This window comes from Pantherophis guttatus, chromosome 2, assembly GCF_059756535.1.
Source record: "Pantherophis guttatus breed Tessera chromosome 2, ASM5975653v1, whole genome shotgun sequence".
Classification (NCBI taxonomy): Eukaryota; Metazoa; Chordata; class Lepidosauria; order Squamata; family Colubridae; genus Pantherophis; species Pantherophis guttatus.
In genome coordinates this window covers 176,829,685-176,973,863 of record NC_142064.1, presented here as the reverse complement: position 1 = coordinate 176,973,863, position 144,179 = coordinate 176,829,685, and positions in this window count along the sequence as shown.

Sequence of the window (144,179 nt, the reverse complement as noted above, 5' to 3'; positions counted from 1 at the left end):
TTGATTTTTTTTTTTCTGTTGGCCCTCCCTGTGGATTTGTGTTGATTGAAGATTGAAGACAAATGAGGTCCAGGCAGAAGAAGAACATCATGGTTTCAAAACCTAAGGGACTGGTTTGGACAAAACTCAGCAACACTTTTTCATGTGGCTGTTGACAAAAATAGGATTGCCAACATGATTGCCAATGTCCCATGATGGATATGGCAGAAGGAGGAGGAGGAGGAGCATGAAGAGGAAGAGGAAGAGGAAGAGGAAGAGGAAGAAGAAGAAGAAGAAGAAAGAAGAAAGAAGAAAGAAGAAGAAGAAGAGATATGTGTATGTGTGCCTTTAAGTCAGTTTTTGATTCCTGAATCAACTACCTGAACTAGTTTCTGAATTTTTCTTGGCAAGATTTTTCAAAAGTGGTTTGCCTTCCTTAGTCTGAGAATGATTTTTGTGACTTGGTGTCCAAGGTGGGATTAGAACTCACATTTCTGAGATTCTATCTTGGTGCGCTAACCAATGCACCAAAGTGGCTCAATGGATGCCTCTAGGTATAGTTTATGCTATTGTAATTCATACTTAATAATACTGTGTTTCCCTGAAAAGAAGACCCTGTCTTATATATTTTTTTGAACCCTGAAATAAGCGCTTGGCCTAATTGCCATGCGCTCAAAAAGCCTGATTGGGCTTATTATCAGGGGATGTCTTATTTTGGGGGAAACGGGATAGATGCCTAAAGAAAGGAAGAAAAATAAAACCCCTAAATAAGATGAGAACTACTAGAACTGTGGAAGAGGCTTGGAAGAGGTTTGGTGAAGGTTCACCAAATGTACTGCACAGGGCATTGAGATGACCCATGTTTTTCAAAGAATGAATCTGTAAGACCTTTCCCAGTTTGTCCTCTGACATAACTGATGGAAGCAAAGATTGTGAAAGAGCCTCAAAATTTACATATCTTAAATGTTGCTGCTTTCTGGTAGTCCCTTCAGAAGGAGCTTCACAAAATGGAGCTTCTGAAGAAGCTAGCACAGTCCCCAAAGTGCTTTTTCAAAAGGCAACTGGACTTTCTTTGTTTTTCCTTGAAGTAGTTTCACTTCTCATCTTCAGCTCTGAGCAAATGGTGGAGGATGGAAGGATTTATATTCCCTGCAGTCATTTGCTCATATAGCTTTTTTTTTCAGAGTCATTGAGGCCACTTGAAGGTTTATCTGTGCCCTCAGGGTTACCTGAAGAATGCAAATGGGTATGGAGCCTTCTTGGAACAGCTGAAAGGGTTGTATTGTAAACAGAAGATAGGTGGTGTCATATCCCTCCCTCTCTGTTGAAAGAGGATGGTTCAATCTTAGATGGCCTCTTTGATCCCTCTTCAAACCAGTGGTCCTCTCTGTCCAGAATGTGGAATTTGCTGTCTTCAAAAGAGTGACTTTGTCTTTCAAATGCAGATGGACTTCTAAATCTTGTCCTGATGGATTTGCTGTCCTATGTTGTGTCATGCATTTGTGAAGGGGAAAAAACGAAGTCCAGTTGCCTTTTGAAAAAGCACTTTTGGAACTGTTGTGTCTCTGACCCCCGAGCCCATCTTATCGGAGGGAGAAGACTCCGAAAATGAAGGAGAGGAGTTGGCAAGGCCTCCCTCTCTAGGACCCTCCTCTCTGGCAATGCCTCAGGTGTTTTCCAAAGGAGAAGAGATAGGCCAGGAGCCAGGCACTTCCGAGCAGCCGCAGTTAGACAGCGACGGAGATAAGTCTTGGCTGGATCCCTGACAGCGTCGGAAAGACAAGCATGCGCAGCAGAGAAGGAGGCATGCCAAAGATTAAGCTGAGTCACTGGACCACACCCCGCAGGGGATAAAAGGGTGTGTGATGGCCATTCAGGCTTTGTGATGGACAAAACTGAAAGCTAGCAAGTCATTCTGCATTTCTGGAACTTTGTTATATGCTCTGCTTGGACTGATTTTTTTGGACTGGACTTGACTATTCTTTGGCTTTTGTGGACTTTGATGTTGTCGGGTCGGAGGAGATAAACCTTCCTTTGTAAGTAAAGACTGTTGGCAAGCAGCCACTGGGTTGCTGCCAATTCTGTTATCAAAGGAAATTCTTGTCTGCTGGTTTATTTTAACTCTTGGTCAACTGCTGGTGTGTGTGTGTGAGAAGGGGACAGAACAGGGACAACCATGACCTGCATGACTGAGAATCTACATACAGTAGGCATACAGCTAGCACAGTCCTAATATAGGAGTCCCTTCCTGATCTTCCTACAATTTTACCAGAATATAACATTCCAATGTAGTTTGGTTGCTTTTTAAAAACATCAACAGTTGTTCAAAGAGACAAGAGATCAACTAAGGACTTTTGAATAAAAGTCTGCTTTACATTTGATAATTGATCCAATAGAAGAGGATATCTGTAGCTCAGGGTTGAAATGCGGAGTCCTTGATGGTTGATTGATTGCTGGCTTGCAGACATTTCATTACTTGACTAGGTAACATCAGTGTGAATGAGCATGAGGTTAGCTCCTTGTTTATATATAATAGCTTGTCCTGCCTCTGTTGATGATGTTATGGTTTTCTTCTTAATAGTTCCTTGATTAGGGTATTGGTTTCTGCTTGATTGTTTGTCTAATGTTAATTGCTGCTTATCTGGTTGTAAGCTGCTGCAGAGGATGTGTTCTGTTCTTTTTGTTTCTTTCTTAGCCATTTTATTGTTTCTTTTGAATGGTTTTGTACATGTCATTTATCTCTATGTGTCTATTGAGGGCTGATTTTTCTGAAAGCTAAATTTCCAGGAATATTGTCGTGTTTTTGGATTTATTTTGGTCTAGGATGGTGACAGTTTCCCAGTTGAAATAGTGATTGAATCTGTCCGTGTGCTATGAGATTAAGAAGTTTTCATCCTGACTGCTAGTTGCTATTTATGAATGTGCTCTGCTAGCCTTCTGCCTGTCTAAGCCTTCATAGGGATATCCTTAACATAAAAATGTATGTTGTAGATGACTCCTGCCCTCCCCGCCTTTAGGATACTGGGTCTTTACTTAAAATGTTTTAGAGGGCTTTAGTTGATTTGTGTGCTACAGTCATGCTGTGCGATTGTAAATAGTCTGTTGGTTGTTTTTGAGAATTGTTTTGTGAATGGTAGTGTTATCCTTTTCATAGCTTGTGTTGGTTGTGCTATAGTGAGATGAGCGGTCAGTCACTTTTTGATAGTTTCATGGTATCAATTTTGTTTGAAAAATGTTATACAGGTGGTCTGTTTCTGGCATTCTTGGTTGTTGCAGTGTGTTTATGTTCATCTGAATAATGTTCTTACATAGATTGTTTTGTGGGAGGTTGGCTTGTTATTTTGATAAATGAAGCAGTTGTTAGTGTGGGTTATTTTTTGAAAGACTTGCTTTTCTAATTTGCTATCAATTCTTCAGCCTAGAGAAAATAACTAGAAAGGGTATTGTTTTCTTTTTTTACTTTCTTTTAAGTATTGCTTTCTTTTTCACTTGTGAATTTTACTCCTTTGAAGATGTTGATTGTTTCATGTGTCTTCCTTAGTTGTTCCTCCTTTATTATGACAAAGGTATCGTCTACATGGATGGATCTATACTTTTAGTGATATGTGTGGGAGTGTTTTAGTTTCTAGAAGCTGCATTACAGATACAAATGACTTTCTAGACTTATTTGGATAGTGCCTTAAAGGATATTTACCAACTCAATCCTTTTTTCTGTATGGAATTACTTCTAACGCTAAAGGCATTAAAAACAAAAAAGGGAACTAATTCTTGTTATGATCAAGAGTGCAACTGATTTGCTAATATCACTGAGCATCCTTACTGAGGATATGCAGAGCTTCAGAGAGACAGTTTGTAACTTTGAACAACATAGCCACTTAAAGCAAGGCTTTTGGCTCTCTTTCCCTTACACAAATTTCTAAGCAGCAGTTAATCTATGTTCAGATCAGTGGTGAAATCCAATTTTTTTTTACTACCGGTTCTGTGGGCGTGGCTTGGTGGGCGCGGCAGGGGAAGGATACTTCAAAATCTCCATTCCCACCTCACTTCAGGGGAAGGATACTACAAAATCCCCATTCCCTCCCCACTCCTGGGGGAAGGATATTGCAAAATATTCATTCCCAGTCCACTCTGGGGCCAGCCAGAGGTGGTATTTGCCAGTTCTCCAAACTACTCAAAATTTCCGCTACCAGTTCTCCGAACTACTCAGAATTTTCACTATCAGTTCTCCAGAACCTGTCAGAACCTGCTGGATTTCATCCCTGGCTCAGATTGTTCAGATTGACCAAAGTCAATCTGCACATGCATAGAAACCACTTTTTTAAAAATGTAAGCATCATGTCCACTACCAGTGAGAGAATAATAGTTTATTCTAGTTTCCATTATTATTCCATTAAGACAAAATATATTTGTACTTGGGCAAGATATCACCTGAGAATCCCAGACTCACTGGCTAGACTGGCTAGACTGGAAAGTCAAAGGAATATTTAGAAGAAATCAGGAGCAAATCACTTCCATTCATGTCCATCTGCCCTGAAAATAAGACATCCCCTGATAATAAGCCCAATCGGGCTTTTGAGCGCATGCACTAAAATAAGCCCTCCCTGAAAATAAGCCCTCCCGAAAATAAGCCCTCCCCAAAAATATTTAAACACATGCACAGCTGGTCCCCGCCATTTCCTCTGGTTAGAGTTAGGGAGAGCTGGAAATCAGGTAAGACGGCAAGAGGAGACCCGTCTTGTTCCACGCGCCCCAAAATAATAAGACCTTCCCAAAAGTAAGGCCAAGCACTTATTTCGGGGCTCAAAAACCTATACGACAGTGTCTTATTTTGGGGAAAACATGGTAGCAACCAAAAGCTGAACCTAACTTGAGAGAACTCAACTTTACCTTTTGCATATATAGGAGTATAAACTACTTTATCTACTTTGTGGAAGCTGCAAAATTTTTGGTCTGTAGGTTAATCATTTCCAACGCTGTTTCCCTGGCCTTGCTGTCTCATATTCAAACTTCCTTACCATATTTAGGAATGGCAAGATTTGTTTATATATATATATTGATATCATAGATGGCATTGGCATATGAAACTGGATTTGCCATGGTAGTGTCCCAGACAATTCCTTTGAGTTAGTGAAAACTCATGACCTTTATTATCATTAATCAATGTAACTAGCTCATAGCATGCTTTTTAAATTAAAAAAAATGAAGAATTAATTCCTATGAACATATAATTCATAGAAAATAATTCTTATTTTCTCTTCCCCCCCTCCCATACTCTCTTTTTTTTTATCCTGCATCCAGGTATTTGGTTCTGTGGACTGACAATTGATTTACAACCTGAAAAAATATTCTTTATTGATTGATGTTATATTGAGTCAACTACAAGCTTACAGTAGCCCTAATCAGAAAAAAAATTCTAAAGTTACTGTCATTCTTATTTAGTCAGGCAATTATAAGAGAGAATTACTTTAATACCTCTAGGTGACTTCTAGACATTATTCAATTATGAATTTCACTAATCCATGAATTATAATACATAAAAGAGAGTGAGATCAGGGTAATTAATTGTTGCTAATAAGAACAATGTCATTTGAACAAGCAGGTATTTGAAATGTCAGTTCAGGGTTCTATAATGCTGCATTATATATAAGGAAGATTTATTTTAATGGAGCTTCTGCTCTTTCATGGGCTGAAAAGACAGTAATTTATTGTATGTTAGAGAGAGAGAGAGAGAGAGTGAAAGAAAGAAAGAGAATAAAATGTGATGAATTCTCTTCATACCCCAATCAAATGTAAATTCACTGGCATTCCTAACCATTTTCATAGCATTTCTAAAAATTATTTAACAAAATGTGTCAGTTGCAGATCATCAGGATATCACATGGATATATAGAAACAAGTTTTTTCCTGCCGCTGACTTCAGAGATAGCTATGGAGATTTCCTTTTTGTCAGCCATTATTTTGAAGAGAAGTCAGTACAATAATAACTTTTAAGGGAAGTAATAGGGCAAGACAGGATCAGTCAGCAAAGGAGACAGCAAGTTTCATGACTTTATAGCTTTCTACCAATTCAGTGATGGGTGAACAGTTCTTTCACTCAGCAGTAAAGACCCTTGCATAAGGAGGGCGACTGGACTGGTATTAAGTCACTGTTGGATTTGAAATGGTGTAATGTTACAGCCATTTTTGTTTGTAGTATTCACACCAGGGGTGAAATCCAGCAGGTTCTGACAGGTTCTGGAGAACCGGTAGTGGAAATTTAGTAGTAGTGGTAGTAGTTCGGAGAACCAGAAAATACCTCTGGCTGTCCCCAGAGTGGGGTGGGAATGGGGATTTTGCAATATCATTTCCCCAGGAGTGGGGTGGGAATGAAGATTTTGCAGTATCCTTCCCCTGCCACGCCCACCAAGCCATGCCACCAAGCCATGCCCACAGAACCAGTAGTAAAAAAGTTTGGATTTCACCACTGATTCAGACATTCAATGTTTGAATAGAATAAAATAATAATAGAGTTGGAATGGACCTTGGATGTCTTCTAATTCAACCCCTTGCTTGATCAGGAGACCCTATACCATTTCAGACAAATGGTTGCCCAGTCTATGTTTAAAAGCCTCCAGTGATGGAGCACCTACAACTTCTGAAGGCAAGATGTTCTCACTGTTAGGAGATTTCTTCTTAGTTCTAGGTTGTTTCTTTCCTTGGTTAGTTTCCATCCATTGTTTCTTATCTTGCCTTTTGGTGCTATAGAAAATAATTTGACCCCCTTGTCTTTGTAGGTGTCCCCCAAATATGGGAATACTTTTGTCATGTCTCTCCTGGTCCTTCTTTTCATTAGATTAGACATACCCAATTCCTGTAACCATTCTTCATATGTTTTAGCCTCCAGCCTCCTAATCATCTTTGTTGGTCTTCTCTGTAGTCTTTCCAGATCTTCAGTATCTTTTTTTTTTATATTGTGATAACCAGAACTGGATGCAGTATTCCAAGTGTCGTCTTACTAAGGCTTTGTAAAGTGGTACTAGAACTTCACATTATCTTGATTCTAACCCTCTCTTAATTCAGCCTAGGATTGCATTGGCTTTTTATGTTCAAGTCTGTGAAGATCTTTTTGAATCTTGAATCACTCTTTTGGGGTGTTGGCTATTCCTGCCAGTTTAGTGTTGCCTGCAAATTTGATGAGTTCCCCTTCTATTCCCTCATCTAAATCATTTATGAAGGTATTTAAGAGTATTGGGGCTAAAATGGAACCTTGGGGTATCCCACTGCTTACTTCCCTCCATGTGAATGTAGTTTCGTTGAGGAGTACACATTGATGTTTTTCTAACTGATAGCTTTTGGACAACATGCAAAATGCTGGTAACTTTATGTACTGTTCATATAAAAAAAATGTAACAATTCAGAAAAGTTGACTGTACTGGGAATTTCTATTTATCTGGGAAGAGAATAATGGACAGGGAGGGAGGGAGGGAGGGAGAGAGTGTGTGTTGTGGCCCGCCAGTGGCCAGTAGATTCAGACAGTGAGGAGCTTGGGTAGGAACATGGACCAGTCCTGGAGTCTGGGAAGGCTCTGATGAGGCTCTGTGTCAGAGGCAGAGAGGGGGCCAGGGCCATATGACAGTTATCAAGCTGCCTTCGGAGGCAGACGAACAGCTGGAGCCTGTTCCCAGTGTGCACATGCGCAGAGTTGCCAGACAAAGGGAATAGCTAAAGAACAAGGGTGGACTTGAGAGTAAGGCCACAGGTGGACAATGAATGGCCCCTCCCAGAGGGAATAATAGAGGAGCAAAAGGGGAATGGAGTTTGCAGGAGACAATTAGTTCACTTAATTGGTTTGTGACTCTTTGTGACTCCTTGCCAAGTTTTGAAGATATTAGCCTGGCAGCTCCCCAAGGCAGATAAGGTCTGTGACTGTAAATTCACCCTTGAAAGACTTTGCTGGCTATGAATGAGAAGAATTCACAGTAATTTAATAAAAAGGGGTTTTTGTTGGGACAAGGAGTCTGCTTCGTGGTTTGGGGAAGCCTAGAGAAAGAGACCTACAATGCAACTCAAACAATGTAAAAACTTTATTCTTTTCACCTTCTGAAGACAAGCAAATCACACCCACCCACCAAAAGAACCTCAGAAACTCAAGATCTTAATGTTAACATTTCAAACACTGTAGCTCAGCTTTTGGCTACACCAATGCACAGTAATTTTGTTCAAGCATCGGTCACTCTATGTCATTTCATGGAAACTGAGGCATTTGGCCTTTACACATAGAAAAGTTCCCCCTCTCCCTGTTGTAGATGAGCAATTTAATGAAAATGATATTGAAATTGCCTTTTCTATGAAAACTAGTAAATCAATTACAAAAGCAATTTCTTTACCCAGTGTGATTTTATTGTGTTTGACCAGGGCATTTGATAAGCATTAGTTCTTGCTGAGAGTAAAGAGTAAATTTTGTTTCAGGCTTGGCTATTAAGATGAAACGGTTGCATCAGAAAAGTAGTTTATTTGAAGACTGAGGGTTTTTTGGTTTTTTTTTTAAAATCTATCTATCTAATGGCTTATCTATATCAGCAAGCAAATGGGTATCTACATTTCAGGCAGGTTCTAAAGATATCAAAGAATGTTATTGGCACACATTTTTGTGGTCATTTTCATGACACCGACTTCTGTATAGATTGAGAAATTATTCTTTGGGTTCTGCATTTCTTTAGGATTTGTGATGGTGAAAAACTTGCATATAAAAATGTATGTGTCATAGAAAGTTATGTTAAAAATGTATATTGGAGAACACTGCATATAAAAATGCAATAGGAAGTAACATATTAGAATAAACTAAAATGCAGATAACAAAAATGTATTGGCTTTGTGTGTGAATTTTAAATAGTGTTCAATAGCAGAATGGGCACACAACTGACTACATGCAATACTGAAATCAGCCATCCTTAGATTAATTCACAGATCTCTCTTGAACCAGAAGCCTTCTTAAATCAAACTTTGTGCATCATTTAACCAGAAAGCACAAGTTTTAACGCAGGACTTGGGAACAGAGATACAAGTTCTGTCTATTTGAAAACAAATCATTGTTAGGCTTAACTGGGGGAAAAACAAAGCAAAACAAAACCCTCATGTGTACCACCAGGTTTAATCCATCTTGGTCCAGCACACTATTTAAAAAAGGATATGGATATATAGTTTTATACATATGTATATATTGTACATTAGCCATGTCAATTAGGATGTTTATTTATTCCATTCAACTGTGTCTAATTCTTGGATATTGCTTAGATAAGTCCCTGCAGGTTTCTTGGCAAGATTTTTCAGAAGTAGTTAGCCATTACCTCCTTCCTAGGGCTAAAAGCTTGTGGACCAGAACTCCTGGTTTCTAGCCTGATGCCTTAACCATTACAACAAGCTGGCTCTCAGCATATTTATTATATTAACTCAGTTTGCATGTGTTTCTATGTCTGAGTCAGTGTGATAATGGGGAACTTCAGAGAGGCCTTCGCATAGAGTTCTGCATTATATGTTTCTGTCACATCACCAGTAGCTCATTTCCTTTGAAAGCAATTATAGCTGAAAAAAGTCTGCTTGTCTATCTGCCTCAATGTTAATTTAATACCAACCATTTTTCCAATAGATTCCTTTTTTATTTGATCCTATCTTTTTTTATTATTATTATTAACAGTTGAAAGGCGACACCTCATTTCACAAATGATTATATCCTTATTTATGCTGCTTGCTCAGTCTCAGGCTGACAATGGTAACCTAATATATGAAAATTATATTTATACATTTGTGGTTATGGAGGTTCCAAAAGAGAAGCCAACTGATATTTGATATTATTTTTCTTTTTGTCATTGAAATGTTATCTTCCAGTTCATCCTTCCCTCACTCTTAAAAAGCACAACAACAGACGCTGCTTTTCTTCTTCTTTAAAACTATTCTATTCTGTCCTTTGCAGGACATCAAAAAAAAAATGATAGAAAAAGAAACATAATCCTTTAGCAATATATCCATTTTCCCCACATTTTCTTTTGTCATCAGAGAAGCCGTAGCCCCAGTGAGCATTTCAGCAGATGTAATCATTTGTGGAAATTCTGTCCTCAAATTTAATTTGCTTTCATAAAAACACACTAAAATAAAATGATAGCATGGCGTATTGGCAAAAATATGATTCATTGATTTTAATTTAAAAATTGCTTGCTGAGATTTGTCTGAACACCACCTACTGTGACAATAGCAAAGGTGATTCAGGGAAAGACTCAGAGCAATTTTCTTTTGTCTCTTCCTGCTGAATGCAATATTTCAGATCCACCCATCAAGTAAATGGAAACTTTATTTGACTGTGCATGCCTTTGATCTCTGAAAGATATTCTTTTCACTTTCTGAGTCAGAACCAAACAGAATATGTTCCTTTATAAGTAAGTCTAGAGATCATACTCCCCCAAATAGAAGATGACTTTAATAGGACTACATTATGGCAGTGCCTCAGGCTTGTACTCGATTGCTCCAGAAGTCACGACCAATGCCAGTAAGTCCTGAATTATAGGATTGCATTTATTACTTGAACCGGGAGGGGGGGGGTTGGGGGGAGATAAATGTGAGATTGTCCTTGTAGATGATCCAGAAACTTCAGCTTTTGCAAATAAAATAAAATAAAATAAAATAAAATAAAATAAAATAAAATAAAATAAAATAAAATAAAATAAAATAAAATAAAATAAAATAAAATAAAATAAAATAAATAAAATAAAATAAAATAAAATAAAATAAAATAAAATAAAATAAAATAAAATAAAATAAAATAAAATGGACAATTAAAGTGCATAATTGAAATGGGTGTTACATCCTGAAATAACTGCATCTTGGTAACAAAAATCTCAGTTATTTACAGGGACATCTCAACATTTGCAACTCTTCATGGAATCAATCTGTCTGATGGAGCCATTCCTCTTCAGATGAGGGAGAAGGTCATTCGGTGACAAAATCTGTCAGTCAAGACACATTAAAAAATGGAGGTTCTGGAAGTCTCCTTAGTGTTTTTTGTTTTGTTTTATTTTTAGCACTGGACAAAACACTTTTTAATTCTTTCTGGACTTTCAAGTTTATTACATTTTTACTATTACGGGGTATATAAACGAATGCAATTCGTTTGAAATTATTTGAATTTTAATTGTTCAATGCACCCAACTCATCTTACAGGACAGTTGTAAGAAAAATAGGAGGAGAAAGGTCCAAATCCTGTGTATGCAGGATCCAATCTGGGTTGGGACCAGAGGTTTAGTCTTCTGAGCTTTCAGAATCATGCTGGAGCCAATCCTCAGGGAACTGCTCTCTAGCACCACATATTCTGCTAGAGAGAAGTTCCCTGAAGATGGGGTCCAATACAAGTCAGAAAGCTCAGAAGACTGTCTCTGGTCTTGGTGACTGACCCAGACTGGATCCTGCAACATTATCCCGGAACACATATATTTGCCTTCATTAATGAGAATTGTGTATATTCACTGCTGTCAGTTGTTTATAAAGTAATAAAGGCAGGATTAAAAACATCAAATAAAGAAGTTATTATAATATGATAATTGGGATAAGTATAGGTTATTATGGGATAACAAATGTTTAATTTAAAAAATTATCTTGAAATTAATCAAACTAAAAACTGTTGGGATCATAATCCCTTTATAGGAATTTCTGATGGGATCACTCTTGCAATTCTTGTTATATCTCTGGTCATTATTTTTCAAATACATGTTGCACATGTGGAAAAGATACAGAAATGATAATTAAATTTTCAAGGAACTCGAATTACCCCTTATTTATTTAGCTATTCAATTTCTATACTGCCATAATTAAATAACTCTCAGCAATACACAATGCACTTAATATCAAAACATCTGTAGTGAAACATCCTGAAATGTCTTAGTGTTCTGACATTTTGGCTTAATGAAAGCATGAGTAATGGGAATATGAAAGAGGTATATAAAATTGTGCAGTGGCTAGTGGGCACATTTGATATTCTTTGAGCCTTCTCTTAGGGAGATGTGTGGTTCAGAAATGCAAAATATAAATAAATTAAAAAATAATAAAAAATAAAAAATAAAACATTAGAATACATTAAAATGTAAAAAGTAAAAATGAAATAAAAAATAGAAAAATGAAATGAAATAAAATGTCATTCTTGCAGAATACTTGTGGATTGGGCTTACCCAGTTAAAGCAGTTTCCCCTAGCCAGGAGCAATCTTATTCTTCATACTTTCTTTGATATCTTTTTAAAACATTCCGAACTGACACATTTCTGTGACATATTCCAAACTGATTTCTGGCGAGCCCGAGATGGGGGTCATTCTTCTATCTTGGTGCTACTTGACCTCTCAGCAGCTTTCAATACCATTGACCATGGTATCCTTCTGGGATGACTAAGGGAGTTGGGAGTGGGAGGCACCGTGTTGCGGTGGTTCTCCTCCTATCTCTCTAGTTGGTCACAGTCGGTGTTGGTAGGAGGATAGAGGTCAACCCCTAGGCCCCTCATTTGCGGGGTGCCTCAGGGCTCTGTCCTCTCTCCTCTCCTATTTAACATCTACATGAAACCACTGGGTGAAATCATCAGACAATACAGGATGGGATATCAGCAATATGCTGATGATACCCAGCTGTATATCTCCACCCCCCGTCAGTTCAATGAGGCAGTGGATGTGATGTGCCTGGAGGCTGTGAGGGCCTGGATGGGAGTCAACAGGCTCAGACTAAACCCAGACAAGACCAAGGCTCCTAAAGACTATGTCAATTGTCCATCCTTGGTCCTGGGGGGAGAAAAATTGCCCCCCTCAGAACAGGCTCGCAATGTGGGTGTCCTCCTAGACTCACAGCTAAGATTGGAACAATATCTGATAGCTGTGTCTAGGGGGACCTTTGCATAGGTTCGCCTGGTGCACCAATTGCGACCCTACTTGGATCAGGAGGCTCTCCTCACAGTCACTCATGCCCTTGTCACCTCACAGTTGGATTATTGCAACACGCTCTACATGGGGCTACCCTTGAAAAGTGTTTACAGTTGGTCCAGAATGCAGCCGCGCGAGCTATTATGGGTGTACCTAGATACACCCACATTACACCAATTCTCAGCGAGCTGCACTGGCTCCCTATTGGTCTCTGGACGCAATTCAAGGTGTTGGTTATTACCTTTAAAGCCCTACATGGCTCAGGGCCAGGTTATCTTCAAGACAGCCTTCTAACGCATAGCTCCCAGCAACCGGTAAAATCCCACAGAGCTGGTCTCCTCCAGGTCCCATTAGCTAAACAATGTCAGTTGGCAGGCCCGCAGGGGAGGGCCATCTATGTGGCTGCTCTGGCTCTCTGGAACCAATTACCACCTGAGGTCCGGACCATCCCCACCCTATTGGCCTTCCAGAAAGTGGTGAAGACCTGGCTTTTCCGGCAGGCCTGGGGATGTTGATCTCGCTATGGTGATCTTGTGAGACCTGGCCATGGAATGGAGTGTATGGGTTTTTAATGTTTTCTTTTAAAAAAATTTTACATGATATTGTTCGCATTGTTTTTCGCTGTAAGCCGCCCAGAGTTCCTAGGGGACTCTGGGCGGCATAGAAATGCGACTAATAAATAAAATAAATAAATAAATTTTGTTTAAAGGTGTTTGCTACAGATGCTTTCATATACATGTCAGTAACATATTTCATCCTATAAATCTGGATCACAGACCTAATATTTCACTCTGTTAAAAGTTGGATGATAATGATATTAGATTTGGACATCATTGGCAATATGTTAATTTGCAATGTGTGTGTGAATGAGAAAGAGCAGGGGTGAAATCCAGCAGGTTCTGACAGGTTCTGGAGAAGTAGTGGCGGAAATTTTGAGCAGTTTAGAGAACCAGTAGTGGAAATTTTGAGTAATTCGGAAACTGGCAAATACCACCTCTGGCTTGCCCCAGAGTGGGGAGGGAATGGAGATTTTGCAATGTCCTTTTCCCAGGAATGGGGAGGGAATGGGGATTTTGTAGTATCCTTCCCCTGGAGTGGGGTGGGAATGGGGATTTTGAGTATCCTTCCCCTGGAGTGGGGTGGGAATGGAGATTTTGCAGTATCCTTCCCCTGCCATGCCCACCAAGCCACACCATGCCTACCAAACTACGCCCACAGAACCAGTAGTAAAAAAAATTGGATTTCACCACTGAGAAAGAGTCTATATTGTCTATGTGTCTGTGTCTGTTTGTAGGTCTTTGTATCTGAAATCCTCAAGTCTGCTAAACAAAGGCTACCAGGCTAAGAAGATACGTTAGAGAAATATAGGCCAGAAATAGAAATACCATGTGCTCCAAAGAATCATCCAGCTGCAGTACAACACAGCTGCAATACAATAACACAGTAACAGCACAGCCACAAGCAGCAGAAACTGAACAGTAGTGGAATAACATATGGGAGAAAGATAAAATATATAACACCAATGTGAAGGGGCTACAGGATCTGAAAGCACATGACAGCAATCTCCCAGAACAGGAATCAGTCACCATGACAGTAGCAGATATACAACAGCAGGTCAAGAATATGAAGAGTTGGACAGCACATGGCCCAGACATAATCCACATCCACTACCTAAGAAACTAACCTCAGTGCATGAATTTCTAGCAGTACAGATGAACCAGGTTCTAGTAACAGAACAGCCTGGCTATCACAAGGAAGGTCAGTGTTGAATATGAAAGACTCTCCCATGAGGTTCAATAACTGGCTAAAATGACCTGCCTCCCCACAACAATGAAAGCAACACTGGTCCATGCATAGAGCACTTTGTATGCGTCCAGTTGAAATTTCATATACTGTTTTGATAATTTTTCAATAGTTCACCAGCATATAAGATTATTCCGTGAAATATAAATGCATTCTATTTACCATATCAATGTATCCCTTTCTTTTTGGGCAAGATAAAAGAATCTAAGCATCTAAACTATTATTTAGATAAAATGATGCTTTTGTTCAGTTTTCTAAAACTGAAATATGATCCTGCAATGGCATAACTTTTCAAACTTTCATTTCTGCAGAAGCAGGCAGGCAACAAAAACAGGACCTATCAAACTCCAGATGTGTCACCATCATGGGTTATAGCATGCTTGATAGGCTACAACAGTTTCCTTTTTTTATTAACAATGTTATTTTTATTTTATTTTTATTGTTGGATAAATTTTTATTTATTCAACAAGTTTTAGATGAGGTTTACCTAGAGAATACCCATGAGATATAATTTTCTAGAAGTTCTCAGCAAAATGCCTTAGATGATACATAATAATATGTAAATTAAATGCAAATTACAGTCCACCAGAGCCACCTGGGCCGCATATGCAGGTTTCATCCTGAGACCTAATAAATGCCTGCCATTGAAAATATGTGTTATCTTACCACAGCTCATGTAGACAACCTTGTAGGTAATATAGAAATGTAATCAATACCTCCATGTTTTGAGTGATGGTAGGATTAATGAACACCTACATAGCCCTCTTGTCATTTGGTTGCTTGTGTAAATCAACAGAAGCAGTAGAAGAATTAATAAGGAATGATTTTGTGGGATAAACAATCTAGCTCTACAATTGAACTTGCCACAAGGAAAAACTGAAGAATATACCCCAAGCTGACTACATATACAACTTCTCATATGATGGGCAGAAATCTGGGTACTGATGACTTACTAAGAATGATTTTATATGTATATATGTATATAAACAATCTGTGGTCTAAATAAATGAAGTTATATATTTAATTGACAGGGCCATTAATGATTGTGTATGCTGTAAGGGATGCTCTTATTGACACATAATCTTTCAAAAACAAAAAGTCACAAAGATATCACCACAAAAGAACACTTTGTAAAAATGTTCATACTTCATGGGCATATTCTTTCTCAATAATCTCTGGTTGGTTTTTTAGGCACATGCTCTCTGTGGAGTTGCCTGTTGAATTTCTATAAATCATACTCAGTCCTGTTCTAAACAAGAAATTAATAAGTATTTTCCACTGTCCATGACATTTTAATTTGTCTAAGGTAAAAATATAGGTGAGTAAGTAGAAATTAGAGCAAGGTTTCTCAAATTCAGCTGCAAAAATTTCAGAATGATTTATGGCAACAAGGATTTGTGGAAATTTCTCTTTATAGACAACTAGGCATTGTCTAGATTTTTGCAGTTCAGTTCTGATACCCCACATAAAGACATTTTCTGTACACTCTGATATTCACTGTATTTTTTATGTGTCAGCTTATAATAGGAATACAATTTTTGGGATGGAGTCAAGAATCTCTGTAGCCATTGACTGATATCTTGAACCAGGCTGCACTTGGAAAAGATAGCTGATCTAATTAATGTAATAATGTAATGTAATAAAATATCAATTAAATTTAAAATTACTATTGAACACATTTTCTCTATATGTAGTTTTTTAATTGTTTCCCACCTTTAATCAGTGCCAATTTAATCTATTTCTCAATCATAAAATCAAGCTTCTGTAATAGTTCTTTAGCCTGTGAGATAAAGCTTGATTAGCCAAGCATTTCAATAAGGGACTCAGGCTTCTTTTGACAACAAGAGAATCTTAACACTACTTGAATATGTTGAACATACAATAGAATAAATAAGAATGGGATAACTCACTATTGGAACACCTTTCAGAAAACTTCAAAGCAAAACTGGCATAAATAAATAAAATTTACTTAAAGTAAGAATGATAATCGACATCAATAATATAAGAAAATGAAGATACAGTATATATTTTATAATATATAAAATATAGAATTTAAAATAAACAGCAAAAAGCCAGACACGATTTTGGTTCTGCAATGTTTTCTAAACTTTGGAATATTGGATTTTGAATATTTAAACTTTGTCATTTCTTTTAAAGTAATTAACAATTTGTGGGAAAGACTAATTGTTTTGATTTTGGAGACATAACAGAACAAGCAACTTGTAATGCCATTCAGAGATATTTTTGAGATATTACATCAGGATTTTGAATCAATAAGGTCAGTTATGTTGTGCCTTCTTGGAAACAATCTGTTCCCAGAATATGTTACAGAAGAAGATATGAAGCAAACTATATCAGAGAACAACTTGAAATAAGAGCTTGAATAAGAATTTGTCATCAAAAAAAGTAAATTGCATAGATGAGGCTTTAAATATTAAAAGAAGGAAAGAAAATTGACAACCCCAGTGAACAATTAGGATAATTTCTTTTTGCTTGCCTTACAAAAGAGCCTATTTAAAGTTTTCATGAAATTTGGAACAAGGATTAACAATCATCTGAATCAGTGGTGAAATCCAAATTTTTTTGCTAACAGTTCTGTGGCCGTGGCTTGGTGGCCATGGCAGGGGAAGGATACTGCAAAATCTCCATTCCCACTCCACTCCAGGGGAAGGATACTGCAAAATTGCCATTCCCTCCCCACTCCTGGGGGAAGGATATTGCAAAATATCCATTCCCACCCCACTCCAAGGGAAGGATACTGCAAAATCCCCCTTCCCTCCCCACTCTGAGGCCAGTCAGAGGTGGTATTTACCGGTTCTCTGAACTACTCAAAATTTCCACTACTGGTTCTCCAGAACCTGTCAGAACCTGCTGGATTTCACCCCTGATCTGAATGGATTAAGGAACAAGATTGTTTTGTGAAAAAAAAAAAAAGAACAAATACAATATTGGTTTACTGTATATGACCAGGATTTAAACAGTTTTCTCTCCCTTACCGTAATGTTAAATTATTAGTCTTTTGATCACAGTAGGATATTGAGATGACTTTATGTCTTTTAAAGATGGGTAGTGTATGGAATGTTTAGTTTTATATATGTTAATTGTGCTACTAAATTAGGATTCTTGGCATTTTGCTGATACTGGTATTGGAGAAGACATTATTGATTGGATTTGCCTATAGTTAAGAGTTGAACTACAGGATGAAGAGTTTTATATGTGTTCATTTAACTATTTAATTTTCTCTTAATTATTTATACTTGTGAAGAGGGTGGGCAGTTGCTTAAAAATAGACTTTCTAATTTTTGTCTTGTCTTTTTTGTACTTTTTTCTTTTTTTTAGTCTGTATTAACTTTTATTATTCTAATCAACTTTTAATAAAATTATTATAAAAAAAGAAATTATTTCTTACTACTCTCTTTAATAGAAGTCTATAGGCAGCATATGTATAAACCTCTAGTTGATTTTCTTGAGGCAACTGCTGATGCATTTGTTCAGATTGTACTACAATTAGGCTTCCTTAGAGAAACAGAGTATTTCCAACTCTAGTACAGCAGACTTCTAATTTGACAAATTCAATGATTGCCCTACAAAAAACTTACACACAGCAGAACTCAAACCTATAACATAGACAAATGTCTTCTGTTTAAACCCTCTTTCTTTTATAAGCCTCCGAAATGTATTACCGTTCATCTTGATGGTTCATATTTATGCTGAAGACAGCATAAATGAGCAAATTCTCTAGATGCTTTCCAAACTATTATGATAAGAACAGTAAGTAGCCACTAAAAGCTTGACATTTTATAGACCTAAAAGGATGGTCATGCCTTGGTCGGTATATTATCTACTCCATACTGTAGACTGTTATGGGACATATTTTACATTTAATTCCATTAATAATGAGGAAGAAGAAAGGTCCGTAAGTAACTTTTAAAAAGGAACAGGTTGATGGTTACTTTTCACCTATCTAGCTTTTTGTAAGTGCTATATGTATTCTTTTTTTTTTAACCAAATTATTCTCCCAGGGCTATATAAAAGAGAGGACATAACCGTGTACCATCTGATAACCTTATTGAAGATATCAACAGAAAAAGAGAAGTTAGGAATATTTAATATGGGCTGCCACATAATTCTAAGCATTTTAAATCACAGTTTGTTGAACAAGCATAGCACTTATGTACTTACTATACCAAATAACTGGGAGATAAGTATCCACCAGAGCACCAAGACAAAAATAATGATACATATATTTTTTTCTAAATATAGAAATTTAGCAAAAAAAAAATCCTGATTCTAATTCAGTCTGTATGTTGTTTTAATTTTCAATTTTTGGCACATATATTGCATATGCAGTTTAATAAAATAGACTCTTACAAATATATAAATGTAAAAAAAAAATCCTATCTTGGAACAAAGGTTTTATTAAATGAACCCCATATTTGTGTAACATCTTTTTATTAACTACAATCTTGTATAGTGTAGCAGTTTGGTACACTAATTATTCTTTTCCAGCTAAAAGATCAGAAACATAGGGCAGCTGGAGGTTAAATAATATCAGTCTCATTTTAATATATATATATATAGTTCTTCAAACAATTTAAGTTGAAAATGATGCAAAGAATCTCTTAAAAAGTAAATCAGCTTGCACAAAACATTCACAGTGAAATTTTATATATGATTACTTGGAAGCCTTATAGAATGCAACAGAACTTGCTCCAGAGGTGGGTTTCAGCAGGTTCTGACCAGTTCTGGAGAACTGGTAGGGGAAATTTTGAGTAGTTCGGAGAACCGGTAAATACCACCTCTGACTTGCCCCGCCCCATCTATTCTCTGCTCCCGAGTCCCAGCTGATTGGGAGGAAATGGAGATTTTGTAGTAACCTTCCCCTGAATTGGGGAAAGAATGGAGATTTTACAGTATCCTTCCCCTGGAGTGGGGTGGAAATGGAGATTTTACAGTATCCTTCCCTGCCATGCCCACAAAGCCACACCCACCAAGCCATGCCATGCCCACCAAGCCACACCCACAGAACCAATAGTAAAAAAAATTTGAAACCCACCACTGACTTGCTCATTTCTATGTTCACAAAGGATTGTAGCTAGAATCACTTCAATATACAAAGGACACTTGTCTAAGTTATGAATTGTGAGCTTCTTAAATTAGTATGCTATTCCATACAGTGCCAAATATTTAACAAATGCCAAAATTGAACACACAGCAAGATATATATATCAATGAATATATTTACATCTGGGATAATTGATAAAATTGTTCATCAAATATGTGTAAAGACTGTGATCTAATTTACTGTGAAATCTAATTGAGTGTTCTGAGAAAAATCAGCCATTTCCTGGGCTGAATGCACTGAATATTTAAACAAACACTCTCATGAGGAAAGGTATTTTTGAACAAGTGGAGCTCTGATTGGGTAAAATAGCACTTCCAGAGCTCCTCAATAAATCATACATCCCAAACCGGGGATTTTTCTTTGGGTTTATTATGATGAAATAACAGTGCATATTCACCTATATGAACTGTCTGAAATTTTCATGTTCAGGAATCTAGTTAAGGGAATTTCATGGCCACAACAGTTCAGATAATGATCCCAGAAGATGGCTTCCAAAATATTTTTTATAGATCCTCTACCAGTAGTAATGTTTGTGTGCATACATCCATGAGAAAAATGTGGCTAGCGGGTCATACTACGCTGTGGTCTAGGTCATACAACTGAGAGGAAATCAAGGGCCTGAAAACTGAGCAGATGTGCACATTTTTAACTGTTGCTATGCTTCCATTCCATACACTGAAAAAAAATTCTGTATTTTCTTTTCTCACAGATATTGGTCTGATTAGGCACATTTTCAAATCATGGTTTATTGACAAGCTCTGGAAGTTGAAACACAAGAAGAGATGCTTGCAATACTATTGTAGAAAGACCCAAAGGAGATCTAGCCAAATATAAGAAAGACCCCACATTAAAAATTACCTTGTGGCAATAAGAGCAGCAAAAGATCAACATTTTTCTGCCTTTATTGCATCTGTAAATAGTTACCAAACAGCCTTACTTTAGGGTGACTCACTCCCTACTGTGTAGGAACAGGTTGCAAGAACATCGGTAGGGCTGCAGTGACTGCTCTGAAATTGTTTCGTAACCACACTCCATCCCTTCATCCATTCAAATCCTCTGACTAATTGGGACTTGTATAATACCATTTTTTCCATTGCCATACAATAACAAAGTGGTAATGTAACAAGTGAGCCACTCAGTTTCGTTTCTTCTTCAAGACTAGTTGCTTAGCAGAAAAGTCTGCATTACCATAGTCCGTAACTTTTTAGGGAAATTTATTATTAAAATTGTCTATTGCCCACCAGAAAATATGGTAATTTAAAGATTTTTTTTAAAGCATCAAATTGTTCCTTGCACAAACTAAAATATGACTATTAATTTTTATCCAAGGGATTTGTTATGCATATGAGTATTTTTACCTCTTTATTTTGAAAATGTTCCGGATTTTCCTTCAGCTTTGATACTGAAATAAAGCTAGTTGCATCCTGAATCTTCAAACTGAACTCCAGATCAAAATGTGTGGCATTATGTCTTCCCAGAAAGTAGATGGAAAAGTATCACAGTTATCATTCAACTCTTGTAGGATTTTTTACTGCATATGTAAAATCAAGAATATTTTATAAAGAAACCTTAACTCTCAAAAGTGAAACGTAGACATGAAATCTGGGTTAGTCCAAATCAAAAGCAAAGCAGACTAATTTTGGATAGCCAATATCGTTTAAAAGAAGCATATATGTTCTATTGGTTATCACCAAACTTAGCAAAATCTATTCTGATTTTATGTTTCAGTTTAACCAACTAAAAAGAAAAAATATACATCTTTTTTGTTCTTTTATCAGTTGAAGTTAAGAAAGGAAGATGGTTTATTACAATTAATTTCATTTGACATAATAGCCGGATTATTCTATTATCTTTAATTTGCACAAATGGCTGACAGCTTCACTTATGTATAGAGATTCAATTTCCCTTTCATATATCTCTTTATTTGTGAAAGCACTGCATTTCGAACAATTTTATTAATTGGTACCTTGCTACTGTCTTAGGTATAACACATCGTTCTTAAAACTCTTTACACCATTTCTTTTAAAGATAATTTAATTTCTTCTCTGTCAGCTTCAAAGGACCACACCAGGATCATTATTATTTCATGTACTCCTAATTTCCTTTCATCTCATCACTGCTAACATTTAATCACTTCTCTTCTAGGAACATAAACTTGCTCTTCTGCAATAGCTCAGAAATGTAATGGGGAGAAGTAAAGAAGCATAGTCTGTGCTCACAGTACTTTCCATCTATGTCTATCAGTCAGCCAACCACCATTTTTTCCCCTTTCACTATTTCTTCATTGAACACCAAACATTTAGTAGTTTCTTTCATCTACTGACACTGTCATGTATTACTTAAATAGACTGTAGAAAAATGTTGCACAAGAAGAGGGGGGTTTGTATCCTGGATATTTATTAAGTGACTGTTTAGAAAGAAATTGAGGAGTTCAGCTAATTCCTGGAAATGCAATTCTCAGAACTATTGGTTTACATGGTGTGGTCTTGTGCTGTCATGTCTCCCATTTGATTAGAAGACTGTACCTGATGTAACTCAGCTCCATGGTGGTACCAAGTTAACTTTGGATGAATTGGAAAATCTAAGCAGGATGGATTAGTACTTGGATGAGTGATCCCCAGAAAAGTTCAGAGCTGAAAAAACAACCTAGATGAAGGAAATAATAAAGCACTTTCATAATATTATCAAGAAAACCACATTAACATTGTCAGAAGTCAAGCTCAGGTAGAAGAAAACTTGTCCTTTCATCTCTCAAATTAAGTATGACAGATGGGTGGGGGGGAGTATTGCTTTTTCATAGATGCATCTTGTGCTTTTGAACTGCACATTAATGACATGGAAACAAACAACTGGATGAAAAAAAATGTTCAAATTGTTCTTATGTTTGTTCAAACAGTTGAAATGACAAAGATAGAAGTCAGTCATTCTCTGTGAATGACTCATCTGAAGAACTTACTTCTCTTTTCATGTTTCGATAAACATTCTATAGCCAGAATCTCAATTGGACAACTATTTAGATATTCATTCTGTAACCCACTACTCCATAACCTTATTTTTAAATGCTTTTTCTTCTTTGAAAGTTAGATATACTGATTTAAACTCAACTCAATTAAGTATGATGTAAGCATACATACATACATGCATGCATGCATGCAGACATACATAATTGAATTTAAAAATTTATTTAAATTCTTAATTTTTTCCCCATGGACACTGAAGGAGGTAGAGAAGGAAACTGCTTATTTTCCCTCCTGTGTATATGACTCTAAAACCTTTGCCAAAACTTCATATTCACTGATGAGAAAAGAAAAGTTGAAAATGGGTTTCTTCCTGAAACTAGGCCATAAAATCTTTCTGCATCTTCTTCTAGTGAGAGCCCACGCACCCACCTTTCTTTTCTTTTTTTGCACAGACACAGAGTACTTGCTGTTGTTGTTTATCCAGCAAAGGAAAGAAGATAGAACTTCATGTTTTATGTAATCTAAGCCTGACCTAAATAGATACCTATTTAGCCGACAGAGGTAGAGTAGAATGATACAGTGTCTGGCAAAATGAGACTTCCTCCTTTCCTGCTGTCTGGCATCTCTTCCCTGCATCAGTTCTAAAATAGCTTTGAGTTTATATGAGTGAATAATCCTTTTCTTCCTGTTACCTCTGATAAAGAACTCAACTGGATGCCATCCAATAGCTGCAGTAAGTACAAAACTAGGTCATTTTTATTCGCATGGGGCGAATAAAACCCTGAATGTTTAATACTGCAAAATAAAAGAATTGCAGCCTTTAAGGAAACAGTTCATCTAATTCTGGTCTGGTTTGTTTCCTTCCCTCCCCTCCCCTCATATCACATAGAGACACACCTACAGACACAGTTTGGCTTTGCCTTGAACAATATTGGTTATACAGTAAATCATAATGGAGAAAAAAAGAATGAGAGAATGAACTGCAGTCACAAGGAAGTCTCTTGCACCAGCTCTTCATAATTAGTGATGAGGTAGCTATTGGGTAGCTATCGATTGGTCAGGATTATAGCAGGAAGCATATTTTGTAAATGCTTCCTGCCACAATCCTGACTTATCGATAGCTACCCAGAAACTAACTTATACTATTCTCTGTGCACGAAGAAAGTTTATTAATGTCATTCAGAGATAAAGTAAAACTACCATTTTTCTCCAAAAAGAACGCCGGGTCTTATTTTCTTTTGACCCCCGAAAAAACAGCTAGGTCTTCTTTTTGGAGGGTTCTAATTATTGACTCACCTCACAGCGGTGGTACTGACAGCCCCGCCAGCAGGAACACGCTGCTGGCCCACATCTTCTGCAGCTGCTTGTCGCCACTCGCACGCATCACCCCGGCTTCCGTTTTGCCTTCAGATGCCTTCTGGCAGGCATCTGCAGCCGATAAAAGAGCTCCGGATCTATCGGAGCTCTGTTATCGGCTGCAGATGCCTTCCAACAGGCATCTGAAGGTGAAATGGAGGTCAGGGCAATATGGGCGATTGGCAGCAAGTGGCCGCAGAAGAAGCAGCTGCAGAAGAAGGTGAGACAGGTGGGGTGTATGAGGCCTGGTAAATAGGGCAGCTCTACCACTCCCATCCCCACTCTAGTTTATTTTTTAATCTATGTGCCTCGCGCCCACCCTGTGCACTCCGGGATGGGCGGAGTCTTAATTAGGGCTAATGTTGTGGGTGGGGCTTAATTTGATCGCATGAACTCAAAAACATGATAGGGCTTCTTTTCAAGGTGGGTCATCTTTTTGGAGAAACATGGTATGTTGTGGAGCCAGTACCGTCTTCCCTTCTGGGAGATGGAAAGATAGCACATTGGCAAGGGGTGTAGAGGAGCCCTTTGCTATTCTAGATTATGAATTTCTTAATGAGAGGCTAAGAAGGCAACTGAAAGAAGACTGTATGTTTCAAGCATTTCTTGGGTATGTCAGGACTGAAGGAGGGAAGGAATAAATTGTCCTAATCTGCCATATCCATCAACCTATGAACGTAAATTCTCTTTGAGAGCAAATAGCTTTTTATTAATAACCTCATTCTTTTGACTGTTTTCTACAATGAATTCCATCTGAAGAAAGTGAAAAAAGGGGGGTTAGCTATAACTGATTTGACAACTTTCTTCCGTAGTATTACGAAGGCTGAATTATTAAAATATATTCCATGAACCAAAACTTCACATTTCAATAATCTCTTAATGTGATATGAGTTTTTTTTGAGGTTGGGAGGGAACTTTCACTTCTAAGTAATGTAGCTTTGATGAGGATATATTGCAGAAATGTTACTTTAAGAAGTTACTTATAACTTCTCAGACTGCTCCACAAATTTTAAATTTTTTACCAACTTTTATTATATTGGTACTCTAAATTATTGAAGATTACAGCAAGATTGAAGATCTGAATGGGAAAAAAAACTTGGGAATGATGGGTTTTATCATGAACAGTCAGGTAACCTCTACTACATATTTGGCTTAATTATTAAATGCATACATTGATTAGCAGAATTATGAATAGTTCAAAATTACCTTACAGGGAGGTAATTGCCTTACAGGGAGGAGACAGAACTTGACAGCAGAAGGAAGCAAGTAGTCAATAAACAATAGCAAAGAGTGAAAACAAATATGTGTCAAGATATTGACAACAGTATAAAACTATTCAAGAACCAGAAACCAGAGAATAAGATATTAGTCAAGCCTGACCAAATCAAGACTCAGGATAAACCAGATACCAAATCAAGGAACAAAACCTGATCAGGATTTTTTTTTAAGTACAAACCCTGACAGGAGCAACAAGTGGCTCACGTTAAGTCCCCTGAAATAGGAAAAATTCAATGGGCAGCTGGGATTGATTGAATCAATTCAAAGTTTAAAGGTATTTCATTAATAGTAATATACTGAGCTTCTTTTGTTCACCCTATGGGAAAGTTACACATTAATCTAGAAGGTCCTGGTACTGTGTTAGTTTGACACTTTGCTAAATCCAAACCAACAAACTAATCTGTGGCTTAGCACAAAATATGTACCTAGATACTGCATATGTTCTCATGTCGTGTTGACCAAAGAAAGAGATTCATTAAGACAAAGACTGCCATCATATCTGAACATATCACAATCATTTAAAAGAAGCTTATCATGTTGTTTGTACTTAGAGATGCTGTCGTTCGGTATTTTATACATTTAAGTTTTCAATTCTTTTGCTTCCAAAATTCACTCCAAATAGGGTAACATGATAAATTACAAACTTTGAGTAATGAGCTGTACATGACAATGAATGCCTATATGTGAAAGATATTATGGAATATAGTAAGGAGGTGGAATCACAGCAGGGGAGGGGGTACATTCAGAGCAGGGGTGTCAAACTCATGGTGTCACGTTATCGTCACATGATATATCACAACTTTTTCCCCTTTCGCTAAACCGGGGCATGGCCAGAGTGTGATGCATCCGGCCTGCAGGCCACGAGTTTGACACCCCTGTTCCAGAGAAATAAAAGACAACTCAGTCCAGATGTTATATGTGAGAGAAAGAGAGTGAAGAGAGCCCCTCCATAATAGTTTACGATATATTATAGAGTCAGATAGTACTGACAAGATTTTGTCTATAGGTATGAAATAATAAAGAATTGAAATGTCCATGCTTACAAATACTGTAGTTACAGGCTTCTTGTATTTGAATTATCTGTCCACATGGGAGAATGGTTTGTGTGATGCTCCTATAGATTGTTAAACCAGAGAAGTGGGGTGTCACAAATGTCAAGGTGACAGTCATACCAGAGGTGGGTTTCAATTTTTTTTACTACCAGTTCTGTGGACGTGGCTTGGTGGGCATGGCATGGCTTGGTGGGTGTGGCTTGGTGGGCATAGGAGGGAAGGATACTGTAAAATCTCCATTCCCATCCCACTCCAGGGGAAGGTTACTGCAAAATCCCCATTTCCTCCCAATCAGCTGGTACTCAGGAGGCAGAGAATAAAGGGGGGCGGGGTCAGTCAGAATTTTTACTACCGGTTCTCCAAACTAATCAAAATTTCCGCTACCGGTTCTCCAGAACTGGTCAGAACCTGCTGAAACCCACCTCTGAGCCATACCCATGCAATCAAATCCCCACCCTTTTATGTACATTGCAAAGCATATAAAATAGGGTCAGGGCAGTGGTGGGATTCAAATAATTTAACAAGCGGTTCTCTGCCCTAATGATTTCTTCCAACAACCAATTCACCAAACTGCTCAGAAAGTTAACAATCGGTTCTCCTGAAGTGGTGTGACCTAGCTGAATCCCACCACTGGGTCAGGGCATCAATCATGTGGTCACATTCTTGAATTTCATGAGTCTCCCTGCCTTCCCAGATGCTGTTATCTTAAACTGTATTCTTCTGACCCTTAAGTCATGGAAGAAAAGAAATTAAGGATTTGGAGGCATCTCGATATCACCCCAGTAGCAACTTTCTTCTCAGATGAACAACTTTGGCAAAAGGATTTGATATTGGGAAAGCAGCACTGAATTGCCAGGGCAGAGAGCACCATATTCCAATGGCTTCTACTTGTGCCAGAACCACATCAGAAATGGCTTTTTAAAACATCCATTAAAAATGCAAATATATACTGAACATTTAGTATCATGCAAGGTGGAACTACAAATTGGTGGCTGAATGTTGTCAAATAAATCACAGTTCTTGAATGCCCCTAGTTCAAGGCATTCTACTTTTATTCTATCTTCAATGTTATTAGGACAAAACAAACTGGTCCTGGCTAGGACCAAACAAAAAAATTAACTTGTCATATAGGTTTAATGGCTCTTCTCATTTTGTTTTGAAATGATGCTTGAAATATGCCTATGGGGCAAGCTTTTCACTTCAAGATTTTTTTTTCCTGCCACTTCCGGGTTGCTGTTTGTCGCTGCCAGACATTCCTTTGGGATCGTCAGCTTCCATCGCCTTCACAACGGAACGGCGGCTCGAAAAAACTCCGTTTCCATGAGGAAATGGAGATAGAGCCGGCAGGGGTGGATAGAACTCTCTGCGGAGTCCCAAAAGTTTTTCCTTTACTTTTGGGACGGAGCGGATGAGATGCCCCGTATCCCCAGCCGCCGCTCCGGGCTTTGGGAGACCTCTGCTGATGCAGAGCCAGGCGTCAAAAGCAAGCCTGCAAATTTAACAGACTACTCAAAGAAAATGTGAGTTGGACCTGTAATACTGAACCGCAAGTATTTTACTGATTTTTTAAAAAAATTACTTAAGAGAGAGGAGGAAAAGAAAGAGGAAAAAAAAAAGCCTTTTAAAATGGCGTCGGCTGGAGGAGAGGCTGAAAGGGAAAGTCCTTCCGTTTTCTATTACTACAATGTAGCGGAATAAATACCACTGGCTACATTTGTAGACAAAACTTCGCTCCTGTGTCTTTTTCTCTTTTTTTTCCCTTGGAGACCTGATATTGTTGTTGATTGGAAAAAGTCCTTTTTTTTTTTTTCTTTCTTGCTTTTTTTTAACAAAGCCTGCCTGGGCGGAAACATGGCACTGAGACTCATAAAGTCAGATAAACAAGAAGGGGGGGATCCCCCCACCAACAACTTAAAGGAACAAGTCTTAATTCTTCAGTCTCAGAAACCTGATTTAATATAATAGAATTTTTTATAGAGGAGATTGAAAGAAGGGAGGAGATTGTGAATCAGCAATTTGAAAAATTTAAGCAGGAAATTAAAGAATTGGTGAAATCTAAGTTTGATTTTTTGGAGAAAAAATTCTCAAAAGTGGTTAATGGTTTTACAGGATTTATGATACAGTTGGACACAAATACTAATGTACTAGAGTCTAAAATGGAAGAAATTCAAGATAAATTGGACAATAGAATTCAAAAAATTGAAAATGATTTGACAAACACTCAGGATAATAGCTTAGAAGAAAAACCTAAAATGGATGCTGATCAAAAGTATGGTAATGCAGAAAATCTGCAACAAAAGATTGAAAAAGAGATTTTAATGGTACAATATAATTTCACAGAATATGCGATAAAATTAAGAGGTTTGCAGGAAAATAATAGAGATGATTTAAGGAAAATATCTTCTGAATTTCTAGCTGGGATTCTAAAGGTTCAACCTGACGAAGTGTTTTGTAGGATCGACAGAGTTTATCGAATCAACTCCTGGATTGCCAAGCAAAGGCAATTGCCTAGAGATGTGGTGATTTATTTTACAGATAAAGAAATTAGGAATAATATCGTACAAAATTCCTTCAATTCTAATTTGCAATTGTATGGAAGAAAGATTTGGATTTACAAGGAACTCCCACCTAAGATATTGATGGAAAGGAAGAAATTTGGTTTTCTGGTGAATGAGTTAAAAAAGAGAAATATCTCATTCAGGTGGGACGCCCCAGTTGGTATTATATTTAGATACCAAGGAGAAAGATATCAGCTAAATACTGTTGAAAGAGCGGAAGAATTTTATCAAAATAGGTTGAAAATGAACTTAACATCTTCAGGTATAATACAGGATAAGCAGAAGGAGCCGGAAATAAAGGTAAAATATCGAATTACAGAGACTGTACCAGATGAATTGCCTTTGGATTTATTGGATACCCCAGCTGGACTATCTACAAATTTGAGAGAAGTGGCATCTAATCTTAATGTGATGACTTATCAAGGCAAGGATAAGCATGGAAACCAATTAGGGGATATACAAGGGATAAAAAAGAAACATGAAGTACAAAAGCAAAACCAACAAGACCAATCTACAAAGCACAATAAAAACCGACCAGATGATACACATTTTGTAGAAAGGGAACCAGGATGGAAACCAAACCCACAAAAAGAAAAGAAAAAAAGAAATAGGTGGCATAAAAATAGAAATTTCTAAATCAGGCAACAGTGAAGCCAGTGATTTTAAAATATGAACGATTATGTGTAAACACAGAAGAGGCGACGTATTGGTTAATATCATCCTGAGGTTTGTGGCAGATCTCTGCATGGCCGTAATCTGGGGACGTGAAACGAGCCTTTAAACTGATGGATTTGAATTATCCATTTTGGAATTTCTTTTTGTGTTGATAAACATATTATATTATCTTGAATCACAAGGCAAGAGAATTATGCTGGGGCATGCAGAAGATCGGGTTGTTACCCACTACGATGATGGGAATTAATAATCCTGATGAAACCCACAATTATTACTATATGGAATATAATTATAATGTCACTCGGGTGGTTGTTTTTACTTTTATACATATAAGAAGATATTTACTACTGATGGGGGCAGATATGATTGAAGATCCTGAATAAACTGTTGCACCAGTAAGCTATGTTACCCGATTATGGATGTTGGTTCTACCAATCCAGTGGAAAGACCTCAAAGAAGATACTATATGGATTATAAATTTAAAGTCATTGTCTTTTCTTTTTTTTTATTTAGATATAATGGAAAATATAGACATATATTTTTAAGTAGTGTGGGCAGTGAATCAAAGATGTTAAGAAATGTTGTGTATGGCAATTTTGCATGATAGTGGGTGAATAAGCTAGTTAGTAGATTGATTAGTCTAAGAAAAGGGATTTTTAAGTGATATATTTAGGGGAGTGGAGGAAATGGATAGAGTGGAATAAATGTTAAACTAGATTTTATGGGGAAGGCCGCTTTGAAATGTTATAGTAATATATATAGAAGATTAAATGTTAAAGTAGGACTTATCGTATAGTTTTAAAGTGGAGAAGTTATTCTATAATGTCATAGTATAATGTCTTTTTTTTTTTCCTTTCTTTTCTCTTTTCTGATATGTATGGATAAAGGGGGATGTTATAATATTAATAATATTTTTAGTAAGTAAAGGTCAATATCTAGAGGAGGGAGTAAGTAATCTGTTATGAATTAGGTTTTTTTTTTTTGTTATGAAGAAGTCACAGGGGGGGATGGGTGGGGAGGGGGGGTTAGGGAGGGGGAGGGAGAGGGGAAAAAAAAGGGGGGGGAAATTTGTATTTGAAAACTTTTTCAATTAAAAAAAAAGATTTTTTTTTCCTGCCTATTTCATAGCACAAGCTGTGCTGAAAAAAATATATTGGGGGATCTGTTAAATTGAAAGAGCAACTCTTTTAAAGGCTCAAGAAAGAGATGCAATTAGTTTCCTAATTCAAATCTAATGATTGAAGTTAGATTATCCTTTGATTTAGAACTATCCTGAAAGACATTTTAATGTATAATGTGCCAACTGGTGAACAATTAGAGTTGTCAGGATAAGTGGTCAATTGGAGAGGTGGGTTAAATTAAACCTTTTCAACTGTTCCATGACCTTGTTCTTTGAACCTCCTGTGGAATCACAATCCTAGCATTGACTATCTAAAACTGGCATATCTGACTCTAATTAGAGTTGAAGAATTTATTTGGAAGGGTTGCATTCTTTCTGAATATCTCACAAACAGCTGAGTACAGAAAGAATCATTGTAGGATGACTTCATTTAAGAATGCATTAGCATCTGAAACTATTTGACAGTAGGCCACCATAATCTGATTGTCTCCTTTGCCCAAAAAAAGGAGGAGGGGTAGCAGATGTCTTTTTAGATGAAGATATTTTAAGTTATTTTGTCAACACAAACAGCGCTAATGTAGAAACCTTCAGATGTTACTTTATATAGTTAATATGCATGCTACTGTTTTCCTTCCTTGTCTGGATCATTCTCTAACCAACTCCTGCAATTCAGGTAAAGCTAATGGAGTTGCTCAGACCTATACTGGCTGCCATTCCAAAGAGCATTAATTAGAATTTGAAGCTCCTCATTTCTCAAAGACAGAATGATTAGGTAGTGCTGTCTGGCCGGGTAAGAGAGGGAAGGGGTTACATATGCTGAGCTATCAAAAAAGTTAGTCCCCTAGGCCTTCTCATTAAGGTGTTTCTAAAAAAAAAAACCATGAGTGCTTCTTCAAGCTATAAACTTTTAAATTCTTTAGAGAATTCACAAACAACAATTCACTTATAAATGTTTAAGTTGTTGGTGTAAAAGTTCCTTGCAAAAGAGCTCTGGCTCCTTCTGCAAGAATCTTCCTCTGTTGAGCTGTGCCAGGTCAGCATGCATATTTGGTTTTCTACCTGCCAGTTTTTATTTGAAACACTGGTTCATGATCAATAAAGTATAGAATGCAAGCATTAAAAAAGCACAAACATTTTACAAATTATTTTCAGTGTGAATTTAAGAATGATTGCAGGTATAGCCAGGTTTTTTGGGGACAATGAATCAAAGCAATCCCTGTGAGCACCAAGGTGGATTGCCTTAGCCAGTGGTGGATTGCCCCCAGTTCAGACCGGTTTGCAAGAACTGGTAGTAAAACCGGTGGGAGGCTCCGCCCACTGACCCAGATGTCATCATAGGTGATCTGCACATGCACAGAAGCGTCTGCGCATGTGCAGAATAGTGCAGGTGCATGTGAGCAAAGCAAGTGTGCATGCATGGGCGCGATGTGAACCGGTAGTAAAAGTAAGTAAAACCCACCCCTGTTCTTATCCACCTATCTTCCTCCCTCCCAGGAGCTCTCTGGCATAAGCTTATGATATAAATGGGAATGAACTGAATTTCTCAAAAGGATTTTGCAAATGAGTATAGAATTTTCCAGGACACAGTAAAATTCTATTAATAATCAAGTTATTTTAAAAAAACAAACAGTATGTATTATGCTAAGAAGTTAGTCACTTTCTTATAGTTGGAGTTTAGCCTTGGTTTGCAAACATGGTTTTCTGGACCCGCAGGAAATATGACCAATGAGACCATGATGCCATTGGAATGGAAGGTAAAATTTATTGGTCTTTTGGGAGATGTTGAGTTTGGAAAGTTTTAATGAAACACAAAGTCTATTTAAAGATCAGAAACACTTAAGGCACAAATGTTACCGCTCAAATCAGCTTTGATATTGTAGAAAGTTATCAGCTACCTCTCCTAGAAGAATGAAATATTTTAGGAAATATTAAAAAGGCAGAATATTTCCCCTAAAAGAGAAATAAAAACCTTAAAGGAAACAGATACAAAAGACCCCAGCTCCCTGCCCCCAGCAGATATTTTGGTGCCAGCTTATCTACAAGACAAAAGACTGGGCCAGTCTATCTACAAAACAAAAGATTCAGCTCCAGGATGATGGGATTATCCTTCAGGGAAAAGCCTTTGTCACAATAGGAAATTGCCCTTCATTGCATCATCCAGCAAGATTCAACCAAGCCTGGGACACAGACAACCTCAGCTATGACTGCCTAACCCCATGGGAGTCTGACTGCAACCAATGGGATAAACTCAAATTCAAAGCCCAAGAGAGACTATAAATCTCTCTCTCTCTCTCTCTCCCTCCCTCCCTCCCTCCCTGCCTCCCTCTCTCTCTCTCTCTCCCTCCATCTCCTCCCCTCTCTCTTCCATGTGGTCGGCTACCCAGGACTTCAAACCCATGTGGTCCTGTTTGCCATTAAACCATACTTCTAAGCAGTCTCCATGTTTCCAGTGTCTTTGTTCCCACCTGGAACTGAACCCAGACGGACATTTCTTCCAACAATATCCTGTCCTCAAAGCCCTTATGTCATCTGAACGCTGCAAAAGGTTAGCAGGAGGGCAGTATATGATTCTTGTTTTCAGATTGCCTACCTGTGCACTAAGTATGATTTATTGAATAAACTACAATTGATTAGGCTTCTATGTGCACTATACTTACATACATAATTGGAGGTATCACAGTGGAGAAGTAAATGTAACACATGATATTGTGAAACCCAGCAGTCAAATTATGTGAATTTTAAATGATAGGATATGGACTACTGTATTCCTTCCTTGGCATGATTTTGTAATTTTTGCTATCTGAATCTATATTCTTTGTATCTTTTGGAACATATTGTTTTTAGATCTTTTCTATTTTAAGGCCTGAGCATTGGTTTCACAGACCAGCTACGGTGTTTTCTTTTTGAAGATGAAGGTACTCAATTCATTGCACATGAAAAGATTGTGGTGAAATGGACTTTTGTTGGTGCACATTTATTAAATGGATTTGGAAAGCTGAACAGAGCACACACTGATAATATTTATGGCTTATGAATGCAGTGGTTTATTAGCTTTATTCAAACCCATCTCTATTTTTCAGCCAGTATAGAATCCATTGCCTTCTGCATTTCCAATGTAATTTGACATTCTATTTGATTTTAATAAGATAATGCTAAAGGTTTCGCAGCAGCATCACAAATATGTTTGTGATTCTGCAAATGTTTATAACACCTAACTCTAATTGTAATATGATATAAAAGCAAAGCTTATTATTTCCAGGAATTTAGCATGTATTTTTATCCTATTAAAACTGAATGCAATGTGACAGTTCTTCTCTGTTCAGTTCCTATTGTAAAATAAAGTAAGAAAAAAGCTAGTACTTTAATAGTAGCTAATAATATTGACAAAATGGGACTAGCCAGCGAAGAAAAGTTGCAGAATGGAATGTTTCAGTCAGCCAATCATATCTTATTCTGATAGTCTGCGTTACATTCTAAATGCCATTATTTTTCACTTTTCTCTCTCCAACAATAATCCAATACAGACATTTGTCTTCATATACAAAGATGAATAAAAGGAATTTCGTATAAAAAGGACTGGAGACCTGGATGCACATGAAAACTCTTTCTTTATTGCCCTCACACACATGGTTGTTTTTAAAATCTTTGTCCATTTAAGAGCTGAAAAAGGTTGTGTGTTTGGGTGACTGGATTTATAACCTAATTCCACAGTGCAGAATCCCAAGAAGGCAAGATTCTCAGACAGGAACAGGATTGTAAAGCCCTTACTTCAATATGCTTCCAGTGCATTCCAGCTGAGCCAAATGCGCAAAGGCATTTGAAAGCTTCACAAGGCATGGGGAAATTGAAGATAGAAGTTGAATGCAAGTCCTTGTGCTCAACCCTGATAAACCCTGTAGGTGTGGTGAATTCTTTCAATAAACCTGAACAAAGGGCATCTTTTCATGATTTTGATGAGCCCAGAGAAAGACACAATTTCTGTAAGGAGCTGTCAAAAGACATAATGTGGATATTTAATCACATTTCTCTTTCCGACTGAGTTCAGCCTTCTAAATAGATAGTTGGACTAAACATACTGGATACCTTGTCTTTGCTAACTTATTTGAACTTCTGTCTCTCTGCCTCATCTCTCTTTTTCTCTTTTTGTAAGAACTGTTGACTCATTGCACCATTACACTACATTTCCTGATGACAATAAAACATCTACTTGAGATGGGCCTAATGACCTGGAAGTAATTGGAAGAGATGGCAAACAAAGATAGCTGCCAGATCTCAAGCAGACCTTATATTTTATTCACACAAGCTTCTAGCTACTACAATCAATCTGGATCAGCTGCTGTATTCATTAGGAGAACAGATAATTAAAGCTGGAGAAAGGTTGGATATATCCACCTGGCAATACAACACAACAAAGGAAGAATATGAACTCATTCAAAATAATAAGGTGGTGCGTTAGTGGGGTTTTTTTTTTTCCTTTAGAAGAAACCACTTCTCTTTAGTCTTGATTGCCATGCAGAGAACAAATGAAGAGACTGAGGCAAAGAGGTTCAGTGCAGGGGTGTCAAACTCGCATTGTCACAGCGGCATCACGTGACATATTGGGACTTTTTTCCCCTTTGCTAAACTGGGCAGGGGCAGGGGCAGCACGTGATGCATCCAGTCTGTGTGCTGCAAGTTTGACACCCCTGATTTAGTGTAATTACTACAGGGTTAAAACAATGTAGCCGCAAAATTCTAAGGGAAGGTTCCCAGGGATGGTTGCAAAAAGTTAGATATTTTTCCTGAATCTATTGCTGATCATCCAGATTTTTGTACCCTAGATCTAACAGAGCTAGTAACTAATCCTGATATTGAAGCATGTTCACCCCATGTCTCCTCCTACTTCTTCCATTTTCTCTTGGGTTTAAAAGGAATTTTGTTATTATTTAGTTTATTATTTTAATAAGCTTTCACAACTTGGGAAGTGATTCAAGGAAATATATACAATAATCCTTAGAAATAGATAGTGATCTTTAGAAATTGGAAATAAGTGATTGAACAGACTAGAGCACTTCAGATGGAACATTCACTTTTGGCTATTGAGCTTTTTAAAACCATCTGAACAAGTGCAAACCTAACACTTTGGAAGAAAAGAATTTGTCCACCTGTACACTGTACTAGTTCTTTTACAAAGTACTTATTGGTTTCAAATGAACAAGTACATTTTAAAAATGGTGCCTAAAATGTGATACCAGGTAAAGCCAGAAATAAAACATTTCAGATTACCTCTTCTAAGGAAAGATAATGAGAAGATCTCACATAGCTTTTTACAGAAAAGTTCAAAAGACATTCCCATGTTGGAGAAAATATTTATAGGGAGAAGCACTACCCGATTATGCCAGAAAGGCTTGCCTCTACTGCTAATCTACAGCAATGTGTTGTACATGACAATGCTCTTGAAGAACATTTTTAGCTTCTAGTCCAGAATGCAACTTAATTTGCATTGTATCCCCATATTGAAGGATACATATTGTTATGTATTGGATATATATAGTTGTGTTAAGCCCTGCTAAAGTGAAACTAACCTTTAGATGACCCTAAGTGTTAACTCCAACTGTTTTGGAGGGAAACTTAGAACATTCATATTTGGGTGGGCTTTTTCAGTACTATGATTGGTTAAGGCCCTGTGGGCCTAGAGTATAAATTACAGGTATTTGTCTGCTGTTCCTCAGTTCCAGTTTTGAGTCAATAAATGTTTTGTAGTTATGCTGGTCTGCTTCTTGCTTACTGAAGCCCACTAAACAATACATATAATGTGTCTGTTTCAAAAGGTGCAACATTCTAAATGTCACTTGGCTGCTAAGTATAATTCAAAGAGGTAGTAGCTTTCACTCAGGGGTGAAATGCTCCCAGTTCAGACTGGATCGCCCAATCCAGTAGCGATGGTGGCGGGTGGATCAGAGAACAGGTAGCAAAAATCACTGCTGATTTTTGCTACCAATTTTTCTGCCGATTTTTGCGCTGAGCCGCGCAATCATCAGAGGCTTTTTTTTTTATTTTTAAAAGCATTTTTTCTACAATCTCTTTGGCCCAAGAGGTTGTTTAAAAAATGCTTTTAAAAGGTAAAAAAAAGAGCCTCTGATGATCACAGCTGAGCCGCATGATCGTCAGAGGCCTTTTTTTTACTTTAAAAGCATTAGCAATGCTTTTAAAAATTTAAAAAAGATTGCATGCCACATCTGATCACCGCTCTCCCTCACACGCTGTTCTACTTACCGCATGCCTCCTTTTGGTGTGCACTGAGCACGCGCACCTCACATTTGGTACGTGGTGCGCACTGCACATGTGCAGCCAGCAAACTGGTAATAAACCGGTTCAGATTTCACCACTGCTTTCACTCTTCAGGACCTGGATATCTGTGGGACCATGTTCTCCTGCAGAACATCTGCTGACCCAACAAGATCTAGTAGATCAGACTCTGTACATATCTCTTGATTAGAGATTGTCATCTTTAGTAACTTTTTTAATTGTGCCCTTGTCCTCTGAACTAGTATCCTGGCAGATATTTGAATGTCCCCTTTCCTTCCTGGTTGTTAGAAAGTCTCTGAAGTCTTGAATATTTCAAGCCTTGGGGAAGAGCTGCTATGACTATCCTTTCAGAAACAAATTGGTGTTATTTGGGTCTTGAATGTTACTTCCTGGTTGATGTTTTATATATGCATATCAGTGGTGGGTTGCCTCCCGGTTCACACTGGTTCTATAGAACTGGTAGTAAAACTGGCAGGAGGCCCCGCCCACTGACCCTGATGTCATGAAAATGCTTCTGTGGATGCGCAGAAGAGTACGCACGTGGCCCCATTGCGAACTGGTAGTAAAGGTAAGTAGAACCCACCCCTGATGCATATGTTTTTAGTTTTAATCTGGATCATTAATCTGTTTTTAATCAAAATGAAATTGGTGGCCAAGAGTTATAGTCCTCTCTCTCTCTCTCTCTCTCTCTCTCTCTCTCTCTCTCTCTCTCTCTCTCTCTCTCTCTCTCTCTTCCTCCCTCCCCTCCCTCTCTCTCTCTCTCTGCATTTTGTTTTCTTCTGGAACATTATTTTAACAAGTATTAATCAGGTCTGTGCATGCATTTAAATATTTTCAGGTAGAGCTTATTTTCAGGGGGGGCTTATTTTAGTGCATGCGCTCAAAAGCCTGATTGGTCTTATTATCAGGGGATGTCTTATTTTAGGGGAAACAGGGTACCATTTCTTGTGAGAAACTAAGTTAGGAGACACACAAAAGAAGTTAGAAAACGTCTTCTCTGCTCTCTGCAGTATGACCAATAAGACAATATCCACTTGAGATTATCAGTGAGGAAGTAAACTGTAAGCATTTACCTACATATTAGTGCTAGATTTAAACTTAGGTCTGCCTATGCTATTCAATTCATTGGGCAATGATTGCTCCCCAACAGTTTCCATCAAGAATTGTAGAATTGTGTTCATATTTTCAGTAACAGTAATTAATCCACTGGGATTTGGTTGCTTACACAACATCAAACCTCTTCCTTTCTTATCCAGCATTAGAACTTACAATAACAGAGTTTCATTTAAATAGGAAATGTTAAATACTTAACAGAAAACCTCCTCTATATTTGGTTGGGATAGCCTGGTAGAAATAGAACTCAATACATTAGATTTGTTTTTAGTTGCCTATATCTCTGTATCTCTCTGTATCTTTCTCTCTCTCTCTTTCTCTCTCTACCTGTTTTTCAGACTTTTGATATTTGTTATATTAATTATATTACATCATTTCATAATTGTTATATTGCAATTGTTATCTTCCTATGAAAAGGTAGGATAAAGCATAAACAAATAAAAGTAATCTGAATCACATATATTCCATGATTTAGAAAGTACTGAAAGTTATTGCTGGATAATGATCCTAGCTTTCTTAGCGAGCTGCATAATGATCATTGAAGCTGCATTCTTAAGCAAACTTGCCAAAGAATCAACTTGATTGAATTACTACTACTGTAAATATGAATAATTCTGCACTACTAGATAAAAAAAGCCAACCTTCTGCTCCTAGTCACTTTTCTAAACAAGAAATTGAATGCATAGGGTTTCCACAAATATTTTTTAATAAAATAAACCCAGTAGAATATCTTGCCATGCCAAACTAAATATTCAAGAAATGTTGAATAAGGTTGTATTTTTCTTGCCTAGCCCAATAAAAGAATTTTATCATGCAGTGTAGTTTGTAATCTCTTAGGTAGCATTTTGTAATCTTCAGATTACAATTCCCACAGTATTTACAATCAACCAAAACTAACTGGAGTTTATTAGTGTTGTAATGCAATAATCTGGCAGACATAGTGCTTTATAACCTTAGCCTATATAATTCTGAGACTGATACACACAGAGACACATGCACAATACACACACACACACACACACACACAAAGAGAGTTCAACTATTTTAAGCATTTTCATAAAAAAAACTGAGTCTTATTATAGGTAACATTCTCTGTTCTACACCTGCATAATTTACATGATTGGCATAGAAAGCAGGCAAATCAGCATATTGTTGCACAATGTTGGTGAGAATGGTTCAAAATATTCACTCAAGCATTGGGTGTTCTCCCTTGCATCTCTGCATCTAACACAAGATGCACTTCTCATACAGAGGCTAGTGAAGGCAAAATAGATAGGTAGGCAAAAATAGGTGGAATTACACCAGGTGCAAAATCTTGGGAGATAAGCATCACGAAAATATAATTAAACTAAGTTCCAATAATAATAATACCGAGTTGTAACAAGAAACTGGTTTCTATAAATTTCAAACTTTATTACATTTATATTGTATAGTACTTGTGATATTTATATACCATAATATCTGATATCATACTCTCCAGCAAAGTGTTCAAGGGCTTACTACTTGCTCCATAGTGTTATCCACAAAGAGTTAACTAACATATAGATAGATAGATAGATAGATAGATAGATAGATAGATAGATAGATAGATAGATATAGATATAGATATAGATATAGATATAGATATAGATATAGATATAGATATAGATATAGATATAGATATAGATATATGTGTGTGTGTCTGTGTGTTATTTGTGGATAGTGAAGAGAATTGATTAATAACAGAACGTCTCCTATGTAATTTTCACTTTCTATTTAATCTGTAGGAAATTTGGAAAATGGCTATATTGCCAGTTTCTTGTGGCTTATCTGTTAGTGCTATAAACAATGAACATATAAACAATGAACATACAAACCACTAAAAACAGGTTTGTTTTTATTATTATTGTTATTATTACTATAGTTCATTGCATAGTCCACAGTCCACCAGATATTTTGACTAGATTTGGCATTTTTATCCATCTATTGAGTCCTTCTCAAGGGATAAATTATAATTATAACTGCCCACTTCAAAAGACTGTTAAATAGCAGATGTGAGTATGAAAGAATTTAGATAAGGGATAGGCTACTAGTAACTTCACATCCACCCTTTGCTTTTCCCACCACAAAGCAACCTCAAAATGCTAAGTATAGCTTTTGGTCATTAAAAAAAAAATCCCAATATTTTTTTGGGGGGAGTGGGGACTGATGATCATCTGTTGTGATGATTGAAAGCGATGAACTTTTTCCAAGAAGGATAAAGTATTTTCCATGCCCAAAATTAATGGTAATCTTTGTTGTGTTCCTCTTTAGTTTTGTGTCCCATTACTGTAAACAAAGTATAGAATGTTGATGAATTCCAGATAAAAAAGAACAACATATGGTATATTTCCAACATATATACTGTACATAAATTAGAGCTGTGATGGTACAATGGTTAGAATGCATTATTGCAGACTGACTCTGCCCACAGCTAGGAGTTCAATAGTGACCAGCTCAAGGTTGACTCAACTTTCCATCCTTCCAAGGTCGGTAAGATGAGGACCCAGATTGTTGGGTGCAATACACTTATATTGTAAACTGCACAAGGACTACTGTCAAGCACTGTAAAGCAGCATATAAGTCTAAAGTGCTATTGCTATATATACTATACATAATACAATTCCAACACATTCTGCTGAAACACATTCATAAAATTCAAGTATGTCTCAAAAGTAAAACAAGACATATTTTTTCCCTTTCTCCTTCTCTGAAATGTCAGCCCCTTGTGCTGGTGAACTGGTGAATATAAGAATTTTTGACAGGAGGAATAAAATAAATTATTTTTGGATTTGGAGATTCCTACTTTTCTTATTTGGAAGTCATTATTGCTTAATCCTGTAATTTACCACTTGAGGTATTTTGAGATATTTTGACATAATATACTCAGTGTAATAAAATAAATATATTTTATTTTATTATTATTATTTATTTATCTTATATCCCACCTTTATTTTTATAAATAACTAAAGAAGGTGAACATACCCAACAAACCTTCACCCTCCTATTTTCCCCACAACTGCAATCCTGTGAGGAGGGTGGGGCTGAGAAACAGTGACTGGTCCAAAGTCACTCAGATGGCTTTTATAGCTAAAGTGGGACTAGAACTCACAGTCTCTGATTTTTTAGCCTGGTTCCTTAACCACTACACCAAATTTAGCAAAATGGTAGTATACAATATATACCCTATGCTTTATACATGCATTCACTGATGTATGAACAGTCATCTATAAAGATATCACATATTAAAGTACCATTCTTGCTTCTTTAATGTGTATAATAAATTGTAAAACTTAGTTATATAACAGTAAAGTTAGACAGGTTTGCATTACTTGATCTGTGATATATTGCCTATTTCTTTGGAGATTCCTTCAAGGACATTGAATAACCTCGTGCATCCTTATCACAAACTATATTTTCTCTAACAAAGTATGAACTATGCACAGAGTACAAACAAGACAAAGAAGATAACTAAAGTGGAAACAGAAATGACAAGCCAAGAGAATTACAGTAGAACCTCTGGTCACAACCATAATTCATTCCATAACTTTGGTTGTTAACTAATTTGGTCGTGACCCAAACTTTTTGGTTGGAACCCGATTTGGTTCTGATTATAAGCGTTTGTGACCAGAGGTTCTACTGTACCTGGATAAGGACTTATTACTAAATATATGAGAGATGTTGAAAATTAAAGTGAAAATACAAGAGATTGACCTGGTGAATGACTTTTTATGGTTTGTTTTTTTTTAAAGACTTGCTATAGCATCAAAGAAGCCTTTGGGATGTGAAAAATAAAAATTGAAGAGAGATCAAAATCCTACAACATCTAAATGAATTAAAGATCAAGGTTGTCAGGCCTATGCAAAGTTCATTTGTTTGATCAAGGTTAAAATATGACATGTTTCAATAAATCTCTGGTAACCCATTACAGGCTTTTTGCTGACAATAGGACTGCGGAATTGATGATTGGGATCTGCATATAGATAAGGGATGGGTTATAGGAAGAAGAGATGTTAGTTTATAATCTTATAGGCTGTGAAGAGTTACTAAGTTTGTTTATATTTGTGATGAAGATCAGAAGTCACTTCTTTAAATATTTTCCTTTTCTTATTTTCCTTTTTTCTTTTGATGCACTTCTTATTGTTTATTGTTTCTTTCACAATTTTTTTTATTTGTTATTGTTTTATTTTTTATTCTGCTTATGACATTGGCTGTTGGAAGGAATATGTTCTTGGCAGTTTGTTTCATTCCTAGACTTTTGACAGTATCTTTTTAATGATATGAAATGGAGTTTATGTCTCTTGATGGTTGTTATGTCTGAATGCCAGACTTCCAGGAATTCCCTAGGGTTTTTGGATTTGACTTGAACTGAAAAGTTAACATCTTCCCAGTTGAAACTGGTTGAGTCTCCATGTGTTGTATGATTAAGACGTTTTCATCATGTCTTCTGACTGCCAGTTGGCATTCATGAATATGGTCTACTAGTAATCTACGTAGGTGGAATCATAGTTATTGTCCTTAACATTCTCTGAGTCACTTTGAAAGTGAGATGGGTGGTACCTAAATTGGATGATAGATAGATAGATAGATAGATAGACAGACAGACAGACAGACAGACAGACAGACAGACAAACAGACAGACAGACAGACAGACAGACAGACAGACAGACAGATAGATGAGAGAGAGAGAGAGAGAGAGAGAGAGAGAGAGAGATTAGGCAGACAGACAATGGACAGACAGACGCATAGATGCACATTCTATGTTGTAAATTACTTCTATTCTTATTTGGCTATTTATTCTTATTTGACTATTGGATGTTTAGTTTTAAGATGTTTTGGAGTGATTTTGTTGGTTTGTGTGCTGTGTGCGTATTCTCTTCTATTGGGACTTACTACTCATATTATCTACAATATATATTTATTATCTATCTATCTATCTATCTATCTACTATCTATCTACCTATCATCCATCTATTTATCTATCATCTATTCATATTGATCCTTACATAAGCTAAAAGTCTATTGACTAACTGTATTCAATAAACAACTGTTTGGACAGGTCTTTAGATGTATTTTGCACTATATTTACAGTTTCTACTGCTTCTACTATTTTTCTAGTAAAACTGCCTTACACTAAAAATAGGGAAACTTATGTATGATGGAACAACATCTAGACTTTCCTAACATAAAAGTGGCACTTGTCTTTGTTCCAACCATTCATTTCAGTGACGTTTGAAAGTATCTCAACCTAAATATATCTAGAAATTTATCTCAGATGATTTAGCTGAATTGAAATATATTGTGTTTTGGAACAGAAACAAATAGAAACAGATTTGACAATTAAAACTTATTGTAACTGAGTACAATATATGGAGTAAAAATAAATATTTAAAAATCAATGTTTTAGTTGTGGGGTTTTTTTTTAATTATGTGTTTTTATGGTTACATTCTTCCATTTCTTTCACCCACCTACTTGGTTTTAAAACTTAATGCAGTGTTTTGGACACGTATTTTGGACACTCATCCTCCCCTCTGGATTTTTGCCTAAAATGTACAGTTGCCAAGCAAAGTTTTGGTTTGGCAGATTTAGGTCTATACTGTATCAAGATATCTCTTTGATACCTCTCTGAGGTATTACAAATGATGTGTTGATCAGGCTTAAATTACCACTACCACTGTGTTAAACTAGGTGCCAGATATGGATAGATCCAGCTAATCGTTGCAGCTGTGATGTTCAAAGAATAGTTGACAGTATTCTTATGATCGGATCTAGAGCTATAATGGCACTCTTTTGCATAAAAAAATATTTCCCTTAATCTTATCTTTGAAAATTCAGTTTTTTATATAAATGCTGATATTCTTTGGAACAATAAACCAATGATTTGGAAAATAGCAAGAGGAGAATGGAAATGCATTTCATGTTCACAAAAAAAAAAAAAAAAAGGAGGCAAGCTATACAGCTGCATGGATATACATTCTGTGCCAATTATATAGTGGAATGAAAATCAGACCTCACTACTTGAACAAGATTTTTCCAACAAATAAATGCCCTGACTGGAGGTTTATTTAGGCATGTGGACTCATATAATAGTTTATATGTTTAAAGTTACATGCAATAAAATAACTTCCCTGAACTATGTAATGTGGTACAAACATATTGTAAATACAAACCTTTGTACAGCTATTGTAACTGTCAAAATAAAGTGTAATGCCATAGTGGAAATCCAGGGCTGTTAATGGCTTAAAACTTAAAACCCAATAAAACCATGACTAGAGGCTCATTTGAGTGCTGGCTTATCTTTGTACTAGAAAATTAATGGAAGGAGGGAAGAGAAAGAGAGAGAAAAAACCCCTTCACCACTGCTAATAAATTTGTACTGTAAGAATAGCTTTCATCTGAATATATATCCCTTCTTCCCAAAACCCAAACTTCCAGATGGTTTTTAATTCTTCACAATATCGCAACATTTTGAGCAACTTGTAGAGTTCAGACATTCATATTTGTCTCACTCAGAAATTCATAGCATAGGAAAACTGGAATCCAAGTTTATAATGTTGACTTTGTAAATGAGCTGCCAGATTCTGAGTTGTAATAGGATCAATCCATCCATTACTAGTTTCCATCTGTATGCTCCATGGATCAATTCATGTAATTTCTACTCAGTCCACACTGTGAATATAAAATTTACCAGAAATGGGCAGCTGGTGAAATAGTCATAAGGTTAATCTTGTGACAAGTATGAAAAATACAGTATACGTATCTATATAATTCCTATTCCACACAGAACATCTTGGCTTTTCCACACAGACAATAATAAGGAGCATTTACACTCATTGCTGCTGACTGTAGCTAGGAATGGCAAATGAGAAGTTATGTCACAGTTATATTACAGCAGTAGTATTATAGAAGATTGGGTAGAAGTCAAAGCATAACTGTCCAGTCAGTAATAGGAACAAATCAACTTATTCCAAGTACTCCATCTTTACTACCAGTTCACAGATTGAAGCCTAATTGGGTTTAACTTGGTTTGGATAAAGGATAAAGGATAAAAGAGAAGAGTATTTAACTATTAAACAGGAACAGGCATATTTCAGAACACTCTGGCAGATCCAATCTTTGTCACGCTGCCATACTAGCAGAAGTGTCATTCTACTAGCCATTGGTATATGAATGATTGATATTCATTCATATTATAAAATAACTCAGGCTGAAGAAATAGGAATTACTCTCTGAATAAAGCACCAAAATGTGACATCTTTGCTGCCATTTATTAGGATTTCTACCCCACTCTTCTTCAGAAGTTCAAGGTATATTACCTATAATTTCCTCCTGAAATTTTCTCCTCAAATCATAGCCCTGTGAGGTAGGTTGAGTTGAGAGAAAATGACTACTCCAAGACATTGAGTGAACTTCTATGACAGAGTAGACTTGAATCCAGGTGATTCTCATCTTAAATATTATACCTAATTCACTATGAAATGATGGATCTCTGTTCCATTTTTGCCCATTTGCCTAGGCTGCATTAAGGAAGCAGAATGGATCACTCTGTCTCTGGACTACATGAATGTGTCCCAGAAGCGGCCCACCATTTTGGAGCAGCCATCTGTGGGATGGAGTGGTTTATTCTCCTTTCCCAACATGAAATCCAGAGCTCCAAACATCTTCCAAAAGTAAGTGAATATCTATAATGGTAACAGATCAAGCATTTCAAAAGGCAGATGATGTTGTAGGAAAGGCACCTTTTCTGGGTCATGCAAACTAATAGATGGGACTCAGAGCATCCTGGATCCGAGGGACTGGGTAGATATAATTGGAGAAACACAATTCATTAAATAATTTGGCCCCATACCATAAAGGGCTTTATAAATGATAACAAATACTATTCTTACGATTATGGTATATCTACTTGTTCTATTGACTTGAATATGATATGTTGATCCATCTGATAATTTTCAATAATGATTATACTTCAATCAATTTATCTCTTTTTCTGGGGTAGCCCTGACTGCTCCCACAGAGACCCTGAGCAAAGATGCTTCAGATCCTGGAGCTGTCAAAATAGGAACTTTATAACTGGCTTTCTGAAGGGGCCTTAAGACCTACTTCTGGATGTTGACATTGAATCCCATTGGAGATGAAATGACAGAAAAAGAATTCATCCCCACTCCCCATAAGCTCTTAGTTTTTAGTCTATTTAATTTTTGCAATTTTAATTATTCCTATATATATAATTGTTTTTCATAATTCTATTTTTATTGCATTGTAAGCCACTCAGAGTTACACTGGATAGCATGATGGGCAGAAATAAAATAAAAATAAAAAATAAAATAAATAAAATAATAAAATAAAATAAAATAAAATAAAATAAATAAAATAAAATAAAATAAAATAAAATAATAATAAAATAAAATAAAATAAAATAAAATAAAATAAAATAAAATAAAATAAATAACCAAAGAGGTTGTAAAAAAAAATGCTTTTAAAAGGCTCTGATGATCCCAGCTGAGTTGCCTGATTGTCAGAGGCTTTTTTTTTTCTTTTAAAAGCATTTTTTCTACAACCTTTTCTGATGATTGCGCAATTCAGCTGAGCATGGGGGGGGGGCAGGGATTTTTGCTACCGATTCTCTGAACCACCCACCACCATTGCTACCGGATCGGGCAATCCGGTCCGAACCAGGAGCATTTCACCCCTGGTATAACATCTTTGTGTTAGAGAAAGATACATAAATGCATATTTTCTTAAAATTGCACATTGATTTGACAAACTGATTATGAATGAGCATATGCCAAACTGAAATGGATTGAATGTAAACTGATTGACATCTCTATTTCAAATGACACATTTCAACATCAGTTTCCAAATATGTATATGAGGGGAAAAGTGATTGGGGAGAGGAGAATGAGTGATTACCTGGGTCCATTTATTTAGCTATATAGTGCAGGGATGTGGACTTGTGGACTTCAACTCCCAGAATTCCACAGCCAGCAAAGCTAGGAGTTGAAGTCCACAAGTCTTAAAGTTGCCAAGGTTGGAGACCCCTGATATAATGAATATAGAGTATAGAAAAAACATTCTCTCTTGAGTTTTCAAACCAATTTATCTCAGTTTGGTTATCTTGGTTTCTCTCTGATCTTCAACAACAGAATTCAGATCTGAATACATGATTAGCTCCAGTGTATTCTCAGATTGCATTTACAATTTCTCAGTATGAATATGACTCTGAATTGTTTATTTTAAAGAACTCTATGCACATTTTGCTCTATAATTTATATGTCACCATGCTCATTATGAAGAGTGTTCTGCATCCCTCTAAAAATAATTAGCATAAATTGTTTGGTACAGTCATATATGTGGGATGAAGCCGCCAGTTTAGCGGGAGTTCTATATAATCATATTTGAGAGCAATTTTAAAGGATCCATTTTTTTCCCTTAAATTAAAATGTGAAATACAATAATGCCTCTGATTTTACTCTTAGATAATCAGCATCACTGGCTGAGAAGAGTGGAAGGGAAATGCCAGGGGGCTGATGGAAAACTTAAGCACCTGTAACCTAGCAAAACAGTCATGCTAACAAGTGTGGAGGGATAGGTAATGACAAGCCATTCTGAATTAGTAAATCATTTTTATAGCAAAAGAACTTTCTTCATATAGTTTGCAAATAGAATGTGCAAGAAAATGCTGCTAGGTGAAATTGATACCAAGGCACTGCATTGCAGTCATAAATTATGGTGTTTTTCCTTCAGAAGATTTTAAATTTCTGACTACCTCTGGATTTCCATATGATGCTGTGTGAGCATCATAAAGATCCAAACTTGGGCAATTAATTTGCTAAAGTTCCTGAAAGGGCACCATTTAAGAAATGTAGGAAAATGTCTTCAAATACTGATTTTATGTACCATGATCCTCAGAATCATACAATCAGTAAGTAGTAAAGTTTTGGATGCATTTTCTGATCTAACATAGTTTGATTGATTGAAGAGGCTCGAGAAATCATTTACAAAACATGTTCTGGGAAGACTAGACTAGAGATAACTCAGAGAAGTTTCTGTGAATAATGTTTCAAGAACTGCCTTATGCATTCAGTTCCTTTTAACAATCCATGGTGATGGGGCAAAAAAATCCTTAGCAAATATTCATTTTTATATCATTCTCCTTGGTTTTCTATACACTCATGCTGGGTGACTAAAATGGTATTATTATAGAGTATTTAGAAATGCATGAAGAGGAACCCATAATCTTCCAAAAATGAATCAACATGAATTCTTTGTTGTGTACAAAGGTCATGATTTAAGTTTACATGTCAACACCATTTTTTCTTCCTTAAATATTTACACCACTCTTACCCTCAATGCAAAATTTCAGAGCAGTTTAAGAAATCAGATCAATTTAGATTGTCTTTTTTTTCTCTGCATTAACTTTGCTTCGCTCCCCATCGTTTATTTGTTCTAGTTGTCAAATGATATCCATATGTTGTGCACTGAAGATGTTACCTATTCAGGTAAAAAAAGTCAGCAAGCAGAAAATCAAGCTACACTGTTATTAATACCAGTATTTTATTATTTTAATTTGCTCAGATACTCTGAATTCTTAAAAATACACTATTTTATGCTTAAAATTGTTATAATTAACAGATGTTCTTTTAGATCTGATTTGAATACATCAGGTTGGGCTCATTCTTTCGTTCGTTCGTTTGTTTGTTCGTTCATTCATTCATTCAATTTTTATAGCCACCAAATTCAACCAACTAATTATAGAGTCTTCTCTTTCCAAGAATTATTGCAATCAAAAATACCACATTCCTATGGGAGTCAGAGTGAGTACTTTCTAAGTTACATGGGAACCCAGCTTTTCCATTCAGCAAGCAACCTATTTCTGGTTTTATTTTTAAATTCTCAAGAATGTAGTTTACACTTTGGCAGTAGGTTTTCTCCTGCCTTGTTAGTGATCTGCTGCTGAGCCTGCAGCAATAGACTACAGTTCAGAAATAAGCCAACTAACATAGTTTTATGGGGAAAACAGTGTTGTTGCTGAATCAATATTTTCATGCCCTCAAGCTATTGGAAATGATGGTGGGATGTTTTGTTTTATTTTAATATTGCCTACACAATGTAGTATCATTTCCAAATCAAGCTCCAGATTTGATTCTGCTTGGGCAGAAGATGGGGGGGGGGGAGAGGGTAGAATAGTGGTAAGGAAAATAGATTTTTAAAAACTCAGACTTTGCTTTGTGTTTTTGAAGTCACTTTGAATTCAATCATATTTTAGAGGTCTCTGAAAATTCCCAAAATTTTAAGGTTAGGTTTGATTGAGTGATTGATTGATTTGCTACCATATCTAGCATTTTTTTAAAAAAATTGATTTATATGCTGCCCTTCTCCGGAGACTCAGGGCGGCTTACAATGCATTAAGCAATAGCCTTCATACTTTTGTATATTTATACAAAGTCAGCTTTGTATGTTATGCCCCCACAAACTGGGTCCTCATTTAGCCTACCTTAGAAAGGATGGAAGGCTGAGTCAACCTTGAGCCTGGTGAGATTTGAACTTACAGTAATTGCAGACAGCTGGTGTTAATCACAATGCTTTTTAGTCTGCTGAGCCACCAGGCCCGTTTATATAAACAACGGATGAAACTAAACTAAATTCTCTGATAATCTGGATTTGATACAGTACTTTGAACTGAATTCTGTAATGGTACAACAACAAAAAATGTGTGGGAGAAAGGATCCAAAGAATATCATCATCATCATCATCATCTTGTTGATGCTCTGAGAAGAAACTGTAACTCCTTTTGTTTGTTTTGATCCTGCAATTCTGAACCATTTTTTTAAAAATACACTTTTCTAAAATTCAAAACAACCCAGTTAACACAGGGAACTGAGTAAGAAAAGCAAAATTTTGATCATGGAACCATTTTTTTAAAAAAAGAAACCAAACCAACGAACAAAAATGGAGGAGAGGTAACTGATCTCAATTAATAAAAGCCAAAAGATTTTAAATTTGAATATTTCACAAGTAGCCCATATGTCAGCAACATGACAAAGATGCAAAAAAAAAAAAAAAGGAGGCAAAGATGGGCAGAGATGTGAAAATATATATGGGAAGATATCGGAAAAACAATCGAGGGTTTTGAGGTTCTTGGTACTCTCTGAGCTTGGTTGTTTTCAGGCAGATGTTTCATTACCAAGCCAATGAACCATCTGAAAGAAAACAACCAAGTTTAGAGACCACCAGAAACCCTCCAATTCAACCCTGAGCTACAAATATTCACTTCTATTGGAATCTAGAGTTTTATTTTTAGTGTTTCAGACAGTATAGATTTAAGTTACAATACAGCAAAATGTATGTTAAAGGTTAAGAGATTTATTTCTGTTTACAAGAGCAGAATAGTGACAATTCTTCCCAAGCTGGAACTATTGTACAGGTGATATGCTCAGTATGTGTGGGATGAAAAATATTGGTGATGCTCATTTGCAAATTATTAGTACAAGGGAAACCATAATTCTTATCTTATCCCCATCTTATCACCACTACCCCTTTTTCCTCAGTACTCATTTTGCTGCCTTTTCTGAAATTGCTCAAAGTAGAAGGAGATTAATCTATGTCAGTTTTAGGTCCTCATAATTGGTGTGAGGTGATACAATGTACTATGATGGTGTAAGCTTATTCACAAAAACCCCAGGCAGATTGGCCCTAACACTGTTCATCTCCATACCCATCATGTGTTAATTACCACTTTTGATCCAATTAAGTCTATTATGCATATAAGTGTTAAAAACGAGCAGCTTAACCAAAATTTAGGACAACTAATTTAAACTCTGATTTGTTAACAAATTCGGATGCTAGTTAATACAAACTCTGTTTTTTTAAAAAAATCAGCATTATTTTTGGAAATAGTAAGCTTAGCTTAAAAGCTTAGCTTAAAAGAGAATCTTCTGACCCTAATACTGTGGTCATTTTAACCATGATTTGACAACTTTTTCCTAAACTGGCATTCTGCAAGTTTGGATTCTATGTTCTAGAATTCCAGCTAATAGCCAACTGGTAAATATAGGAATTTATTGATCATGAACATCTGGAGATTGTGTAAAGTTTTCCACCAGTGGTGGTTTCGAAATTTTTTACTACCGGTTCTATGGGTGTGGCTTGGTGGGCATGGCATGGTTTGATGGGCATGGCTTGGTGGGCATGGCAGGGGAAGGATACTGTCAAATCTCCATTCCCACCCCACTCCGGGAGAAGGATACTGCAAAATCTCCATTTCCTCCCAATCAGCTGGGACTTGGGAGGCAGAGAATGGATGGGGTAGGACCAATCAGAATTTTTAGTACCAAAAATTTCTGCTACCGGTTCTCCAGAATTGGTCAGAACCTGCTGAAACCCACCTCTGGTTTCCACCAAGTATTTTTTTTTCACACAACCACTTGCTGAAAGCAAAATCACACAAGGGACATAAATAGAAACCACTTTGGCCAGAGTAACAGAAAAGAATAGCATAAATGAATACTTCTGCATTTGCTCTCTATTTTTTCTTTTATATGTCTAATATAATAACATAGGCCCAATAAAAATATATAAGAAAAGTAGAAGTAAGAGTCCATTTGATATAGTGGTTAAGGCACCAGGCTAGAAACTGTGAGAGTAAATTTTAGTCCTGACAGAAGCACAAAGCCTGCTGTGTGGCCTTGGACCAGTCACTCTCTGTCTGGTCCAAAAAGAAGACAGTGGCAAATCACTTCACAAATCCTGCCAAGAAAGCAGCCAGGGACTTTTCCCAGCAGTCACTAGGAGTCAAGAGTGACTCAAAGGCACATACACAGAAGTAAATTACAGTGACTTATCTCGCTGGCTTTCATATTAATCTATTATATTTTCAGATCACATCTGCTTTTGAGTCCTGGATTTTGCTGCTGAGGCCATTGTCCTTTGGGTCTGCCTACTGCAAATCACCCCCAGAACTGTTGATATTTTTTTACCCATGACTATGCTGTTTAGTTTTAATTGGTAGCAAGCTAACCAGTCAAGAATTCTAAATGAAATTTCATTTCTCTGTGTACTGCTGATCAATATTCACTCAACACACAACGGTTCTTTGTATCTCCGTGGAATAAAATAAATTGTCAGTCAGCAGTGTGGTTTTTGTTGTTGGGTTTTTTTTCTCTCTCTCCCCTTCCTTCCCACCACCCCCTGGCAGCTAAATTATTCACCTTCTCAAAAGGCAATTTGATAAATGTTTATTTCTTCATAATGCATTCTAACAATCACTGATTTGTGACACTCGCTGTGAATTGAATTTAAATGCATACCGGATGCTTTCTTTGTCTGAGAAGGCACTAAGAGCGATGAGCAAGAAACAACTCCTGGAATGTTGCCTGTTTTCCATTTCAGATATTGCGATGGCCTCCCATGGTATAAGGGGCACTAATTGAATTTAAGAGATGTAACAAGTGAAAAGTGCACCTCTTCACATTGCATCAGACTAAGAGCCAGCTCAATGGATTTGGCAGCAGCTGTAGCACCAGGGCAGCACATAAGCAGCAATTTCATACTGAAGTGGAAAAGATTGTGGAACACTGAGGATCATTGTGGAGTTCCAGCAGAGGGCAAGGCAATATAGATGGGGAAATGAACCTTTTCCCAGTACACAACATTATGAAGAACAAATTGCTGGAGAAAAACGTTGGTTGGGTTTTACCACTAGAAGCACAATGCAGTAAAATCTAGATTTATTCTCTTCATGATGATGGTTTTAATATTTAATGTAAGACTGGACTAGCTATTGCTTACAATGCGGAACTGGTATATTACTGATGTTGCTGTTTTTCTTATCTTCTTCTTCCACCCACACTACCATCAGAAAAATTCTACCCTATCATCTGACATTTCAATTTGGTTGGCATCTGTTTAGGAACACTTCATCAACACCCAATAATGTCTTTTAAAGTGTTTTAGGTTTGCTATTGTACTATAAGAGAAGCAGAGGAATAAAAATGACAGGAACAATGGAGTAATTGTTAATTTCAACTAAATCTTATTTAAAACAATGCAGTGGGATTTTCATATAATTTATCTAAATTTGATTAGTTAGAGAGATGGGATTGAGTTGTGATAGGTGTGTTCTTGACTGTATATATCAGATCTGAAAAAGCTATTATCTAGCATCTTTAATGTCAGAAGTATAAAACTTCTCTGATATAATTCTTAAATATTTTAATAAAAATGGTGTAGGACTAGTTGACATGATTTGGTTTCAGTAAACTCTCTTCTATTTGGTTCATTTTGTCTAGAAATTATGGTACTATAGCATACCTTTACTACTATAAAAATAAATATGTGCATATGTTAAGATATGATGAATTGATATATGGCTGAATTTAATTGAAATTAGTAAAATCCATTAAGTTGAATCCTAGCTTAAACATCAAAAAACCTATCAGTGACATAATACAAAGGTTTGTGTTATAATTTATTTCATATATCTGATGGGACATATCACAATTAAACACGATTAAAGCCAAATGATAAAAATATAATTCTTAATCTAAACAATTAATGGAATATAAATTGTAGTGAAAACATTAATTAGAAAATGAAAAGTTGAAGCTACTTATCAATAATTCTCACACTGCCCCTAAAAGTGTTGTTTATGTTGTCTGTTCCCTACATAATATATAAGGACAGAGCATTTATAGTCATATTCTGGGAATACCCTGATCCCATTAGGTAGCTTTTCCATCTATTGGAGATATCTGCAATTCCTGAGTTTGGCAATACAAATAATGTCAGATATTAATAAATCTGACATCATGGAAGCCTGGTGTAAGTTAAAATATCAAATCTAAAACATGGAACATAGGGAAACATGTTTGCAATATCTTTCCAAAGGTGTCCACACTGAGGAAGAAATTAATATAGCTGTTGGACTATCACTTATAACCTGATCAATACAAAATACCATATCCTGGCAGGCACACAAGGCAGATGATCAGAGTTGTGGTTGTTGCTTGTCAGAGTGGCAATTAATCCCATTCTGCTTTTGGGTATTTGCATCTTGATTTAGAGAATGGATCATGACCTTCCCTTGAAGTATACTTTAAGAAAATAAACCCAAAGATATGTTTTCTAAGAAAAACTCATTTATTTGTTATAAAGAAAATAAAACATCTTACTAGCTAATTAATTACATCTTGGCAAAGCTTTCCCGGCCACCTCTCCTGGCCGGAGAACAAAGAAGGTTTTTTTGAGAAGAAGAAAAGAATGTAGACATGCGCAGTAGTTACTGATAAGAACTTGGCAAGCCAGGGTAAGTCTGAAAGTTCAAAAATAAGAGCTCATCTGGTAAATACAAAAACGCAGTAACAACCCCTTCTTTTGCCAGTTGAGCAAATATCAGGTACATCATCAAATAAGGCACATCTTCTTACGCAGATACTCGTGTTGAGCTGCTGGAAGCGGTTTGTTGAGCATATCAGCAATTTGATCATGTGTAGATACATACTGCAATTTAACAAAACCTTTTTTCACTAATTGTTTTATGTTTTGATAACGGATGTCAATGTGTCTGGACCTAGAACCTGTGAAATGTGATTCAGAAATATAAACCATCGATTCATTGTCTTCCATCACGGTGATTGGTCTGATCGGGTGTGTCCAGATATCTGTGACCAAAGCATCAAACCAAGTTAGAGAATTACATGCATCTGAAACACAAGCATATTCAGCTTCAGTAGATGAACAGGAAACAAAATTCTGTTTACTCACTTGCCAATAAACAGGACATCCATTTAAGAACATCATATAACCTGAAGTACTTTTATGTGATTTCTTATCACTCGCCCAATCAGAATCTGCATAACAACATAATTCTGCATAATCAGTATGTGTTGGTTCTAACAATAACTTCATATGTTTAGTGTGCTTTAGGTATTTCAATAATTTCTTAACACATGTCCAATGAAACTGTTTTGTCTTACCTACGTGTCGAGATAAGAGATTAACACTAAGTGCAGTGTCGGGTCTGGTCCAACTACTAATGTACAACAGTGACCCAATAACTGAATGATAAAGTGTTTGATCCTCAAACTCAGGACTTGCTTCATGTGTCAAGTTGTGAAAATCTGTTTGCATGGGTGTCTTTGTTGTGTTAGCATCCTTCATGTTGCAATGATGCAAAATTTGTTCAATTTTATCCTCTTGTGAAAGACTAAACCTCTAAACCCAGTATGGCATACTAAGGTTGGCGTCTTCTAGGAGACAATGCATCATGGTTTGCAGGACCCGTTATCGTCTCTCTATGACTCTGTTATGAGCCGGTGTGTAAGGAGCTGACGTCTGATGAAGAATTCCATTCTTACGCATCCAGTCCTGGAAATGCTGAGACATGAATTCAGCACCACGATCACTCTGGATTCTGGCGATGCGAACTTGGTGTTAGGTAGAAACAAGAGCAGCAAAATCTTTAAAGATTTGAAAAGTCTCAGATTTTTCTTTCATAGGATATGCATATCCATATCTAGAATAATTATCAACAATTGTTAGAAAATATTTTCTACCACCAAGTGTTGGCGGAAAAGGACCAACTATGTCAGTGTGAACCAAATCAAAAATGCGTGTTGACAGGCGTGTAGTGCATTTGGGAATGGCTGCTGCTTTGGATTTGGCCTTTTTGCATACAGCACAATCCAAAAACACCTTACACCCCTTTAGATCCAAACCTTTTGCGAACTCTGGCATCTTCCTAAGAACACAGAAACTGGCATGCCCCAATCTTCTATGCCATTTATGGATACACTGGAATGCAAAGGTTTACCAGTTAGTGAATTCTCAACATTAACATTTTTATGAGGAACCTCTGGCTTGTCTGAGCAACCTGTTTCCTAATTTTCTTTTTGTTGGCTTTAGGAGCCTTTGGAGTAGCAACAGGATCTCTCTCTGGAGCATCTCTCTCTGGGCCTGTGCTCTCCTCTTTTGGAGTTTGTATACTTGTCTGTGTTTGCAATTTAGGCTTTGGCTTTAAGTAATAAACACCACCAATTAACATGGTTTCAGCAACAATATCTCCATCTTAACTATGTAACTTGCTTTTTCAAGGTGGTGAACCTGGAACTTTAATGCTCTAGACAAGTGACTCTGACTAAGCAAATTACTAGTTGCTGTTAGTATATAATAAACATCAGGAATGAATGCATTGAGCTCTTCAACATAAACAGTTCCTTTTCCTTTGACCTGACAAGGATGATTGGAAAAAGAATAAAGTTCACGTAGTTCAGGTTCAGGCTTGTGCATCTCTATGAAAAGTTCCTTTCTGTAGGTAATGCAATGCTGCACCACTGTCCAAAGTCCACAGGAGTCATCTGTCGTACTCTGGATGAGATTGTGGATCATTAAAGCCAATGTGGCGAGTGGGGCTTGCGAATCACATCGGGGACCACAACAACCTTGTCTTCCACCTCTGCCTCTGCCTCTGGAGTCTGTTCCTCTGGGCTGGTACGTGACGGGAGCTGGAACTCGTTGGGGACAATCCTGGGTGGCATGTCCCACACAATTACAGATATAGCATCTTGGCATCCTTGGAACGTAGGCTCTTCCTCGGAAGGGACGCCTTGCCAGAGCTCTTGATGCGGGTGGTCCTCTCAAATGTGGAGTAGCTAACATGAGTGCTTCTTCTTCATTAAAAGTCTGCATATATGATCCACTATGTGTTGAGCAATAGATATATGATTAATCTTTGTAATGGCATCTTTCCATTCATAATTCAATGAGTTAATAATAATGCTGATCATTTGAATATCATCAATAAGATAGCCTCTTTCTCTCAATTCTCTTCTGATTCCTTTCAGTTTGGTTAAATGTCCTCCAATTTGTTCACCAGGTTTCAATCTCGAACCATGGAACTCAGACATGAGCAAACATGAAGATTCAATTGAAACAGGCCTGTAGCAATTTTCTAATTGGGCCCAAATTTGTTGGGGTGTTGCATCAGGCAGAAAAGTAACCTGCAGTTCAGTATCCATGGACATCAATAATGTTGTGCAAGCTTTAGTCTCTAAGTCTCTTATTGCAGGAGTCCATGGCTGAGCAGGAGGATTAAAAACCATACAGTGAGTACCTTCTCTGCGAAGTAACAATCCAATCTCACTGACCCAGGCCTTATAATTCTGTCCTGACATCTTTAATTTCGACTCACCAGCTAGTGGAGCAACAGAAAATGCCTGGTGAAGAACATGCATTTGGTATGCTGGCTGTGCCGGTAAAAATACCTGTGGTATTTGCTGTGCTTGTTGTAGACCAACAAATGGTCCTGGTTGCATGGCTAGAGGCACTTATGCGTGTCCTTGTGGCTGAGGCTGTTGCATTGGGATCTGCTGTGCTCCAGCTGCTATTTGTGCATGAGCTTGGAGCTGTTGCATTTGAGCTGCATTAACATGGCCTGCTGGAGACGCAGTCATTTGCCTTTGCTGCATTAAGCTTTGGTGTGCTCCATCTAAAAGGACACCAGCACCACCAGGGGGTGCTGAAGATTGAGCCTGTGGAGACACTTGTGGAATTGCAGACTGAATATCTGAGTGAGTTAAGGACATCTCTGATAAAGTCTGCTGCAACAATTGTAATCGCTCTCTTAAATTGCGATGCATTTTAGCTTTCTCTAGTAAATTACTTTCGCCGACAGATGGTGCTGCAACTTTAGTTTTAGGCAGCTCAGATAATTTTTCTGCATTCGTGGCACTTGGAATTTGAGGATAGAGATGATCATGTGACAAATGTGACATGTGCACAGCTCTCTGTTCTGATTTGCCTGACACAAAGGATGTCAGGATGTGTGTCTTTGGCCCCTAAGGAGAAGGCAAAATGGCATTTTCAGAGATTTTAAAAGTACGAGATTCTCTCTTATCTTGCTCAAGCATAGATAAAGCCATTTTTGCCTGGGATAGCTCATGTTCAAAAATTTTTATTTGATCACGATAGCTTTTTACAGCTAGCTCATCCAGGGTGAGCTCAGAGCTTCGAGGAGAATAATAGATTACTTCTCTCTCTGCATGGGAGGAAAAATGCTTTGCCGTTTGTGAAAACTTTGGCCTTGCACCAAGCGTTTCAAATTCAAAAGGTCCTGGGAGGACTGTTTGAGAGCATGCATATTCAGAAAGAGACGTCACTGACCTCAGTTGCAGCACGTTTTCTTCAAGAGCAGTTCCCCCAACAGCTTTTCTGTTATCTTCCTCCTGAAGCCTTTTTAAAATTCTTTTCACTTCTTCATTAGAGAGATCAGAGATATGTATATCTTCGGCAGAATGCATTGTGTATTTCTTTTTCTTCTTTTTCGGCATATTTGCAAAAAATAATTAGCGTACCTCAGTAGCTAAAAAACTAATTGCCTATGCACTTATCATCAAAAGTAACAAGCAAGGGAAAAGCCATAAATCAACCATCCTCTGCTACCAGGTGTCAGGGTGGCAATTAATCCCATTCTGCTTTTGGGTATTTGCACCTTGATTTAGAGAATGGATCGTGACCTTCCCTTGAAGTATACTTTAAGAAAATAAACCCAAAGATATGTTTTCTAAGAAAAACTCATTTATTTGTTATAAAGAAAATAAAACATCTTACTAGCTAATTAATTACATCTTGGCAAAGCTTTCCCGGCCACCTCTCCTGGCCGGAGAACAAAGGAAGTTTTTTTGAGAAGAAGAAAAGAATGTAGACATGCGCAGTAGTTACTGATAAGAACTTGGCAAGCTACGGCAAGTCTGAAAGTTCAAAAATAAGAGCTCATCTGGTAAATACAAAAATGCAGTGACATTGCTGTTAACCTCCCTGGAGTGAAACAAAGGTGGATTTAATTCAGGTATGCAGGTAAGAACAATTCAATAGGATTATTAACCGATAGTTTCTTTAATATATATCTACCTTGTATGCATTACTAAACTTAAGTACACCATCACTGTATATGGTTGTTTCTGGCCACAAATAGCAAATTAGAAAAAGTAGATTTAAGCAAACCTTAAATATTTCCTTTTTTAAAAAAATTCAAATGTGACATTAAATTTTAATAAATATTCAATTAATCGATGAAGTAGTTTTAATAAAAGATATATGCTAAAAATATACCTTTGTTCTAAATCAGATCTGCCAAATGCCAGCAGATGTAATTGCACAATTTGACTATATATATTTTTTCCTGAATGAATACTGAAACCATATGCCAAATGCTTCCACTATAATCAATGTTCAATCTTTATATTTTATTTTAATAGCTCATCAGTAACTTTTAAAATTGGGTATGAAGAGCTTTTCCTGAAAGACCAGAACCAGAAGATTGAAAAAATAATAAAAAGCCTGAGATACATTTATAAACCGGCAGCTCATCCATATTACCCCTACTTCTATTCCCTAATAACTCCAAACTGGTTTAAAGGCTATCCATGATTACCCTCAAGCCTTTTATTTGAAAATGCTGAAAATAAGAAGCAGGTTGCTTGGTTTCGAATTGGTCTTGCAATTAAAAAAATCCCCTCATCCTTTCTTCATGAAAATGGGAAATGAAATAAATCCTAATTCGTTATTCCTTCCCATCACATGTGTGTATTGATCTGGTTGCTTACCATGGTATCCTTGAGATCATACTAGACGAATGGGATTCATCCTGATTCCAAATGTTTTAAGGTCCTCTTGCCAGATACATTAGCACTTCATTTTTCTATCCCCCATTTTCTAACATCAAGTCAACAAGGGTTAATTTGAGACTGCCTTCATGTGCTCTTTGTGTTTCCCAAATGGCACCTTCAAAATCTAGAAAGCCAAGGAAAAATGCCTTCCTTGATAACATATCAAATGCAGAGTGCATTTTCCATTAGGAGCAAGAAGGAGACAAAGAACAGTAATGGCTGCATACTTACTGATTCACACGCTCTCTCACTGGGAGATTGCTATAGCTTTTTGTCATCCTTCCAGCTGAGCCTTACTTGTGCCCTCCCTTCCTACTCTATGACTGCAGAAAAGTGAATTAATTCAATTTTTTAATAGTTGTTCGTTTGCTTCCAATAGGCTTCTAGGAGGAATGTGTTGTGACCCCGACTCCTGAGCCTGTCCTAACAGAGGAAGAGGACTCAGAAGGTGATGGGGAGGAACTGACAAGGCCTCCTTCTCCAGGATCCTCCTTTCTGGCAATGCCTCAGGTTCCATCCGAAGGCCAGGAGGAACAGCTTGGGATGTGCTAGGAGGAAGGCATATCAGAGCACCAATTGATAGGGAACGAGGATGATGAATCCTGGCTTGATCCCAGGCAGCGTCGGAGGGAGAAGCGTGTGCAGCAACAGAAGAGGCATGGGAGGGCCAGAGATTGAGCTGAGTCACGGAGCCATGCCCCACCAGGAACAAAAGTGGGTGGGATTGCTTTTCAGACTTTGTGACGGACAAAGTTAAACCCTAAAAGTTTTTTTTTTTTAATTTGATTTATATGCTGCCCTTCTCTGAAGACTCAGGGTGGCTTACAATGTGTTAAGCAATAGCCTTCATACTTTTGTATATTATACAAAGTCAGCTTATTGCCCCCACAATCTGGGTCCTCATTTTACCTACCTTAGAAAGGATGGAAGGCTGAGTCAACCTTGAGCCTGGTGAGATTTGAACTTGCAGTAATTGCAGGCATCTGATGTTAATAACAGTGCTTTAGTCTGCTGCGCTACCAGAGCTCCTGGTCACATCGTGATGTATGAAATTCGGCTTGGATATATTTTGGACTGAACATTGACTAAACTCTTGGCTAGTGGATAATTTGTTGCTCCTGGAATGGACTGAAGATAAGTCCTCTTCTGGTTTATGGGAGTGACAACGGTCTTGGCAGGCATTTGGCAGTTTGCGGCGAAAACCTTGGTCTGCCAAGAATTCTAATCTGTTTACCTAATAAAATATTGGCAGGCATGCTTGGTATTACGTTTGCCTGTGTGAGGAAGAGGGTCAGAACAGAATGGTCCTCCACACTTGATGTGATATCAAGACAGACATTTTGTCTTAGTTCCCCAGGGGCTGAAGGTGGCATTGGAGAAACCTACATACCCAGTTTTTAGACTGAGTTGCTGTACAATGGGCACTATGAATAGGTTGTAGTTTTATCCCTGCTGACTTTGTGTGAGAGAGAAAAAGGGGAAAAGAAAAAAAAAAGAAAGGAAGCACTTGAAGCGCTGGCAGGAAGGCTTTGAAGTAAGTTCTAAAGAACATGTTAGAATCAGAGTTCATCCATCCTTCATCTTAAATCTCAAAGATCTCGTGCTTGCTCTTCTCTCCTGGGATAAGACTGAGCTGGAATATACTCTGAGAATCTTACAGAGAAGGTTGACAGATAAATGACAAAAATGATTAGTAAGAAAATGACCTAAAGCATCTCCACAGCTGCTGTCAACAGACTGCCGGAAAAGCTGCCGACCATGAAAGGAAGTTTTATGGTAGGTGAAAGAACTAAAGAAGGGGAGACCAGAAAGTGAAGAGTGTGTCTGTAATACTGATTGCACACAAAGCACTGCTATTTGGGCTAATTTCCTCCCCAATAACTCCCACCTGCTTCTCCCTTCTCCACCCCTCCAACGCATAGACAAACAGACACACACAGAGAGACACACACACAGAGACACACACTGGCTGAAAGAGATTCACTTTTGCTGCCCTGCTGGTCTTCCTTGTTTCCGGTTGTGGCTCTATTACATTTGTATCTAGAGTTTCCTTGCAGCTTCACTGCATTCCATTCTTTGCCCATGCAGTACTAATGAATGTGGGGACAATTCAAATGTAAAATAGGACAGAACTGCTGAAATGAATACCACTATCTCGCCTGCTTTTGCCTTTTCTCAAAAGGATATTTTGATGCAATAAAATTGCTTACTCTCCTTTCCATAACTCCACATTCCTGTCACTGATTAATCTGATTCTCTGCCTTGATCAGTCTTTTTTTTTCTTTTTCTACAATGCATTTTTGCAGAAAGGGCTTCTTTTTCATATTTTGAATTACCCTCCCGCTAGGAGTCCCCACCTCCTCCCCACAGCAACACATTTGCAGCATTCAGCAGTATACAGGCACAATCATACGTTGCAAATGCTAAGGAAATTCTGTCCCTTATCATTGTATATAATCTCTCCCCACCTCCTAAGTTTCCTGCTGAGCCACTGAACTCTGATAATCATGCAAGGAATATCCAGATGCAGCCGGCAATATTTCAGTGTTGACTTTCAAATTCACATTTACTTGAATGCCTGCATTACTGAGAGAGGTAATATAAAGGCATTCTTTCTCAAACAAAGATTACATTTAGTCTGTGCTATAAAATGGCCCGTATTTCAAGAAACATGAGTAATGTCCCTTCTTGGCTCTAAAAATGGCCCTTGGATTCATTTGGTGAACTTGTTTTTAAATAGATATCAGTATTCATTATCTTAGAGAGTCTAGCAAAATGTATCTTGTACAGTGAATTATTTGTTTACTTTGATTTCTCAGTCTATAGTTTTTCATATTAAATATTTAAAATTAATATGATGGTAGCTTCCTCAGTATTTAAGCTGAACTCCTGGCTACATCGACACATATATATTTGTCAGGGCAGCAATATAGAAATAATGTGCTATTGTCTTCTTCGTGTGCGTGCGTGTATGTATTTCCCCTGAGTGTAGCTTATAACCATTGGATTTCTTGATAATCTCCCATATACAGTGCATACTTAACCTGATCTAACCCTGCTTGGCTTTTTGAGCTCAGCCAAGATTGGCTAGATGCTGGGTTATAATTTAGGGAGAAACTGTATAATCAGATACAGAATGTCAAATGTGTCTCGTTTTGCCCAAGTAATTTTCTGAACAAAACACAGTCTAAGATTACCCACCAATAACAAGGAACCCGTTTGAGCAAAGAACCAAGTTTGCCTCTGTGAATTAGGTGACAGCTTTTCCTCACATATATTCTTGACAAAAGAGTTAAAGTCATGGGACAATGAAAGACAGGACATTCATGTTGGTCTCTTCATGTCACCCATGAAAATTTCTGGGGAACTTTCTTTGAAAGAAATGTTGGGAGCAAATTCTTGATCAGCAAACCAAACTTCAGGAAACATGCAGGGAACATTTTTTTTCATGGCATCATAAATACATGATTCTTTCATAGTCACTCCTTGCCTTTATCAATCTTAGGCCTTTGTGGAATATTTCTTCTCTCCAGGCTTGAGTTCTAACTACATAAATTCTTTGATTAGTTTCTACATAGTGTTTTCAATTCTCCTAGCATGCTCCTGACTTTAAGCACATCCTTTCTTATTTGTAAGTTAAGCACTCCTTGTTATATTATCTGGTTATATTACCCTTCTTTACCGCTTATATTTTCAGCTCTACACCAATATTATCCTACTGTAATTTCTCACGGCAAAGCTTTGTTCTGTGTTACAATGATGCAGGACAAGCCAAGTTTAAATATAAAGGTTAGAAAGATAACCATTGCATTGTGTGATACACAATAAATTATGCTTTTAATGTCACAGTGAATCCACAGTTAATGAACAAATGAAGGAATCCTGTGCTAACAAAAAGATGTAAAAACTTAAAAAAAGATGTTCAACAAAATCTTAGTCTTAAAATAAATATAAAAACTTAAAGACATAGGACTAAGTCATAGGAAACCAATGTATCATACCAGAAGCTGGTACTAAAAGATTAAGCCCATCAAAGAGATAATGTTCCTTTTAAGAAATGTTACTCTGGGAGTAGTTCTAAAAAGCAGTTGATGTTTACATAGCTGGTGGTTCCCAGTGCCGACCATACATCTCTTGACACAAAATCACACCTGTGAAACCAAAATAAAACAAAGTTCTATGCTACTCGAACAAGGTGAAGTCTCTTTCCAATGCTCAGATTGCTTACCATACAGTCCCATAGCTGGTAAAGGAAAAGACCATCCCAAATGCAAAAATGTGCTTGGACCTGCGCTCCACTTTAATATCAAAACGTGCATCATCTATGATTTATTCCTGTGGGCACGCTTCAAAGCAATATGCCATCAAGAGCTATAAAAATTGGATTTGTCTCCACCAAACTGTTTTTGCTGGCACAAGGGTTTACCAGGTGCCACAACATGAAAATATATCCATCAATGAATAGATATATAAGCCAGACATCCAACGAACAGCCTGTACACTCAGATGTGCAATCTGCCACCCTCGTTCCATTTTATAAGTTTAGACAGTGTGGCTGATATCCTCAAACCACTTTCTTTGGGACAGTCCTCTTAAAGTGTAAAGCAAAGCTTGCAGAATGCAACCTACATGAACTACTAAAGCAATTATGACAAAGTAGTAGTAGCCAAAACCTAGGGGAGTCAGCTATTCCCCTAGAAATCTAGTCAATTAAATTCAGCCCGGAAGGATACCAATCTAATATCAAAGATATTGCCAAAAGGATCACTTCCCTGGAGCATAAGGTTAATGATTTAGAGCATGTCAGCTTGGCCTGGAGGAGAGAAAATGAAACAAGAAAATACACATGCACATAAAGGTCAAACTATTAATAGATATAAGAAAATGCAACCACAAGAATAATTCAAGGCAGATACACAAGGGCTTACTGGCATCTTAGTTATCAACAGTGTCAGCACATTCCAATTTTTATAGGGTGCTTAATACAACTCTCTTTTTCATATTTAGTGCATAACAGAGGATGACAAATGTGAGTCAGAGTTCAAAAAGAAATTAGAGGTAAGAGACAGTGTCCCAGTTTCCCTATTAAAAGTTCCTATTATTATCTTTAGCCACAAGAAAGCTTGAAGAAGTAGAAGAAGACAACTAGGACTTCCCTAGCATCATCAAGAAACACCAGCAAGGAATACAAGTCACAGATACTGTTGAGTGTGTGTTCAGCTATCCAATGCCCAAAGTGGTTTCAAGGAAATATCATTACATAGGGCAGAGTCTGCATGGATTCTAATAGCCAATCTCCTGCTGAAAAACTGCAACAAAAGAAGACCAGCGTTTCCATTAGCTGCCCAGCTAGTATTATCCAGAAGTGCTGATATGACAGCTCCTATCACAACACATATTCCACACAACTGGAGTGAGGAAACTGTGTATGGAACATCAGGCTTATTATGTTGACCCTGCCTCCTTGGAGAAAATAATGAAAAGATACAAGATGTTTAATTCCTAAACAAAATGTTAAAAATGGATTTGGAGACAAGCCAAGGGGAGGAACTTTGACAGGATAAATTGCAATGTTCTTCCTGATTGGGAAAGCATTGCAAGTTGACATCGTTGGATAGCTGAATAACTTTTGTTCAAGCTACAATTTTTTAATCCAATGTTCTTTATTCAATGCAACAACCTCATTTCTAGGGGGATAAGATTCCACAAGTGAATCTCCCCAACACACACACACAAACATATACTGGAAGAGATTAACCTTCCTCTTTGTTCCTCTCCTAGGCAGAAATATTATTAATTTGCATAACTGACTATGGAATTCAATGATCAGCAATTTCTTTAAATTTGAAATAGATACTACATCCACAGTAAGCTAAAATATATAAAATGGTAAGAAAGCAGGTTATTAAATGATTAACTTAAAAGTGCAAATACTGTGGAAATACTTTTTCCTTTGAATTTAGCTCTGTGAAAACTCTAGCTGATTTCAGTGCAAAGGGTTAATTTATCCACCACCAGAACTCAATTTAGAAAACCACTTGCCTTTTTCTTTCTTTCTTTCTTCTTTTCTTGTCATCAACCATGATGATGAAAACAGGTAAGAAAAAATACTGGGTGCATTAACCTTATCATTATTTGACACCTTTGCATGCAGAGCTGACACATGACTAAATGACTGAGATCACCAAGGTTCTATGTTACTTAACCGGGAAAAATAATCATTAAAAAAAGAGCTTATGGTTCTTATATTTCTATAGAACAATGGTTAAAGGTAAAGGTAAAGGTTCCCCTCACACATATGTGCTAGTCGTTCCCGACTCTGGGGGCAGTGCTCATCTCCGTTTCAAAGCCAAAGAGCCAGCGCTGTCCAAACACGTCTCCATGGTCATGGGGCCGGCATAAATGCCAAAGGCGCACAGAACATTGTTACCTTCCCACCAAAGGTGGTCCCTATTTTTCTACTTGCATTTTTTACATGCTTTCGAACTGCTAGGTTGGCATAAGCTGGGACAAGTAACAGGTGTTCATTCTGTTAGGCGGCACTAGGGATTCAAACCGCTGAACTGCTGACCTTTTGATCGACAAACTCAGCATCTTAGCCTCTGAGCCACCACGTCCCTTAGAGAACAATGGTTATGGATAGCAAAAAAACTAGGCAGCTACTAGATGCCTTGTAGGTACTTTCTAGCAATCACCTAACAAACAGATTTTTTTCAGCTCAGATCTAGTGCCCCTAAACACTTGAAAAGCTTATATATAGCCAACTGAATTACCTGTAGTACTTAACAGGAAGTCAGAATGATTCCCACAATTTCATGCCTTTGGGGCTAAACAAATATGGCAGTAATTTATTTTCATCAAGTGTTTCAAGAACACATTTAGAGGTCAGTTGATTTTCTCCAAACGTTTTTTTTCAGATGTCACAGTATGAGGCTATTAGATGCAGACTGTTCATAGTTTACATCCTTCAGTGTAAAAAGCCATTTCCCCATCACTTTTGAAAGATGCCCCCGTTAAACAATCTCTTGAAGAATCCCTGTGCAGCTGTCCTGAGAACATATGAAATATTAAAGAGAACAACTTCCATCTAGTCAACCAATTTGATTCCAGTAAACTCATGGTTTGTTTTTGTTTTTTGGTTTTTTTTGGGGGGGGGTTGGTCAAAAGAGTATATGTTATCATGACCAAAACCTGATTGCTAATCTCCAAAGAAGTCAAAGGATTTCTGTTCATCGGTCTATTTAAAAGGCTAAAAATACTCATGCATTCTGATTTTCTCTGTACTCCATCTTTTTCGGCGTTGTGATTATAATTGCTGAAAGAAATGCACACTGAAGTTGGATCAGATTTCTCATCCTGTATTCTGAGAAATGGTGTTTTATTTATTTATTTAAGGTCTTACCTGGCCATGTCTCTCATAAAATGCTCTAGGCAGCTAACAACAATCTATAAAATATAGTCAAAAATAAAGATACACTTCTCCCCAGAAACAAGCCAGATACATTTTTAAACTCAATCCCCATCTAGCCCAATGCTTGGGAGAAGAGACAAGTCTTTGCAGTCCTCCAGAATCATTTATTTTAACATAGCTAATTCTAACATTGTAAAATAGGTTGAGGAAGAACTGCAAGTGCAATGTTTTAAATATAAAGCCATATGGGTGATTTTGGACCTGCAAAAAAAAAAAAAATCTCAAAGGACACTTAGAGGCAGCCAAAAGGCATTCTGTGGCTATCTAGAATACAAAGCTGTAGATCAATTTCTAGAGTTTTGTATATCTTTGTTGCATTTTTAAGGCAGTTCAGATTTGGGCTGTAAAAATTTGCTCAATTACTAGATGGCAACAGGTTTTGTAACTCTTTATGGCCATCTAGGATTTCTACAACTTATTTCTGTTAGACCTACTTAATAGTATACCCTGTAAAACACATATCATTTTTGATCACTTAAACACCCATGATTTCCCCAAAGTATTCCTAACATTATAGCTGTTTGAGGTGTTGTTCACTAGTCTCTTCCCAATTAAGTTTGTGGTATAGCTATTCCAAAGAGAGTTAGGTAATTCAACACATAACAAATCAGGAGTTTTAATGTTCAGCTTCTCAAAATTCAGACTCTTTCTCATGAATCCCAAAAGGCTGATCTCATAATACCTTCTTGGCCAAAGAGAAAATTAAGCAAAAAGAAATTGAGTGTCCAATCATTCAAGCACTGGAGTTGGTTTAATTCATCTCAAAGGGAATCTAAAATGGAAGACAATATTGAAATTTCCTAGGGTGAAACACTGGGAGGAGCAGGGAACAACATCTGAAGAGGGGGATAGGCAATGTTTACCACTGGTGACACTGCAAGTGGATAGTTGGTTAACATCATCCTAGATGAGGACTAGAACTCTCAATGTTACCTCAAATTATTCAATGTGGGAAAATCTAACTTCAAACAATTCATTTAAATCAGTCTGTCTGTGTCTGTCTGTCTGTCTGTCTGTCTGTCTCTCTCTGTCTCTCTCTCTCTCTCTCTCTGTCTCTCTGTTTCTCTTTCTGTCTCTGTCTCTGTCTCCCTCTCCCATCTATCTATCTATCTATCTATCTATCTATCTATCTATCTATCTATCTATCTATCTATCTATCTATCTATAAAATTTATGTACCATTCATCTCAACAGAAATGAGTCTGGGCAGCTTTCAAAGATTACAACTAATAAACATTAAAATAACAATAAATAATAACAATAATAAATATCATTAAAAGTTAGGAAGAGGGGAAGATGAAGCATATAAATCTATGAACTGAAGAAACTTCTTGGATAAAAAGAGAAATGTTTTCAAAGAAATAAAAACAAGAAAGTCCACTTGCCTTTTGGAAAAAACACATTTGGGACACATTAATCTATGCTTCTGAAGGGACAACCTACCCTCCCCATAATTCCGGCATATCGTTCATATCTTTACAATGAGCCCAACCCTATCAACTAATCATTCCCTTAAACTGCTGACAGCAGTTAAAACAACTTTCACTCTGGAAAAGTATTTACATTTAGAAATGCCATCAGTGGAGAGACAGTTATTTGTTAAGTTTAGATTCAAACTTCTAGATACCAACGTTAGATTCAGCCGTTATCGGAAAATCCCGTATGACAAAAGAATATGCATATGTGGGGTAAACGTCATGGAGGACACGGCGCATATAATATTCGAATGTAGTCTCTATCAAGAAATAAGAAAACAATATCTGTCCCTAATTATAAATAAATTTCCCCACTGGAATATAAGCTAAAAATTAGCATTTCTGTTGAGGGCTGACTCTCCTCCCCTGGTAAGAGCAGTCACTCGATATCTTAAAAGAATGACGGCAATACGAGCCAGTTATATATATAAAAAAAAACAATTATCGATTGTAAGGAAGATGAGCTCAGTTAGACAGGAGCTATCCTATTTGGGTTATCTAGTCTTGGCAACTTAGCTATTGAAATTTGATATTGTAAAATTTTAATGTCATCTATCATATATTTTTAGATTGCTATTTTTGTAACTGTTTTATCTTTTTCCCTTTTTCTTTTCTGTTTTGTTTGAAAAGGTCTTCGGGCTATTCAATAAACTATACTACAGCTATAAACTATAAGCCATCTTATATTCACTGAAAAAAAATTGCTAATGGAAGCTGAATTGTTATTAAATTTTTCCTTTTGGGCTGATTCCATTTCCTTTCAAACAAATGAATGTAGTACAGCTATGATGAAGAGTCATGATCTAATTTATTTGTCTGTATTCCTCAAACTCAAGAAGAGAAGTATGCACCAAGACAAATTCCTTGTGTGTCAAATCACATTTGGCCAATAAAGAATTCTATTCTATTCTATTCTATTCTATTCTATTCTATTCTATTCTATTCTATTCTATTCTATTCTATTCTATTCTATTCTATTCAGAGAACAGGCAGATACAGGAATACTCTAACCCAGTAGAATGATTTTTAATGTCTTATTGTGAAATTACTCAGTGCTTGCTTTGGCATGGCGAAGTGGTAGGAAATCTTTGAATGAAAGATAAAGGAAGCAGCAGGACAGGGACCTTGCCTTCAACAAAAGTCTTCTGAGAGATATTTAATATTATCAGTAATACTATAAGCTTGCTGCCTCTGTGGTGTTCCTTTGGGATGCTCTTTTAAGCGAAACAGCAACTGAAATGGCAAGCCTTCATCCATAAGGTCACAGGGGGGAGGAAAAGGCATTTTTCTGGATTTAGTGAAAACTGATAAACTGGATAACAATGAAAGCATAAGGACCATTCCACTCCGAATACTATTTTTAAAGATATAGATATATAGATATAGATGTAAATACAAGTATATCATGATAATAAATGGGAGAAGAATAAGGAAGATTATGATCATAAGAAAACCCAAAAAATATCATAAAAATCATTTTGAGATGAGATATTCACTCACAATAAAAAGTCAGAGCTTGAGAGCTTGGGGCAAGGGAAGATTAGAATGTTGGAAAAGCTTTAATAATCAAAGGCAGGATGACTTGCCCAGCATCATCCTAGATCAGCTCTGGACTTCAAAGCTTTGTTGAAAGCGACTAGCTACAAACCAGAAAGCAATGCTTTTGAACATGAGCTGAAGTCTGGCATGAAAAGTAAACACACTATTGCTTGCAGTCAGGCAATGCTTCAAATAATGGAAGAGCCCTGGAAGGTAGGCAGGAATGCAGATAAAGGAGGGTTATTAAGCCCGGAATTGATTGCTGTTGTTGTTATTATTATTGTTGTTGTTGTTGTTGTTGTTGTTGTTGTTGTTGTTGTTATCTCTTTTACTCATTAAACATGAAATTCAGTCAACTGAACATTTAAAAATCTATCACAAACATGATTGACTGGTGCTAATGGTTGATACGGATTGCTGCCAGCATCCTAGGTATCAACCAAGTATCTTCTTAAAATATATGATGTTCCAAGTAGCACAGTTTTTTGCAGTTCCACTGGTGTTATTGAAGGAAGCTGCAATTTCTTGATGTGTCTTGTAACATGTGACATGTTTCATCCGCAGCTGTGTAGTTTCGATCATCCATAGCCATGTAGTTTCAATATTATTGTTTTATATAGTAATAATAATAATAATAATAATAATTATATGTGTGTGTGTGTGTGTGTGTGTGTGTGTGTGTGTCTGTGTCTGTGTGTGTTTTCTGAGGTTTTCGTGGGTGTTTGTACGTAGGTCTTTGGTTATTTGGGTTTTGTCCCACGTAAAATTAGAAGTGTCTTGGTGACGTTTCGACAAAGTCTCATTCGTCACCCGAATAACCAAAGACCTACATGTGTGTGTGTGTGTGTGTGCGTGTGTGTGTGTGTGGTTTTCTTTCTTTTTCGTAGGTTTTATGTGTATTTTTCTTTAGCTAGGTTCTACCTATGTAAACCAAGATATTATGCAGCCCTAGTTCAGTGAAATCACAATTCACAATTCTCCCATTGGGAGACTAAGATAGATCTATTTCGGCCTTATAAGGCCTCATCAGTTAGCCACACCCTCATCTCATGTATCCTCCCTGTAAAGGTACAATATTTGTTTTTCTTTCTTTTTCATAGGTTTTATGTGTATTTCTCTTTAGCCAGGTTCTACCTACATAAACCAAGATATTATGCAGCCCTAGTTCAGTGAAATCACAATTCACTAGTTTCTGGGCTTTTTTTCTTCTGGCAGCCAGCAGACCCTTTGCTGCCCATTGGGAGACTAAGATAGTTCTATTTCGGCCTTATAAGGCCTCATCAGTTAACCACACCCTCATTTCATGTATCCTCCCTGTAGAGGTACAATATTTGTTTTTCTTTCTTTTTTGTAGGTTTTATGTGTATTTCTCTTTAGCCATGTTCTACCTACATAAACCAAGATATTATGCAGCCCTAGTTCAGTGAAATCACAATTCACTAGTTTCTGGGCTTTTTTTCTTCTGGCAGCCAGCAGACCCTTTGCTGCCCATTGGGAGACTAAGATAGATCTATTTCGGCCTTATAAGGCCACATCAGTTAGCCACACCCTCATCTCATGTATCCTCCCTGTAAAGGTACAATATTTGTTTTTCTTTCTTTTTCGTAGGTTTTATGTGTATTTCTCTTTAGCCAGGTTCTACCTATGTAAACCAAGATATTATGCAGCCCTAGTTCAGTGAAATCACAATTCACTAGTTTCTGGGCTTTTTTTCTTCTGGCAGCCAGCAGACCCTTTGCTGCCCATTGGGAGACTAAGATAGATCTATTTCGGCCTTATAAGGCCTCATCAGTTAGCCACACCCTCATCTCATGTATCCTCCCTGTAAAGGTACAATATTTGTTTTTCTTTCTTTTTCGTAGGTTTTATGTGTATTTCTCTTTAGCCAGGTTCTACCTATGTAAACCAAGATATTATGCACCCCTAGTTCAGTAAAATCACAATTCACTAGTTTCTGGGCTTTCACAACTAGTGAATTGTGATTTCACTGAACTAGGGCTGCATAATATCTTGGTTTACATAGGTAGAACCTGGCTAAAGAGAAATATGTCAGGTTCCGATGTTATCTCAAATAAATTTCATTCTCGAACACAAAGTCTTTGATGAAATCTCTTATTTATTGAAGAATAACAATCCATTCCTGAACTCATTTGCAGCCAAAACTGATCCTCCGATCCCAAACCCCTCCCTTTCCATTCCTCAAATCTCAGTGTCTCATTGGCCACCTTCCAAGTCCATCTTTCATTTCAGTTACTACAAGTCACAGGAATTCCCCCTCCTCTCATCACCTAGATGACGTTATCTGCCAGGGGGGAAAGAACTGGGTGAAAAGTCAAGCTACTATCTCTGACAGGCTCTTTCCTACTCATTCATGTCAGTGCTTGAGAAATCATAGTTTGGAACGCTGATAAAATACACATAAAACCTACGAAAAAGAAAGAAAAACAAATATTGTACCTTTACAAGTATGATACATGAGATGAGGGTGTGGCTAACTGATGAGGCCTTATAAGGCCGAAATAGATCTATCTTAGTCTCCCAATGGGCAGCAAAGGGTCTGCTGGCTGCCAGAACAAAAAAAGCCCAGAAACTAGTGAATTGTGGATGCTTTAAGGCTGGGGAAACTAGTGAATTGTGTGGATGCTTTAGGGCTGGGGAATTTGTGGTGGGTGGGAGTGTGTTTGGGGATTGTTATGTGTGTTGGACCTGGTCTTTGGTGTTAAGTGAATTTCGTTGTATGGGTATACAATGACAATATACAATGGGTATACAATGACAATATACAATGACACGTACAATGACAATAAAGTTATTTATTATTATTATTATTATTATTATTATTATTATTATTATTATTATTATTATTTATATCTGGACAGACTGTTGTTATTTTTTAGATAAGTCATCATGGATTTAGAGATGCAAACTGAAAATTAGCACTCAGCATCACTTGCAAATGGAGCAATACACAATGTCATAATTCAAATAGTTACAGCCAAGCCTCATTCCAGAAGAAATCATGAGAAGCTTTCCTAAAAGTCATCATGAAAGGCTGCGAATGATAAAAAGACACATATGTCCTCATGACTAAAAATATGGGGATAACATTTAATGCAAAAAGTGGGGGGGGAGAATCTCTGTGAAGAGTAAATGGAGAAGATTCAATAAACAGTATAATGTACACAATAAAATAACAGGCCAAGTGAAGCAAAGCTATATATTCAGTCCAGTGGCATTTATCGGTTTGACTGTCTGCCTGTCTGTCTGTGATGTGATAAGTGCTGAGAGTCATAGCCAATAAATTTCAAAATGTCAAGTAATAGTCTAGGCATGAGTGGGCAAAGTTCTGTTGACTATAAAAGGCAGGGGGAGGGAATCAAAGAAATATATTTGGGCAAAAATCTGTATTTTTGAATTGCAATGTGAACTATCAAAAAAGAAATTGACATGAAAATAATAATCCATAGACTGCACTGGCCTTTTATTCTTCTGGCAACCCAGGTTCAACAGCAATCAGAAAAATAGACAGACCAGATTGTGTTCTGTGAAGCATATCCTTGTGTTCCCCCAGAACTACAGTCTGCCTTCACACCACCATGCTTTTTCTTGTCTTTTAAATCTTGAAAACGGGTATATGTGACAAGCTTCTATTTTTTTGCTTTTGTGGCATAGAACAGAGGTCTTCAAACTTGGCAGCTTTAAGGCTCGTGGACTTCAACTCCCAGCTATGCTGGCTGGAGAATTCTGGGATTTGAAGTCCACAAGCCTTAAAGTTGCCAAGTTTGTGACCTCTGGCATAGAACCTCCTAAGGCCTCTAGTACTTTGACCCCATACTGAAAGGCCCAAATAAATCACATTCATCCTTTATTGATTAAAAAAGCGCCTTTTTCATGTCAACTTTTAATTATAATGGTATAACCTGAAAAAACTAGTCAGCATCATAATTAATAAACAATAGTATTTTTTAAGAAGATGGATTCATGAAGCAGACTATATTCTGATTTTCATGTTTCCTTGATTCCTTGGTTAAAAACAACATTCAGTATTTGCAGGAAGATTGACTTTAAACTATGCTGCCTTGAAGCAGCAACAGGAACAGCTTCTAAGCATGTTTTCCAGATTCCTTTTCTTTCATCATCTGTTCTTCAGTGAACAATGACTGCATGCTGAAAACCAAGGTTTTTCTGCAAACGGGTAATAAATACAACAGTTAGTTTGGCTGACCCTGTTGATCTTATTTTAAATTTTGTGATTGTGTAATTATTGTCTTTCTTTGTTTTTTCCAATATTCTCTTTTCCCCAATATGTTGTATCCACAGATGTAGTTTCCTTGGTTTAAAAGTAGAATTGGTTTTTTTGCAAAAACAAAAAACAATTTGCGAAACGGTAGGGAAGGTAAGTGAATACCACCCCTGCCCATCACCCTATAATATTGATATTCTTTATGACAGGACTTTAGATAGGAAGAACTAAATCACCTTCCTTTCTCTTTTTTCTACAGTTTAGTTAAAAGGGTAAATCCTTGATGAAAAGGCTAGGAATTTCCTAGATGGGTAGAGGAGGATGCATCTGGAAGTTCAACTTCCTGCTTAACGCATTGTAACCCGCCCTGAGTCTTCAGAGAAGGGCAGAATATAAATCAAATTTAAAAAAAAATGAATGGTGGACACATATTCAAAAACCTTTTTCACCCCCAGATGAGATTTCAAATGGCCACTAATCCCAGCTCATTCAGCGTACAAGGGTTTTTCTTTTTAGCAATATAACACTCAGCCTAATCCAACACAGTGTTTTAATTTGCTGACAATGTCTATTTTTTTTTCATTACTGCTTTTGGCTACCTTTAATTATAAAAAGGGAGACAATTCTGGGACCAGAAACTTAGAAAAGACACTCCAGAGGGTTTCAGATATAAATGTACTTATAAATATATACAATATAAAACAGGGCTCTGTTTTAGAATGCAAGTTAGCCAGGATTGTCTTATGTAAAATGGAAATGTCAACCTGATATCGTTCACTGTAATTAAATGAGGAGGAGGAAGAGGAGGAGAAGGAGGAGGAGGAAAGATCCTTTAAAACAGAAACTATTTACTAGGTTCTTTCATCTCCTTTTGCTTGGTCCAAATAACCAGCAGAACTTTTAAAGCCCACACTTTTTAATAGCATTTATTGATAGAATTGTCACTTCTGAACATTCTTACTATGGTGCAATTCAGCCATGTGCCTCTTATACAGAGATAAAATAGAATTCAAAGAAAATAGATAACTTTGAAAAATCTGAAGCCATCCAACCAAATCAGACTAATCAATACGTAGCCAAGTAGAAATAGGCAAAGCTCAAGTGACACAGGCACTCTTGATCATCTTGAAAACCAAAAGGACCTGTGAAGTAATCACACAATATGCCTCCTGCCAGAGGTGGGTTTCACATAATTTTACCACTGGTTTGCCGCACACCGAAAACGTGAGTATGCGTGCATGCTCGCTTTGCTCTCATGCGTGGCTTGTACGCATGCACACAGCTTAGAAAACATAGCTAAATAGGATGGCATACTCCCGGGGCGGGGCGGGGCGGGGTGGGGTGCGAGCCCACCCACAAGTTGTCACTACCGATTCACCCGAACTGGTCTGAACCAGCTGAATACCACCATTGCCCCCTGCTTTCCCATACATAATCATGGTCTTTACTGGTATTACATACATATGTGTACTTACATATGTTCATATGTTCATTCACTAAAGAATGTTCTATTCACCTCGATCTTTGCCTTCTAAGTTTTGTTTCCATGTGTGTTTCCTACACACATAAGTCAGCACATCTGTCCTGATAAGTCCTTCTAATTCTACTTACAAAGAGAGGTGGGAAACATACAGGTCATATTTTAAATATGGGATCAGCTGAATTAACTTCCAGACTTTTAACCAGGATAGAAAGAGCTCATACTTTTATTTCTTGGGAAGATAACACTATCACTAGACCTTCATTGTGTGTAATGCTCACACAGAGAAGCCAAGAAAGTAGAATGTACACAGCATATGGCATTGGAGCAAATGCTGGGCTAGCTCCCAAATGATATTTCACACTGTAAAGCACACTGAAATCATCACATACCAACAGCCCACAGGAGAAAACAGATGTTCTGCAACCCCTTCCATCCCATCTTCAAAGCCTTCCTTCACACACACATGCCCACAGACTGAATTTCCTGCACAATCTCTACTAAATTCCCTAAGCTTTCTCCCCAGAAATCCCCAAAGTCATTTACACATTTACAAGATCAGTAATTCATGACACACATCCTATCCTAGTAATAAAGTGTATGATGTTCACTAAGTGATGGAAGGCAAACAAGCAGACTTTATGGAAATCAAGGTCAGACAGGACATTATTGTAAATTTAAAAAACTATTGCAGACTACAACATGCTTCTAGGTGGCATATTGCAAGAATAAAAGGCAATATGGTTAAATATATCAGGGCAATGGGTGGGAAATAGGCAGAAATATAGACTTCTAAAATGAAGATGTCTAGCAAATGATTAAAATCTACTTGATTTGCATTATTGTTTAATAAATTAATTTTCACTCGACTTGAATGTTGTCAAGTCCTAAATTTAGAATTTTATTGTCAGGCAATTTAAATAAGAAATAACTAGTGCTCATTATTATTAGAAGCAAGGCCATATTTTTCTGTTTTCAGTTAATGCAATCAATGTTAGAACATTACTGCACTGTAGTTGGAGTTGTTTTTTTTTAAATAAAAATAAAAATAGAGAAGAATCTTCCAAGAAATTCAGCCCAATGCACTGAAGCTATGTGAAAGAATTATGACCTTGTATTTATTTTTTAAAATTACTTTGTGCATATTTATGAAGTTTCTGAATTTTTTGTGGTTTTGTTGCACAGGATTTGTTTCTCTTAGTTTTACACCTTTGTATCATTATTTCTTTTTGGGTTCAAAAGGAAAACACTGAAAGCCTAAGTACACAGTAGAATACATCTTCAACTTCTTTTAGCTCTAAGAGAGCTAAGGAATAGCGCAACAGATTTTGCTTCATTGACACCTAGAAAAAAAGTGAAATCTCGAGTTGTAAACCACAAACAGTATTAACATTAACAAAGAAGACAAAAAAGGGGGGAATTAACCAAACCAGAACTCTCCTTTCAGCTTGCATTATTATTTATTTATTTATTTTATTTCATCAAGCATGTATTTTATGACAGATACAAGTGTAAATATAATTATAAATACATGAAAAGGATACGAATAAAAGAAAACATTACGACAGGGACGGTAGGTACACTGGTGCCCTTATGCACACCCCTTACAGACCTCTTAGGAATGGGGTAAGGTTTACAGTAGACAGTCTAAGGTTAAATTTTTGGGGATTTGGGGAAGAAACCACAGAGTCAGGTAGTGCATTCCAGGCATTGACAACTCTGTTACAGAAGTCGTATTTTCTGCAATCTAGTTTGGATCGGTTTACCATGAGTTTGTATCTATTGTGTGGTCTTGTATTGTTTTGGTTGAAGCTGAAGTATTCATTGGCTGGTAGGACATTGTAGCAGATGATTTTATGTCCTATGCTTAGGTCAGACCGAAGACAGCGAAGTTCTAAATTGTCTAAGCCCAAAATTTTGAGTGGCATAAGGTATTTTGTCAATCCTTGACCTAGAAACAGTATGCTGCCTAATTCACTTTAAAGTCAAAAAAAGTTCCTCCTGAACCTGTAACACTGAATCACCAAGTTTCATCAGTCATGATTCAGTCATACATGATTCATTTCTCTGCTCTACAATCTGTGCATCCTAGGGATACCTTTCATTATATTGGTGTAATATGAATTTCCCTGCCAGAATTAATCAACTTAATTTGGGAGGGAGACTGCTTTCCCTGAACGCAGGCTCCCTTAAAATTCAGTTATCTTCCCTGAGCTATTTGGATCACTGTGAAAAAGGAGAATTCCTACACTTGGGTGGGGATCCATGAAAATGAACTTGGAAGAACCTATCTAGAAATGGTTAGTTTGTAAAAGGTGCAAAAACAGGGGAAATGGAGAGAAAAGAGGAAGTATTAGAAAGAGGCTCAGACTAGCTCCCCACTGACCCCCAAGGGTATAAGACATGTGAAATTAAGTCAGATTTGCATAATTCTGTTACTGTAGCATTTCTCAATAACATATAATGCTAGTGTTCTTATGGAAAATGTCCGGATGCAGACAACCTCAATTGCTAGCAATTTGCTAGTCTTGTAACATTGGTGGAGAGTTGGGCAACATGATGCAGTTAGAGATGTAAATGAACTACCTTGATCCCATACATTGTCACAATTGCATGGGGATAAGCCAATGTGTGACAGTCGATAAATAAAGATGGATAAGTACTTAAACATGCACATTAGAGCTTTCATCTTAATAATCAGATTTGAAGGACCAACAAAATACTCCTTTCCCCACCAGTGAAGCTATTTATGAATCTTAAATGATTTTGAATATTCTTATTTAAACTTTGAGAGCCAGTTTTATGTAGTGGTTAAGGCATCAGGCCACTCACTGGGAGAGTATGAGTTGTAGTCTTGCCTTACGCACAAAGGCAGCTGGGTGATGTTAGGTCAATCACTTTCCCTCAACCCTAGGAGGAAAGCAATGGCAAATCACTTCTGAAATAAACTTGCCAAGAAAATTACAGATATTTCTCCAGCCAATCTCCAAGAATCAGACATGATAGCACAGAAAAAAGAACTTTAAGAAGTTGAACTCAAACTTGCAGAATCTGTTTTGAGCAGATTCTCAAAATTATCCAGATGAAATATCAGATAAATATGTTTTGTCATTTGTCTTTCCAAACTGCAACCAGTGTGAAAGCTCTATGATCTTGGAATAGTACCAGAGAGTAGTTTTATTAGCTTTATTCTGATGTTTGATACTTGCATATGAATGGCTGGTGTCTAGGTCTTGTAACTATGGTGACAGTGAAGCCTTGAAATAAAAATAACTCCTTACAGCTAAGACTAAAAATATTTCAAAATCAGTTTGCCAAATACAGCAAAGCAATCAATCATCTGTTGAATAGCAAGATTGATTTCCTGGTATTTATCTTTCTGGAGAAATGTATTTCAAAGTTTTTTAAGAGTAATTAAATTATTTCTTAAATGCAGTGAGTTTTATTCATCTGATAGTTGGTTATAAAATTCCAGTAAGACAAGATTAATTGATACAGAACATTTCTGTCCCCAGCAATCTAAAATGAATAGAGTTATCAGTGCATATAACATAGATGTTTGTGCGGGTAATATTATCAACCTTGCTGTCAATCAAAACCAAGCATTTAATAGTGAGTGCCATACCATGTGGGAGGAAAACTATGGAGAGGACAGCTATGGCAAATCTAGACAGCATACTAAAAAGCAGAGCCATCACCCTGCCATCAAAAATGTGTATAGTCAAGGCTATGGTTTTCCCAGTTGCAATGTATGGCTGTGAAAGTTGGACCATAAGAAAGGCTGAGCACCAAAGAATTGAGGCCTTTGAACTATGGTGCTGGAGAAGACTGTCCCTTGGACTGCAAGGCAAACAAACAAGTCAGTCCTAGAGGAGATCAACCCTATCTGCTCTTTAGAAGGCCAGATCCTGAAGATGAAACTCAAATATTTCTTTCTCACCTAATGAGAAAGAAGGACTCACTGGAGAAGAATCTCATGCTGGGAAAGACTGAGGGCAAAAAAAGAATGGGACGACAGAGAATGAGGTGGCTGGATGGAGTCACTGAAGCAGTAAGAGTGAGCTTAAATGGACTCCAGAGGATGGTAGAAGACAGGAAGGCCTGGAGGAACATTGTCCATGGGGTTGTGATGGGTCGGACATGACTTCGCAACTAACAACAACAACAAGCCATACCATGTGCACTAATCAAACAGGTGGCAAGAAAGTAGGGGCAGTCAGGCACAATACAGGTTATGTTGACAGTAAACAAAGGGTCAATCAAAATGAACTCAAATGTCTATACACCAATGCACAGAGTATGAGGAATAAATAGGGTGAATTAGAAATTCAAGTAAATGAGAGCAGATATGATATTGTAGCTATTACGTAAACTTGGTGGGATGAAACCCACAAATGGAACATACAGCTCGAGGGATTTAAATTATTTTTTAAAAATAGACCAGATAAAAGAGAGCATGGAGTTGCACTATATATAAGAAATAACTACATCTCTACAGAAATAGAGCACAACAATAATGAAAATTATCTTGAATGCATTTGGGTCAATATTAAATGAGGGGAAATGACATTGCCATAGGTCTATACTATAGGCCACCCAACCAAACAGAGAAAATAGATGAACTTTTTGCTAGTCAGCTAACTAAGGTATGTAGGAAGCACATAACAATAGTAATGAGGGATTTTAACTACCCTGACATCAACTGGAAGACAAACTCTGCACCAAGTGGAAGATCCAACAGGTTCCTAACAAACCTAGCCGGTGACTTTGTTTTCCAAAAAGTAGAGAAGGGAACAAGGGGATCAGCCATATTGAACTTAATTCTCACTAACAGAGATTAAATGATAAAAGATGTTGAAGCTACAGGAACCTTGGGGGTGAGTGATCATGCAATATTGGAATTCAACATTATGCAAGCACAAGCAATAGAACAAAATCAAACTAGAGTCTTGGACTTTAAGAGAGCTAATTTCAATAAACTTTGAAAAGTGAGATTATAAAAGCCAAGTCTAACACAATACCAGTGATGAAATCTAAAATTTGTTACTACTGGTTCTGTGGGTGTGGCTTGGTGGTGGTGGAGTAATGTGACTGGGTGGGCGTGGCCATTTTTTTTTTACGTTTAAAAGCATTTTTTCTACAATCTCTTCGGCTAAGAGATTGTAAAAAAAATGCTTTCAAAAGGCTCTGACGATCCCAGCTGAGTTGCCTGATCGGCAGAGACTTTTTTTCTTTTAAATGCCTCTGACGATCAAGTAACTCAGCTTGGATCATCAGAGGGATTTAAAAGAAAACAAAGGTTTTTTTCTTTTAAAACCCTTTGATGATCCCAGCTGAGCCGCACAATCATCAGAGGCTTTTTTTTTACTTTTAAAAGCATTTTTTGGCCGAAGAGGTTGTAGAAAAAATGCTTTTAAAAGTAAAAAAAAAAAGCCTCTGATGATTGTGCGGCTCAGCTGGGCATTGGGGGGGGGGTCAGGGATTTTTGCTACCGGTTCTCCGAACCACCCACCTCCATCACTACCAGATCGGCGATCCGGTCCGAACCGGGAGCATTTCACCCCTGCACATTACCAATGACGAAGAAAAATAACAGCTCTCAAAAGAAACCAGCATGGCTGCATAAAGAACTCTCTAACAAATTGAAAGACAAAAAGGACAAGTATAAAAAGTGGAAAGAGGGGCACATAACTAAGGCAGAATATCAGCAAATAGCCCAAGCCTGCAAAGCTGAAGTGTGGAAAGCTAAGGCTCATAATGAACAAAGGCTTGTGACAAAAGTAAAAAATAACAAAAAAGCTTCTTCCAATACGTTAAAAACAAGAAAAAAGTCAAGGAAACAATTGGTCCATTGCTGGGAGAAAGTGGCAAGAAGGTGAAAAGTAACAGAATGAAAACAGAACTACTAAACTCATTTTTTTTTTTTTTGCATCTGTCTTTACCCAAAGGGAAAAAATAGTCCAACCTATCAAAAACAGATCCACAAAAAACAGATTAGGAACACAAGTTAAAATAGGAAGAAAATGATAAGTGAGCACCTGTCTACCCTAGATGAGTTCAAATCACCAGGACCAGATGGATTACACTCCAAGGTTCTGTAGGAACTGGCAGATGTGATCTCAGAACCACTGAACTATATCTTTCAAAGATCCTGGAGCACCACGGAACTGCCAGAAGACTGGAAAAGAGCTGATGTATTTCCCATATTCAAAAAAAGGGGAAAAATAGATCCAGGAAACTACAGACCCATCAGACTGACCTCAATACCAGGGAAGATTCTGGAAAAGATAATCAAACAATGAATCAGCAAACACCTAGAAGCAAACAAAGTAATAACCAAAAGCCCACATAGGTTTGTCGAAAACAGATCATGCCAGACTAATCTTATTCCATTCTTTCACAAAGTGAAAACTAGTGGACCAGACGAATCTGGTCGATGTAATTTACTTGGACTTCAGTAAGGCATTTGAAAAAGTAGACCATAACCTACTACTTGATAAAATACAAAAATGTGGGTTAGACACCATCACCAGCAGATGGATTCCTAACTGACTGACAAACCACACTCAACATGTATTCTTCAATGGAACTGCATCTACACGGAGGGAGGTATGCAGTGGAGTACCCCAGGACTCTGTTTTAGGCCCAGTACTCGTCAACATCTTCATCAATGATTTGGATGAGGGGATGGATGGGGAACTCATCAAATTTTCAGATGACACCAATCTAGCAGGAATAGCCAACACTCAGGAAGATAGGTTTAAGATACAGGAACTTGTATATTAAGGATCTTTATATACTTGAACATTGAGCACTATCTAATAAAATGAAATTCAGTGGTGAAAAAAGTAAGGTTCTACTTACTAGGCAAGAAAAACAAAATGCACAGGTGCAGTATATGTGGTACCTTGCTCAATAGTAGTAATTGTGAGTGTCCTGGTGGACAACCATTTAAATATGAACCAGCAGTGTGCAGCAACTGCCAAAAAAGCCAACACAGTTCTATGCTGCATAAACAGAAGGATAGAATCAAGATCATGTGAAGTGTTAATACCACTTTATAATGCCTTGGTAAGGCCACACTTGGAATACTGCATCTAGTTTTGGTTGCCACGATGTTAAAAAAGAAGTGTAGACTCTAGAATGAGTGCAGAGAAGAGCAACAAAGATGATTAGGGACTGGAGGCTAAAACATATGAAGAACGTCAGTATTATTTTTAATTTATTGTATGTCTATTGCTGGTAGATGCCAGTAATAAAGTTTATATTCTATTCAGTGAAGAACGGTTGCAGGAACTGGGTATGTTTAGTTTAATGAAAAGAAGGACCAGGAGTGACATGATAGCAATCTTCCAATATCTCAGGGTCTGCCACAAAGAAGAGGGAGTAAAGCTATTCTCCAAAGCACCTGAGGGCAGGACAAGAAGCAATGGGTGGAAACTAATCAAGGAGAGAAGCAACTTAGAACTAAGGAGAAATTTCCTGACAATTAGAACAATTAATTAGTGGAACAATTTGCCTCCAGAAGTTGTAAATGCTCCAACACTGGAAATTTTTAAGAAGATATTGGATAACCATTTGTCTGAAGTGGTGTAGGGTTTCCTGCCTAGGCAGGGGGTTGGGCTAGAAGACCTCCAAGGTCCCTTCCAATTCTGTTATTCTGTTAAAATGAATAAGTATTTATAAAAAAAAGTTAATCTATTATTGAATACAGAATTGTTCCATAATCATTCTTACAAGAATTGGTTAACTTTATATTATCATGAAACCTATGAACTCTGTTTGATAAATTTTGTTATGAGTATTTAATTTAATTGAATGAAAAATTCAAGAATGATTTTGTTAGGGATTAAACCTGACAAATAGTTTTGTTTTTGTTATATTCCTTTAAATGTTGGGTGTTTTTTTTTCTTCTTGTCTTTTAAGGAAATTGGTTATGATTGGTGTGGAACTAGAAGACAGTTTCTAATGAAGTTAAATCTTTTTGGGGGTATCAAAACTTTCAAGTTAGAGGTGTTTAGGTTTAGGAGAATGTACAAGTCCCATTTATATTTGGGGAGCTTTTCAAGTAAAACATTATTTGTAGACCTAACTCTCTGAAGAAAGCTCTAATGCAGAGAAAGGAAGAAGAAGAAGAGAAAAAGATAAGGACAACCAGCAGCAAAGTGGCAATGAGTATGCTGTTGAAAGACTTGAAAGACTAGGTTATGTAATGGAGGGAAGCTATGCAGTTGCTAAGAAGTGACAATGACTCAATAACATATAATTAAACAAAAATCTCAAGTAAAATGTCTGCATTATTCTATGTTTAGAAAGCAATTATTCTGAAAACAGAGAGAATTACCAGGTTTCCCCGAAAATAAGACCCGGTCTTATATTTTTTTTAATCCTGAAATAAGCACTTGGCCTTATTGCCATGCACTCAAAAGCTCGATTGGGCTTATTATCAGGGGATGTTTTATTTTGGGGAAAACAGGGTAGAGAATTAAAGATTGCCTCTAATTTACCTACAAAAAAATAATACTAAAGAAATAACAAAAGGGATATCTCATGCCAAAGTGTTTGTCATTCCTTCTGCTTTATCTAAACCAGGAAATGATTGTTGCATAATTCAGAATAAGGATGAATGACAAACCATGGTTTAATTCTACTATAAAATAATAAATTGTTCTGAATTAGGAACCACACTTTCCTGTTTCTGATTTAACTGAAATCTCATCAAAGACTTAAGGGATTGTGCTGTATCAAGAAAAGGGGTGGGAGGAGAATGTGCATACGGCTGATACATATTTACTTGGCTCAGGTTTACTGAACCAAGTAAAGGTGTGATTGTCCAGATCCATATTAAAGATTTATAGCACCTTATAACATCACCTAGCCCCATTGTAGTGATAGAACCCTAATGAACACAGGCTTGGTATTACCAAAGTGATGACTAGGTGATATAATAAGATGAAATAAATTGCTCATATAAAAAGGGCCAATGAGCCCTTCTGTTTTAATGACAATTTAAATTCAAAGCTGTGGAAGTATACAGTATTTCTCATTCCAATTATATAAGCTGGACAGACCTCAGCTCCTGAATTTCATACTGGTAATTATTCTATGGGTGCTATTCCCTCCAAAGCAATAGATCATACCTTTGTATGAATAATTATAATAAAGAATTATTTTTGTATCAATTGAGAAACTCAAAAGGCTCCAAGTCTAAATAAAATTCACATAATTATAATTAAGATTATGAGATCAGTTAAAAAAGAAGAAGAAATTGCATAGTAAATGTGCATTTATTTCTCATTTGCAGTTCCTAGGAAAATATGGAGGGAGTGGCTAATACCATTCAAATTCATTAATACGATTTAATTTATAAAAATAATAGTCATATTTGTTATTCTTTTTTGTTGTTGTTGTTGTTGCTATTTGTCGCAGCTACAAAGCTATTTTCAGCAGTATGCATCATTATTTTTAACCCATAAGGCCCAAATCACTGCATATTACTGTGGTTAAAAATGGTGGCGATTAATTCAACAACTCAACTTATTTACTCAAAGGTGATATGACAGAAAATAGCCAGCAGGAACAGCCATTACACATTCATTTTGAAATGAATGAAAATTCAGCTGAATGGTCCTGTTTAACATATTTCCCCAAAGTGAATGGAAACTTCTATATTATATGCATCTTCATCTAATGCTGAAGTTCCACCATGAAATGTTTTGATTTTTACCCTTCCATGTAATCTATGTTTTCATTTTATGGGGTTTGTTTCTCATTTTGATCTTAGTCTTTTTTTTTTTTCTTCCAGACTTCAATTTTTAACCTTTTTTTTTTTTTTTTGCAGGATCATAATTAATGGTTTTAACTAGGGAGGAATGAGCATGACCCGGAAGTGCACCCCACTTCATTCTCAGTGATGAGCTTTCTGGAAGTCTTATGTTAGTTCTAAGACTAATGTATATCTTTTAAAATAAATGGTTACAGACAGTGGTGAAATGCAAATTTTTTTACTACCGGTTCTGTGGGTGTGGTTTGGTGGGCGTGGCAGGGGACGGATACTGCAAAATGGAGATTCCCACCCCATTCTGGGGCCAGCCAGAGGTGGCATTTGCTGATTCTCCAAACTACTCAAAATTTCCGCTACCGGTTCTCGGAACTGCTCAAAATTTCCGCTGCCGGTTCTCCAGAACCTGTCAGAACCTGCTGGATTTCACCCCTGGTTACAGTTCACAGTTGTATTGTAATAGAGCATAAATGTTTGCTTAGCACTAAAAATGGAACAGTAATCCCAGGAGCCCATGACAAATAGAAAGAATGTGAATTGTTTTAAATCCAGGTAGACTTAAAAATATCATATCTAACTAACTATGAAATAATAATAATGAAAATGTTTAGCTATTTGGACATGTTTTCAACTCAACAGTAAAAAGATATAGGAAAACTATTACTAGGCCAGAAGATAAGCTACACCATAGTCTACTAGTTCATCAACGATCCCCAACAGATATTAAGTCCAGCCCATATAGATAAATTTTTAGTTATAAATTTAAATGTGAAAAAAGCTTCAAGACTGCTTTGGTCTGTTTGAGAACAATGTTATTCAGAAAGACTGTAGTTTTAGTGAAATGTAGTTCTCTCATATCAAGCCACTCCCAGTTAATCAAGCCACTCCCAGAGTCAATTAGAACATAACATTAAATTATTATTGTTGGTTACACATAGACTGGATTTGACATTTTGTACACATGGTGAATGCTTCCCAATGGCAGATGTTGTTGTACAATAACATTAAAAGTATTTGTCAGGTTGCGTTGCATGTCCGTGTGAGAGTGAAAGGAACACGCATAGCCATGGCTTGCTGCAACAGTTTATTGTACACAGTCCTCCACACGCTGCACGGCAAAGCTGACGGTATAATACACAAAGTCGGCGTTGGGAGCGGGTGCCTCCCAACGCCTTTTTAAACAGCGCGCCAGCGAAGTATTCTAACCACCGCCCTTCCGGGTTCTTTCGCGCAGGCGCTGATGAGCCACCGCCCTCGGAAACGCTACAGCGGTAAAGCAAAACATTGACTCCTTTCCCGGCCGCCACCGTGTCCAGCCGCCTATTCTTACACTAAACCCCCCATCACCAGTGTAAACAGTGCAAACAGCTCCCGGCATTCCCGTCACTGCCCCCCCCCGTAGTTGACTCCCGTGGCCTGTCACAGTGGTTGGATCCTCGATCCTGGCAGCAGGTCGAGGTGTCGAGTGGATCTCGACAGGCGGCTCCTCCTACCAGGGACCCTCCTGGAAGACACAAATAGACATGTTAGCCACATATTAAGGTTTCATTTCCGTACCCCGGGCCCTGGTTTATGGGGATAGCTTCTATGGAACTGTTTGAGTAAGCGGTTAGCATTTATATCGGTAGCGGCTACCTACGACGCTTCTTCGAAAGGATACCCCTTCCATTTGAGTAAGTATTTGAGCTTTCCTCTACTAAGTTTTGAATCTAGGACTTGTTCCACAACAGGATATAGCTGTTTCAAATAAAGCTACCTCTTGCAATTGGCTGATAGTGATTATGTCATTTCTGATGATATTCAAATGATGCTTCAGTTGATTTAAGATTGCATCCAAGGCACCTTTTATTATTGATACTATATTTGCTTATTTTTGCCACAGTCATTCTACTTCTATTTGTAGGTCTTTGTATTTGGTAAGCTTCTCCACTTCCTTTTCTTCCCTTCCACTGTCTTCAGGTTTTTCCATGTTCCCTATCTATACTTTTTTTTTCTTTTCTATTAACAATTGCTAAGCCTGGGTGTTATGTGGCAGGTGCTTCTCTGAATTCTAAAGCCTTGTAATACTTCAGCTTCTTCATTTTCTACTGCTTTGTCTATATTGTGGTCTCACCACAATATTCTTTCTGCAATCAAATGGTATTTCAATGTACTATTGTCATGCCATTGTTTTCTGTACAAGCTTCTTGCAGCCGTTAACTAGGCATCCACTATTTCATCAGCTTCTTCTAAGAGATGGTGTTTTCTGTCTTTTGCTGTCTTCTCAATTCTGGCTTTCTATGCACTTGTTGTACTTGTTCTAAGTACTTGTTCTTGAGGCTTGGTCTTTGTGCAGGCAGAATTAACCTCTCTGTCTCTTTTCTTCAACTTTTTTATGTTCCTACTTTCAGCCAGATGTTATCTGCTTAGTCTGCCAGGGTTTTTTTTAACCTATCAGCCATGTAATAAATTACCTTGCCATGTCCCTTTTCTGTTCTTAATTTGGTTGTTTTTGTAGACTAGTTTAATCTTTCCAGTACTCGGCAAGTCTTCCTGGTATACCAGCTACAGGGCTGCTTCTTTGCTGTCCTTCAGCTATTCTTTCAATGTCCTTGTCTGGTGTACTTACAATATTAAATGCCCACCTATTTTCCTTAGTAAGCAGAGTCTGTCAACAATGCTGCATAGAGGAAGGGCATGGATTTGTTGTCATTATTTTTCTGCCTTTTCTATTCAGGATTTTTAGTTTGCCTTGTTCCAGTCCAGCTGTTCCAGCTGTGTATCTAATGACTGGAAATACCCAGCTATTAGTTGAGTTGGTTGACCTTTCTTGATCTATCACCCTTGACCAGCAACTTTATACTCCATTCTGCCATTGATCTTTACACAAAGCTTCTAATGTTTCTACTGGTTCTTGTTATTTCTAGGTTCTTGATTATCCAATCATGTAGCAGGAGTCAAATATCTTCTTGTAATCAATCCAAATTACCTCAAATTGTTCTTCTTTCTCTTGAAATTTTCCAAAAACATCTTCTCAATTATGGAGCGGATCTTGTGTCCCTCTGCTGATTGAGCAGCTTCCTTTCTACAGAAATAGCTTGTTTTCAATTAGATTCTGTTGGACTACTTCAGCTACAATACCACCAAATAATTCTTGGAATTTTTCAAGGCCTTGTGAGTGAACGCTTGGAATTAGAACAAAATTTAGATTTTCATTAAGTGAAGTGATAAGATCTTATGAATGCTCAGCATAACTTCAAAACTGGTGAGAAAGAAAAAATGTTAATTTAAGCCATCAGCTACAATTTAACATTAATAAAAACAAAAGCCAAGTATATTTTGCAAGTCCATCAGTTGTGCGAAAAATAAAATCTATCTAGATGGAAAGGGGAAAGGGGGAAATGTAAGACATGATAGCAAGTGTTCCAATATTTGAGGGCCTCCTACAAAAAAGAGGGTGTCAAAAACCTATTCTCCAAAGCACCTGAGGGTAGAACAAGAAGCAGTGGACGGAAACTAATCAAGGAGAGATCCAACCTAGAAATAAGGAGAAATTTCCTGACAGTTAGAACAAATAATCAGTGAAACAACTTGCCTTCAGAAGTTGTGAATGCTCCAACACTGGAAGTTTTTAAGAAAAGTTTGGACAACCATTTGTCTGAAATGGTATAGGACCTGCTGCTTGAGCAGTGGTTTGGACTAGAAGACCATCAAGGTCCTTTCCAACTAAGTGATTCTATAGAATCACTAGAGCCCTAGCTCTGTCTTTTTATAGCTCCCTTTGAAACTAGGCTATGGCCCACTGTTGTTCCCTAACTTGTCACCTAATAATTTTTATATTGTAAACAAGCAAGCAAGATGGCCAGCATAGAGTTGAATAATAATACTTACTTAATACTGATTTTGTATTGGTAAAACTTAGGGATCATTTCAAATGCATCCGTTTAGCACTGTTTGCATGGACACAAAACAAATTAGATTTTTTTTTCAATTACTCCCTTCTTCTAAAATGAGAAGCAGTTGAGGAAAGCCTACTCAACTGTAATTATTAGTATTATTGGAAGAAAATGCATACACTCTATTGATGTGAATCTCAGAGCAGCATCAATCTTTCGGACTTCCAAAACCTACATCTATGCTAATAAAAGAATTTAAAAACTCCACTTTGTTTTTTGTTTTTTTTTCAGGGGTGGGTTTATATCTTGATATGTTTTGATGGTCTCTTTTTGAGCTTTGCCATAAGTAAAATGCTTTAGGGTGGATCAATCAGTAAGATAGGAAAGATTTAATAAGGATTTTAGCCAGCTCCTCATCCCTGTAACAAAGTCATATCAATAAACATTTTATTCGTTTACAGGTGCTTCGCCTCCCCCAGATTGTTCAATTTATGTTGACTATACAATTAAAATAGTAGTGAGAAAAAGCAGGGAGTTTTGACAAATCCACAAGCATGCAATATTGAGAGCTGTCAGTAGTGCAGAGGGAAGATATTTTAACAGTTGCTTTCCATTTATTGTGAAGCGCAAACAAAAATCACCCTTGAATACAGACCCTCTGGCTCCTATTGAATCATGGTTACTTTAGATGGTAACATAACACTGATTTTGTACTATATGGTTGTAAAGCTGTCTTTGGCAAATGCAGAATGGTGATGGGAAATGCTGGTTCACTTATGAAATGGCGAGAAAACTAACAGAGAGAGAGAGAAAGAGAGAGAGGAGCTGTCAGCATTATTTGCAGATGCCCTAATTTTGACAAAGTAACATTTATGTGTGACTAGCACTCTTCCCCATTTAGAGCTCTTCAGTGTTTCCTTCACCCTTCTATGTCCTTCAAGAGCAGAACATCACATAGCTGACGAATGGTTAGCAAAGGGCTGCATGGTCAGGGAAAAAAAATTCTTAAAAACAAAGACAGACATTTCCATGTATATGGATGAAGCAGTCTCGTTTGTAATGCTAGAGTGGCACCAAGTGGCCAAGGACTGAATTAAGGCCAGAAAAAAAAATTTTTTTTCATCTTCACCTCACTGCAGGTCATATTTGCTATATTATTAGTTGAAGAAAAATGGCCCAGCAGGTCAATTATATAAAAGAGGCCAGTTGAATTTACTAAAAACCCTGATAATCCACACATTGTACATTTAAAAGGGAAAATAGGGGGGGCGGAACCCTCATGTGAAGCCTATTAAAAGGAACAAAAACCAGAAAGTTTCCTGTAGACAAAAACTATTTCCCATTCTTCTGTGTCACACAAATTCTTATAAATCTGTTAATGAAGATGCATTGCTGATACTTGACTGAGAATGCTAACTATATGGCTAAGGTTCACAAATTCTGAATGAAAACATCTGAAGTAGCACACTTCACTTAAAAGAAGACATATTTTCTATATAGGTGATTCACGTGATTGCGGAAAATTAATTTTCACGAATGAAGGTAAATATATGTGCCCTGGGGTAGCCAGAGAAATGATTGAAGCCTGGGAAATGGGCCCCTATGTCAGTCAACAGGAGTGCTGTTTCATCCCCAGCTTATCAGGTACTTAGAAGCCGAGGGCTTGGCAGCATAAGGAAACAACAGCCAATCACCATCCATAAACACAACAATCAACCAATAGGAAGGCACCACATAGATGCGACTAGTCCAAAGGACATATTGCAGTAGAGAGAAGTTTCCTGAAGAGGGGTTCTAGAGTGAGTCCAAAAGCTTGAAAGAGTAAACCTCTAGTCCCGGTGACTGACCAAAACTGGATCTTGCAAAATTAATTGTATTTTGTCTATATAAATAAAAGCTGTAAGAGATGATGGCAGATTTCTAACTCAATTACATCTACAAATAACTTTTCATGCAAAATGTTGCTCTTTCAGAAATCTTTTTGCCCCTCAACTGCATTAATGAGTAGCTCCCTTTTGTTAGTGAATGAGATATTCTCATTCAAACATATATGCAAACTCACTGGATGATGGGAAAGGGCAGATCTTTAATCTGAAACTGAAACAGATTCATTCCTATCTGAATTTAGATAGACTGAATACAAATGTAAACCTTTTCAGAGTTTGTCCAAACAAAATAAGTAATGGGTTTTTTCCCCCTTCTTTTTCTTCAGGTTTTAACAACCCAAAATAGGTAATATGAGACTCAAACTGATTTCAGGAAAGGATAACAATCTCATTTCATTTTGGAAAAGCTCTTTCTGGTTGTTATGAATCCATGGAAATCTATAGCAGTCATTTTCTCTCTCTCTCTTTTGTTCATCTGTGTCTGATTCTCAGAGACTGCTTGACAAGTGCCTGCATTTTTTTTTTTTTTGGCAAGGTTTTTGAGAATGGTTTGGCATTGCCTCCTTCCCCGTTTTTTGAGTAAGTGACTGGCCCAAGATCAGCCAGGTTTTTAGCCTTATGCCTTAATCACAACATCAAAATGGCTCACAGCCAAATTTTACTTACTTATTTTACTTATTTTCTATAGATTCTGGTACATGCATTTAAAATCATCGATTTCCTCAAGAATCTAGAGATTGCAGAATATTTAGCTGTAACAGAAAACCTAATAATGGGGTTTTAGAAACCTCAGGCAATTGGATGGTAACAAAATAATGTCAATGTCAAAACAGAAAATTGAATAAAGAATTTGAGAAAAAAAATATTTTTTCTTCAATCCTAAATCATCCAAAGAATTAAAAGGCATAAAGAAAGAGAAGATTACTTTGGATAGAGAGGCAAAGAAGAAGTAACTAAGTGTGTGTGCCAGTATAATTATTCTATATAGAAGATCTAAACCCAATGTCCTAAATTCTTAATTTTCCCACTGGAAAAATAAGCCAAAGACAAAACACATTTAAGGATATACTGTAATTTCCTTAACTGTAAGAAAGCCAATGAGAAATTATTGAACATATGCCTTGAATGAGAGGTTCATAAGTATCATGGAAAAATATAATTGATCTTAGATTATAATTGGGCTGTGCCACGAATGAATGAGTTATAGTTTTAAAAACTATAATGGATTTTATTTCGCTCAACATGCAAAGTGCCCAAGCACTGAATAAGACTGTAGTGAAGTTTTGCACCATAAATTTCTAAGTTTGGTATTTATCTCACAAACAAATAAAAGCAACTCTATCTAGCAACATCTCCAGAAATATTTTGCTCACCTCCTACTATGCTACTGGGAAAAAAAAACCTAATATAATTATACAATGTAGTAATACTCCAGGAACTTTATTCAACTTTGGAATAGAAGGATGCAAGATCTACTTAATGGGTCTGTAAGATTTTTTCACAGATGGATCCACCTGTTAGAGCAACTGTCCCAAAAGTGCTTTTTTTTCAAGAAACAACTGGACTTTCTGGTTTTTCTTTGAAGACGTTTCACCTCTTAGATGTCCTTTTTATTGTCAAAATTGAACAGCCCTCTCAACAGATACAACACCATCTAATCTCCAATCTACAACAGTCCTTTCAACAGTTCCAAGAAGGCTCCACACCAATTTGCACCATTCAGATGACCCTGATGATACAGATAAATCTCCAGGTGATTTAATGCCCCGCTAAAAGAATGCAAATGACCAGCTGTCTGCAAGGAGTATAAATCCTTCCATTCTCCACCATCCAGTCAGAGCTGAAGAAGCTTCTTGGATGAGAAGTGAAATGTCTTCAAAGAAAAACCAGAAAGTCCAGTTGCCTCTTGGGGGAAAAAAAGCACATTTGGGACAACCATGACCTAGATGACTGAGAATCTCCACAGACTATCAGAGCAACTGTTTATTGTAATCTCTGTTATTTTGGTGTGTTCTTAGTGTCATTAGCATCAAAATAAGGCATTTGCATGGATTTTGAAGGAAGACTGATTCATTTGGTTTGCAACAGCTTTCTATATCATTCTATTAAATCTTCTGCTACCAAATCCACATTTAAATTCTGTAATTCATAATCAGGAATGACAGCAATAGTGGATCATACTTGGAGTTAGCCACAATTCACACAATAGCATTTATGAAAGGGAATTACATTACTGAACTTATGCACCAGCATAAAAGAACAACTTATTTCTTTGGGAGACATCAGCCAGTAAATTATCAAAAAGAATTAACAAGAACTATACAAGTATGAAAATCCAAAAGAATAGATAGGGTATATTATTACAAGCAGACCAGAGAAATCACAGTGAAAAAAATGACAGCTAAATGTGTAGATGAAAAAAGCTGGCTGAGGTTTGTTAGGTAATAAATGCTTGATTTGAACTGGCAACAGATAATCAAGAAACTTTTAAGAGGCTAGGATTAATAAAACTTGGAAGATGCTGAAGCACTTAGGAAAGACTAAGAAAACAGTTAAAAACACAGAGGCATTAAAGAAGAGGAAAATCAGAGATGTCTAAGGTGGTTTATCTCTTGATTACCAAGCAGTTAAATTTGAAGTGCAAAAGCATTTGGAAGTTTTGAAATACTCAGAAAGAAATATTAACAAAACAGTATTAGGGAGAAGAAAGATTAGTACACTGCTGATAACTGGAAGCATGACTTAAAAGGAATAAGACCACATGGTTGTAAAAAGAAGGGGGATGCTAAAAGGCAAGGTGGAACATTTAAAGACTGTTTTCAGAGAACTTGGATGCAAAGGTCCTCTAGCTTTCATAAATAGGGCATGTACAGCTGTAGAAAAAGTTCAAAGAAAAGATGAGAGAGACAGAGGAACTGCCAAGATAAAACATAGCTGAGTTGATGCAATTTCTTGTTACTTCTCGAGTGAACTTCTAGAATATAGGTTGGGGAGGAGATGACAATAAAGGCACAACTAAATATCTTGGAATTTCCACTTAGCTTGCCAAGGAAAGGTTGGCATTAGTGATGGGAATTCAATGAAACCAACATAAAAAGTATGTAATACAGAGAGGGAGGGAGGGAGAGAGAGAGAGAGAGAAAGAGGGAGAGGGAGAGGGAGAGAAAAAGAATGAGAAATGAACAATGTACAACTAAACAATGAGAAATTAAGTAGAGGATAGATTGATTGCTTCCCCTCAAATGTTACCTCTTCTTAATCTTCCTGGATGATCTAGAAAAACAGCTTGACTGTCATGAACTGAAAGAGAAAGAAAGTCTAATCAATTAGAAAGAAAAATAACAGGGACAATAAGATAACTGAAATAATCCTTCCTCCCATTTTCCTTGAATATTTCTGGATGCTGTACTACATTTAGTGAGAAGCATCTCCAAAAGCCTACCAGTTACATCAACTTGTACTTTTTAACATGTTACAAGGGGGAAAAAATGTTAAATACCTGTACATGTGGAGAAGCTATATAAATGGGGAGAAATAACTTTACTATTTAAAGAAAAGAGATGAAATTTAATTTTCACTCATTCTTTGCCTTGGCCCCCTTGTACATGTTTTAAAAGATAGCCTTAAGCATGCCCCTCAGCCAGGGGTGAAATGCTCCCAGTTTGGGCTGGGTCGCCCCCTCGCGTACTGTTCTACTTACCACATGCCTCCTTTTGGCATGCACTGCACACACGCACCTCGCATTTGGTGCATGGTGTGCATTGCACATGCGCAGCCAGCAAACCAGTAGTAAACCAGTTCAGATTTCATCACTGCCCTCAACAGCCATGCACAGTCCACATACACTCACACACACACACACACACACACACACACACACACACACACAATCTTTGACTTTTTGTAATGTACTTTTGTAATCACCTATGGATTATTTATTGGAATTTATGAAAAAGAAGCACAAATGCAAGCAATTATAAGACTCATGGACAGTTGTCATTTCATAAATGTTCTCTCTCTTACTCTGGCAAGGAGAGTCTTTGTATGCCAGCAGTCTCTTCAGACCCAAGAAAAAGAAATATACTTAGATGCTACAAGGAGATAAGAAGAAGAGACTTAAATAAAATGAAAGGGAATGGGAAATTATTTTATGGGGATTACTTTTATGGAAGATTAGAAGGACCTTTATTTTATTATATCTATACAATCTATGGGCATAGGTATGCTGCCCTAAAAAGATTTCCTTTGTGACCTTCATGGCTTAATTGGCAACTATGATCCAGATGTAGACACTTGATTTAGTCACAGGAATACAAGAACATGACAGTTGGAAAGTTATGGAAAGGATTTTTTCCCAAACCAATTGGTTTTACAAATTTCTTAACAATGAATCAAGGAACATCTCCACTCAGGGTACAGAATACATCTATATGTAGTTCCAAATCTAGAAATAAATATCAGAATAACAGAGTTGGAAGTGACCTTGGAAGTCTTCTAGGCCACCCTCTACTCAACAGGAAACCCTATTCCATTTCAGACAAATGGTTGTCCAATTTCTTCTTAAAAACCTCCAGTTTTGGAGCATCCACAACCTCCGGAGGCAAGTCATTCCACTAATTAATTCTTTTAACTGTCAGAAAATTTCTCTTTAATTCTAGGTTGGTTCTCTCCTTGATTAGTTTCCATCAATTGCTTCTTGTCCTACCCTCAGGTGATTTGGAGAATAGCTTGACTCCTTCTTCTTTGTGGCAACCCCTGAGATATTGGAACACCGCTATCATGTCTCCCCTAGTCCTTCTTTTCATTAAACTAGACATACCCAGTCCCTGCAACTGTTCTTCATATGTTTTAGCCTCCAGTCCCCTAATCATCTTTGTTGCTTTTCTCTGCACTCTTTGTAGGGTCTCAACATCTTTTTTATATTGTGGTGACCAAATTGAATGCAATATTCAAAATGAAGTGGCTTAAATATGGTGCTGAATGGCAGATATGATTTCAGAACCACTAAACAAAATCTTTCAGAGCTGCTGGAACCAGAGAAAGAGAAAAGAGCAGATGTGATTCCAATCTTCAAAAAGGAAAAAAGATGGGTCAAAAACTACAGCCCAATTAGCTCAACATCAATACCTGGGAAAATCCTAGCAAAGATAATCTAACAGTAAATTTGTGAGCACCTAGAAATGAACAAAGTGATCAGTAGAAGTCAGCATGAGTTTGTTAAAAACAGATCACCCTAGACAAATCTTATTGCCTTCTTTGATAAAGTGACTAAATTTGTGACTCAGGGAAATGCTGTGGATATAGTTTATTTGGACTTCAGTAAGGCATTTGACAAAGTAAACCATAGCCTATTTGTTGTTAAGTTAGAACAACAACATGGGATAGATAGTATCACCATGAGATCGATTCATAGTTGGCTGACATATCACACTTAACTTTGTAGTCCTTTATGGAACTATATCTACATGGAGGGAAACATGCAGCAAAATATCTCAAAGATCTGTCTTGGGTACAATACTCTTCAATATTTTCATAGATGAGGGATAGAACTCATCAAATTTGCAGACGATACCAAACTGGGGAAAATTGTCAACACTTTGGAAGATAGACTTGTGATTCAGTACGATCTTGGCAAACATGAGCATCGAGCCCTTTCCAACAAGATGCAGTTCAGTGGTGAGAAAAGCAAGGTCCTGAACTTAGGCAGGAAAAAACCAAATGCAGAGCTATAGAATAGGTAGAATCTGACTCACAGTAGTAAATGTCAGAGGGATCTTGGTGCTCTAGTGGACTATCATTTAAGTATGAGCAACTGCATATATATATATATATATATATATATATATATATATATATATATATATATATATATATATATATATATATATATATATATATATATAAAAATTGGAAGTGTCTTGGCGACGTTTCGACGAAGTCTCATTCATCATCTTCAGGTGTCCACCCAATCAGAACACAGCCAAGTTCCCATCCAATCAGCTCACAAGCCCCTAACCAATCAGAACACACCTCCACCCAATTAGAACACAGCCAAGTTCCCACCCAATCAGCTCACACCCCCACTAGCAGTTAAAAGGAAGAGACAGCTGCGATCTCACATTGCTCCTGGAAGCACAAAGCCGAGAACACCAGCCTGAAGATGACGAAAGAGACTTCGTCGAAACGTCGCCAAGACACTTCCAATTTTACGTGGAAGAAGAAGTGATAGTACTGCTTTATACTGCAGTAGGGACATTGCATTTGGAACAGTACATCCAGTTCTGGTTGCCATGATGCCAAAAAGGTGCTGAGAGTGCAGAGAAGAGCAACAAAGAAGATTAGGAGACTGGAAGATAAAGAGTTCAGTGAATGGTTAAGGGAAGAAGGTATCGTATTTTTTGGAGTATAAGACACTCCAGAGTACAAGACACTACTTAGTTTTTGGGGAGAAAAATATAAGAAAAAAAAAACCTGCCTCTGCCTACCAGCATCCATTGGTATTTATCTGGCTAGCATCCTGCCACTGTATGAGAGAGTTGAGGGCTGTTTGGAAACTGAAACAGTATTTGCTGTGTGAGCAACAAGGAAGGAGACAGCAAGGAACCTGGGCGTGGCTTAGGTCTGCAGCTCTGAGTCTGTGGTAAAGCTGCAAACTAGTCTGCTGCTCAAAACTGAAACTCTTCTCCTCTGCTTGTGTTTTGCTTGGAAAACCTGCTTTTGGTATTGTATATTTTACTTCATGTGTTATATTATATATAAAGAGAAGTTATTGAATCCTGCTGAATCAATTACTTGCGTGCTTTTTGGATGTGATTGATGCTGCAAACTGAGTCCTTGCAGCAAATAGCAAACAGCCAGGTCAGCTTCAGCACATTATTGCAGCCTGATTCAGCATGAGCAGCTGATTGGCGGATGGATCGGCCTCCCAGAATACCCCCAATCAGCTGTTCCAGGCTGCAGGGATTGCTACGCCGCCTCTGTGCCTCGCATTTTTGGCTTTTCGCCCTCTTTTAGGGAAGGAAAAAGTGTGTCTTATACTCTGAAAAATACGGTATATCTAACTGAACAAAGAAAAAGATTTGGGGGGGACATGATAGCTGTCTTCTGATATTTGACGGTCTGTTATAGAGAGAAAAGGTCAGCTTATTCTCCAAAGCACCTGAAGCAGAACAAGAAGCAGTGTGTGGAAGCTCATTAAAGAGAGATCCAATGTGGAACTAATAAGAAATTCCCTAATTTTAAGAACAAGCAATCAATGGAAAGTTGTTTCCCAAAGTTATGTGTGTTCTATGTTGGAGGTCTTCAAGAAAAAATTGGACAGTCGTTTTCTGGGATGCAATAAGGTCTATTGTCTTGGATAGAAGGTTGGACTAGAAAGACCTCCAAGCTTCCAGCTCTATGATTTCATTATTCTAAATGCATACTAGTAACTTAAGGAAAGACAGTTTGGTGTAGTGGTTAAGACACCAGGCTAGAAACTAGCAGACTGTGAACTCTAGTCCCACCTTAGGCACAAAGCTTATTAGATGACCTTACTTTCATTCAGCCTCAGGAGGCAATGGCAAATTATTTCTGAAATCTTGTCAAGAAACTGCAGAGACATACAGGCTGTTGTGAAGTGTCAATACTGACTTGAAAGCACCAAAAAATTTTTTTAAAAAAATAAAACTCTAAGAAATGGCTTATTTGTATCTCCTTTCAACTATATTAACAATGTACATCAACTCTCCTCTTTAATTTTCAAAAGTAAAATTAAGAATAGGTGAAAAGAAATTGTGGCAGAGGAAGGTGCCTCTTTTTTTTTTTCTTTTAATGAAATTTCAGCACAGCCATTTCTGTTCAAAATTAAATACGTCCAGTAATACTGTACTGTATAACACGTACTGCTCCTTGGAGATCAAGCAGAGTCAAATGACTAGCGTCAGAAAATACTTACCTTCCAATTTATTGTGAATGGAATATGGTGTGTTGTGCTTTCTTCTGATTGCTTTTATAAGTGAATGTTTGTCCTGGGATCAGTGGATAGAGAGAGAATGGCAGAGGGAAACAATGACTGCTATTTTACAAGAAAAATGATCCTAAATCAGTTCTCCTTTGTTTGATGAAACCCAAGCAGTAGAGGGAATATTTAAACACTTAAAAATACTAGATATAAGCTAGCAGACCAAAGGATTTTATGTTCTGTTTATTGATATAGATACTCAGTCTAGCCTTCACTCTGTAATATCATTAATATCCTTCTGACCAAGATTTGCTGAGAATTGAGCTTCACACACTAGAGAGATCTCTGTGGATGACTGAGAAGATAATGTTCTACACTGCCTGTGCCCTTTCCTCTGTAGTTCCCCTTTCAACAATACAAGGGCTGATTTTATTGCAAGTTAGCTAAGTGAAACCAGCTTGAACCATGATGTGTTGCCATTATGAGGAAAGGTTGTTAGCAACCCTGCCTCCCTTTAGGAAGACAGGCTATACCTTCTTGGAAACTGATTTCCCTTATGCTAAATAATGGCACACCTGCAGGTCAAGTACATATTTATTCTTGACATAATTCAGCAGCATGCAGAGTTCCTGACTCTTAAGTGTTTTGGCAGTCCTTTTCCCAGGCTACAGGTAACAGAGTTGGCCTGCTGAAAATGGCATTTGTACATATGCTGTATGTGTTACAATTCAAACTACTCAGTGTGTGTACTGGCATTATGTATGCTCCACAAGGTGGATGTCCAGCTGCTGTTTCCTTTGTGAAAAATCAGAACAGTACCATTTTATACCCATTACTGTCCAGGGTAATTGAGAAATCCACTAGAAGCTTGAGATAAAATGTATTTCCTTTTTTCTTGTATTCTAATAATGTTATACCCTGTGTGGGGAGGGGGGAGGGAGTGAGGGAGAGAGTGAGAGAGAGACTGAGAGAAAGTGAGACTGAGAGAGAGGGGGGGAGAGAGAATTAAAAATATTAATAGCATTCAAGGTGTCTTGAAAACTCAAATTTGTATGCAATCCAAGCTTGTTTTTTTTTTAACTCATTATTTTTTAGAAGTCAAAGTTCCATATGTAGCCAAATAGGGGTTGGGAATAGGTGGGCACAAGGAATTATTGATGAAGACTTTCCACTGTATTAGACAGAATAACAGAATAAGAGAATAACAGAGTTGGAAGGTACCTTGGAGGTCTTCTAGTCCAACCCCCTGCTCAATCAGGAGACTCTATACCATTTCAGATAAATGGCTGTCAAGACTCTTTTTAAAAATGACCAGTGGTGGAGCACCCACAATTACTGAATGCAAGGTTTGTTGTTCTCACTGTCAGGAAATTTTTTAGTTACTAGGTGGCTCAATGGCTAAGACATTGAGTTTGTCGATCAGAAAGGTCGGCAGTTTGGTGGTTCGAATCCCTAGTACAGGTTGGACTAGATGATCTCCAGGTCCCTTCCAACTCTGTTACTGTTAGTTCTAGGTTGCTTCTCTACATGCTTAGTTTCCATCCATTAGTTTTTCTGTCATTGCAAACCATCTTTTCTGCTACCACATGGCTACAGTGATTCATAGTTTGACTTTTGTTCTTTAAACTTCTTGTTATCAGATCCACCTAATAATGATCATCTCAATCTTTCCCTTCCACTCAGTCCATTTACTTTTCCTTCGTATATTTGTTTTGCAATGCAGTTTTTGTTCATTCTTTCTGTATGAAAGAAACAACAAACTTAACAAACTTGTTTTGTGTTGAATGCTCATTTTTATATTCCATGGACATCATTTTCTGTACCTTTCATTCTTGATCCTAGGTCTTCTTGTTTCACCACAGACATACTACTTAAATAATTTCTTTGGTATTCTCCTAACATATGCAATCCTCATTTCCTTATAACAAAAGCTTATTTTATATATAGCCATTTTTGCTTCTTTCAATGAATATTTATTCCTTACAACAGGCTGTGTACTTAGCCGCTTTTTTTCTATCAACATTTGCAGATTTTAAAATCAAGTTTTCAGTCAACTATGTATCATTGTCTGCATTCAAAAGTACACACACATTCATATCCCCAACAAACAAACTTCTAATTTTTACTTTATTTTATTTGTATCCCACTTTTATTATTTTTACAAATGCTAAAGATGGCAGTTATGTCAAACATATCTTCTTCTTCCTATTTCACTACAAATATAACCCTGTGAGGTAAATTAGGGCTAAGAGAAAGTGACTGGCCCAGAGTCACCCAGCTGCAGGGGTGAAATGCTCCTGGTTCGAACAGGATTGCCCGATCCGGTAGCGATGGTGGTAGGTGGTTCGGAGAGCCAGTAACAAAAATCCCTGCCCCTCCCCATGCCCAGCTGAGCCACACAATCATCAGAGGCTTTTATTATTATTATTTTTAAAAGCATTTTTTTCTACAACTTCTTCGGCCGAAAAAAATGCTTTTAAAAGTAAAAAAAAAAAGCCTCTGATGAGATTGTAGAAAAAATGTTTTTAAAAGAAAAAAAAGCCTCTGCCAATCAGGCAACTCAGCTGGGATGGTCAGAAGCTTTTAAAAGAAAAAAAGCCTCTGCTGGTTAGGCAACTCAGCTGGGATCTGAAGAGGTTGTAGAAAAAATGCTTTTAAAAGCCTCTGATGATCCCAGCTGATCAGCAGAGCCTTTTTAAAGCATTTTTTTACAACCTCTTCTGCTGAAGAGATTGTAGAAAAAAAGGTTTTAAAAGTAAAAAAAAAAAAACTTGGCCATGCCCACCCAGTGACATTACCCCCCCACACACAACAAACCACACCCACAGAACCGGTAGTAACAAATTTTACATTTCACCACTGCCCAGCTGGATTCCATGACCAAGGCAAGATTTGAACTCACAGCCTCCTGTTTCTTAGTCTGGTGCCTTAGACCAAACTGGCTCTCTGCAATAGCACTGCAAGAATTCTCACACCTCTATTCATAAATGCATTAAATCACCCATCCTTGCTTTACTAGATGACTGTGAATTGTAGTCTCACTTTGGGCAGGAAGCCAGCTGGATGACCTTGGGCCAGTCATTTTCTCTTAGCCCTAAGAAACACAATGGCAAACAGGTTATGAAAATCCTTGCCAAGAAAATTGCAAGGGCTTATCCAGGCACCCTCCAAGAATTGGACCTGATTGAATAGAAGAAAACAAAATTCCATAATTTAATCCTATTCGTTTTGTCATATACTTTTCAAAATCAACAGTTATCCAAATATTTTTCTCACGTTTATAAATTTCTCTATGAATATTGAAGAGCAAAAAATTGATTTGTACACTCCATGATAGAAATAAAACTACAACCAACTTCTCAAATTTTGCTCTTTGCAGCTTTTCTTTTGTTAAAAATCTTCCCCAACACAGCTACCAAACTAATTTCCTTTTACTTTTCCCATTCTCCCTTACTGCATTTCTTTTCTTATAAGGAAACAATAATAGCTTGCTTCTATAAACAAACCACGTCCACATTTTAATATTTCCACAGTTATATCACTTTCGCCTGCTTTTCTATTTTTCAATATTTTTTCAATATTTATGACTTCCTTTTTGTACTTCTTCCCCTGGGAAACATACATTATGGATCCCCCCTCCCCCCAATTCTGCTCTTCAACATACTGCTAACTTTTCCATACAAATCAATAAAATAATCCTTCTAGCATTCCTTCGCTTCAATTTCACCCCAAATCACTTCTCGACTTTTATTTTAAATTCCATTCACCCTGCTCTCTTTATTGAGCCTTCTTCAGCCATTTTAAAAAGCTATGCATTTTCTTTTTACCTTTCTCATCTTAATACTTTCTTATTCTCTTTGTCTACCTTACAGAATAATTTTCCTTCATCCTTTTTCAACCGTCATTCTACATTTTTCTTTATCCTTGCCTTTTTTGCTTCATGAGTCCACAAAACATTATTTTCATCCTTCCCATTAGTGTAACTGCTATGACATTCTATAAAATAATTGCTTTCATTCTGTTCCACATCCTCTTTTCTTATATCCACATCCTATCAGCTGGAAGGTGCTTTCAATAGTCTGACATACACCCATGACTGTTCGTTCTAGGCAACAAAAGACATATTGCTTAGGACCTTAATCGATTGATCAATTACCATATGAGTAATTATCACATTAATTCATCCAAAATGGCAATAATGACAGTGCTACTAACATCCCACGCTCCTTAAGAGCCTACCCAACTCGCTATCCTACAATTGTATTGGGGTCTAGTGACCAAGTGCCCACATGAGAATGTCAGTCTGAATTATGCTGCAAATTATGGGAGTTAAAGTTCAGCACTTCTGAATGGGACCAGATCAAGGATGAAATCCACTTACCTTTGCTACAGCTTTGCAAATGTGAGTGCACACATGCTTCCGCTACACTCGCGAGCGTCTCTTCCATGCATCTGCAGAGCCTTCTGCACATGCGCTCAGGGTCAAAAACAGAATGTGATGATGTCCAAGTGGGTGGGCGGAGCCTCCCGTTGCCGGCACTACCGGTTGGATAGAACCAGCTGCATTTCACCACTGGACCAGATTGAGAAAAAGTAACATAAAATGTCCATTGACTAAATGAACACTGGCTCTGTAAAAATGAACTTTCTGGTTCATCTAGAAATTCTTTCCTGGCAAATATTAGGTTTGTTGAAGGAAGAAGATCAGTCCGCTGAAAATAAGAGTAATGGTGAAGTGAAACTGAACTTTGATTTTAAAAAAAACTTGCTGAATTTGCATTGGAAGATCACCACTCCATTTATTATTTTGCAAACCACGACTTCAAATTACATCATAATGTAAATACATTAGTAGCCTTTTCTGCTTTAAAAAGGGAAAGGTCAAAGTCACAAATGCTTGCCTGTTTCATCAGGTAGATTTTTTTTAGAAATAGCTGCTCTAGCTGCAGTTGTCTTTAACATTGATCCAGTTCCCTCTCAACTTCAGAACACAATTTTGTCCCTAAAATTCAGTGGGAATCCTGGTGGGTTTTTTTTTTTTTAAGGTTATAAATTTCCTAATACTGTAAAATGCTTTCCTAAATCTGTAGTGCTAATTTTCTTTTTCTTTTTAATTTTACTTTTAGTTGATGAGATTGATTGTTAAGACAGAAATAACATATTTGGGAAGCGACCCAGACGTTGCCAAACTGTGTTCCTACCCTGCCCACAGGAATAAGACAATTATAAACATAATTTTTAAATATTGTTGATTTTTAGCTGTATGCTTTTTGGCCTACTTCAAATCCAGGATCAAACTGGTAAGATTTCAAAAGTTTCTCAATAGGTTGTCCCTATGAAAGCTAAAACTCTTCCAAAACAAATTTACTCAAATCAGAATCCTTTAAGAGTGTTATTAATCTTTTTGAAAGTTGAAGGAACACCATAGCTTGCCAAAGGAATGCATATTTCTCTTAAACTCTTTCAATAAGAAAAGCACCGGATTAAGGAGAAAGATGTTTGAGAACTGATTGCTCTAGCTTCATAGTGAATGGATTTTCTGCTTTGAAGAGAGATGTTGAAATGATATATAATATTGTATAGAATGATGTTGATATAATATATATTCTGGCTCAGGACTCTTTTTATAGTTCTTTCGTAAAGGAGCATGCAATGTCTGCAGGATTGGATACTTGCTCTAAAAATCCTAAATGTTGTCCCCCTGCCTTTGCCATTATATCCTTCATATCCATCAGGCACCTCACCCTAATGAATTTCTTTTCTCTTTGTTACCAAAGAGCAAAAAACCCCAAGTACTCATGTCGTACTTTCTTGTATATGAACATATCTATGGTTTATGCCATGTTTTATACATTTTTTTAAAAAGAGATGGGAAGAGTAAACAAATCATTGTCACCCAGTATCACATTTGTTGATGTTAGTCCAGTCAGGTAGATGAGATAGTCAAACAAAACAACAAAACAAGACCCATCCTACTATGCCCTCCCCTTTTCTTTCTTTCTTTCTCTCTCTCTCTCTCTCTCTTTCTTTCTCTCTTTCTTTCTCTTTCTTTCTTTCTTTCTTTTCTTCTTTCATTCCTTCTTTCCTTCCTCCCTTCCTCCCTCTCTCTCTGTCTCCCTTCCTCCCTCCCTCCCTCCCTCCCTTCCTTTCTGAATTCTGAGCAACAATAGAAAACTGGGCAAGGAACATGCCTCAATAAATGTAGGCTAAAGTCACCCTGGAAATAAAAATCTTCTGTTTGTTTTGTTTTAGATTTCCATTTATTGATAATTTACAAGATTTCAGTGAAATGTTTCAGAAGTTCTCAATTTAAGAATTGGTGAATGATGAACATATGTACTAAATTTATAAACTAATTCTAATTCCAAAGATGCCAAAATGATATGATGAAACTGCTTGTAATTTATTCTATTCCTATTATATTTTATAGCACCTGAATGAAGCAGGAAGGATAAAGCAAATCATCAAATCATCATTTTAATAAATAAAACCGCTGACATATTAAGAGTAAAGATTTGGACCATTAATTAAAGCATGTCAGTAATATAGCAGCATTGGCAAGTACCAAATTAATTACAGCAGCACTGATGGATATTCTCAAATTGTCAATTTGTAGGACTCTTAAACATAGCCACAAAATCAAATAATTCTACCTTCTAAAATATGAAGTACTTTGATATTGAGATAATATACTGAACTGCACCCTAAATGTTGTGTGCACACCAGTTTATATGGAATATAAATCTTTATGTCTTTTGCTGAATTTCCTAGCCAGCTAGGCATGACATTAATTTATTTTATTGTCAGAAAGGGAGTAACTGAACACAAACTCCCAACAACAATACTGAAGTAATGGCAGTGGAACTGTTGAGATGTTCCCCGTGGGAGTATTATGCCAGTTCTCAACAATGCATCAGCACTAAACCAACTAACTGGAATTTAACTTATTTGTCAATTATAAGTCTATTAAATATATTGGAAATGTTTTTCCAGCATTTGATTCATTTAACTAATTTGAATGCAGCTCAAGAGAGATGGGGGTCTTGAGGCTTCTCAAAAGAACTCTCCTAAATTAAATTCATTCAAAAATCAGAGACTACAATTGCCATTTCACAGGGATTATTTGAGAACTAGATTCTGTTCACAGAAATGTTGCTGTTTCCTCAACAGAATTGGTAATTGGTATCTTTCTAGGAGGGGAAAGAACATGGGGGATATACATATAAATCATCTGAATACAATACAGTCTACAATTCTACAGACTACAATTAAAGTCTTTCACTGCAAGACATTGCTGTCTATATAGCTAAGATAATGTGCAAACTTGCTGCTGGCGGGCAAATTCTGTTCATACATTATATAACACTTCTTAGTAATTTTGATGAACACTACAGGTAGAGACAGATTATAATGGAAGCACTTAATTGAAATTCATTTCTGTTTTTTTACTTCAGATGGAAAGCACGCTGCTTGAGTCCTGAAACATATTCAATTTTATTCAAACTGAATGCCGATTTTTTCAGGCAAAGCTACATTTAAAGGAATAAAAAATGTTTCAAAGAAAACCTGAAGATGACTGTACATCTTTAAAGCTATATTTTAAAAGCATATGCACACACATGTGCATATTTTCTTCTGTTCTCTCCATTCCATCCTGTTGCTAACTGTAGGAAGCCTCCATTCTGAGGTAGAAAAGCAGTGATATGAATCCCATAGAGGTATGCTATTTTGATGGCATCTTGACATCTTTCACTGACATTTCTAGTCACTTTAGGTCCTTGCGGATTCACTGGAATATTAGATTTTCAGCATGGTGCCCTCCAAGAGCTTTCTCTTAAAATGTGACCAGCCCTTCTTCTTTTTGTTGAAATGAGGACTTCAAATTGTTTGGCCAACATTTCTTGTGAAGGAAGGGTTAGCGAAGGTTTTGATGAAGACAGATTTCAACAAAAAATTAAAAATGTATCTGATCATGAAAATGTAGGTTTCCTTAGATACTGGAGTCTAAATCGGGGATAGAAGGGGAACTCAAAAAATTTGCAGATGATATTAAACTGGGGAGAATTGCCAACATTTTAGGAGATAGATTTGGCTCTAAGTATGTTCTTTCAGTTCTCTTTGATCATATTTAATCAAATTATTTATTTCATTAAACTTTAACCACTCTCTACTTCTCTGTTCTTAGGACCGAGAAATGATTATGTCAAATCTAGATATAATTAACATATTGTGTAAGTGAATGACCCACAGCTACTGTTACATCATTAATAGGTCTGACCATTTTCTTAAAATAATCATGGTTAAGGTCACAACTGATACTCTACCAGCATAACTAACACAATACTTTTTATCTGGAAGTTGAGTCTTCTCTTTTTTGGTTTCAAACATTTCACTGCTTATGCAAGTAATTTCTTAAGTCTGTGCAAGACGATTAGGGGGACCATATATATAGTGGGTCAACTCTATTCATATTAAGTGAGAGATGAAACTACCATGGACGACATATATAGAATCCTCCTAACCAAGTAGTGGGTGAGTCCTGCTCATCCACTACTTGGATAAGCAGTGAAATGTTTGAAATCAAAAAAGAAAAGAAGTCCAGTTGCCATGACTCAACTTCCAGACAACTCTACCTGGATGATTGAGAATCTTCACTGACACAATACTTTCTTGTTTTCATACTTGTTTTAGTCTACGATAAAGTTCCAGCTCAATCTATTTTGAGGTCACTGAAACATTTTAGTATGTCCCCAAAAAAGGCTGAAAATGTTTACAAAACACAAAGCAGGTCTAATACACCTGCATTAATAACTAATTGTGGACCCCTGTCTTCCTGAAAAATATATTATTTTGCATGAAATATTGATAAAAATGTAGATAATTAAGAAAAGGATGGAGAGTTTTATTCTAATGGGAATCTCTCTCCCCCCTCCCTCCCTCTTCCTTCCCCCTTTCCTCTCTCTCTCTCTCCCTCCCTTTTCATAATAAGCCTGTATAAAATGTCCTTTTTTAAAAAAAAATGAAGAAATGTACACACTAGTGTTGAGAACAAAGCAGTGATTTGCTTTGACATAAGATGATTTATGTTGCCTTAAAGCTTCTCCCTGCCTCTTTCCTGCCACCTGCCAAAGCTATAAACATGAAATCTCCAAAGACAATCAGAGAAATAAGAATGGTGTGTTCTGTGACATGGCATGCCAAAGCTTGGTAAGAGTCATGTCAGAGGAGACAATAAGCATGTTTTCTACAGTATTTGAAGAGGCAACCTGATAAAGGAGGAGGTACTAGTTTTCTCTAGTGGGTGTTGTAAAGGTACATGTTGCTTGTTTTTGTCATAGGTTACCTTAAACTTTGATAAGCTGTTTGGAATTGGCAAGCAACTCATTTTCCTCAAGCAGCTGACATTTTTTGATAAACAGTGGAGGAGAACCGCACATCCTCTAGAGTATTCACCAAAGTTTTGTGTTGAAGGCTTCATTCAAAATATCTATTCAGTCAGATTAAATCAATTCAGTCCTAATATTAGTCACTTTAAAAATACCAAATTTAACCTTCCTTACTCTAAACTGAAAGTGAGACATTTGTGCTCCTCCAGATATTTTCAGACCCCAGCCAAATCAGGAAATGTTCATTGTCCAAACAACAACAACAATAACAAAAACGCTAGATCATTTCCCAAATGATTTCATATTATAAAAGCAAACACTTTTCTCCCATACAATCAGAGAAATAATTTCAGGTCTACAAGTACTGACAATTATTGTAGCAGTTTGCATAGCATTCAGATGAATTTAGTTTCTTGGTCACAGATGCTAGAAAAGTGAGATAGGATATATCAGATTCAGTTTGAACTGAAGAGGACCATCACTGAATAATTTCAACTAAATGCATACCATAATCCATCACATAACTTTATTTCAGGATGCATTTATGTTGGAGAAGAAGGAGAAGGAGAAGGAGGAGGAGGAGGAGGAGGAGGAGGAGGAGGAGGAGGAGGAGGAGGAGGAGGAGGAGAAGGAGAAGGAGAAGGAGAAGGAGAAGGAGAAGGAGAAGGAGAAGGAGAAGGAGAAGAAGAAGAAGAAGAAGAAGAAGAAGAAGAAGAAGAAGAAGAAGAAGAAGAAGAAGAAGAAGAAGAAGAAGAAGAAGAAGAGGAGGAGGAGGAGAAGGAGGAGGAGGAGGAGGAGGAGGAGGAGGGGGGGAGGGGGAGGGGGAAGAAGGAGAAGAAGAAGAAGAAGACTTATCAATAGCACTTATATACTGCTTCATAATGCTTTACAACATTTTCTAAGCCCCTTTACCCCCTAAGAGTCAGCATACTGCCCCCAACAATATGGCTTCTCATTTTACCGACCTCGGAAAGATGAAAGGCTGAGTCAACCTTGAGATGGTCAGGATTGAACTCCCGAGAGTGAACAGTGATTTAGCCAGTAATACTTCATTCTGATCACTGGGTCACCATGGTTCTTACCACTTGAAGGTTTTATCCTGACAGATGTGTTTCTAAAACTACAGTAAGATTTTGGCTTAATGGGGTTTTTTCCCCAAAGTAAAGAGTTATTTCTTTTTTCGCAAATATAATTGAATGTTATGGGTCATCTGCATTTCTACCAAAATCAGAGAAAAGAGAATATGCAAAGAATAATCAATCAGTTATTGCCCAGTTTTATTTCAGATGACCAGAGGGTGCCTATCTGATCATCCAATCATGGTTCTACTCTTTAAGCCAGGGGTTGGCAACCTTAAACACTCAAAGAGCCTTTTGGACCCATTTCCCAAACAAAAGAAAACTCCGGAAGCCACAAAACCCTTCTCTTGTCTGACTATTTCCTGAGCGGCCACAAAACTAGCATTATGTAGTTGAATTAAACATTCTGTTTTGTTCTGAAACTTTTCTTTTCTTGGATTTATCCATGGTTGGCCTACCAGGAGTCAAAAAGCTCAATAAATTGTGTGCCGGCGGGTGTCGCACATTGGTGGTTGTGACTCATATTTTGAGTGACAGGGAGCTGCAGCAGAAGGATGAAAGAGTCACATGCGGCTCCAGAGCCGTGGGTTGCTGACCCCTGCTTTAAGCTATTACCACTGATGAAATAACAGAAATCCCTCAACTTTGCCTCATAATAAAAAAAAATTAAAATAAATTGTTAATGTTTCCTCCTTCCATTTTCCAATACAAAGAGCAGTTTGCATTTGTCTGATACTTTTCAAAAAAAAAATAAGAACAATAAAAAATATTAGTGTTCATTATCCTAGTAATTGGAGGTTATTCAAAGAAAAGTCATTTAAAAAAAAAAAAGTGAGCCAAAGTCTTGAAATCTTCCAGTGCTTTGTAGCCCTTTCTCCTGTGATTTAAAAGAGCTTGTGAATTACAAAGGCAAACTCATAGCATCCTAGCAATTTTGCTATTTTCCCAGTAGCTGAGGTCTAGACTCATGTTGCTATGGTGGCCTTATTGGAGAGGAGAGAAAGATTAGTTTTAAACAATGCATACAGGATGAGCAAAACCCCAGGAACAGGACCCTGCACTTCTTATACAGCAGAGAAAGTAATAAAAGGGTTGAACACTTGAGGCAGGGTAAAGCGAGACTCCCTGCCAATGCAGAATGAGACTACCCACAAGTCTGCAGCGCTACAGCAATTCAAATGAAAATACTAGCTTTGTTGGGACTTCCAATATTTCAGAATGGAATTGAAAATAAGTTCATCTCATTTTCAAAATCAGAAAGTAACCCGAGATCAAAAGTTCTGGAAGGAATTCTAAAGTGATGCAAAATAATGTTGTGGAACTATCCTTTAATTCAGGGCTGGACAGATAACAAACTTAAGAAATAAGTACAATTTAAAATAAAACCATTTTTCACTGTTTCAGTCAAGGGAGAATTAAGTACACTCATTTTGTAACAGATGATGATTTGCCCAAAAGTTAATACCTTAGCTTTAATGTTGTTATGATTTATTATCTAGTTTCCCAAGTGCCAATTCTACTCAAAAATCCATTAACTTTAAGGAGACAATTGTTAGTATTCTTATAATAAAAATGTATAGAATTTATCCTATTATTGCTCAGGAAATTAGGTAACATGTTTTCTAATAGCCAGTACAAACTACTGTAGCAAACCACTTAATTTACAATAATGGAATATTGATTAGGTACAGTGGTATGTGAAATAGTATTTGGTCAGTTTAGATAAGTTGCACATTGAGTTAGGGCCCCCATAAGTGCAATGTATTTCTAAAATACCTCAGCAAAACACTTTCAGAAGAGATTAGCTGAAAATAGTAAAGATCAAAAGGAACACATTTCTTTTGATTGTTTTCTTTTTAATTGATAAACACTTAATGATCATGATAACAATTTATCTTTCTCCTTTTATGCAAATTCGTCCTCCTGGAGTACTGAGAACTAGCTTAAGTTTGTAGTGTAATGGAAAATAATAAGAAAGTCCCTGTTTTTTTTGTTTTTTGTTTTTTTCCTTCCTAAGAATAATACCCTCCAGGGAACTAATATGCAGGAAGGATTATATCAAAGCTTAGAAGTTTTTAACATTTCTATTCAGTGGAGGATGCAGCTCTATGAATGCCACAGGGTAACATCATTTTTAACCAATGTAGTGCACTGCAGAGCTGTACTTGCAGATATTTAAACCTGCACTTAAATCACATTTATAATAGCTAAATGCAAAAAAAACACCAAAAATAAAAAAAAACACACCACCCTTTGGCATGCACATGGCTGCTATAGCTTTGTGTTGAGGTTTTCTTAAGCAGTAAAAATATTAGAAGAAAATGAGTAGCCCCATAAGGGTTCTGCAATGTTTATGTTTAAAAAGGTGTTGGAGGCAAAAGAGTGCTAGAGGCAAAGGAGTGATAAACACAGTTCCCATCTGCACATTTTAAAAGCATCTACCTTTGCTTTAAAGAGATATAGGCAAGTTATACATTTTTACCTCTAGGTGTTCCAAAGTAGCTTTTCTAAATAATTTTCAAAAAGGTATATCGCCCTAATAGTTGGAACCGAAAAGGTTTCAATAGTCTATTTGTGATGACAAAGCTTCTGATGCCAGTAAGGAAACACACTGAGGCATCCCTTCTCAGAAATAATGTTCCACGATGAGGGCTACAGAACCAGCAGCAATCCTCATGTGGAATTTTAAGTAAGCCACTGCTAAAAGCTTGGGAAGGGATTATAACACAAAATCATAGCTAGGATGGCCATTAGTAAACTTGTGACAGTTTCCTGACAGTTAGAACAATTAATCAGTGGAACAACTTGCCTCCAGAAGTTGTGGGTGCAACACAGGAGGTTTTTAAGAAGAGACTGGACAACCATTTGTTTGAAGTGTTATAGAATTTCCTGTTTCAGCAAAGGGTTGGACTAGAAGATCTTCAAGGTTTCTTCCAACTCTGATTTTCTGTTATTCTGTTAAACTTTCAGATCCTTTATTAGTGCAATATCAGAAGTCCCCCGAATGGGCAAGCTTTCAAAATCTCTTCATCACAATTAATGTTATGAAATGTGTGGGGATGCAATATCGTGATCCTGAAGTTTTAAAACAGAATGTAGGAGATGTTGATGGACATTCAAATTAGGGTTGCTTTTTTTGCTATAATGGTATCATATTGCATCCAAGATTGCCTTTAAGACTGCTAAGATATATTACACATCATTTTCTTCTTCTTTGGTTTAATCCTGTCCAATTCTCAGGGACAAGTCCCTTCAGTTTTCTTGGCAAGGTTTTTCAGAAGCAATTTGCCATAGCCTTCTTCCTAGAGCAGAGAGAAAGAGACTGGCCCAATGTCACCCAGTTGGCTTTACGCCTAAGGTGGAACTAGAACTAACAGTCTGCCAGTTACTAGTTTGGTGCCTTAATACTACACCAAACTGACTCTCCTCACATCAACCACCTGCCCATTAATTCTATGAACTGACATACTTGGACTTGTTTGTGAATATATGTAAGTATGAAAGTCATACTTTCAATAAAGGAAAGGGCCAGGACCAAAATATAAATATGTATTAACTGATTTGATAACTCACCATTAATTGCTTGTAAAAAATAGCATCCCATTTACAAAACTGTTTGATTTCCATATGCCTAATTATAGCAGCCATTATCTTGAAGAAACCACCTTCTCAGATTCATTACATATGTAATACTTCCCTCTCTCCTTCCCAGAGAAACAGTGAAAGAGAAAATGGGATTAAACAAGAAGTAAGGGAAATAAGTAACTGAAGTGGGAAGATGAGGAATAAGAAAAAGGAGAAAACAGAGAGTACACAGAAAACAGATGAGTAGAAGAGGTACAGACTAGGGGATATTTAAAGGATTACATCAGGGGTGAAATCCAGCAGGTTGTGACAGGTTCTGGAGAAAATTTTGGCGGAAATTTTGAGCAGTTTGGAGAACTGGCAAATACCACCTCTGACTGGCCCCAGAGTGGGATGGGAATGGAGATTTTGCAGTATCCCTCCCCCACAGGAGTGGGGCGGGGATCGGGATTTTGCAGTATCCTTCCCCCAGGAGTAGGGAGGGAATGAGGATTTTGCAGTATCCTCCCCCCAGGAGTAGAGACGGAATGTGGATTTTGCAGTATCCTTTCCCCAGGAGTAAGAAGGGAATGATGATTTTGCAGTATCCTTCCCCTTCAGTAGGGAGGGAATGAGGATTTTGCAGTATCCTTTCCCTGCCACACCCACCAAGCCAAACCATGCCCACCAAGCCATGCCCACAGAACCGTAGTAAAAAAAAAATGGATTTCACCACTGGATTACATTCACCAAGATACAGCCATATACCGTAGTTTTCCTGTAGAAATACAGGAGTGACTTACCATTATTTATTCCTGTACAGTACAAACTGCTGCCTTTGCCTTTGTCACTCAAGTGACAAATGCCTCTGGCATTTTCCTACACCGCTGCTGCCCAATATAGGTGCCTGCTTGCTTTAGCTGAGCTAAAGTTGGAGACGATTTCTGAAAATACTGCAGACAGTTAAGAAAACAAACTTATTACCAGAACAAATTAACCCAGAATTACCGCTCAAGGGACAAATGACCAGGTTCAAATTATCATACTTCAGACCAGGGGTGAAATTCAGCCAGTTCTATCTGGCTCAGGCAAACTGGTAGTGACCGCTGCTGAAGGCTCCGCCCACCCGCGTGGATGTCATGACATCATTTTTGGAACAATTTTAAGCCTCTGCACATGCACAGATGATGGTAGGGAAGGAAAGTGAATTTCAGCCCTGCTCATTATGTGAGACCTAGCTCTCTGGAAAAAGTTCTAAAGCTAAGTAGGGAGGAAAGAAAGAGAAGAAGAAGGTGATCAACAACATGTACAGACTCAGAGTGGCAATGAATGCACCTTTGGGAACAGGTTAGGGATAGATCATCATGGAGAAAATCTATCTGTGTGGTCTCTAGGAGTTGAAATTACTTGATGGCACTTAATCAATCAATCAATTAACCAATTCACAAGACTTAGTAGTAGCTAATCTTTAGGTTGATTTTCAAAACCACTCAGTATGGCAACAGAAATGTATACAGACTTTTGCATTTCTGTTAATCTTTTCAATAGTTTCTTTTATTTTGAAAGGTGAATGTAAAGCAGCATTCCCCATTCATAGTTTGGAGAGATGAGGAAATCCTCTTGTTATCAGGTTCAGATGGTATTTTGGTTACTTATGTATAAACTTCATTTGCGTTATTCCCCTAAACTTCTAAATTTTCTCTCAACATCAGTTCATTTTGTGAGTAATACAAAATGTATTATGTGAGTAATGTGAGTAATGTTCTCTAGATACACCAGCCCTAGCTTGATAACTGTTGTAACAGCACCCAAGGGTCTTTCAAGCTGGAAATTCTTTGCTACATTTTATATAGAATTATGACTCAATATATATTAACGTCAGCCTTGAAATGACAAACTAATCTTACATAAGAAGGCGAAAGAGAAGGCGATGGGGAGCACTATATGGACTGAAAGAGCCTTCCCTGGAACATGCAAATCAAACCATTTACCTATCATCTCTCTGCATAATTGTTTATCTTTCTCTACCTTTTCATGTATACTTGGCACCAAAAGCTCCATTTCTGAACCAAGATTGGTAGCTAAGGGCTGCCTTGAAGTGCAAATTTCTTTCCTTCCAATTTGAATTTAGCACTGCCAGCATTCCTTAGCATCAGACAAACAAACAAACAAACAAAAAACCCAAACAAATGAAAAAGATATTGCTTAATCAAATGAGAAAGTAAAGTTCAAGGCTATAATTCAGGCCAGAAATAGCAGATAGAAACATGGGAGGAAGAGAACATAAACAAGAAGAGCGCTGTATTGGTTATTGATTTCAGTCCGTTCTAAGGTTTCATTTTATTTATTTATTTATTTCTCACAGCCATTGCATCAAAGTTTCCTTCACGTGACCATTAATAATCATTTAGACTGTATTTGTTTGTGTTCGCAGAAATAATGAAGTGCCTTCCTTTCCAACGCAAGGCTGTGTTATATTTTTCACTTTGCTTCCTTTTTCTCTAGACATTATGGTAATTTATTGGAAACAGGACATTTGTAATCACTTCTCCCATCAAAAAGAAGTATTTTAATGTATATACCACACACACATAACCCAGAGACGAGACCAACCAAACTATTAACCTCTTTCAACCTCTACCCTAGCCCAATCCCTGGAAGAAAAGCCAGGTTTTTACAAGTTTTTGAAAGGCTTAAAGGGCAGAGAGTCCCCCGAATTTCAGGTGGGAGGCTAATTTTGTGGTCCCAACAGATGACAACATTTAAAGGAAAAGACTTGGAGAGTGCCAACCCTATGAGAACTAGGGGATGAGCAGTTACTGCCAGGAAAAATGTTCCCCAAAATAACCTGGCATAATGATGGCATAATGGCCATATAGCCATGATGCCGAACCTATGGCACGTGTGCCACAGGTGGCACGCGGAGCCATATCAGTGAGCACGCAAGCTCAGCTCCAGCACACATGTGCACGCTGGCCAGCTGATTTTGGGATCTTCTGGGCCCACCAGAAGTTGGGAAATGGGCCGGAAGGGAAGGCTGTTTTCGCCTTCCCCAGACTTCTAGAAAGGCTATGGAGCCTGGGGAGAGCGAAAAACGGGCCTACTAAGCCCACCATGGCATCGCGTGCCAAAAGCAGGGAGAGAACGGGGGTAGCCACGCATGTGCGTGGGGTGGTGGGGCACATAGAATTATGGGTGTGGGCACTCACGCGTGTGACCTCCCTCCACTTTTGGCACGCAATGGTAAAAAGGTTAGCCATCACTGCCATATAGGATTTTCAAAGTAACAACTAGCAACTAACTTGAATTGCACTTGGCAAGCAACTGGAAGCCAGTGCAGTACATACAACAAAGATACAAGATACAGGCAAACTGATGGGCAAACAGAATTGCATTCTGAGCAACTGTAGCTTCCAACTGGTCTTCAAGGAGAGCCCATGTATAGTAGTACACTGTAGTAATGGAGGTGGGAAGTGACTAAGGCATGAGTAACTATAAGAAAACCCTTCCAGTCTAGAAATTAGCTGTGTATAAAATAAATTTGTGCAAAGGTCCTACCAACCATAGCTGCCACCTACTTTCCCAGTAGTGGCTGCTAGTCCACAAGGACCCTTAAATTGTGTACCAAGTCCGGAGGAGTGTTATCTCATTCAGAGTCAGAGATGTTATACTAACTGTTCTGACCAGAGTGGGGGTAAAGGGATGGGGAGAAGGAACCAGGTTTCTTCCCATCCAGACTCTTACAGCTTCTAGGCATTGAGTAAGCCCCTAAACAGTACTACTTGCCTAACCATAAATAGAAATCTATAATTGGCTATCATCAACATGATAATGCTGAATCCTATGCTGCTCAAAGACCTTATCCAATTGTTTCATATAGATGTTAAATAGGAGAAAAGACCCAGATCCTGATAACAAGCTCCACATAGAAAGGAAGAGAATCACTGCAAAAAATCTTCCCCCCCCCCCGGATCTGGTCCATCAGAATATCTTCATCTTGAAAGCTAGAAAGAGATCCAGGACAATCTGGGCACAACATCCCCATTCTGAACTGTCCTGAGGTCATCTCCAAGTGCAACCAATGTTGTTTCATACTACAGCCTAGCCTGAAGTTCAGAAGATCAACTTCATCTAGATCAGGATCCCACCAAGTTCTCAGTTGGTTGGAAGTTATCCAAAATCAGTCCAAAGATGGCCTCTTGAGGTGGGAACAAACCATTGTTTCTTTCAAGGCAGGTAGAACCACCCCTCCCACAAAGAAGCTACTACTTGGAACCAACAACATTTCAGGAAGTCTCAAACAGGAAGAGTATGGAATAGCGATCACAATGACCCTAATGACCTTGTTCACTTCCTTAGTATTGGCTTTGCTTGACCGCAACCTAGATAGCCAAACTAGGATATGCCTCAGCCATTTCCACTGGATTTGCCCAGCTGGAGTCTAATTCCCAATAAAGTTGAGTGACTTTGTCCAACAAGTGCCTAGAAAAGTCTTCACATTGACCCTGCAAGCATTTACCCAGTCTTCCCTTACCCAGAAGGGCCATAGTCACCAGAAGCTGGTTGGCTATCTACAGATATAATAAGAGCAAACAGGTAAGCATGTTTACCCCACAGGGTAAGTCTTAATAAAGGTGTACTTACCTATGACTAGTCAGCACCATCCTTTATCTTCCTCCAGAAACTCTCTAGGCATTTTTTGTGTAGTTTCATCTCTATAAATCAAAGGCCATCCATAGACTGCTTCATAAATCAAATGCCCTATAAAAAGTCCCCGCAGGGGCAATCTCAACCAAGGCCCTAGTCACATGCTCATTTCAAGCTGTGACTAAGTTCACAGCCAAACCTTGCACCAGAGCTCAGGAATAACTCCAAAGTCCTCTGGAACTCTACTGGATCCATTAGTCACTAGGGGCAGCCCAATCAAACATTGTGATAAATATTTATTTTTTTATATAAAAGAAAAATCTCTTGTACTATCGATAGCTTAAGAGAGCATTTATTAGGGAGTTATGATTTAAAACATATGCATTGCATTTAAAAAGCCTCTATGAATTATGTCTCTTTCACCTTGCAGAAATTATGTGAGATGTTCTATCTATGCAGCATGTCAGTTAACGTGATTCAATTGCCCACTTAATTAAGTGTAGCTTCTGCACATGTGCAGATTTGCAGAATCTTTTTTCAGCTCAAATTAAGCATGGCAGCTGTTCTACTGTGATCTTGAGAAGTAGAGAAAAATTTCACAACATGGCTTCAAAGAGGTACTTTAATATTTTCCCCCAAAAGCAGTACTATTTTGAAGATTTGCACAACCCTATATTTTAATACAATTCTTGTTCTATAAAGAAGATAAGATATGCTCTTTGGCTCAGGTTTTCTATTAAGTTCCATTACGTTCAAGAGAAGACCTAAAAGAAGTTGGATGGATTAGTTAGACTAAAAAGGGCATGTCTACTTATCATGAGTGACTGGACATAGGAAAAATGTCTACAAACCTTAAGATTTGAAGGAATTTCCCTAAGAGATTGTACTGCATAGCTAATTAAAAGGTAGCACCTTGCAGGGGAACATATATAAATCATGCAAAGACCCTGTCTGAAAAACAAAACCAATAATGATATAATGTCTTGATCAGGAGACTTTGCCATAACCCAAGGACTGTTCTCAGTAACCTTTTGGAGATTCTCTGTTTTCTATTTTTTATTAGATATGTCACCAATCAAGACATTGCAAGGTTTCAAAATAATGGGTTTTTAATTAAAAAAAAGAACAAGTCTTAATTTAACATGGGCACTATTTATGGATTATTACTATGTACATGGTTTTATAACTTCATTCATAGTTTGGGTTTTTTCTTTATAGGGAGCTTTAAAGTATTACATTCATATAAGGTTTTAAGTCTTTCCTTGATTTTTCTAATAAGGACAGTCTTTCATATATTAGTCCTGTTTATTCTAATTGTTATCCTATTGGCCATCTTTATTAATTACTGAATTGATTTTATTTAATGGCTTTTCAATGTTAAATTTTACACTTCCAAATTTACCAGATGCAGCGGCACTCTGTTTCTTAGAAAATTCTTATTTTAGACATCTTGTAAATCTCTTTCCTATTTCGTTTTGTTCTTTTGCTGATTTTTTTGCTTGTGCTTTCAAATATCTGTTAAAGAAAAAAAAAGGAAAAAAGTAAGTTTCTATTTATTATTCAGGATATGCATGTATTAAACCATCATGAGCATAACCCTAAAGTTCTCAGCTTTTTGAATTCATTGTCTGCAACTCTATAACAATCCTTTAGTCTGGGTAGCTATTATTCTTTCTCAATCCTTTTGTCAGATGCCTCCTCATGATCACAGCACATTGATCTGGTTTGTTGTAATGGAATTTTCTAAACCTGGAAATGGAAATGAACATCTGTAAAATATTGTAGGTCTAGATGTACATTTCTTCCTCCTTATCAGGCAAACAGACAGCAATATTAACAAGCTGTTAGAGGATCAAAGGCATCAAGAAGGCCCTGCCATAATATGTTCAGTGATAAATGGGAGGCTAAAATATGCATATCCAATTTTTATTATTCTGTACCTTGACCATTTTTTTCTTACAATGCATTTGACTAATGAAACTCCTTGAGAATCTAGTTTCCCTAGTTGTCAGTGGCTATTAGAGCTTTACAACAATTTTCAGAACTGGATACGTAAGTCCATTTTGCGTGTACCATGCTTTAATTAAAAGATCATAGAATCATAAAGTCAGAATTTAGCACAGGGGTCATCTAGCCCCATCCTCAGCTTAATGTAGTATCCACTAGAAATCTCTAATGACCATCCAGATTCTGTTTAAAAAGATCTAGTAAAGAGAACTTTCCATGTCATATCACAATCTGGTCCACCATCTCAAACCTGCTAAAATCAGCAAGCTCCTTTTGATTCTGTCCTGAATTTTTTCCTTATATTTTCAACTCATTCATTGTGTATCCTGTCTTCTGGGCCAGGCTGTGGACCAGCATTGGTCCATGGCACACCAGAAACTGGGCCACGCAAATGAGGGAAGCCCCCTTGATGCATCCATGGGATACAGGCAATGTGCAAAACCATGCCTCCTCCAGTCCACAGAAAAATATATCTTCACAGAACCTGTCCCTGGCACTCAAAAGGTTGGGGGCCACTACTCTGAGACAACAGATAATAAATCCAATCTTTCAAATATTTGAAGTTTATACTCCTATCTCCCCTTATTTAATTTTTCTGTAGCCTAAATATATCCTGATCCCTTCACCATTCCTCATAAAGTTTGGTTTCCATATCGTTCACCATCCTGGTTAATTTGCTTCAATTTGTCACTATTTTCTTGGAACTGTTATGCCCAGAACAGGGTGTAGTTCAAATAGAATCTGATGAGGTCAGGGTAGAGTGAAACAATTATGTATTTTATGTTCCTATTAATGCATTCCATGAAAACATTTGCCTTTTTAGCATGGGATCAACTTGTTTAACTTGTGATATGTTTCTGCCTTTCATTGTTTTTAATCCAGATGCAGAATTGTACATTTCTCCCTATTAATTCCATTCTATTCATTTCAACTCACTCTTCAAGCCTGTCTAGATTTTTCTCAAATCTTATTTTTTTTCATGTAAAGCAGGGGTCTCCAACCTGTGGGCCAGACCCACTACTGGGCTGTGGCCTATTGGCACCAGGCCACGTGAGTAACTGGCCAGTGCACACATGTGTGCACACATGCACACACCCCCTCATGCGAGCATCGCCACATGCATCACAGATGCTCAAAGCCCCACTCAGGCAGATATTCATGGCCTCATTTGTGCGAGCATCATCGCAGGTGCTTTTGCAACACATTAGGATGATGGGAGCCAATCTCACCTCTGGAGGCAATATGCTCCAGAGTGTAGAAGCCACAGCAAATAGGCTCTTCTTCTAGATCCCATCAGCCAAAATTCTTTGGCTGATAGGCTCCACAACATGCCCCCTCTGCCAGCACGGGTGGGACAGGCCAGTCCCATCAGGGTGAGGCGTTTCCTCAAGTAGCCATGCAGGGATTTAAAGTTAATGACCAGCACCTTGAATTACGCCCAGAAGCAGACTGACTATTTTTTTAAAACAAAAGTATTAGCCATCTCTCTCAGATTGGGTCATCTGCCGAATTCATAAATTTCATAATTAACTGCCTTAATTTCCTCATCCAACCAATTAAATGTTGAATTCAATATTGAATAACACAAGCCCAGAGCCCAGGGGCACTCTACTTGATACATGCTTCTAAGATGAAGTGGAATCCTTAGTGAACATTACTGTGTGAGATACTGTAATTCAACAGTCTGTAGAATCACCTAGTGAATATTTTATCATTTTATGAAGGACTTTGTGTAGCTATGTCCACATAATGCTGTTCCTAGGTGAATAAACAGATCTGTGTGTGAAAGCACTTTGGAATGATGATCACCAAATAAAGCAAACATGTACTGGAATATAAGCAGGAGAGCATGATGTATAAATAGGAATATAAGCAAGAGAGCTAATATCTACAGTGTAATCATGCATTAGAAGACTCATCATTTTAATGGGGCTTCCTCCCTATTAAAAAAAATGTTTCATATTACAACCTTCATTTTGAAATGAATGCCCTGCTGTAAATGGAAGAAATGTTTAATTTTCAAGGATCTCAAATATCCCAAATGTTGATCCTCTATGACAGGGATCCAAAATCTCTGTCTGGGGACTGGTACCATTCTGCAGCCTGTTGGGACCCGGATTGCCCAAGCAGCTGGCAAGTGCAAGAAGCTCCATTTGCGCATCTGCAGGATTAGGTTGTGTGCATGAAACCATTCCCTCCCACTCACCATCGCTGCTGCCTGCTGCTGCCACCAGCGCCGGTCCATGGAGCCAGAAAGTTTGGAGGACCATGCTCTATGGTAATGAAAATATTATGAAATAATATGGTGGTGCAGTGGTTAGAATGCAGTATTGCAGGCTAATTATGCCAATTGTCAGCAGTTCAATTCTCACCAGATCAAGGTTTTCTCAGCCTTCCATCCTTCCAAGGTCGGTGAAATGAGGAGCCAAATTGTTGGGGGCAATATGCTGAATCTGTAAACTGCTTAGAGAGGGCTGTAAAGCACTGTGAACTGGTACATAAGTCTAAGTGCTATTGCTATTAATAGAGTAAAGAAAGTATAGCTAAAAATTGTAGAATGGGAGTGTCCGTTTTGAAAAGAAGAAAACAGGCTTTCAAAAAACCATAAAATAATAAATTCTATCAAATCCCTCTCCAGAACATTCCAGACCTGCTTATCCGTGCTTTGTCTTTCCACTCCTACTATAGGGTTTTTTTTTAATGATTCCTATTCAGTAAGATAAAGCTGTCAAAGACGACAACCAGATCAAACATAGGTAAATTTGTTACAGCGACTAGGAGTCTTTGTGATGTGCCAATGATGTAGTAAAAATGGAAAGTCGTACTTCCCCCTATCCTCCCCTCCGCCCGCTTTGGTCAGCATGAAGACACAGATGGATGACTATACTGAAGGCAGTATTGGTGATTTTATTGATGAGGCTCTCAAATCATCCCTAAACCAAAAGAAGCTGTTCACTTCCCTTGGAGTCAAAACAAACTGATTACCATTGTCTCAACCTTTACTGATGATGAATGAGGTGATTCAGGTCCCTGACCCAAATTTGGAGTTACTCTTGTAACCCAGCCCCCCCAAAATCTTTGAGAAGGAGGCAAGACTCTCTAACAAAGCCTGTCTCCATCCTCACCATATCTAATTAAACAATCAATATTATTTTAAAAAGAGAGAGAACATTTAAATGTCTTCAAAATAGCAAGTTTCAGTTACTTTATCCCCATACCCATTACTTAAATCACACTGTTTTGAACACAGACTAAGCTATAATAAAACTCCATCTCAGCAGACTGCAGGGGGGGGAATGTCAGAGGAGCTTAATACTGCACCAGATTGGTATAAAGAATAGCAAATAGTTACTGGGTAATTTTAATTAGTCTCTTGAGAGTGCTAAGCTTTTATTAGCAGAATATGGAATTAAAACAGGGCCATGAACAGTGGTGTGAAGAAAGGTGGAAGCCAAGAGTGAAGAATTTAAGACCAAATCAGATGGATGATCAGAAAATCCACAACCACTCAAATAAATCTTACCTAGTCAAGATCCAGCTTAAAAGGAAAGTCTGTCATTTTCCTTTCTTCCTAAAAGGAGCCATTGGTCGACTCTAGGGCAGCTATAATCACTTTCTTGGTATTTCCAATGGAGGTGTTGTTTATCCAATTCACAGGATGCATTAATATTTTGAGTAGAGATACTCTCACATTCATATGTTTTACCTGTTGCTAATTTCTGATAGCTTTAATATAACTTTTTCATTCTATATGCCAAGTCCATTTATAACCCGGATTGGTCCTGGATTGAGATCCTGATCTCTTATACTATTTGCGAGACCGCCTTCTGCCGCCAATAGCCTCCCACCGACCAGTACGCTCCCACAGAGAGGGACTCCTCAGGATGCCATCAGCCAGGCAATGTCAGCTGGCGACCGCCAGGGGGAGGGCCTTATCTGTGGCAGCACCTCCCTCTGGAACGATTTGCCCCCGTAGATACGAAGGATACCAGATCTCTGGGCCTTTCGCCGTGCCCTAAAAACTTTTCTTTTCCATCAAGCAGGGCTGGCATGAATCCCCCCCACCTTTTTAGCTCTTTTTTAGCTCTTTTTAGCTTTTTAAGTGTAAATTGGGTTTTAATTGGATTGTTTTAAATTGTGGGCCAAAGCTGTATAATTCTTTTAATTGATTTTAAATTTTGTATTGGTATGTTTTTTATCCTTGGCTGTGCACCACCCTGAGTCCAATAGGAGAAGGGCGGTATATAAATTGAATAAATAAATTAATAATAATAATAATAATAATAATAATAATAATAATAATAATAATAATAATAATAATAATAATAATAATAATAATAATACTTACCAAGGCTGAACAGGCCATTATGTGTGAGAACAATATGTGCCTAGGACTTTGTTTTGGGTCTGAACTTCACCTTCTCTTTATATCCTTTTCTATCTTCACTGATATTACCAAAGCAGTATTTATTTTTAACCAGTGTCATTTAAACATACACTGTGTGGGTACTGGAGTTGGGAGATGGAGAGATAGGCCTTATATAAATGCTTTGTGAGCATGCAAACAAAGACTCAGTCTGTAGAGCAAGCTGTTTCTACCCCAGTAAAGCCAACCAAAGACGCCAATACAGATGATCAGCATGATATGAAACTGTTTCAATTACACTGTGTTGGAAGGAAAATCCATCTGGTTCAGTTCCAAGCTGGGAGAAAGAAACTGGAAACATGAAGGCTGATTGGAAAGATGGTTTATTGATGAAGCAGAACCACATGTGATTCTGGGCATCTGACAAAATGAAGTTGAGAGTAGGAGGGTTTTATACCTTCTTCGGGCTTTGTATTTGAGCTTCCTGTTCCTGTGCAAGAATATGTCCTTTAATATTCTATTGGCTGTTGTCAGATTCCTATGGGGTCATGTAGGGCTTATGTAGGGGTCATAGCTGGCTCTATAGGCAAAAGAGGTGCTTGTCTGAGCTAATCTGATTTATTGTTTATATGAACTCCCAGGTAAAGTTTGGACTGCAATGAAGGGGCTTGTGTTCTGAAAGGGTATTGGGCAATTCCTATTGTGGCCAATATTTTCATCCTGTGTTGGATCTTGGGTGAGGGGCTGCTTCTAATCTTACCATTCCACCTTTGTTTCAAAATATCCTGTCTTGAATGGACCAAATCTGCATTTCTAAAAGCTGGCCTCTTCAGTTTCTGCTTGGGGGCAGGGAGACAGGGCTGGTTTAAGGGCAGTTTCTCCAATTCCCCCTTTGAGGAAATATATCTTGCCTTTTTAATATTCCTCAAAATATTTCATTCTTCTGGGGGGGAGGCTTCCCACAACTGGAATAGTCATCTTTAGCAATATCCCTGCTCTTTGTGTGTGTGTGTGTGTGTGTGTGTGTGTGTGTGTGTGTGTGTGTGTGCATGTGTGTGTGTGTGTTTATGTACCTGGCTAAGTCCCACCCCCATGCATTTACACCCTTTTTAAATAGCATGGTGGCTCTATTAGAGACAGAGAAGCCACAGACAAATTGAAGAGACTTGGTTAGGTTTGCAAGGTAGTCCAGACAAGCACAACCAGAAGCACTAACTGTAAGTTACATTACCAGAGTCATGCAAAATTGAAAGTATGTCTCCCCTCCCCTCCCCTCCCCTCCTGTTACTCTACTCTACTCTACTCTAGAGCAGGAGTCACCAACTTTTCAGCCCTCAGGGACCACATAATTCATTAATGGACCACTAATATGATTTTTTTTAAAAAGATAAATAGTATTCAGTGCAATATAAAAAAATGCAAATAATTTTTTTGCGGACCACCCAAAATTTCTCACAGACCACCAGTGGTCCATGGGCCACTGGTTGGTGACCACTGCTCTAGAAAGAGTCCCTTCTGAAGTGCATCCCTAGTTCTGTGAGCTAAGAAATCTTTTACATGACAGTCTGTAGCTCTCTTTTCTGTCTCCCAAGGTCATTCCTATATACAATGATATCAATGGATCCTTCATCCATTCTTCCCCTGTCACTTGCTTCATGTAGGAAGGAGAGAATGTAACAGAGGTTTTGTAACTGAACTTGGGTTCCCATTTTATGGGCTGGTACCCAGAAGAGAGACTTAATTTATTGTTTAACCTGTGAGTGTTTAGGGTTAAAATTGATTCTTTCCTACCCTAATATTATCCTGGACCTAGTTATTTAAACTAGGTCAAGCAGAATCAAATTGCATAAATAAGGTACATCCATCTAATCATGAACCTGTGCACAGACCATAAAAGATATAACTGACAATTTTTGATGACTTACATGCAGGAATTGTTATTCTTTTATTGCCTTTAATGTGGCATTTTGTGCTTGACAGTACCTGCCAGATGATACATAATAGAATTTAATAAATACAAAGCTTAATTTCATTCACTTAGCCAGTCATTTCATGTTCATTTTAAACTCTTATTGCTACCGGAGATATTGAAATCTAAGTTCAGGTCAAAACTTTATTTAAAATCTGTCAAATCTCTCTTTATTCCCTCTCTCCCAAGGAAACATTTTAGTGTTACTGTTGTGTTTTCATTTATAGTAAATATTTGTGAATTACATTTCTCCAACAGCTACAGAACCTTTAGGACCATGATTAAGTAAAAGTACCTCTTTATGTCAATGCTTAAGAGTTGATCAGCAATATCCAGTCTATAAATTGGTGAAGATCTGTTGTAAATAATACTTGATTACTTTCATTGGCACGTTCTGCTGGGATGATCTTTTATCAAGGCCATTGTTGACATGGGAAATGTTCTAGGGGAGCTCAGAAGAGGATGATAGAGATTCAATCCATGAAAACATAATAGGCAGAAGACAATTTTTCCAAGATTACATTCCATAAAAGTGAATCAGAGACATCTGTTCAATCCAGTGTAGATAAACAGCAAACTATTTTCCATCTCATTAACTCAGAGGATGAGCTATCAGACATACCCTAGGGACTTCGTGCTTTGTTATCACATTGAAGGCACTTCCCAGACTCATTGCATTATGCAGTTCTAGGCATAGCCAAAGCTTAAGGCTGCAATTAAACCATTTATATTCTAAGGTAGCCTAAAATAAGAAGTCTTCAACTTAATCTGTGTCTCTAATTACTAGTCACTTAGTTTAAATTATTTAACATGTCCTCAACAGTGATGTATGGCACATGTAAATCTCTAAACAGGGCCCTAATAGAATTATCTAATTCTATTAAACTGCAAACAAGTGCCCATTAAATATTTATTAGGAAGACTGCATTCACTTAAGATAGATTGGATCATCAGCAAAACACTTACCGGTAGCTAACCTACACTTCTCTTCATTCTTACTAACAGAGGATTCAGAATGAGCTAATCAGAATTAAGTTTATTGATTAACTACCAGTTATATTTACGGGGGGGGGAGGTAATCAAAAAGAAAAAGATTCTAAAAGTACTGACAGAGCACCTTATTGATTTTGTTAAAAACATAAAAAAAATATCCATTGTTTAAATGAGAAAGGTTTCTACAGATCATTGTACATATTATGAGAAGCACTTACGTAGCTGTTTCTATTCCTGAGCAAACTGGAGATGATTAAGTTACTATATTTTTAAAACTGTGGCTATCAGCTATAAGGGGATTTTCAATCCATAAAAAAATAGCGGTTATTTCTTTCCTCTTTCACCCTGCCACCATTATAGCCCAGTTAACAGAACAATTAAGCTTACAGAGCAGATAATGCAAAAACTAAGATGAAATGAGATTATTTTCTTTTTCTTAATTTTGGATCTAGACCACTATTTTCAGACTCGGAGAGAAAGGAAAAGGGTCTACAGGTAGGCCTTGACTTACAACCACAATTGAGCCCAACATTTCTGTTGTTAAGTGAGACATTTGTTCAGTGAGTTTTGTTCCATTTTACCACTTTTCTTGCCACAGTTGTTTAGCGAATCACTGCAGTCAATAAGTTAGTAACCTGGTTCTTAAGTGAATCTGGTTTCCCCACTGACTTTGCTTGTCAGAAGGTCGCAAAAGGTGATCACATGACCCTGGGACACAGCAAAGGTCATAAATATGAATCAGTTGCCAAGCATCTGAATTTTAATCACATGATCGTGGAGATGCTACAAAAGTTGTAAGTATGAAAAACAGTCATAAATCCCATTTTTCAGTGTTGTTGTAACTTTGAACATCACTAAATGAACTGTTGTAAGTTGAGCACTACCTGTATGTGTGTGTATGTGTGTAAAAGATCTTTGAATCTGAGGTTAACAAATTGATTCTAATTATAATAATTTGGAAGTAAATGTCTCCTATTTGGTTCTTGCTTCTTTTCTTATTTTGTCTCTCCTCTTAACTTGACATATGGATGACTTGCTACAAGTCAAGTTATATAACCTTTGGTCTGTACCCCATTTAAGTCTTTATAAGTCTATCATGCCTCTATCTCACTTCTAGCCTGTTTCCCCGAAAATAAGACCTTCCCAGATAATAAGCCCAATCGGGCTTTTGAGTGCATGCGCTAAAATAAGACACCCTCCCAAATAAGACCTCCCCCAAAATAAGACCTCCCTGAAAATATTTAAATGCATATGCATCCGGTCCCCCCCATTTCCTCTGATTAGGGTTAGGGAGACAGAGCTGGAAATCAGGTACAATGGCAAGAGGAGTTCCATCTTGCTACATGCGCCCCAAAATAATAAAACCTCCTCGAAAATAAGACCAAGTGCTTATTTCGGGATTCAAAAAAATATAGACAAGGTCTTATTTTCGGGGAAGCACTGTAGCTATTTGTGAAATAATAATTTCTCTTTCATATTCTTAAAGCATTTAAATATGAAATGTGGATATACGCTTCCTCGGCCCTTTCTTGGATCCCAAATCTCTCCATAGAAATAATCAAAGAGCTGCTAGTTTTCTTCAGTTGCTTCTCTTGTATATATTTCTAAACACGTAATAAGTAGCACATTCACTTCAATCACTTCAGTCGCTGGTTAATATGTATTGCTATTCCTGAACTACCTACAGTATTCCAATTCCTGATATAGCATACTATGACTTTTTCTTCAATCTGGAACCCCCTCCAATCATGGCAAATAGGATAGTCTGCATTTCTGCAACTAGCGCCATTCTGGCTACTGATTGGTATAGTATTAGCTGAAGACACTCACAAAATGTCAGCTTGGGGAAAACTGTCTGAACACATGCATATTTGAGATCTGAGTATATCTGCTAATATAGATTAGCATCTTTTTAAAGAATGCAAAGGCTCACAGCAGTAAACGATCTTGAATAATCTGTCATATTAAAAAGGAAACAGCTCTTGTACCCTCTTTTCATCTGCACTTCAATCACCTTGAGTATCCTGTAAAGCCACTAAATCCTGTCACACTATTAAATGGGATATCAAGTACCTCTGTATATTTACAGTTTCTACTTCATCAGCCAACACATTCGTGTTTCATTTAACTTTACCTGCTATTTGCATTGAAGAGGAAATGCTACTGGCATTAGTCTGCCATCACTGACTTTTCACAAGTTTTACCTTGAATCTCAGGGTTCAGTATTGATTGTCTCACATTAATGATGACGACAAGGTCTTCCTTCCATGTTTCATTGCTTTTGTATTTCTAAGTGTTATCCTCTGATATCTGGAATTTCAGAGCTGCAATTCCACTGAACTGTTGGCAGTGTCATTTTATGAAATATAAACTCCTGTAATTCTACATATTGGACAATGGTGTTTTCTATGATAAATCAATGACAAGAAAAACCCACCATTTGGGCAGAAATTTTAATTTCATCTTGGAATATATTTAGTCCTCAACTTACAACAGTTTATTTAGTGTCCATTCAAAGTTACAATGGAACTGAAAAAAGTGACTTATATCTGTTTTTCATACTTATGACCATGGCAGCTTCTCCATTATCACGTGTTCAAAATTCAGATGCTTGGCAACTGACTCATATTTTTGACAGATGTGGTGCAGTGGTGGGATTCAAATTTTTTTAATACTGGTTCTGTGGGCGTAGCTTGGTGGGCGTGGCTTGGGCATGGCAGGGGAAGGATACCATAAAATCTCCATTCCCACTCCACTCCAGGAGGTTACTGCAAAATCCCCATTCCCTCCCAATCAGCTGGGACTCAGGAGGCAGAGAATAGATGGGGATGGGGCCAGTCAGAGATGGTATTTACCGGTTCTCCAAACTACTCAAAATTTCCACTACCGGTTTTCCAGAACTGGTCAGAACCTGCTGAATACCACCTCTGATGTGGTGTCCCATGATCATGTCATCAACTTTTGTAACCTTATGACAATTTTGTAACATTGACAAACAATGTCAATAGGGAAAGCATTCAACAACTATGTTACTAACTTAACAAATACAGTGATTCATTTAACAACTATTGCAAGAAAGGTCATGAAATGGAGCAATATTCAACTAACAAATGTCTCAGCAACATAAATTTTGAGCTGAATTGTTGTCGTAAATGAAGGACTATCTGTACATAATAGGTAATTGTTTATGCTTTCTCATTTTTTTTAAATGCTTTATTTTGCAGATTAAAATATTTCTTGATTTAAACTCTTCACACCTAGCTATATTTCTCTTTTGTTTGTGTTACCTCCAATCGGATGCCCTTTGGGTCTTCATTTAAAACAAAGCAAAACTGAAGCCCTCTGTAAGGAAAGAAACATATTAATTATTGAGGTAGCTTCCTAGGACACTTTTCTGGAATTTTAGCTTGTAAGTGACATTATTTGATGGTGGGGAATGTACATATTTTGGGGGAACTGTAGGAGGTTATTAAAAAAAAAAAACAAGGTTCTTGTTTGACACTTCCCTCCCCAGTATTCCTGATCTCTCTAAAATTTAACCCAGGAGTTTCAGAATTTATAGTCAATACAAGTAATGTATTAAACAGAGCTTGTCAATTATCTCCACATGAAATATTGATCTCCAGGGTAGAAAATCAAGGCTATGTTGGGTTTCTTTTCTTGATTAGAACATTTGGGACACATACAGAAGGCTGAGGTAATTTTTGCAGTCAGAAGTTGCTTTTGACATCTGAAAACATTACTCTGTTTGTGTGTGTGTTGGGGGAATGGGGGTGGGCAAGTCTTAAACTAGATCACTGAAAGACAGAGGAGAATGGAAGCATGTGACACTTACTCTGCATGAGTAAATTGGCTGCTGAAGGCCAGAGGCAGTAAAAATCAAGTCCAATGAGACTTTTCAGAGAACAGAGCAAGCAGAAATTGCCCTCCGGTTTTAAAAGTAGTCACTGCATTAGTTCCTCAATTTGAAGCTTCTCCGTTGCTGAAAGGAAAGCAATCATAGTCAACAAGCACTGGAGAAGCTGAAATCATTTAAGAATCATGTCAACTCCAATTTGTTTTATTCAATCTCTTCTCAACACAGCCAGATGTTTCTCATTCTAAAACCCGTTAATTTCAGTGCACAAATTTAGATTCCCTGATTCTTTTCTAATTATAAGGATGCTACATATCCCTCTATGAAGTTGTTAGGACAATTGCCTTCAGAATAGGAGGAAAGATTTTTCCTATTTACCAGCTGGAATTCTCGATACGATTAAAAAACAAATGTGCCTAAATGTAATTGAACTCACAGACTTTGTCTTGACTTTTAGGGGACCATTTTATTTTTTGTTAAGCTTATATTATTTATATTTATAAATATAAACAATATATAAATTTATATTTACCATGGTATACATTCAGAAATGCATTTAAGTGTGAAGAACGTCACTAATGTAAGAGTTTATATGTATATATAATAGTCTGCCTATAATAATACACATGTCCTTGCATCACTCCTAGAAAATTCAAAAGCATTTTTAATCACATAGAAGCTTTAACAAAACCGGACTGCAGAAAATCCAGTTATGGTAGAGGCAGTATTTCAATATATCACTATCCTGAAACATGAGGATTAGATTAGAAAATAGAGTCCTATGAAAAGATTTTGAAGACTCCTTAATGACATAAAATTGTGATAACCAATAGAAGAATCATGGGAATATATTAATAAAAGACTGGCCACATGCTAATATAAGTTTCTATTAATTATGTACAGATATGTTGTATAGTCTGGAAAAATTCATAAATGAATAGTACATTTCAGTCCAGGCAAGTTTGTCATACATATACAAAAACCAAATCTTCATGGAAAAATAGTTTTCATGAATAGCATACAATGACCAACTTTAAAGGGACAACACTATGACACCATCATTCTATTCAACTTTGTTTCTATTGTCCCTCTATCATATTTCTATTAAACTCAGCTGACACTCAGGTTTAATTCTAGCCAGCAAAAAGCCATTCACAGCTGTCAAAGTCTTGTTGCTACGCTGACTCTGCTCACATAATTTTCATGACTTTCATTTTTGCTTAACTTAGATACACATGGGGCTGGGGGAGGAAAGAGGGACACGGAGAGAAGGTGAGAGAGAGGTGGGAAGACAGGGAGAGAGAAGGGGAAGTGGGGGAGGGAGAGAGGGAGAGGGAGAAAGTAGGAGTGGGTTGGAGAGAGAGAGAGATGGTAGCCTCAATCTTCAACCATTCTATTGACCTACATTCCTTTCTTTTCCAAGAAATTCCTAAGGATTCAAATTCATTGACAAATAGATAGTTTTTCAATTTCTTTATCTTAATTCATTATCTAGGCATAGTTTGTGTTTCTCAGCGTAGAATGTATAATTTTTCTTTGGCTTACAGATTAATGCTGAATAACATTACACATCAAGAAATTGAATTAAAGGCAGCAACTTATTTTTTATCATTGCTTCTGTAGCAAATAGCTTTGTTAATAATAATTTAAAAATAACTTAGAATTAAAATGGTTACAAGAAAATGATAGTGAAATATGGCTTTTAGAAGAAAAAATACATTATAAAAATATTATAATGCCATGGTTGAATTTTAGCAGAATTAATAACAAAAGGGCACATCAGGCAATTATAGTCAAGATTTTTCTATTTAATAAAAGGGATTTAGAGGGCAACATAAATGAGATATACCTTGGAAAAACAGATTTGACATACTGACTACGTTATTAAAGGCTCTCAAAAGCTTATAGTTTTATCGTGGCTACAAGAAAGGATCAAGTATTGAAATAACCTTGTTTTGTTTTCTTCTCTCAGTATATTGCAAATAAAATGCTAAAGTTCCTGGATTTATTCTAAACAATGTTCTCTAATTTTCAGTGCAGAATGCTATTCAGACCAGAAGATTGTTACCTTATGAGGTTTTCTCACAAACTGAATGGACACAGCTAATGGATCTTGCTTTTTCTAGCATCTGTTCTGGAGGATGAATAGGAGTTAGCCCAAACTGAGAAAGTTTTAACTTGAATATCATGAAATAAAAACAAATTTCTTCAGTTACTTCTTTGCCTTCTACCATTATAAAAAGAATCTTAGATGAGCTACCATTCATTTCTCATTATCGTAGCATTCTATCCAGCAGTTGCTTGTTACTCACTCACTTAAATTAAAATGTTACTGACAAATCTCGATGCCTAAATTCTAATCATATATATTATTATTGTTGTTGTTTGAGCAAACGGTGAAGGCTTTGCTCTTAGTACCTTGAGGTTAAAAAGGCAGTGACTTTGAACAAGGCTTTCTTGGTTGTGACTTCCATATTGTGGCAATTCATCTCTCGACGTTTCTCCAGGCAAATTTTTGTTCTTAATGTACATGGTGAAGCAGGACTACTACATAAGTACCCTTTCTCTGGTAGTATTCGTAAGACCATCCTGCCTAAGTGCATGTTAAGTCCCTCTGGTCTTTCTTTCAACAAAGGATTTACTATTTAGGGAGCAAATGTCATCCTAAGTTATTTAAACAATACGTATGTACTCTTCTGCAATGCTGCATCAATTTCATTGTTATCATTGCCCTTCAGGAATTATTTGTCCATTGGGGAGGTTGCAATTTAAATAAAAGTTTAAAGCCCCAAATCCTCAATAATAATCATCTTTTCCCTACAGCCTTTTTAAAACCAACTTTTGTTGCTTTTATTTTCAGATGTGCTCATTCAATAAATTACCAGGCATTTAAACTTACCCTTGCCACATGAAAAGAAAGATATTCATAGTTAACTACTACTTCCTCCTGAATATTCACCAAGCCAGCATTTCCTCTTGGGGGAACTCTGCATGAAAAGGCTGCTGCTTTTGTATATCAAGCCAGAAAGCACCTGCTGTGCTGCTCGAAGCATGAGTCCTGACACCAGAGTTGTTTCCATGCATAGTCAATAAGTGATCAGGGCAGCAGTTCACTTGCAGGAGAAAAAATGTGGTGGGAGAGGGTCTCAGAGTGGCAGGCAGCTTTCTCCTTCATCCTCACATCAGAGTCAAAAAACACCACCACATCCTGAATGTGGGATTTTATTTATTCTTGCGGACCTTTTTTTTTTTTAAGCTGCCTTTATTACTGTTCTAAATAACTCAAAGTGGCAAACACAGTTAGTATTCCTTTCTCCTGTTTTTGGATTCTTCCTTTAAAATTAAGAAATCCGTATAACATCTTGGTAAGGAATTATAAACCTTTTTCTGTTGATTGAGTCTTATCATTCTTAACCAGCAGCATATTGAGAAAACATGAGAAGGAAGGAATATTTTTTTTTGTAGCTCCAGCTCAGTAGAATCACATCTACTCGGTTCTGGGCTTTTTTCCTTTCTGACACCTAGCAAGCTCTAACTGCTAGGTGGGAGACCTAAATAGATCCATTTCTAGCTCGTTAGCTGTCATCAGTAGGCCACACCCATGTCTTATGTATCCTCCCTGTAAAGGTACAGTATCAATTTTCTTACTTCTTCGTAGGGTTTATGTGTGTTTTTCTTCTAGCCAGGTTTTCCCTACGTAGCCAAGGTTTTTTTTTGTAGCTCCAGCTCAGTAGAATCACATCTACTCGGTTCTGGGCTTTTTTCCTTTCTGACACCTAGCAAGCTCTAACTGCTAGGTGGGAGACCTAAATAGATCCAATAGATATATATATACTGTATATAGTTTGTATTACTTTGGTAAAAGTGTCTCCTATTCAATTTACTTATATTTATTAGATTTTTATCCCGCCTTTATTAGCGTATTTTTTGGAATATAAGACGCACCAGAGTATAAAACGCACCTTAGTTTTTGGGAAGGAAAATAAAAAAAAAAGCTGATTGGTAGGTGGATCAGCCTCCGAATACCCCCAATCAGCTGTTCTCAGAGGTGAATTTTAGCAATAGGTTCCTTGGTTGTGAGCTCTGTGCCTTGCTTTTTTTTTTTTTTTTTTTTTGCTTTTTTTTTGCCTCTGAAACTTCTTAAACTCCGTTTCATCCTCTTAAGCTCTGTTTGGGAGCTTCTTTTCTGAAGCTTCATTTCTGATACTTTTTTCAGCCTCTGAAACTTCCATTTGAGAAGCTGGGTGGGGCTACATTCGGACTATAAGATGCACCCAGATTTTCACCTTCTTTTTTTGGGCGGGGGGGAAAGGTTGTCTTATACTCTGAAAAATATGGTACCTCTCAGGTAATTCAGTTTAGGCTGTCAGGTCTGCATTGTTTCTAGTGTTTGTAGATTTCTCTGACATTATATGCCATACAGTAAATAAATAGGTAACTCAAGGTGGTAAATGTACCTCATGCTCCTTTCTCCTCCTATTTTCCCCACAACAACAACCTTGTGAGGGTTAGTTGGGCTAAAAACTAATGTTTTTAGCCCAACTAACGGGGGATTATGGGAGCGAGGGGGCGCTCCCATGTGACGCCTCTCCTGCGTGAGCTGCATTGGCTTCCGGTGGTCTTCTGGGTGCGCTTCAAGGTGTTGGTTACCACCTTTAAAGTGCTCCATGGCATAGGGCCTGGGTATTTGCGGGACTGCCTTCTGCCGCCAATAGCCTCCCACCGGCCAGTGGGAGTCCCACAGAGAGGGACTCCTCAGGGTGCTGTCAGCCAGGCAGTGTTGGCTGGCGACTCCCAGGGGGGGGGCCTTCTCTGTGGCAGCACCTGCCCTCTGGAACGACTTGCCCCCGGAGATATGCATGATACCAGATCTCCAGGCTTTTCGCCGTGCCCTAAAAACTTTTCTTTTCCACCAAGCAGGGCTGGCATAACACCCCCCCCTCCTTTTTGAGATGTTAGATTTTTATTGTCTATGGGTTTTAGTTGGGATGTTTTAAATTTTGGGCCAAAGCGTGTAATTCTTTTAACAAATTTAAAATTTTGTATTGGGATGTTTTTTATTTTGGCTGTGCACCGCCCTGAGACCAGCAGGAGAAGGGTGGTATACAAATTTAATAAAATAAATAAATAAAAAACAGTGATGAGTCGAAAGACACTCAGCTGGCTTTCATGTATAAGGTGGGACTAGGACTCACAGAGCCCTGGTGTCTACTCTGTTGTCTTAACTACTAAACCAAACTACACCAAATAATGTGGAGTTAGTTAATGTGGAGTTAGAACCACGGTGGTGCAGTCGTTAGAGCGCAATACTGCACTCTACAGTACTGCAAACTACTTCTGCTGACTGCCGGCTGCCTGCAATTTGACATTTCAAATCTCACCAGGCTCAAAATCAACTCAGCCTTCCATCCTTTCGAGGTCGGTAAAATGATGACCCAGATTGTTGGGGGCAATATGCTGACTCTGTAAACTGCTTAGAGAGGGCTGTAAAGCACTGTAAAGCGGTATATAAGTCTAAGTGCTATTGCTATTTTATACTTTTATTTTATTATTGTTTTATATTTTATTTTTATGAAAAAACAATAAATGATGTTTTCAAAAGTTTATATGACTGCTCATCTAGGAAACAAAATAGTAAAAAAAAAAAAAAGCAATATGTGAACTGATATCATCATTGTTGGGTATCACGGACTTGATTCCCCAACATGATTCTATCAAATATAAAGAATACTATCTGGGAGTCCTCCTGGATACGCAGCTGTCCTTGGAGGAACATCTGACGGCTGTAACCAGGGGGACCTTTTGTCAGGTTCGCCTGATTCGCCAGTTGCGGCCCTTTCTTGATCGGGATTCCCTGTGCACAGTCACTCATGCCCTCGTCACCTCTCGCCTTGACTACTGCAACGCTCTCTACATGGGGCTTCCCTTGAAGAGCACCCTGAGGCTCCAGCTGGTCCAGAACGCAGCAGTGCAGGTAGTGACGGGAGCAGCATGGCGCTCCCATGTAACACCGCTCCTGCGTGAGCTGCACTGGCTCCCGGTGGTCTTCCGGGTGCACTTCAAGGTGTTGGTTATCACCTTTAAAGTGCTCCATGGCATAGGGCCTAGCTATCTTTGAGACCGCCTGCTGCCACTGATGACCTCCCATCGACCCGTGCGCTCCCACAGAGAGGGCCTCCTCAGGGTGCCATCAGCCAAACAGTGCAGGCTGGTGACCCCCAGGGGGAGGGCCTTCTCTGTGGGGGCACCTACCCTCTGGATTCAATTGCCCCCAGAGATAAGGAGAATCCAAGACCTCAGTGCCTTCCGCCGTGCCCTTAAAACCTTCCTTTTCCAGCAAGCCGGGCTGGCCTAATTTTTTTTAAGTGTTTTTAATTGTTTTGTTTATCGTTTTTAATTAATGGGGCCAAATTTATATATATTTTTAATTGTATTTTAATATTTGTACTTGATGTTTTTACTTGGCTGTTCACCGCCCTGAGTCCTCAGGGAGAAGGGCGGTATACAAATTCAAAATAAAATAAAATAAAATAAAATAAAATAAAATAAAATAAAATAAAATAAAATAAAATAAAATAAAATAAAATAAAATAAAATAAAATAAAATAAAATAAAATAAAATAAAATAAAATAAAATAAAATAAAATAAAATAAAATAAAATAAAATAAAATAAAATAAAATAAAATAAAATAAAATAATAAAATAAAATAAAATAAAATAATAAAATAAAATAAAATAAAATAAAATAAAATAAATAAAATAAAATAAAATAAAATAAAATAAAATAGAATAAAAATTGCAGTGTTTGTGGAAACCAATTGCAGGCAAAAGTAACAAGGTCTTCCATAAGTAACAAAAGTGGTATTTTGACTCTGTGGATGGATGATTAAGCTAATGTCTGTTGTGCCAGAGGTTTATCTATAAACACTACAGCAAGACTTTAGATTTTTATCACAATAAATGGTTAGTTGCAATCAAACTCTGCTCAAATGAAAAACTTGGCCCATAGTTGTAATTACCACTCTCTTGACAAAACAAAGGGTAATTACAACATGCAGAAGAAGTGTGCTTGCAACCATGAAGTACTTGATTATAGAGCAGAGAGACAATCAGCATGCAGCAAATTTTGCCTGCACTGGTCTAAGAAGATATCACTGGAGATTCTACTTTGGTGGGGATTTAATAGGCCAAATTAAGTCAAAGGCAATTTCTTGTTTCAATGCATATAATGTGTATGTGTGTGTGTTTTTGCTTGTACACAGACATAGTCATATTCATTCTTTACTTGTTCCCTTTGAGACATGAACAAAGATTAGAAATACACAGTAATAATATGGTAAAGTGGGTTTCTTTGGTTTTTCAATCTACCTATTTGCTTTCACACAATGTGATAAGTCAGCCTAGTCCAGGGGTCAGCAACCTGTGGCTCTGGAGCTGCATGTGGCTCTTTCTCCCCTCTGCTATGGTTTCCTGTCACTCAAAATATGCGTCACAGCCGCCAATGTGCGACACCCACTGGCACACGATTTATTGAGCTTTTCAATCCCTGGTAGGCCAACCATGGATAAATCCAAGAAAAGTTTCAGAAGAAAACAGAACGTTACATATGCCAGTTTTGTGGCCGTTCAAGAAATAGGCACAGAAAGAGTTTTGTGGCTCCCAGTGTTTTCTGTGGGAAACGGGTCCAAATGGCTCTTTGAGTGTTTAAGGTTGCAGACCCCTGGTCATATCCAACTTTGAAAGAATACAATATTTAAAGCAGCTGTTTGCAATAGTAAAATGTCTTCTGAAAAAAAATGGGGGTGGGGACAAAATGCACTACAATTATTTTTCGTAGCCTAACATATTGTTGGTTTGTACATTGAAAAGAATTATACTTTATATATCCCAAAACATAAAATATACTTTTTAAGCACATGTACCTGTACATGCCTAATTTTATTGTTCATCCTTGACATTTCTTTTTTTTCCCTTCATAATATATTTTGCCTCAATGACTGTGGGTTAAGAAAGACAGAATATTTTAGATCTTAGGGTAATCACAAAGGGAAAATGAGGGACGAAGGCTAATACTATGTGTCACTTATGCAAATTAAGCAATTCATCAATCATGTATCTGATAAAACTTGTTCAAATTGCCTCCTGTGCAAGGAAAGAAAATTGATTAATAACTTAATGTAATGAAGGTGAACCAAAATGTTAAAGAAAACATTCTTAAGTGTTGAAAAATTCTATTCAAACGTTAAAAGAATTTGTCTCAGCACCAGAGTAACCATAAACTGGCTGCATTTCAGTAAACAAAGAATGATAAATTGTGGTTGCAAAAGAAAATGGTGGCTAAAGATGATGGAATATAAAGGAATTTAGAGATGACCTTAGTATGAAAGAACTGTTAAGGAGCAATTTGGAGATGTGATTACCTAATCCAGAGGTTGAAGCAAGCAGGAGAAAGAAACTCAAAATAACTTTGCTTTGATTAGCATAAGTGACAAAAACTTGGACAAGCTTTCAAGATTTTGCTATCCCAACCTGCTCTACAGCAATATAGAAGCTTTCCTGGAATCACTGTGGTGTCTTGTTTCTTCACTTGGCCTATTTCCAAGGGCTGATGGGGAGTGCAGAGGAAAGCATTTGTGTGGAACTAATAGTATGAGGATAAATATATGGTGCTTAGTTTGACATGGATTCATTTCAATGAATAAAAGAAACTTTAGGTAACTAAAGAAATAATTGCTCAGTTTTTCTTGAATTCATTTGTTGGGCCTCAGTGAAAACTGGGAGGTCTACAAAGATAGGGTTTTTTTTTTTTTTTTGGTACAAATGTCCATACTCAAGATGTAGGAAATTAGGCCCAGAAGAACCATAAGTCAAAACCAAAGCAAACATCTGGAACTGTTTCTCCATAACCATGAGCAGGTCGTTCAGGTAATTAATAGAATTTGTTACATGCTATAGTAGATAACCAGAGAAGGGCCTTAAAAGGATCTTAGTCCTCCTGCCCACATCCTTCAGCCCTGCCTTGGCACCACTTTTATGGGCTACATTGTACTTTTGTTATTCAGTGAGGTAGAATTCTGTTTGAGCTCTTTATTGAGCTTTGTTCTTGTTCAGCTGGTAGGAAAATGAATAAACTAATCCCTACCAGCTGTCAGCATTTGGGGGGACTGCATGACTGAAGATTGGCTTCAAACTCATCTGTGAGATATCGGGTGAGTAGAAATAGAGGGAAAACTATGCTATTGGTGTCCAGTTGATAACACTCCTAGGAATAAATGAAAATGAAAGTTATAGGCAGCTGAGATTACTAGAAACCAATAGAGTTTCTAAAGATCTTTAATAAGCATACTGCTATTAGGCAAAATATATATTTTTTATTTTGTAAAAAGAAAAGGCAAACATACAATACAGATTAGTTTCCTAGCAGGGGAAATATCTATAAATGACTAATGGATTCAACATATGTGTGGCTGGCTCTCCATCCTGCTTGCTAAAGCAGTGGTCACCAACCGGTGGTCGGTGGACCACTGGTGGTCCGTGAGAAAATGTTGGTGGTCCGCAGAAAAATTATTTGCATTTTTTATATTGCGCTAAATCAGGGGTCCTCAAACTATGGTCCCTGGGCTGGATACATGCAATGAATGTTTGCATTACTGCATAGTCTCCCCCTTTGGGATCTTCTTGTGTGGATCTGAGGGGGAAAAATTTCAACTTGGGGTCTGCTTCAGCTTCCTAGTGCGGGGCTTTGAGCTAAGGCTGGAGGGAAGTGCTGCTGATGGTGAAAAGCCAAAGGGCCTTATTCCAGTGGGACTGCCTCATGGCCTGAAACTGACTAACCATCTCAACCCACTGAGCCTCCAGGCACAGGTACCTGGCCTTACACTCCTGCAGGTCTTCCCTCTGTTTGGAAAGCCTATGCTCATAGTCCTCAGTGAGGTGTTTCTGCTGAGCCTCCTTCTTGATCAGATCCAATTTGAACTGAGCTGTTTTGCCAACTCTTTCTCATGGTGGCTGCTTAGCTCCAACAACTGCTTCCTGTTGGGGCCCTAAGGAGCCCGGGTGGGGAGGCAAGGAATGTCTGGGAGGGGAGGGGCAAGTAGAGGCTGGCGAGGCACCCCTCGATGTGAGTGACATTGAGTTGACCATGCCCATCCAGTCACATGACCACCTAGCCACGCCCACCCAGCCAGTCATTAGGCAGATAATATTAGTGGTCCGTGGGATTTAAAATTATGAATTTAGTGGTCCCTGAGGTCCAAAAGTTGGTGACCCCTGTGCTAAAGTACTTCCTATACTATTAGCTTTAGCAAGTTCATGTGACTCTTTAACATGCTTTTCTATCAGGAAATTAGGCAGACATTTCCAAAATTGTTTCTTATATAGATCCTGCGATAACGGCATGCTGCTGCATGGCCAAGATAAATAGTGTGAAGCAAAGCATAATGGAAATTTTGAAAAGATTCCTACTTTTTTCTAACAGCATTATTTTTGCAATTATATACCACCTTTCTTCTGAAACCCTACTGTAGAAAGTTAGCACCACCCCTTTCCTAAAAGAATGAAATACTTTGAGAAATATTAAAAAGGCAGAATATTTCCCTGGATGAGAAATGGAGAAACATGCTTCTTGGGAAGCAGTCCCCACCTTTCTTAATAGCCCTCAGTAGATGCCAGCTCTTAAGAGATAAAGGGTAGCTAGCTCTATTCATAAGAAAATTCTCTTCAGCAAAGTCTGAACAAAGGTAGGATTAGCCCTCAGCCACAATAAGAATTGCCCAACAAGCCCCTTCATTGCATCAGCAGACCAAGCTTCAACCAAGCTTGGCTCAGAAAACCTACAGAGCCAGCTATGACCCCTACAACAGCCAATAGAATACATGTTCTTGAACAGGAAGCTCAAGTTCAAAGCCCAAGAGAAGGTATAAATATCCCCCCATCCTATGTGGTCAGCTGCCCAGGACCATCCATGTGGTTCTGCTTCATCATTAAACCATCTTTCCAATCAGCCTCCATTTTGTCTCCAGTGCCTTTCTCCCAGCTTGGAACTGAACCAGATGGATATGAATCAGATGGATATTTCTTCCAACACTACTATGTGACATATCTTACAACTCTGTAACATAGAATGGACTGATAGTAATTGGGTTAAAGTGACCTGGTGAGATCCTTGGTCTAGCAGAAATTTAATGAGAATGTTACTGGTCTCAAGTCCAACATCTTAACCACTATGAAAATGGTCAGGAATCAGAGGTGGTATTCAGCAGGTTCTAAACAGTTCTGGACAACTGGTAGCGGAAATTTTAAGTAGTTTGGAGAACCGGTAAATACCACCTCTGACGGGCCCTGCCCCCATCCATTCTCTGCCTCCCGAGTCCCAGCTGATCAGGAGGAAATAGGGATTTTGCAGTAACCTTCCCCTGGAGAGGGGAGGGAATGGAGATTTTACAGTAACCTTCCCCTGCTATGCCCACCAAGCCATGCCCAGAGAACCGGTAATAAAAAAAAAAAATTGAATCTCACCACTGTCAGGAATGGCACAATTACCATGTTTTTCAGTAACTTTTTTCGTGTTTCCAGCTGCATCAATTATAAGGAGGCAAGCTACCTATATAAATTGTTATATAATAACTATATTAAACAGGTTTTTTTCTATTTTGCCTATGGAATATTGAACTCCATCCTTTATCTGAACAATGAAATAGGGAAAATGAGCAGCAAGACATGTTGCTTTATTCTGTTGTCTTAGGAGGCACTCTGGGAGATTATAGTTGTTCTTCTTATGTTGCTGGGAATTTCCATTTCAAGAGATTCAGACATGAAAAATGTAATAGACCTGTCACTTTAGGTGTTGCATAGAGAAAACTAAAGTCCAGGAAAATCAAATACAGAGAACCAATCAGGAGGGCTTCTACCTGAGGACGGCATTCTCCATTTTGCTTTTATCTTGGTTGCATTTGATTTAATCCTCCCAAAAGCTGTCTGAAAGCCAGCAGAAACAGGCCTGGAATTAGTAATTTGGACAGGGAACAGCGACTTTACCTTCAGCACCTGGTCAGACTATGGAAAGAGAAGCGAGTGACCACTTCTTTCCCCTTAGAGATTCAGCAGTTTTTCCCTTGGCTAACAGCCTCATACCATTTAAACTCTCTCTGAAAAATCTCTGTTTTTGGAACTAGAAAGGATCAAAGCTATCCTCTCTAGTTCCCAAAACATGCTTATTTGCATGTTTTGGCACCATTACAATGACATCAGCATGGATATGTGTTTATAATATGTTGCAGGTAGAGAGGCAGTTTAAATAAAACTGACTATAAAACAATGAGACTTGATATTCCCCTTCACACATAATTCAGATAGCTATTATGTTTTTGTTTGTTTGTGTCATGATGGACAGCATGCACAGGAAACTAGTGTCACATGCAGTTAGTGTTATCTCCAATTCTAATTAATAACATCAGACACTTTCTTTTACCCCCCGCCTTAAAAGCCTGATCATTTACTTTAGATAATAATTCTGACTCTAAACAACTAACGCTCAAGCCTATGCTAAAACTAGCATAGTGCCAAGGGACTGTCTGGTGCAGCCAAATAAACATGATCCATAGGATGGAGCTGCTGTAATAGCACAATTTTCTGTATTTTGTTTAAAACTACAGATGCCTCTGTACAACTTAGCTTACGGGAATCCACTTCTGCTAATACTGATG